At 37.0% G+C, this 144,179-nt stretch overlaps 1 protein-coding gene across 4 annotated transcripts in view; it reads left to right on the plus strand.

The window, feature by feature from the left end:
* EPHA3 (EPH receptor A3) overlaps positions 1–46 on the plus strand; it is a 231,882-nt gene extending 231,836 nt beyond the window's left edge. For 2 of the 4 annotated variants that reach the window (XM_039345856.1, XM_039345857.1), the window contains exon 17: positions 1–45. This exon is cut by the window's left edge and continues 3,720 nt beyond it. The gene's annotated coding sequence lies outside the window, so the exon portion shown is untranslated. The other 2 variants (XM_039345858.1, XM_039345855.1) reach the window with 2 other exon arrangements.
* The last annotated feature ends 144,133 nt before the right edge of the window (positions 47–144,179 follow it).

Below are 144,179 nucleotides of genomic sequence, written 5' to 3' on the forward strand. Positions count from 1 at the left end.
TGTTGGTACTTGTTATTTTATCGCATATATTTCTTAAATGCTCACTGTTTAGTTTACATATATGTTTTTCCTTACATATAAACCAAATGGCAATTTTCATTTCTTTCAATAAACTTTCATTCTTCTTAAATGGTCATGTACTATTTCCACTAGTATTAAATATCTTAACATTTCTTCATTCATTTCCCATTTCCAGGAAATTTTCTGCCAAGATATTCAAATGTAACAGTATGTACTTATTATGGTTTTTCATTATTATGTATATCTTTCAAGTGTTCACTTTATATTCTCTGTCAAACCCAACAACATTGATTAATTTCCAATTGTTTGTTCATAGAACCTAACATTTGCGTTATATCATTCATGTTTTTATTCAACACGATGGCATTGTCAGCACCTCACAATAGTATATTTGTTACAAACATTGTGATAACAGAACAAACATATGTTTTTTGGGTTCTTGTCTTATGTGCAATACTGAATTGATATCCAGTGGATACACAGGAGTCTTGCAGAGTTCATGTTTAAACTTACAAATGTTTCCTATAATGTATATTTCATCTTGACCTAAATGAGTAAAAATGCAGAGAAGGAGAGCCATAACTTCCTTTATAATACTTTATTTTATAACAATACAATTCTCCTGTATACCCAAGCAACACTGTGATGATCATGCTGCATTCATTCATGTAACTGAATTGCCAATTGAAGTGAAAGCACAGCACGGTTGTAGAAGTGCATTGCTTTCTCTTTCCTAAAGCATTTATATAGTTTTCAACTTCTGATTAATTGAATTCTATAGTCCCCACTGAGGCCATTAGGAAAATACAACCAAAACAGCAGAGTGAGGTGTGTCTTTCCTTTTAAACGAACCTTTTCCTTTTGTACTAAGTGACAGTTTAGAAATCACTGGTTTGGATTACATAGAAAGGTAAGCTAAAACTTTCCAATTTCTAATGCAAAACTATACTGTGTATAGCATATTGGCACTGATGAATAGAAAATCAGCTCTGGTTAAATTGGTGCCTGAACAGTAAATTAAAAGTATAGAAACTCCCCTTTCCCCTGACAGTGCAAATCACATTCCCCAATTAAACATCAGACAATTATTATGAGAGAAATATTTTTGTTATTTTGTAAATAATCGGAATGACCTTGATTTCAAAACTTCACAGCTCACAGCTGCCAATGCTCTTGCCATTCATCCCTCCTCCCCCCTGGGTCTATTGGCAAGCTAAAAAAAAAATAACTAGAGCTGAAGCAGAATAAAGTTTCTTTGGAGCTTGACAAATAAATTTTCTCTAAAAACTACAATTCCTAAATGGTTAAATTTACTCTTCAACCATGTAGATATATTTATTGTAATATTCTCACTAATGATCAAGCCTTCCTCAGTAGTAAACACAGATTCATAACATTCATTTTCCTTTCGATGCTCACAACAAGATGGAAGATTTATTGTCTATTACCTGCCTTCCTAAAGAATTCTTTAGAATACCAGAATTTGATGAACGTATGTAATTCACTTTATAAAAAATTGTTCAACATAAACAGAATAAAGCACTTAATTCAGATAGAATCTTCACCCTTTATAATGGGCCTACCTACAACCAGAAATGTACAAATCATACCCAGTCTGATTTATTAAACTGGTTCACTTCAAAAAATCACTTCAGTTTGATTCTAATTCATTATTACAGTTCAATAGAGGAAGTAAAATCAAATTGAACTGATTAGGATCAATTCTATCTTCTGATTTGATTTGGAAAAATTGGTTTTCTTGTGCATGTACAATGGAACATTTTAGGACTCAGATCAAATAAATCAAATTGAAAAAATTGCTCTGTTGACTCATTTGACTCAATTCAATATGACAAAGCTTTCCACAGCTTTCCTCCTAAGACTTTTCAGTTAACTTCAGTACAGTTGCTTTATCTGTTACATTCCAAAGCCATTCCCCATTTATTTTTAACCAACTTTATGATATAAACTGTTATAAAATATGAATAATTGTAAGAAAAATAGTCCTTGTGATAATAGGGCAAGAGAAATCAGCACTTGTCAGTTTCTCTGACAATAGATCTGTTTGAATTATTTGCTAGCTCATTGTCAGTTTAAAGATGTCACAGTAAATATATGACTGAGCTATGGTGAGCAGAGATAGCAATATGGGTAATATCAATGCCAGCTCTGGGGGTTTCTTTAATCCAGTGCTCAGACAGCCACAATGCTTCCTTGTCTCTGTTAGAATAGGGTGAACCTGCAAACATTCCCTGTACACTTTTGCCAATCTTTCAAAATCATTAATGGAACATTACCAGTTTCAGCTAGATTCAGTGGGTGGTAATTAGGAAAGATGTAAATATTTTATTATTTTCTTGAGTACAATTTATATAGATGCCCATCTCATAATCAGCTTTCTGATTCATATTCAGGTAGGCATATCTTTTATATGCTGCTTTAAGAGCTCCCTAAAATAATGCATGCAACAAAGGCTATATATATGTAATCCTCAACCAACGACCATAATTGAGCACAAAATTTATGTTGCTAAGTGAGAAGTGTGTTGAGTTTTGCTCCATTTTACGACTTTTCTTGTCACAGTTGTTAAGTGAATCACTGCAGTTGTTAAATTAGTAACACAATAGTTAAAGTGAATCTGGTTTCCTCATTGACTTTGCAAAAAGTGATCTCATGATCCTGGGACACTGCAACCGTCATAATGTGAGTCAGTTGTCAAGTGTCTGAATGAAAATCACATGACCACAGGGATGCTACAATGGTCATAAATGGGAAAAAATGGTCATAATTCACTTTTTTCAGTGGTGTTGTAACTTTGAACGGTCACCATTGTAAGTTGAGGGCTACCTGTACATCCTTTCAAAATGGTCTCTTTAGAACAATTGAGTAGTTGTCAGGTTATGTGGTAAATTGTGATGCTGCCACCAGTAAGGCAAGACACAGCAGGACAAGGATCACAACATGTGGTTTAGGACAACTTCTGCTCAAAGATACCACAAACGATAGTATGATGGTACCACAAATGATTAAATTATCATCTAATAACAACATCTTGTGCAGGAAGCATGCATCACAATAATATCACAATTAATAGTTAAAATGTGTGAAATCCTCTGTTAGATTTTAATTGAGTTCTATCACAACCTGTTACATACGTTTATAAACCAGACCATAGTGGAAATAAAAAAAAAATCTACAGCTTAATTTAACAAAGAATTGTGTTTGCAGTTAGAGCCACAGCATACCATGAGCAATCTAACACTTCTTCTCTCTTGAAAGGTTTATTCTGGTATTTAAAAACAATGTGCCAAGTTATCTGTATGATATTTATTCTTTAAAAAAAATGAAAAGAATTTGCTTTCGAAGAAAGTTGTGCAGCTTGGAGACAGAGTCCCGTGGATGTGCATAATATATATTATTGCCTATATTAATCTGAGGAACCCATACCATCCTCAAGACTCCGCCCCCCCCCAAAAAAAGAATTCTAAGAGTGAAGTAGAATAAAATATAAAATTATTTTTGGCCTATGTGGGAAGACATTGTTCAGGAAATTAGGAGAGGCATTTGAACACAGTATTAAGACTCTCTGCACTGTTTTTCTGATGCTAACAGAAAACTTTCTTTGTATCTTCATATTTTTTCTTCAGCCTGTTGGAAAAATGAATGTAGAAAATATTACAGCAGATTCATACCTTGAATTGCTTTATAGAGGCTTGCTTTATAAAAAAAAAATGGTCCAAAATTTCATCTGTCTTTTCTGAGGTTTGGCTTATTTGACTTCTTTTTCAAACCATCAGCTTCACTAATGATTCAGTGCATACCGAACTCTAATAAAAAAAAATTGAAGACTACATAGTACGTACAACATCAGTTCTGTAACTCTATCCTCCACTCAATATATTATAAAGATTTCCTTTGTTCAGTCATGTCCCACTCAAGGGGGTGATGCCTATTTCTGTTTTCTAGCTGAAGGAGCCAGCATTGTCTGAAGACATTTCTGTGGACATGTGGCCAACATGACTATATGCCGAAGGATGTTATTACCTTCCCACCGAAGTGGTACCTATTTATCTACTCACATTTGCATGCTTTTGAATTGTTAGATAGGCAGGAACTCACTCCATCATGCAAGCTTTCAGCTTTCCCACTCAACATCTTTAACCACTAAGTCATTGTGTCCCATTGTATATGTTATGAAAAATCTGGTAAGTGCTGTAATGTGCACGAAACATTAGAAATAACATGTAAAAATATCTACAACATAGTGTTCATTTACAACTTGCTTACTTTTCTATGTGTTAATGGAAGTTGACTTTCTCTTTAGCTTCTCTGTAAAGCAATCTTACATACAATATATTTATGACTATGTACATGGGAAGAGGTCTCTATCACAGTGGCCAAGAAACCAAGTTCCATCTGAAGCAGCTAAAAAATGAAATAAAATCTTTGGAAGAGGGGAAGGGAAATAGGTGTTTTTCTCCCAATTACTGAAAGTGTAGAAAAATAAAAAAATTATCTGAAAAAACACAGTTAAGCTGTTACAGTTTTGAAACATCTTACACTTTAAAAAAATATTTTATTGATTTTTTTTAACATAAACACCTTAATATTTGGTAAACAGCATGTTGTCTGGGTTTATATTTGCAAAGTAATCACTAATGATCAGTTTCTATATTCCAAAGTCCATATAATAGCTTTGCTTGATTTTCTCTTCTTCCAATAATATTCTCTTTGCCAACCTTGAATTGATATAATTCTTGTTAGTTTGATAGATATTAAATATTAAAAAATTCTAAAATTTCTACACTTCAAATAATAATCACATCAAGATCATGCTTCTTTTCCATCTTATCATCTTGGTTGCCGCGTCATAAATCCTGTTTACAATTCTTATTTAAATTTGTTTTCCCTACAATGTTCAAAACATTCTTACTGGTTAAGATTTTCTCAAGGTTAATTACATTTAAGTATTTAAATCTATTTTCCTTGTACAGGCCATTCCAACACTTTTATATTTCTCATGTCTTAAAAAGTAAAAAAAAAAAAAAAAGGAAAAAAAAGAAGAGAGGAAAAAAAGAGAAAATAATAAGAAAATAATACACTACTTAAAATGCATATCCCTCTTAAGCTAATACACATTTATTTCCAATTTTTTTCTGTTCTTTAACCCATAATTAATATGTTTAATCTTTAGATGTTCCATTTCATAAATCAATTATCTGTTGGAATTTTCTTAAAGTCAATTACATTTAAATATCTAAAACATTTCCTTTATATTGACCATCCCAAACATTTTTATATTTCTCATATCAAAAAACAAAGTAAAAAAAATAAAAAAGAAAGAATACTATATTACTTGGGGGGTTCATCCCTGTTAAACTAAAATCTTTCTATTTCTTCAACATATTCAAATAAGTGTTTAATTTTTAAATATTCTCTCTGATACATCCCATCATCTGTTTCCCCAATTCTCAGTTTAGCCCTCTTCTTTTGCAAACATCTTTCCCAATCAATATATTCCATTAAATCAAAGAGTCTTTCCATAATCCTGCACATGTTGTTGTAGACATATGAGGCTAATCAAGCAACATGTCTTTATAAAAAGATTTTGCCCCTTCATATTAATTGAATATCCTGTATTTTCTTTCTCTCTCAGTTTCTATCATCATCCCTTGTCTCCCCATTTCTCATGGTACTCCTGACAGCTCTGCAATCCATTTTGTCAAATCTTTTTTTTATCCTCAAGATTTATTTTGTGGTTTTAGAGTAAAAATGATCTTTTCCATGTCCAGTGTTTCTTGTAAGTCCTTCTCCACTTGAGTCAAATCATACTTCCTTATATTATTAGGTTCCATCTTTAAATCTCTTTCCTCCAATTTATATTCAGCTATCTGCTTTATCTGCTCCCTCTCCATCTTCTGAGAATTTTTTTGCCATGAAGTCAAATTAATTTCCTCGTGGTTTAAGATTTTTGTTGTTTGAATTAGTTGCAACATCTCATACATCTCCTCCTGGAAAGTATTTGTTTTTTCTTGATACATTCTATCTGCAGATCTCTGATTTTCCATAATAGCCAAAAATCAAGGTTTTCCTTTCTCTGCAAACTGCTTTAGAGTCACAGTTAAGTTAATATTTATAATCCAGAAACGTCAGATTTTTTAAAGTTTATAATTCTCATTTTATATGTAACCCAGAGTATTTTCCTTTTTTGTCACAGCTGTTCTGTTAGAACTTTGAAGGTCATAAGAACAGATTAACTTTCCTCGGGCTTTAGTCTTGTATTAGAGCAACTGTTGTTGTAATTTTCATCCACCATTAGATGAGCACCAGTTTATTTTTTTCCCATTTTCAAAATAAAGAGCTCTCTTCTACTTTCATAGTTTAAAATGAAGATCTAAGATATTTTAAACAAATAACAAACTTATCCAGATTTAGATCTTATATTCATTTCATTTCAGTATATTTATCCCCCATAAAATGTTTAATTTGTCACTTCTGTCAGCAGAAGGGTGAAGCAAAGTTTCCCCTCCTCACTTTCAGCAGGTTTTTTTTTCCTTACTGGGTTTTTTTTCCATGAAATTAATTAATATGTAGAGTAGGGAAAATCTATGTTCTTACCCAGATCCAAGTAGGTTGTTTACAATCAGCTTAAAATAGTGCTTTTGTGCTTCGATTGCTTGTAGCTTGGGCTAGGCTCTGAAATTAGACTAGCCTTTCTCCTATTGGTTTCTGGAAGGCTTCAATCTTCAACCACCATCTCTCTGCAGTCTACAGGACTTCCTTCTTTGCCACCTCTTCGGGGCAACTTCTGGTCCATTTAGGGTCCCCTAACAGGCAGAAAATCAGCCATAGGGTGCAAAGCCCTGTGATCCCTCTGCTTCTGCTCTACTGTGCAAAACCGGAAGCCTCATATCTTACACTTTTTTGTGCTACCTGTACATCTGAAAGATTTTGGTATTACTTTGTATGGTCAATGAAGCACTGAAATGTTTCTTTTAAAAAGAACTTGCCACTTTAAAGCAAAAAGAGCATTTATATCCACTTCTGAATAAAAATACTAGCAGTCGCAGAGGATGCATCAGAAATTTCATGTATGCATGGAAAAGAATGGCTGGGGATATTTGGATGGGGACCAAATATCAGCAGATAGTTAAAGGGTTAATCAATGTATTCTTGCTTGCTTAACATAGTCACCAGAAATCATGGCTGTACTGCTAATCTTACCCCAAGGATTTCAGCTGAGAAAATGTAACTGAAATAAGAGCAGTATATCATATGCTTTTGCTCAGAACAAAATGGGTTTGGGAAGCAAAACAATTATGTAAAGTGTCTCCAAGATTTAAATTAAGGACAGTTATTAAACTAGTATCCATAATGTATAACCCAGGAATATATTTGTGAAAATATTCCCAGTGCAATGAGAAATAGTATGGTATAGTAATTAGAGTTCTGCTCTAAAGTAGGGAAAATAAATGTTCAAATGCTCATATAGCCATGAAGTTCATTGGATATTTTACAGTGTGGGCTATGTTACTGAAATACATAAAATAAAATGTAGGACCTCTGTACTATGGATTACTTTGACCTTGTGGATAAAAATAGAAAAAAAATAATGATATTATTATTTGTGATCGATCATGAGGTTATTGCTAATAAATTATATGCTATGTTACTATTTCTTGTTTGTAGCACTTCTGCCATTATCCATTTACAGATTTTTCAGCTTCCCAGTCAATATATTTACATAAAATTAAGTAATACTAAAATGAATCTTATTTATCACAGTAATAGCCAAAATTGTGCAAACCTTTAGGGAAAAGTGTATTTTTGAGGTTTGATGGCTAATAACACCATATCATTTGTGTTCCTTCATGTGATTGTAGCCAATGAGCACGAGTGTTTAGAGAGCCAATCAGGTGTCATCTTGTTTTGGCAATGAGCCAATCAGATCACAGTAGTATTCAGTTATTGATGTCATGTATTGAAGCTGAGAGGAAGAAATTTGTCAGTGTGTTATATGATCGCTATCAAGTTGGTTGGGTTTTTTGTGTTCTTTCATTTAGTGAGCTTGTAAAACATAATAAAATTTAAGTAATGGTGCAAAGAGTTGATTGGTTGCCTAGAATGTAAAATAGTATTATTAAGTGAACAAGACTACAATTATAAAGAAATTAGAAGAAAAATCGGTGGAAACTTAACCAAAGATGGCATTTCTATTGTACACTTTTCCCAAATGGTTTCCACAATTTTGGCCACTACTGTATGTTCAGTAGAAAAATATGTCAAGTACATAAAATATAAGAAAAATGGAGAATACTTATTTTTGGTTTTTCTCATATATATTCATTCTGATATTTTTTTTATTGTAAGAAAATTTAATTTGAAATTATTATGAAGGAAAAATGAATGCTAAAGATTAGCTGTAGTCTAGAATTCGAAACTTTTTGAGTGAACTTGCTTCTGGCATGCAGATTATCTGAAGTTTTCTGACCTAGGAAAAGAAGTTGATGTAAACAGAGAAAATGTAGGTTAAGTTACCATTGAAACCATAATAAAACTTTAAAAAAAGGTAATCAGCTTATAAGGATTAGTCTGCAATCACAACATTATTACCATTCAGATGAACACAAATGCAATATAATTCATTATTCTATTGGAGTCATTGTCATAAATAAGCTGGACCCTTTATAGAGTCAGCACAGTGAAGAATAATGACCTTGTTGGAAAACACTGACATTAATCTTGAAATATACATTTTGATTACATTGAAAATATAGAAAATTCAGGCAAGCATCAGTTAGGATTGGCCTCTATCATCAAATAATTGCAGACAACTCATGGGGCATATGCCCAAGAATGGGACTGAATGGCAGGCATTTCAATGCATAGATAGGGATGATCTGGGGATCTCAAAGCCACAGTGGGAATATCTTCTTTGATGCTGTAAAAGACACTTTCTATTGCCAACAATTGAGTTAGATCAATGATAGGATTCAAATATGTGAACAACCAGTTCTCTGTGTGGATACTGCTTCCTGAAGTCCTTTCTGGGCCTGGGCAACAAAAAATTAGCTACCGGTTCTGCCGAAGTGGTGCGAACCTGCTGAATCCCACCACTGAGTCAGATTCATCTACTGTATTAGTGACATCATTTCTATTGGTGGAATTGGCGTGAGATAGGAGACTTTGCCTCAGATAACAGTTCCCTGGCTTGTCTCTTCCATGCCTATACATTCTGGCTTAAAACAAAGTTACACATACTACACAATGTCATGGGAATTAAGGTTTGCATATTTGGAAGGCTTACAGGTAGGAAAATCATGCATAAATGATTACCATAAGACATATAGCTAAGAATCAGATTTGCTACTTCGGTTTTTCTTTCTCTGCAGTCACATAACTTTTACTTATTTTCCTTGATTGAAATGCATTTTCTCCAATCAGCTCATTTTTAGACTCCAGTTATCTTTCTTCTTTTTGTTTATATGTACATATCCTTTCTGCTTCAGTACATCTTTTCCTTTCTTTCCCCATAGCTAGTGCCACTGATCATAGTCCATATTTTTTTTTTTTAGTACCAGGCTTTTCTCATTGACTTCCCACATTTCCACCACCATTTTTCCTAAGCATAAGAACTAAGAACTGAAGATGTGTGGAATCCCATATTCTAGTCAGAAGCAAATGTGTGCTTTTGATTCTTGTTTGTCTTCCCTGAATGAACAAAATTAACCATCTGAAGGCTTCTGGTCTAGCATGACCTTGTCCTTGTGCTTTCAGTTGTGGAGTGTTATCCTGGTAATTTGTTTGTTTTTAACCTTCAAACATCTACAGATTTGAAGCAGGAAACAAGTAGTCTGAAATAGATAAGAGCATGAGCCACTCTGTCATCATTACCAGAACCTGACAGAAGAAGAAGAATTGATTAGGTAGAACTCAACAAATCCTGTTTTCCATGTGAGAGTTTTGTAACAAGTGGACTGACATTTTGAAAAGTCTGGCCATTGTCTATATTATTTTATATATATTTGATCCTCAAATTTGTTAAAGATAAAGCGGATAATAAGATAATAATCTTATTATGTCTGCACACATTTTTGTTGCTGTTATCTTTTAGACTATACATGTGAAAGTTCAGTTATAACAGGTTTACGTGTTTGTCAGACCCAGCGTGATACTTACCTTCCAAAGTCCAGAATGTTCCAGTTAACCCTGTGTTCCAGCCGAGTCCGGTAGCTTCGTGAGCTACATCGCCAACAGCGGTGGCCGAACGGGTCACATGAACATCCTATGTTGCCAGCACATAACCAGACGGAGGCTACATAGAAATGGAATATGGAGAAGCCGACTGCTGTTAAAACTGTTATGGCTTATGTTGCTGGAACCGTGACTCTGTGAATGATGGGAACTGGGACGCTGGGTCTGACAACACTTGGATACCGGGAGGGAGTATTATAGGAAGAGGTTGAGTGGGACATTAGGGATGAGAATGGCGTGAACGGAACGCATGGACTCAATGCAAGGTTTGAACATAAGTACTAGCCGGATTGGGGCGTCGACTCAATGCAAGGTTTGAACATAAGTACTAGCTGGATCGGGGCGTCGACTCAATGTAAGGTTTGAACATAAGTACTAGCTGGATCGGGGCATAGGTAGGGTGGAGGACTATCACAAGGCAGGTATGGGGAGGGGGACAGGTGGATTCCAGATGACCAATTAACCGTCAATTGGGGTGTGTACTCTGGGTGTGGTGGAGGAATGTATTTAGGGCAATGAATGGAGCTTCGTTCCAGTGCTAACTTAGTTTCAACATAGTGAATAAAGCTTGTTGAATACTGCAACGTTCCTGTTTCCTGGCTTTTGCAAAGCGCGGTTAGGACGTTCTGTTAGTAAGTTAGCACTTAGCATGCAGCTTATTAACGAAGTTTTGCACGAACATCTGTACTGGGGTGTGCTGGTATATCTGGACGATATACTCATCTATTCCCAAACATTGGAGGAGCATGTGAAGTTGGTGCGCACTGTGCTGAAAAAATTGTTAGATGCCCGGCTATATTGTAAGCTATCAAAGTGCGAATTTCACAAGGAGCGCATTGAATACCTAGGATTCCGAGTTTCAGCAGCCGGTATAGAGATGGATCCCAGTAAAGTACGAACTGTATTAGAGTGGCAAACCCCAAAGACCCGCCGTCAATTACAACGGTTCTTGGGGTTTGCTAATTTCTATCGGCAATTTATTCCCTCTTTTGCTGATGTGGCACTCCCATTGACCCAGCTATTGCGTACCAAGCATATTGCAGGGAAACCCCGCCCGGGACAATCCTTGAACTGGACTGTTGCTTGTCAAAGAGCATTCGAGTCCTTAAAGACATTATTCGCTCAAGAACCTGTATTAGTACATCCTGATCCGGGGTGGCCATTTGTTGTACAGGCCGATGCGAGCAATATGGCAGTCGGAGCAGTATTATTGCAGCGTAATGACCAAGGTATTCTACAACCTTGCGCTTATACTTCCAAGAAGTTCACTGATACAGAAAGACGCTGGGCAGTATGGGAAAAGGAAGCATTTGCCGTGAAATGGGCCCTGTCCACGTGGCGCCACCTGTTGGAGGGCGCACAGCATCCCTTTGAAGTGTGGACAGACCACAAGAATTTAACGGTCCTCCAGACACCGAGGAGATTAGCTCCCAAACATGTTCGTTGGGCGCAATATTTCCAACGATTTAGGTTTCATTTTAAAGTTGTTCCAGGAGGAAAGAATTTCTTAGCGGACGCACTCTCACGTCTGCCACAATACGACCTCAAAAAGGAAGAGGTGATCCAAGCTATCATGCCTTCTGGCAGTGTTGAAGTCATACGAGCAGATGCCTGCGAACAAACGACAGCATTCGAGGATGAAGTAAAGTCTGCTTTGTTAAATGACTCTTGGTCACTAGCTAATCCTGGATTGTTGACCTACCGAGATGGTTTAGCCTGGCACGGTGATAGACTATACATTCCACAGTGGTTACGGGACCGAGTGTACCACCGGTGCCATGATTCCAAATTAGCAGGCCATTTTGGGTTTTTGAAAACATTACATTTGGCGAGACGGCAGTTCTGGTGGCCGAGTTTGCGGAAGGACATTGAAAGCTATGTGAAAGGGTGTCATATTTGTGCACAGGCGAAGGTAATTCCTAAAAAACCAATGGGATTACTCCAGTCAGTGTCTAATCCAACTCGGCCATGGCAGGACATTGGGATGGACTTTATAGTAGATTTACCAAATGTAAAAGGATATACAGTTATATGGATGGTGGTCACTTTATTTTCAAAGCAGGCCCATTTCATACCGTGTAAGGGACTACCATCGGCGAGGAAATTGGCTAAAATGTTCGTACACCAAGTGTTCTGACTGCATGGGGCACCTCGCCGGATTATTTCGGACCGAGGTGTCCAATTTACAGCTCATTTTTGGCGGCAATTTCTGAGGTTTATTGGTACCACACAAGGGCTGAGTTCTGCATATCACCCTTGTACTAATGGGACGGCGGAGCGGGCCAATGCAGCTATAGAGAGATATCTCCGATGTTACGTGTCTTACCAACAGTCCAATTGGGTAGATTTGGTACCGTTTGCGGAGATTGCGTATAACAATGCGGTACATAAAAGTACTGGCCTAACCCCATTCCAAGTGGTATATGGACATGATATTACTCCACTACCGGAAAGTAGAAACCGGGAAACCCAGGTTGGTCAACCAGATGAGTGGTTGTCGCGAGTAGGTAAGGTTTGGAGTACAGTACGACACGCTCTGCAGCGGGCAGCTCAGACATCAAAGTATCAGCAGATAAAGGTCGCAGAATGCCATTTCAATTTCGGGTAGGCGACCTGGTATATTTGTCAACCAAGTATATTAAGTTGCAGGTGCCATGCAGAAAATTAGCACCAAAATACATCGGACCATTTCATATACTCCAGATCCTCAATCCTGTGACGTGAAGCTCCACTTACCGAAACTACTTGGTAAGATACACCCGGTTTTTCATGTAAGTTTGTTGAAACCCATGGGAGGACCGTCCCATGAGACACCCCCAGGACCTGTTACGCCAGGACAATATGAAATACAGGACATAATTGATTCGCGAGTAAGGGGGGGTAGACTCTATTATCTGATATTGTGGAAGGGATACCCTCTGTCCGAAGCCTCTTGGGTAGAAAAACACGATATATCTGCCCCTGATCTAATCCGCCGGTATCACAGAGCACTACCACACAAACCAGGGGGTGACTAGAAAGGTTATTGTATGTGAACATTGGCATGATTAATCAATTTCCCATTTCTCACCTTCAGGGGGCCCTGTGGCGAGGGGGGCCGAATGTCAGACCCAGCGTGATACTTACCTTCCAAAGTCCAGAATGTTCCAGTTAACCCTGTGTTCCAGCCGAGTCCGGTAGCTTCGTGAGCTACATCGCCAACAGCGGCGGCCGAACGGGTCACATGAACATCCTATGTTGCCAGCACATAACCGGACGGAGGCTACATAGAAATGGAATATGGAGAAGCCGACTGCTGTTAAAACTGTTATGGCTTATGTTGCTGGAACCGTGACACTGTGAATGATGGGAACTGGGACGCTGGGTCTGACAACACTTGGATACCGGGAGGGAGTATTATAGGAAGAGGTTGAGTGGGACATTAGGGATGAGAATGGCATGAACGGAACACATGGACTCAATGCAAGGTTTGAACATAAGTACTAGCTGGATCGGGGCGTGGACTCAATGTGAGGTTTGAACATAAGTACTAGCTGGATGGGGCGTAGGTAGGGTGGAGGACTATCACAAGGCAGATATGGGGAGGGGGACAGGTGGATTCCAGATGACCAATTAACCGTCAATTGGGGTGTGTACTCTGGGTGTGGTGGAGGAATGTATTTAGGGCAATGAATGGAGCTTCGTTCCAGTGCTAACTTAGTTTCAACATAGTGAATAAAGCTTGTTGAATACTGCAACGTTCCTGTTTCCTGGCTTTTGCAAAGCGCGGTTAGGACGTTCTGTTAATGTTCTTCTGGGAGTGGTGAGACACTGCATATTAATGATACATCAGTTATTGCTGATTTAGTGTGGCATGAAACCCCTATCAGAATAGAGATTATTTTACTTTCTTGTCAGTAGGATCTATGCATTAACAGTGCATACTAATTATGCCTGGAAGCCTGGAAATGGAACCATCATTCTGTATTGCAGAGAAAGGGGGGATATATTGTCATGTACCTAGGGTACAATAGTACTTCACTGCATTGCAATTGACAAATGTTTCTATTTTCACTGTTTTCAAAAGGATTAGGTCCTTTCTATTTGTCATTAATATTATCATACATACATAATCATTACATTTACCTTTCATAGCTTTCTCTTGAGATTAATCAATTTTATTTTTACTATAAAGTTGAAAGGTGGAGCATAGTGGAATATCTTTCAACTTCTTGCAAAGAAATTTTTTTAGATGAATCTTCTCTATTACACTGGAGATATTAGGGGACTGAGAAGGAAACTTTTTGAATGTAAAGTATATCCAGTTTTTCTGATCATTAGCCATCCAAGGATAAAATTTGGATGTCAGATTCACATACATGCTTGAAACATTGTTAACCTAGATGAGTGTCTAAGAAAGGGCCATGCAGTTGTCACCATGTTATTTCTTCACAACTTCTGAACCCATGCAATACCATTGCTTACTAGATCCTTCCAAAATGACTATCTTTTTGGTAACAAGAACTGATGACCCTGTGTTTTCTAATGCTTATTCTGATGAAGGAATTATTTGCATAATTTATTTAGTACTGTGTTACATAAAGATCCTCAAACTTGGATATTCCAGGGCTAGTGAATCTGAAAATCTGGAGAAATAATAAATATAAAATAAAAGAGGTTTTATCTTGTTCTAGGTTGCATTAGCAAACCATTAACAATAAAACTTATTGTGTTGGGTTCCTTTGCAGCAAATTCATTTCTACAGTGCTTCTTGCTATGAGTTATAATATTTCATCTTTTCTGCTTCAACACAGCATCATTGTCTGAGTTCTTCATAGACATATCCATAAATTGAGAAACATCATGAGGAAGAGAGTGATGTGTGATTGGCTCTTGGTGGTAATAAATTCCTCTTTGAGGAAAGGGCTTATAAGGAGGCCATGATTTGCCCATTCCTCAAAAGACCATCACTAGATCCATTACTGTTGGATTCAACAACAACAACAACAACAACAATAGTAGTCCTGGGTAAGGACTCAATAGGTAGACAAAATGCCAAATAATAATAATAATAATAATAATAATAATAATAATAATAATAATAACAAAGTTGGAAGGGACCTTGGAGGTCATCAAGTCCAACCCACTGCTCAGGCAGGTAACCCTATACCATTTCAGACAAATGGCTGTCCTGTTTCTTCTTAAAAACTTCCAGTGTTGGAGCATTCACTGCTTCTGGAGGCAGGTTGCTCCACTGGCTAATTGTTCTAACTGTCAGGAAGTTTCTCCTTAGTTCTAGGTTGCTTCTCTCTTTGGTTAGTTTCCATCCATGGCTTCTTGTCCTGCCTTCAGGTGCTTTGGAAAATAGCTTGACTCCCTCTTCTTTGTGGCAGCCCCTGAGATATTGGAACACTGCTATCATGCTGCTATTTAACCTTCCTTTGGGGGGGTGCAGAAGGTGATGTGGGACAATTCTAGATGACTTTGAAAGAAGTGTATTTGGACCACTTTCACTGGAATATGAATCCAGAGAATGGAACTGAAACAGCATCAATCATGATTATAGTTGACCAGAAGGAATAGTATGAGGGTAGTGCATCTGACCTTGTTCTTCTTGACCATTCTGAATAGCTTTCAATACCATTGATTATAGTATCCTTCTGGACTGATGTCAGGGGTTTAGTAGCACTATGTTGTGCTTGTTCTTTTTCTTTCTCCAATGTTAGTTCCAGTTGGTGTTGATAGAAAGAGAGAGACCAGCCTTCAGCCCTTGTTTTGCATGGACCCAAAGGGCTCAGTACACTCTTCTTTCCTTTGTAACATCTATGTAAAGCTGCTATATAGCTTCCAGTTGATACATCATCAGTATATTGATGATGCCCAGCTTTTTATCTCCACTCTAAATATTCTGAGTGATATTGTGGAGATCCTGCTTTGTGATTTGGAGCAAAGACTGAGCAAAGATAACTTCTGAGCAAAGGGAAATAGAACTGAAGATGTTCAAATAGACTTAGCAAAGATAATTTCTGTATACTCAGAAGGAGGGTGGTATAATCAAGGAAGAGAAAAGCCATTTTTAAAAAAGATTATCCACATGATCCAGAACTGCAAGACAAAAGAAATAAAGACAAAAGTGTAACAGAAACAAAGATGGAGAAAAGATTCATAAAAATGATGACAGCCAGCAAAATGAATCAATCACATGCAGACAGGAAGATCTGGAAATGATCCAGGAGTAGTGCAAAGAGCACATGCAGACAAAATTCATTTGTTTGCCCTCAGCCATATCCCTGCATAAACAATGGCTGTTAGCTGTTGACTGAAATACTGAGTCTGTGAATAATGTGGTTGTTAGTATCACTTCTGTTTTCCTACATAGACCTTTAAGGATCTACAATGGGAAAAAGCTAATCTCTCAAATTATTTAATTGTGTGTGGCATGTTGAGGATATGAGCTACATGCTGTTGGACGTTAGCTGTGATGAAAGGCAATGTTGTATTTTGTAACTTAGCTTATAGAGAGCAGGGCAGCTCTTTACTCAATACACAGTGGAAAAGGACATGAATTACTGAACAGGAGTAAAAAGTTAAACTTTGCAAAATGATATGTATAGATAAAATGTAGATATTGTCACTATAAATAAAATTCCACAGACATCGAGCCAATATATAGTCTAACCAATGTACAAAAAAATGAAACATTCAAGTAATTTCTTTCCTACTCCACATTTATCCTCAAATGTTTCTCTTCAATTAATTTATTGTGAATTACAACTATCTGACATTGATCCAAACCAATGTTGATTTTGCAATTAATTTTTGCCATGCATGTTTATATTTCTTAGTTAATGAAACCCAAACTCTAAACAACAGAATACTATATGAAGATTAATGTCTGGGCTTCTAAGAAGAAACACATAGGGAGGACTTCAGATCTTCTTCATGTAACAGTACTTGAAAATATGAATGAGAAAATGCTGCTAATGTCACACATTATCCTGATTCCACAATTTCAGTGGAATCAACTGCCTGCTTTGAACTATTTTTGGATTTGAAGTTTTAGTTATTTAACAAGAAAAATGCTTATCGCTACAACTAAAGATTGCTCTAACCCAGTGGTTCTCAACCTATGGGTCGCGACCCCATTTGGGGTCGATCGACCATTTTTCGGGGGTCGCCAAAGGCGGCAATCCGCCATTTTCTCCCCTCCGGGGGTGGCGCCGTGCATGCGCGCTGTGCATGGGGGCGGCGGTGCGCCTCCGGGGGCGGAGCTGCGCATGCGCACCGTGCATGGGGGCGGCAGCGTGCCTCCGGGGCGGTGCCGCGCATGCGCATCACGCATGGGGCGGTGCCACGCATGCGCATCACGCATGGGCAGTGCCACGCATGCGCATCGCACGTGGGGCAGTGCCGCGCATGCACGTCACACATGGGGGATTCCGCGCATGCGCATCATGCATGGGGGGTGCCACGCATGCGCATCACGCATGGGGGCCCCGCCTCTATGCGCGCCGCACCGCGCATGCTCATAACGTTTGTGTGACAGGGGTCGCCGTCACACAAACGTTGAGAACTGCTGCTCTAACCCATTTTGTTTCCCATAAGATGATGAAAAAGAAGCAGCTCTAGGCAAATGGCTTGAAGATATGATGAAAAAAATTACAGAGATATTAAAAGGCTGATACATTTAATAATTTAAAATTATTATGGTTGATCACACAGTCAGATGTTTATACTTGATTTAGCATTTTTATTCATCTATCAAATCTTCCCCAAGGACCTGGGTTAAGCAGATGTTGTTAATTGATGGGATTAAAACTATTGTTTCAATTAAAGCTACCTTTTTCAATTGACTGATAGTGACTTTGTCAAAGCTGATGGTGCTCAAATAGTGCTCCAGATGTTTTGGGATTGCACCCAAGGCATCTCTTACTATTGGTACTAACTTTGCTTTGTTAAATCTAGGGTGTAATGTGGCAAGTTTATTCTAAAGTTTCAAAGCACTTTAGTTTCTTCATTTTCTATTACTTTATCTATTTTGTGGTGCCTCAGTTCTTGCTTGCAGGAAAATGGTATTCCTGAAGACATTCAAATGCATCACTGTTGCTACTTTGTCATACTGTTGTTCGTAGTCATCTCTGTGATCTTCTTGCAGCAGCCAGCTAGGTAGTCCACTGTTTCATGCAGCTAATCTTCACTTGGTGCTGACTAATTCTTGATCTACCTAGCCTGTTTATCTACTATTTTCCTTGTTATTATAAGTTCTTTCATTTTAGCTTTATAAAAAAATTCTTACCTACCTCCTTTATCCAAGCTGCATTCTTATTTTATTTCTTTAGCTTGAGTTGCACTCACAACTACACTGTTTTTTCTTTATCAGTGTCAACTGGTTCATTGTAATCTTTCCATTGATGGATTGGTAGAAACATTTCTGATTCATTTGAAACTGAAGATTGTGTCTATAATGTGCAATTTGAGCTTTGTACTTGCTTGTCTTCTTGGCTACAGCTATTATTTGTTGCTTTATTATTTCTGGTGTTTCTATGATCTTTCTGTAGATGATATTTTCTGATTTTGGGACTTCATCATTTTTAGCTTCTTTTCTTTAATCAGTTCTAGCTTACCGTACTTTCTTTGGAACCTATTTTCCAACTTTGAATTTCCATTTTGGTGTTGTCATGTTTGGCATTTTTTCTTGCTTGTTGATTTTCCATCCAAGTTATTCAGTTATAACTCCAACCATACTGTACATTAGTTGGTTTGTTTCTTGCAGTGAGCTCATGCTTATATTAGATATTACAATATTGGCATCTGTTAATATTTAAGTTAGCAATTTCTTTGGAACAAACTTCAATTCGGCCAACCTTATTCTGTTGTTTTTGTGCTGTTTTAGATGCTTATTTATTCTTTGTTTCAGCTCTTGGTTTTTTTTCTTCTTGGAGGGCTTTGTTCTGTCTGAGGAGAGAGAAGGTAGAGAAGATGTTATCTAGTTTGGGAGTAACATTCCCCCTGGTTTGCCTTTTCAGTCTGAACTACTTCTCGCAAAGCTTCAATTTGCCTTAGGTGGATCTTTGTAGTTGTTTAATTCCAATTCTTTATTTCATAGTATAAATGAGTGTTGATCTGCTTGCCTCTATTCTGTTATTTCTGATTCTGGGTGGTATGCTTTCCAGAATTGATGCATTCTTTTTAAATATCTTCTTCCCATGGGACTTTATTTGTAATTGTAGATCAGTTCTATTTTTTAAAGTGATCAGTGCTCTGGTTTGGGGCACATTTGCTGTCATTTTGTTAATGGCTGCCTTCAGGGAGCTTAACCCCTTTCTAATACCTTGTGGTGGAAAAGGCTTGAAAATATATTTTTTTCTAAAAATTTCCAAGGGTAATTATTCCTCCTTTTTCTTTTTTTCTTTCTAGCCAGGCTTAATGGCATGCAGTTGCTGCTGCAGCTGCATCTCACACACAACACACAAGCCTCTTTAAAAAAGAAACTTCTGACTGAATACAACATGCTTTTCACTCAAAGGTACAATAAAGAGAATAAAAAGAGAAAAGTAAGACATAACATTCCTTCAGAAACTTGCTTTTTCAAAGAATAAATCTTGAATCAATATACAACCTAGAATGAAACTGAAAAAGCAGGCTTTCCAGAACAATTTAAAACCATGGCCACCATGTATGTAATCTCTTTTAATGTTGGTGATCATTGTTAAGTTGACCATTTTTTCTGTAGCATCACATTGTGATTCTATGATAAAAGCGTCTCTGCCATTCTGTGATGAAATACACAATTCACTAAGTATTTTCTAAAAAAACAAATTTTGATTTTGTTACTAGAAAGACCAATGCAATAATTTTAGTGACTTACAAGTGGCTAATCTAATATTTTACAAGTTTCTCTGCTGATATAGTTCCATAGATGGTTAAAAGAAAGAGACTGATTACAATCACACCAGCATTCCCCAATCTTTCTGGGTTGGCAGTCTGGCACAAGGGGGGGGGGGGGAAGAGGGGATGTCTTTGTGTGAGGGATAGGTGCACCCTCACACACAGCTTCATTTGTGTGGGAGGCAGGTGAGTGCACCAGCTGCTGGCGTTAGTAGGGCTGCAAGTACCAATGCATGTTGCTGGCGCATGTGGACCTGCACATGCATACGTGCTCACCTGCCACTTGTGTGGCCTGGTTCTAAATTGGCCGCAGCCTGGTAGTGGGCCACAGCGCAGGGGTTTGGGACCCCTGAATGAAACAATACTTATTGCCTTCATTTGGAATGGTTTTCACTGACAATTTCACATCATGTCAGTCATTTAGATTCACAAAACTACATCTGTTATATCCATTTCAACAGGATAGAATTTTGCCAACTTTCCAAAATAAGAAAAGCTGGCAGTATATCCATAGCTGAATTAGCTTTATAACTAATGTTCTTTTTAAAGAACTGCCAAGTCTAAAATCAGAAAATATTGAGCATACTTTAAGATTAGGCAAAGCATTATGCCTGAACTGGTACATATGCCAGACTCTGACTCTGAAATTATAATGGCTTCATTTTGAAGCTAAGTCACCTTTTGCTTATTGCAGTTGACAAAGAAGCAGAGACATTTTCATAAGTGTTCATTACGGTAGCTATACACACACACTGTTTTTCATGGAATGCTCTTGTCTAAGTATTACTAGATCAAAGATGTTTATCTACTGAATCATGCAGAACACTATCTTGCTTATTCTTTATGGCAACAGGTAAAAAAAAATAATGAACACTTCCTTTCTCTATGTTAGTCTGCTGGGTATTGAAAAGGAAACTGTTTAAATATGGTCCCATTGTATTGGGAATGAGTATGTGGTATTATTAACTATTTTTTCAACCCTAAATTGATTTTTATAAACTTTGCTTATTGGTATAAATGTCAACTGTGGTTGAGCATATTAGAAAAAGGATCAAATCTGTTTCTATAAAGTAGAACAGTTTTGTTGTTTTTTAAGGGAAAAGGTGGTAAAATTCAGGGAATAAAAATTGAATTTTTTTCTTGTAAATGAATAAATCTTAAGGATTAACAGAAAATATTGTCTCATTATTTGCTCCAATCACTCTGAATATTCACTGGAATCAAATGCCGTCATAATCTTTCATTTCTTTCTCTCTCTTCTTTTTTTTCAAAAAGTTTTTATTTTGTTTTTCTGGAAAGACAGTAGCTTAAATTGCTGAAAAGGGTAATGTGATAAATAACTTCACTGCTATTGAAAAAATTACTGAGTTTTGGCATCATGTTTATGATGAACAGGAATATTATAGATAGAAATGATTTTCCTTTCCATTGCGCTATGATTGAACTTACCACTGAAGTTGGGAATCTTTCAGTGTTGATTGAACCTCAATGTAAAATAAAAATACTAAATTCTCACCAGTTATATATTTTCTGTCTTTTTTAAACATACTTAGTGATCAGCAAGGTCCCACTTGTTTTGACCATTTTGGTCAAGAATGATCACTTTACATCAACTCAGGTGTATATCAGGTGTTAATAATACAGAATCAGTCTCTCTCTCTCTCTCTCTCTCTCTCTCTCTCTCTCTCTCTCTCTCTCTCTCCCTCCCTCCCTCCCTCTCTATCTATCTATCTATCTATCTATCTATCTATCTATCTATCTATCTATCTATCTATCTATCTATCTCTATCTCTATCTCTATCTCTATCTCTCTCCCCGAAAGGTTGCCAAGTGGCATATTTTTCTTGCCTTTCCTGGAGGGGATTTTCCTACTGAACTGCAGTTCATTTCCATCATAACTTTTCTCGGTAGAAAGCCAAAAGGGGATTTAAGTACATGGGTGGAAAGTCAGATGTGCCTGTAATTAGAAGCATAGGACCACCCAGCAAGTTTTGGGCAAATCTGGAAATTGGAACTCTTTTTATAAGTAAATTCAACTTAAGTCTGAGGTTTAAGTTGATTGCCCATGAAGCCAAAATAACAGGCCATGTCTTATAGTGAGTAAGAGTAGCAAAAATAAGGAATATATAATTCCATATTTGTTCTTTTTGCAGATAAGTTGAATAGCATGAATTCTGTAAGAGTCACATAAAATAAGATTTTCAATATGTACAGTCTTGTCCATTATAATTTGTACACTCTTAAAGATGGGAGGAAACTTCTGAGAGCTTGCACATCAACTGTAATACCTTGGCACTGTTCACAGACATACAAATATTCTTGCACAGAAAACAAGTGCAGTGGCCGTAGCCAAACTAACCCAGAAGTATTTCTTTCATCCAGAGGTCCTTTCATTCTGTCTTCTATCATCCTGCTAATAAGGAAGAATTTTACCACAATTTAATGTTGATGTCATTGGTAATCATAGGAGGTTTATTTATGAGGAATTTCAAAATTGCTTGATAGGTCTCATCATGTACTGAAGTAGAATAAAGTAAAATGCAGTAAAGCATATGTGAAGGACAGGCAATCCACAGTTTTAATCTACTCTTTGGAGTAAATCTCATAGAATTCTCAAGGATTTTAGAATAAACATATATGAAACCAGACTGTAAATTATTTCATTTTATAAGTGCTGAGTGGAATAATTTTTCAAACTATTTTTAAAAAACTTGCCAGAATACAGAATTTTTAGAGAATTGGGAAAATATCGGAAATATAGAATGACAGAGGTTTTGCTTCCTAAGGGGCTGTTGCATACCATTAAAACAAGAGAAATAAGCTGCTTACCAAAAATAAGGCTGAATCTTTTCGACAACTGCAGATGTTTGCCAGATGAAAGTTGCTAAGTGAAACCATCAGCTCTTCATCTTCTTGTCAGATAGCAAGTTAATTTTCACAGCTAACCAGTGGAGCATGTTACTTGTTTTTTACAAGATAGTCCATTATAATGAATTGGATATATCTCACATTGACAGAAACAGAAGTTTCTATTTAATAACATATGTAAGGTTTTTGTCTATTTACAAAACCGAGTGGGTGGGTTCATCACCACATCAGGCTTTCTCTTAAATGTAATTCCTGTTTACAGATTGGAGAGGCAGGGAGGAAAAGAGAGAGAGACTTGATAGCTTATAGTCATGAAGCTTAACCGTTAAAAAACAAACCCATTTTGGAATAGTTTTGTATCTGTAACTTATTTTTTTTAATATTCTGTTAGAAATCTCTCTGTCTTGTTCTTGATTATCAACAAAATTTAGAATATTCTTTGCTGGTCTCTTTGGCATCATTTTGAATATCAAGCCCTTGGGAGCTGCCTAATGCTTTTCAATTTTATTCCGGGGGTGGGGGGGAGGATTTTAGTTAGCTTCAGACAGAAATGATTAAATAGACAAATGGAAAAAGTCATTAGGAGTTAACTTTAGGCAATCTTGTCATCTATTGGCATGACCTGGCAGATTCTGAGTATTAATTATTATACATTATACATTTTGGCAAAAATGGAAATTCCTTCATTGCCTAACTTGATATGGGTGGTTAAACAATTTGGTAAATGTTCAGATTATGCAATACAGTGGGAAAAAAATCAAATTTATTTTGGGGGATTTGATAAATTGTTGAATATATAAGATTACATTTTGTAATCTGTACATATGAATATATTAATATTTCCATTTATATTTTTATATGTAATATTTATATTACATTGCATTACATTACATTGTTATATTTAGCAAAAGATTATTTAAAATGGTCTGTACTTAATGATGTGTTGCAGCTGGCTCACACTGGTTTGCAAGAATCAACTGTTACATTTCTCTGGAACTTGTAATTCAACTGACAGTTTACAAATGAGAAGAGCCTGGATGCCTAGCATGTCAATCAACTGGCTAGCAATATGGCACAGCAGTAGAAATGGAATAGACAGAACAGTTCTTAAACTTTTATCAACTCACCACTGACTATAGATTTTCTTCTTTGGTGATGTAAGAAACTTGAGAGTATGTCAATGTTTATGTCCAATTATTTCTGTTTGGAATAACATTGAAATGACATAAATAGATTTATAGGTATTTTTATATAAAGGTTATTTTGATCATTTTTGAGGAACCTTGATTATATAATCATTCTAAGTTTTTTATTTTTTATTTTTTGTGTGTGTGTGTGGTAAATTGTCTCTGAATTTTCTTTCAAATGGGAACAAAATATTATTTTGTTTATACCTTGCTTACTAATAACTACAAATTAATGTGATTAAAATCATTTCAATTAGTAATCTGTGGTATACATCAAGACTCTCACTATATCTTTCTCTTAAAAAAATACTCTTTCTACTGTTTCACCATGTTAGATTTATGCAGAATATTTTCCTAATCTTGTGATGATTATATAGCAGATAATACATGACCTCCCAATTAAATATAATTTTACTACATTTTTTTCCTTTAATAAATGTCATATTACATAACAACAACAACAGTAATAGTAATAGAAATAAAGTTGGAAGAGACCTTGGAGGTCATCAAGTCCAATCCCCTGCTCAGGCAGGAAACCCTACACCATTTCTGACAAATGGCTGTCCACTTTCTTCATAAAAACTTCCAGTGTTGAAGCATTCACCGCTTCTGGAGGCAGGTTGTTCCACTGGTTAATTGTTCTAACTGTCAGGAAGTTTCTCCTTAGTTCTAGGTTGCTTCTCTCTTTGCTTAGTTTCCATCCACTGCTTCTTGTCTTGCCTTCAGGTGCTTTGGAGAATAGCTTGACTCCCTCTTCCTTGTGGCAGCCCCTGAGATATCAAGTCACCTCTCGTCCTTCTCTTCATTAAACTAGACATACCCAATTCCAGCAACTGTTCCTTATATGTTTTATCCTCCAGTCCCCTAATCATCTTTGTTGCTCTTCTCTGTACTCTTTCTAGAGTCTCAACATCTTTTTTACATCATGGTGATCAAAACTGGATGCAGTATTCCAAATGTGACCTTACCAAGGCATTGTAAAGTGGTATTAACACTTTGTGTGATCTTAATTCTATCTTCTGTTAATGCAGCCTAGCACTGTGTTGGCTTTTTTGGCAGCTGCAGCACACTGCTGGCTCATATTTAAGTGATTGTCCACTAGGACTCTGAGATCCCTCTTATAGTTACTACTATTGAACAAAGTACACATGATAGAACATAATCAATCAATCAATCTAACACTAATGATGTTACCAAGTTACGCTAATGAAATGTCTGCAAGAAAACAAGCAAGCTCAGAGAGCACCAAGGACCCCTCATTTCAACCCTGAGCTATAAATATTTCCCATTGATAATCAACTAATCAGCACAAAATTTTTCACAAGCTAGGAGTGGTTTCCAAATTCATTTCATATTTATTTATTTATTTATTTATTTATTGGATTTATAATGACATCCACCTAAAACAACTCTGGATGGCTCGTGCAGTAAAACAATAAACAAAAATCCTTCATTATATCCTTGTGATGCCCCATAGCAATGTCCATGGCCTCCCTTCCATATTATGTACTTACATAATCTTATCCCAGCATGTCACTAAAAAATCAGGTCTTAATGGCTTTCTGAAAGCCTAGAAGATGGAAGTTTGTCAAATTGCTAGGGAGAGTTCTACAAGGTGGAGGCCACCATGGTAAAGGCATGCTTCCAAGAACCCACTAGATGTCAACATTTCAGGGAAGGGATCTGGAGTGTGCCCATCATATTTGATCTAGTGGGAATTGGAAGATATTCCTAGTGAGAGGAAGTCCCACAAATAACCAGGTACTATGCCATGTAGGGTTTTAAAAATAATAACCAGCATCTTGAATTGTACCTGCAAGAAATTTGGGAGCAAATTGCTCATGCAATAAAAATGTAACACAGGTCATTCAATACTGTGTACATTGTGGCATTCTGGATCATTTGTAACTGTTGGGTAGTCTTCAAAGGCAGGCCCATATAAAGCACATGAAGTAATCCACTCTGCAATTGACTAAGGCATGAGGACACAATTAGCAGACAAGATGGATCTCCTTGTTACAGTTGCTCCTTGTTCTGTCTCAGGTTGTACACACATACATACAGATGGGTCTATGACAATTTGCCACAGCCAATTAACATGGCCAACTCACCATGGCCAACATGCAACAGTCAACTCAATGCAGGACAACTTGCCACAGCTAACTTGCCAAGACTCATTACAGGAAAAAGAGTTACACTAACTTCAAAGTAATGGTGGAATAGAATCATTAAAGAAAGAATGCAAAAGGAAGAACAGAATGAAATGTGAATGACAAAAAATAAACTATTTTTTTATTCATTTTAAGTAATTAAATTGAATTATTAAATTGTCCCACTGCAAGTTGTCCTGCGATAAGTTGGCCATTGCAAGTTCTCCCGCAGTGAGTTGTCCATGGTGAGTTGGCTGTGGTGAGTTGTCCATGGCAAGTTGGCTGCGGCAAGTTGTCCCATTCTGCATGCAGACAGAATTTCCAAAGAATTGAGTTATTTACTAAAGCTAAGCAGATAACAGTAGATAGGACCTTTTGTTTTTTTTTTTTTTTTTTTTTTTTTTTTATTAAAAGTTTTATAAATTTTACAAAAAAGAAAAAAGAATACAAAACAAGAGACAACATATACAAAAAAATAAAACTAAACAATACATATATATAAAAAAAAAACCCCCACCCCTCCCAAAACCCCCCCCTCCCTTCCCCCCCCCCTGAGCTTCCCAGAGCAGAATATAGGCTTAAGAAGTAAAAATAAAAATTAAATTAAGAACTTTATATTTATATATATAAAAAGATTATCTATAATATATATAAAAATAAAACTTATGAAAAAACTATATAATATTTTTGTATACCCAATCTAAATTGTATAAATTTTATCCATTTATCCCAAACAGCAAGAAACTTCTCTTGCGTTTGTTGCTTTAAGAAAGCCGAAATCTTTGCCATTTCCGCCAGATAAGCTACTTTAAGAAACCATTCCTGCAATGTAGGCAAAGATTCCTTCTTCCAATATTGTCCTACTAACAGCCTAGCGGCTGTAATCAAATTTAACATCAAAACAACCTCCTTTGTATCACAATCTGTAACAATACCTAACAAAAATAATTGCGGAGTAAATTTTACCCTCCTTCTAAAAATTCTCTGGATATTCCACCATATTTTGATCCAAAATGCTTTTATCTCTCTGCATGACCACCAAATATGATAATAGGAAGCCTCCTTATAACCACATCTCCAACATTTGGGTTGCACGTCAGGGTACATATAAGACATTTTTTGTGGATCAAGGTGCCATCTATAAAACATTTTATAAAAATTCTCCCTTAAGTTCTGTGCTTGTGTAAATTTGACATTTCTCACCCAAATATTTTCCCAGGTGTCCAATGAGACTGGCTCACCAAAATTCTGCGCCCATCTTATCATACAATCTTTAATTAGTTCCGTTTCTGAATCCAATTCAACTAAAACCGCATAAATTCTCTTAATGTGGGTTTGTCTTGAATCCTTCACTTGCTTGATAAGATTTTCATCTTCTCTAAGAAAACCCACCTTACAATCCATCTTCCATCTGTCTAATAATTGCCTATATTGGAACCAAGAATAAATAAAGTTTTCTTGCGCTAACTCTTCCCGTGATTTTAATTGCCAGTTTTGTCCATCCCATTTAAGTAACTGTCTGTAAGACACCATATCCATTTTAACCCCTCTTTTTATTGCTTCTATCGCATGCCAAGGTATAGCCCATAATGGTACTTTGAAATCACTTTTATAATATTTTCTCCAAATCCTAAGTAAAGAAATTCTTAAGATATGAGATTTAAAAGCCCAATCCATTTTTTTATTGAATATTAAATAGGCATGCCACCCATAAAGTAAATCCCATCCCTCTAGATAAAGTATCTCAGAATTTGTCAAATTTACCCAATCACTGATTAGTGTTAAAACCACCGCATCATAATATAATTTCAAATTTGGTACCTTAAGTCCACCCCTCTCACGGAAGTCTTGCATAATTTTAAACTTAACCCTTGGCTTTTTCCCTGCCCAGATAAATTTATTAAGACCCTTCTGCCACTCATTTAAATTAATCTCATTTTTCAAAATTGGTAACATTTGAAACAGAAAAAGAAACTTGGGTAAAATATTCATTTTTATCACTGCAATTCTTCCCATGAGGGATAATTGCAACTTTTCCCAGTTCTTCAAGTCCTTCTGTACCCTGACCCACAACCTTTCATAATTATTTTTAAATAATTTTACATTAGAAACAGACAACATCACCCCCAAATATTTTACCTTATTAACAATCTCAAAACCCGTCAGGTTAGTCAAAATCTGCTTCTCCTGACTAGACATATTTTTAGGTAAAATTTTGGTCTTATTTACATTAATCTTAAAACCCGAGACCAAGCCATAATGATGAATCAACTGTAATAAGTTTACTACAGAATAATCAGGTTGCGACAAAGTAACAACCAAGTCATCCGCAAAAGCTCTTAACTTATATTCTTTTTTATTAACATATATTCCTTTAATTTCCTGAGACTCTCGAATTTTGATCAATAATATTTCCAATGTTAAAACAAACAACAATGGCGATAAAGGACACCCCTGTCTAGTACCTTTCTCTATTGTGAAAACCTCCGAAAGACCTCCATTAACAATAAGTTGTGCTGTTTGTTTTTGATATATTACCTTAAGGGCTTGTAATATATTTTCACCAAAATTCATTTCTTCCATTACTCTTAGCATAAAATGCCAATTCAATTGGTCAAATGCTTTTTCAGCATCTAAAAATATGAGCCCTGCAGGAACTTGGTTGTTCTTATCTAAGTATTCTAATAGATTAATAATTTGTCTAACATTGTTTTTCATATACCTTCCTGTTATAAACCCTGATTGATCTTTATGCACAAGATGATGCACCACCCTCATAAGCCTATTTACCAAAATTTTTACAAATATCTTATAATCCACGTTTAAAAGAGATATAGGCCTATAATTTTTTGGTAAAGTAAGATCTTGATCCTCCTTTGGAATCAATGATATAAAGGCACTACGCCATGAAGGAGGAATCTCTAAACCCTGTAAGATACCATTAAAAAGATCATTTAATGGTTGGATCATCTCCTCCATTAAAGCTTTATAATAAACAGCTGTTAACCCATCCGTACCCGGTGCTTTCCCTAATTTCAATTGTTGAATTGCTGAGGCAATTTCCTCCTTAGTAATTAAGCCATTAATTTCATATTTCTGATCCTCAGTCAGTTTAGGAAAACTTGCCTCAGCTAAATATTTATTTATATCTAACAATTGTACATTAGTAGATTTATATAAGTTTTGATAATAATCCAAAAAAGATTTTTTAATTAATTCCTTCTGAGAAACTAGTTTACCCTTGTAATTTATTTTCTCTATTATTCTCTGTCTCTGTTTCTTTCTTAATTGATAAGCCAACCATCTCCCCGGCTTATTAGCATTACAAAATGTATTTTGTTTCATAAATAATAAGTTGGTTGCAGCTTGATCTGCTATCAACATATTAAATTGTGACCTTAATAACTTTACAGATTCTTTAGTACTTTCATCAGAAGGATTTAGAATCAAAGCCCTTTCTTTTAGTTTAATTTCATCTTCAAGTTCTCTACGTTTCTGAATCTGATTTCGCTTATAAAAATTATTCATTTTTATCAAAACACCGCGCATAAATGCTTTACCTGCATCCCATACCATTGACATTGAAGTCCCCTTGTACATATTCAAAGCAAAATAGTCCTTTAAACACTCCTTTAATTTTTGAACATTCTTCTCTTGTCTAAACAAATTTTCATTAACTCTCCAGGATCTTCTTTCCTCTTTCTCTTGAATCAGCTCCATCCAAACTGGACTATGATCCGTCAGTGATCTAGGAAAAATCTTAACATTCTTTACTTTATTATACAAGTCCGTGGTAATCAAGAAAAAGTCAATTCTTGAAAAAGATTGGTGTCTATCAGAAAAAAAAGTAAAGTCTCTCTCCTCTTGGTTACGTTCCCGCCAATAATCCCTTAATTCCCAGTCTTCTTTCATATCAAAAAAGGCTTTAGGTAGCCTTGCTTGTTTAAGAAAAGGAGAGGAACCTTTCTTGTCCTTTTGTATATCTAAGACACCATTCCAATCACCCATTAATACCACTGATCTATAATCAAGCAATGTTATTTTTTGATGTAACTGCTTATAAAATTGTTCCTGTTGTTGATTTGGAGCGTAAAGTCCAACTATAAGTATTTTCTTACCATAAATACCAAGTTCAATCATCACATATCTCCCCTGGGGATCTGATTCTACCAGACAAGCTGGTAGGTTTTGTTTAACATATATAACAACTCCCCCTTTCTTCCCAGGAGCAGAAGATATAAAATGAGATCCCAAACGAGCATTAACTAAATATTTCTGATCTTTAAGTAAAATATGAGTTTCCTGTAAGCAAATAACATCATTAGTATGTTGCTTCAAATAATAAAAGATTTTTTTGCGTTTCTGAGGAGAATTCAATCCATTAACATTCCAGGTCAAAAACTTTGCCATCTCCCTTGGCACGCAGCCTGGAGAAGACACCATCAAACTCTGAAAGAGCTGCGTGTGTTGCATAACTCTTGGGTCTTGCTCCTCCCACCGGCGGTGATGCACTTCCAGGAGAACTCTCTTTAGGCTCTTTTTTACGTTGCTCCTTCTCTTTACGCTTATAGGCTGCACGGGTCATCCTCTGCTCTTTAACCTCCGTCTGGCGTTGCTTTACAGCTTCTATCATCCCAGCGGAAACCAAATCTAATGCCTCAGATTGCTGGTCAACTTCCTTGCCACTCAGAGATTTCCGACCAGATGAGGTTGAGCCTGCACCCAGGACCGAAGTATAAAAATCTCTAGCTTTGTCAACTGTGTTCAATCTGTAGCGTGTCCCAGCATGGCTCAAAACAATACCCATCGGAATTTCCCATCTAAATGGCATCGATCTAGCTTTAAGCTCATTGGTTAAAAAAGCAAAGTCTTTCCTGCTTCTTAAAATTTTGGATGGGATTTCCTTTAGAATGATGACATCTTGGGCAGCAATCTGAAATCTTTTATTGTAAAAAGCTTGTATAATCTCATTCCGCAGGGACTTCTTTGTAAAATAAATCACCACATCTCTAGGCAAGTTCTTCTGCTTAGCAATCCAGGAGTTGAGCCTATAAATTTTTTCCACTTCTCTCTGTAATTCTCCTTTATCCATATCCAAGGCCAGCGCCAGATCAGTAAGAACCACCTCCACGAGATCTTGATTCACATCTTCCTTGAGGCCTCTGATCCTCAGGGCATACTCCATTTGTCTGTACTGAAACATCAAAATATCTTCTTGTGAGGAGTCCACCTTCCTTTCCACATCTTGAATTTTGTCATCCAAAGAGTCAACTTTGTCTTCCACTTCCTCAAGCCTTGCATCGAGCTTAACCACCACAGTAGCCAAACCTGAAACAGCTGCCAGTATATCTTGTCGTAATTCATTATTGTTTTCTTGCAATTTAGTCTTTATCCCCGTTATCTCTTCTTTGAGATCAGATTTAATTTCTGATTTAATCTGTGAGACAAATTGATTCATTTCCTCTCTCATTTGAACTACAATCTCTCCCATTATGCCTCTAACCTCTTGTGCTGAAAGTCCAGATAGAGGAGGGGAGGGTGGTGGCTGAGCCGGTGGTACATGTTTAGATTGTTGTTGTAGCTGTGCAGTGGAAGTTATAGGAGAAGAAATAACCTTGGGTATTGAGGAAGGCTGCTGCCTCTTTGAAGCCATTTTAAAAAGCACAATTGTCACTTCCCTTTCCCCTCCAGCCAGGAAGGGAGGAGGGAAAAAAAAGAAAAAAATTTTTAAAAAGAGAGAAACTATAGTCCTTGAAAGTCCAGAGTAAATCCAAAGAATAAAAAATAAAAGAGCAAACAATTCAAAAGAAAAAATTCTAAGCCAAAAGCAAAAGTAAAAGCAAAAACCAGTCCTTAAAAAGGGAAAGTAAAACAAAAGAGAAAGGAAAAAAAAACTCCGACACTTTCAAAGCGCCATCTTAAATCCTTTCACTAATATAACAAAAAAAGGAGGAATAATAGTAGAAATCAAAAAATAAAAAAATAAACACCTAAATTATAACAAAAAATCCTTTAAACTGCTCCGTCCGTTTAAAAATTACTCACCAGAATGCTATAAACACGGAGATAGAAGCGGCGGTTTCTTTTGCTTCCTAGGAAGCAAAAACAGCTGGGAGGCGGAGATCAGCAGGAGCTCCGAGGGAACACTCCTTTCACCCCCTCTAGAAACAAATCCAGAGGGGGTTCAGGGGTTCTACCTCTATCCCTGCACTCTCTGTCCCTTCCCTTTGCCCGGGAAGGGATTTTCGAGCCGCGGGCCAGCTGATGCACGCTGCGCTCCGCGGCTCTGACACTTCCCCAGCTGGACGGCTAAAAGCTAGCCGCCATCGCCGTCGCCTCACACCGGAAGCTTAGGACCTTTTGTTTAAGATCTGTGCAAAAAGTACACTGCCTGAACCAGTTCACTTGAAGGTCAAGAAGTAATAGACTGGTCCAAATTCATTCCAGGAGTCAAAGAGTTAGGTAGTCAGCTGAACCAATAGTCAAGGAATCAAGAGCAAGGAAACTTAATATCAATACTCGTGATCTGGGATTATGATTGGTTGATTCCAGCAAAGGCTGAAAGCAAAGCCTTACCTAAATCTGTCTACAGGTAGCTGGCTACAATTACTCAGGCCCCTTTGCGAACAAGGAACCCCACTGAATGGCACTGTTCTGCTACATGTACTGAGACATGGGGGCTTGGGGGTTATGCATCATCATCTAACTATCTCAATTGATCAGGCAATGCCTGTGACTGATCATCCTCCACAGATGAATCATGGCTTGGTTTTATTACATCAGTGTCTTATATAAGAAAATTCTTCTAGTTCATAAAACAAAAGCATTAGGACTCAAGGTTTGTTTTATTCACAGCAGGAAACTTTTATTCTTCAAGGCAAAATAAACACTGATTTATATACAGAACTTTCTGAGATTCTGTCTATTCTAGTCAGGCTGGGGAAAACAATAATATGTCATATTTCTCCTGAGTACCTGCTGACAATATTTCATGTTGGTTGGTGGTGACAGGAAAAATTAGAAACCTAAACTGAAAATGAGTCATTAGCATGAGTTTTTCTAGGATACAACAAAAGTAGCAGCATAGATAGAGTGGTCTTGCCAAAGAGCCTGAAGCAAAGGTGTGTGATAATTGTAACATTTCATTTGCATGAGGAATCTTGAAGGATGGAGAACATCAATGGCATTTGCTCCCAACAAATTACATAGCTGACATGGCAATGTCACTTTTCATCAATGATGGTCTCATGTAAGCTGGTATTTAGCAATTAAGAAGTAGAAATGGCACCTCAGAGAGTTACCTTTCAGAGAATAATTGCCAAAGGTGTCAACAAGCACTGGGAAAAGAGAGATGTTTATTATAGATATGAATCAAGCTTATAAATAATTCAATAGTTACTTAGGATAATCATCCATATCTCCTACACACTAATCTTCCTATCTCTTATCTCCTGTTTTCTTAAATCTTTGCCCTAATTCTTTCCATTCAGGAAAGTTGAGCTAATAATGTATTAGTTGACTGCAGAGTAGACAAAACATGAATATTTTCTTCATTAATGAGACTCATGAATTGTTGGACTGTAGTTATTGTTTTTTGCTATTATTTATGTCCTGAGTTATCCCATAATTAGTTTTGAAAATCAAGAACATTACAAATTGGTAGACCATGTAACTTCACTTTGCAGGTGGCCTCAACAATGTCTTGTGCATGAAGTTAAAAAACAGTGTCTATACTACACTTTTAATAAAACTGTACTATTATCAACATTCTCCTGCCCACCTAGCAGTTTGTAACCATGCAAATGTGACTAGATACATAGGTACCATTTTGGTGGGAAGATAACAATGCTCCTTGATGTCATACTGGCCACATGACCATGGAAATGACTCTGGACAGTGTTGGCTCAGTGGTCTTGAAATGGAGATGAACATGGCCAGCTATAGTTGGCAAAGTCTAGCAGAGTAAAATCCGCAGGGACTCCTTTACCTTTACTTTTTCCTATCAGCATTAACAAAAGACAGTGTTTTTTTTAATCAGGTAACAGCAAATAATTTCATAAAACTCCTGATTGCCCAGAGAACCTCCAAGAATCTCTGTTAGTCTAACAGTACTATGTTATATAAATATTCAAAAATCACAAACAGATGCACCAAGGAATAAACATGTTATTAGGATTCAGGCCCTGTAGCAGTGAGGGGGAAATGATTTGTGTCATGATACTATCACAAGGAAAGTATATATGTGACATTCATGTAATGATGTACACAACATCAATATTGTATCATTATGGCTTATTGTGGACTACTATTGCCACAATTATCAACCACTATGCCACTATCTTCAGTTCAGTGCAACATCATACTTTATTTTAACCATTTTAACATTCTGAAAACTTAACATATAAAATTAAATGACAATTTTCTTCCTCCAACAAGAGAGATTTGGAATTATCTACCTCATTCTCAGGATGTTTCATAAATTATTTTGAATTTCTCTTGGTGGCATTTTTGATGTTGCTATTGCCAATACTGTTGTTTCTCTTACATATCTTTCCATCTTCTGGCTTAGTTTTAAAATATTCAATAGTTCCCACATGTTGTCTTCCTTTGAGATTTCATTGAAAAATGAAAAGTGAGGGTTGTTTCATTAATCATTGTTCAGTAAAGAAAAGGATATTCACACCACCCCTTCATCATCATGTAACAGAATTACAAAATTGCTACACTACCTAAGATATTTTCACTAAATTCATTAATGGGGAAGGATTAATAAATTATTACTGTTATTTTTGCTGCTGCAATACAATATGAAAAGGTGATATGCTATAATAAATGAAATATTCAATTTTCATTTTCAAGAAGATGGAAAGTAGAATTGTTACTGCTACTATTGTTAAACATGATTTAATAGCTCAAAGCAGTAAATTGTCCAGAATCCTCAAGTCAGTTTTGGTGTATAATTTCCATAAAAAATATTAGAGTAAGTTTAATAGCTGCATATATTACTTGCAACGAATGAGGCTTAGTTCTGAATAGAGAAGTATGGAACCGATGATAATAGGGGGCATGATAATAGAACTCCCCCCCAAAATACTTCCCATTCACTTTGCCAAATGTCAAATTTGCTACAACAAACAGCATAAGATGCGTCAACATTCCTGCATTCATTATCAACCATATTCAAACCATATGACTGTCTCTCCCATGTATAAACTTGCACCTTAACTATTCAGGTGCTACTATGCCTGAATAATAAGTGCAGAAATCCTGATTTCCAAACATTTCACTTTTGAAAGATACCAGAAGTACATATATAAGTGCCCTCCCTGTCGACTATTTTTCCTGTGATTAATGGGTTAGCATTTGCTTTAATCTCTTGCCATGTGTGGCAAAAAAGACAAATAATGTTTATGTTAGATTGTCCCCCCCCCACCCCCATGATTCCCAAACAACTGCTTTTATGCACCATAGGCAGCTTGTTTGAATCGTGCTTAATTACAGCATTGGACATCTGCTTTCAATCTCCAAGTCAGCAAACAAGGTCCTTCTTGTCCTGGTGCTTGCACAGTTGTCCCCTTTGTTTATTTATGGTTTGGTTTTTCAAATTACATGTAAACATGCACAGAGACAACAATGTTGTAATGTTTGAAGTCTGCCATACTGTAGTTAGCAGATACAGAGAAATGCTTGTGGATCTTATTAATGTGGACATTCAGATTTGCCAGTAGAGACTTGTGGTCATAACCTAACCAGACAAACCCCCCACTGTTAGTGAAAATTAATCTTATTTATTATATCTGTAATTGCTTCACCTTTTCCTAGGGGATTGATCTACCATTTGCTCCCATCTGTATTAATCATTTCTGGCTAATGAGTTCAAGCTTCAGCTGCTCTGTCAGCTGACTAAATTAAGATTCTTTTCAAATAGGTTTGGCTCTGTTCATTGTGAGCCTCAACAGCAAGTTTCCTTTAAACGTATAAATAGTTTCAATAAAATATCTTTTAGATTAAATATATGATTATTAAAGTGTAAAAATACAGCTCTGACTTGTATTACAATGCATGGGAAATCATGACTGGGATATTTACATGCACAAATGAACATTACACAAGCTTTGGGATGTGTGGCTGGCATATTTTTCATTAAGTGAGCTGTAATCAAGCTCCAAGATGAATTGGAGAACATATTGAAGAGGTGTCTCTCTCTACATTGGGACAGGATTTCCAAATAGATATTTTCAAACTGTGTGATTTGGTAATTCCCTAAATCTTTCTATTAGGACTGAGCCAGAAGCATCAGTAGAATTCTCCACTCCCCATATTAATCCTCCCTGATTCAACCCTCTCAGTGGTAAAAGAATTTAGGCTTCAGTCTCTACTACATCTTCCAGCCTACGCTGCCACAATTATGGGCAGGTAGCAGAAAAAAAAGAGAATCTTCGTATCAAAGTTAGATCTGTGTTTCTGAAATTTGTCGACTAAGATGTGAGGACTTCAACTCCCACAATTCCCTAACCAGTGTGCTGAAGTTTATATATATTAAAGTTGCCAAGTTTTAAAAAAAAACTTTGAGTTAGTGATTTCTGAGCTAAATTTGGATCCAGAACCTTTTTTTCTATTTCTTTCTTTCTTTTAAATACCTCAAAGATGACTCAAAATATTCAACATAGCCTTATTTGGTCAATTTTGTATTATGTAAACTTAATCAATACTGGTGATAGACTAAATGGACAATAGATTAAAGAATTATAATATATCACTGTGAGGAAGCCATAAAAATTATAATTTGGTAGCAATTTTTGAAATTGTCTTGGAGGCAAAAAAATTTTAGGGTACATGGTTGTAATTATTAAAGATTAGAAGCAATAAGTATTAATTTGGAATAGGATTAACATCACCAAAATTATGAGCCATCCTTAACTTTTCTTTCATTGTTTTCCACTTTTGGCCTCTAATTTAACCTTTGTCAATAACACTTAAGCAAATATTAATTTAAAGTTTGGCTTCAGTGTTAATGACAAACTAACTACAGGTGATTTATTATCAAAATAATTTAGAGTGCTATCCATATGTTGTGGATTAAAGGACTACACAACTGGCTGTGTTATATAGATATTGTAACTCAGAACATTAGTGGTGAGTTCCACTAATAATGGCATCTTTATCACATAATGTTAATAAAGATTCTCCAGTCCTCTGGGTAGAGTTGTCTGGGAGCTGAGTCATGGCAACTGCACTTCTTTTTCTTTTCTTTTTTTGATTTGAAGCATTTCTCTGCTTATTGAAATAATTCTTTCAGTACCACATAATGTTCATTAACTATGTCAGACATGTCAAACTCGCAATGTCACATGACGTCGTGCAACGTATCAGAGCTTTTTCTCCATTGCCGGCAACGGGGTGGGCGCGGCTTCTGGATGACACATCCGGCCCATGGGATGGCAGTTTGACACCCCTGAACTATGTAGTGTTATGTGCTATCTTTCCCTCAGCAAATTTCCAATTGTTTCTCTTTTCAGAGAACTTCAGAAAACTAAAGCTTCCATCACCTGAGCTAATACAAAGTAACTATATGATATTGGGACCAAAGTTAAAGTTAATCAATCAATCTGTAGTTGTTTAGGAACAACAACACATCATCATTACCACAAAATATAAGAAAATGCTTTTAATTCATATTTTCACTGTACTTTAAAAAAAAGTGCATGACCATACATTTCAAGCCATAATATAAAAATACAAAGCCACCAAAACCCCTTTAATACATTCCTATGTTTATTTATTGACAAATAGATGGAATTATTTTTAAGTATGCAGTAATGGATTTTGTCTGTTCTCTAATATCTCAGCTATATAAATTTGTTAGATAAATAAAATTTAGAAATATGGAATACATTTATTTTTCTCTTGCAGAATCCAAACTCTATAAGAAATTTAGTGTTAAAGTTACTATTGTTCTTTAACTGTATCCTGTGGTGAATAGGTAGTCTATTAAGGAAGCCACAGAACAGTAGGTAATCTTTTATGTTACATTTTTTCAATGTATATACCATATGTGCTAAACATCACACTGCATGTTGTACATTAGATCACCTACAGTTTTAGACCCCTGCTGTAACAAGTCACTACCAGGTGAAATAAGGGCATTTTGGTTGTATAATTAAGATATATTTATTTGTATAGACTATATTTGGTTAAGCTGGAATCTTAAAGCCATTTTATGTTTCTTAATGAACACCATTTTCAACTTTTACATCTTCCAGGTCATCTATCCCTTTAGAAAATAAAAGCAAATCTGGTTTTTTTATGTAGTTGCCATGGATGCAGTTCAATTAGGCTGCAATATCTTGCAAGACATTTTCATAAATTTGCTTCACTTGGACTGCAAGCATAATTGTGGTCTCATTAACTATAAACACATTCCTTCCCACATATTCATTTATAGATCCACAGTGCCGAAAAGACTCAGACCAGTAATTCAAAAGAGTAAAATATCACTTAGGGAAATGTTTTTTAGAATAAGTGTTGAAGAAATACAATGGTCTTTCTTTTTTTCAATCCATTACGACACCAAGCATAGACTCCCAATACCCTCTTTTATCGACCAGCATGTATCCATTAATCACAAAAGTTGATGGATTTGGAATATAGGTCTTTCATAAAGAATTTGCAAGATTTCCTGCATAATTCTCTACCCAACCATTAGCTGCAGACAATTCTACCAAATTTTATGATATTTCTGTGAGTATACGAAGCAGCAAAATATGTGTGCAAGATCAGGTTTGATTTTTCAGAAAGAATTAAGTTAATTTGTTTAAGAATTGTTCTTTAAAATAATATAGAATGGTCAGAAGTAGATATGCTAATTCATGCATACAATATGTACAATATTCTCTAGAGTATGGACTTTATGCTGTTTCTACTCAATATACTGTAGAATGTCCCTTGATATATGAATTTATTGTACCAAACCACACTTTATTCCTAGGAAGTTGTCCTCCCTGTGAATTTTGATTGCAATGCTGGAATTGCTAAATATTTGAGTGTGTGGAGTTGTTGTTGGTTTTTTAGTTCCATTCAGCTCAATACATAGAGATTCCATATTGCAATCTATAAACATGGTTGACACTGTTTAAAAAAACATGTGATTTCAAAACTACAATAGTATGGCATTGCAGATTTCAATATGCATACAATTTACATAAAGGGAAAATTATATTTTAATGTCCAGTCAACTTTCTTCTCCATTCATCCGAACGTATAGAATAGGATGCTAACAATAACTTTTCACTTTGTCCATATAGAGTGTGGGGGTGGGAATGTTCGCAACTCTACAAACTGTCATAGAATGTGATGCTGACAATTATGATTTATTCATTTGCTATTGGCCTGCTAGAGGAAACACAGATTAGCCCATTCCTGCTGTCTTCAGCATTCCATTCTTGGCAGGGATTAAGATGATTGACCATTCAATTTCAGAATGCTTTAGAGAAATTGAAGGATGGAAAGGCTGTCATGTGAAAATTCCCAGAGAAAGACAGATTGGAAAAAATCAGAGATTAGAAAATTAAGAATTGAAGAAAGTATTATGAGTTTGGCCAGGCATGGGCAGATGCATTCCTGAAAGTATGCAAAAATTATGAACCCTTGGACAAAATTAATAGATCTTGAGAAGAAACCAAAACCCTGAAAATATCTATAGGTTGTCCTTGACTTACAACCACAATTTCCATTGTAGGCCATTGGAGTCATAAATTAAATTGTACCCAATTTTATAACAATTTTTATGGCAAACATTAAAGAAATCATATGGGCATTAGGCAAACCCAGATTCCTTGTGGGTGGTTTTTTTTTTGCCATATTTTTGCTGGAAATTTGCAAAAGAAATGTACAAATTGTGATTACATGACTGTAGGATGCTGCAACTGGTTGTAAATGCAAGATAGTATCCAACCACCCAAGTGATAACATGACAGAAGGTAGAATGATATATGTAATTGTGAGTACAAGTAGTAAATAATTTTTTTCTAAGGCTATCGTAACTTTGACTGTTGTTTGTCATAAGTCATAAGTTAAGAGATACCTGTATAATAAATCCCCAGCACAAGGAAGACATGCAAATTTGTGAAGTATTTCATTTTTTATTTTTTTTAAAGCAGTTCAAATAAGCTACACTGTTCTCTTAGCTTTCCAGCTTTCAGTTATACATTTAAACTAAACTAATTTCTTTAACTCTGCCCAACACCCGCTAATATTATGTAGATTCCTTGTATTAAACACATATGCATTTTATATTCTAGCTAACTAAAAAGGTTTTCAAGGTAGGACAAAGATTGGTCTTTTGATTTGGAATGTTATGGTTTTGTTAGCTTTTGTTTTGGCTAAGTTATTTATATTTATCTTGTCTATTATGATTGGAGAATAATATATACTACAACATCAGTTGGATTTGAATGAAAATTCCCCTCTCAAAAATCTCAATTTTGACAACTAGCAGAAATAAAAACGAAACACAAAAAAGTGTTTGGCAGTGAAATTCAAAGTGATAGATTCTGAACAAATTTTTCATTTAAGTCAGAACTTAATTAGTTTAATAGCTAAGGTTTTTTTTTAACCATAAGAGAAGCTCAGCAGTGGAATCAATTATCCAGGAAATTAGGATATCCTTCACTGGATGTATTCAGACTTGAATTTGGATTCTTATCCAAGTGAGGGAACATGCCAATATTTTGATTCCATGAATTATGTATAATTGATATAATTATATTCAGCCATATATATAATATGTTTCCTCTCTTGTCTCATTTAAATTTTAAAATTCAAAAACTTAAAATTACATGTTGGTAAAATTTTTAAAGATCTCTGGACATGACTCACCCTGAACGGTACATATAGTCCTGTAGTTTTAGGTTGTGTGCATCCAATTTACAATACTGATCTGAATATCATACTGATCTGAGTGTCATACTGAAAACAAAATGTCTTCTTTAAAGCTTGTAGGTCAATATTCTGGTGCTTATATTTTCTCCTGCCAATACTATTTTTGACAGTGGCTTTAGATGCTACAATGTTTAAAATTTAAATTTAAAAAATGGTAATTAAAACATCTCCAAAAGGTTACTTGATTGCTAAATCTTTCAGATCTTTTATTGGCGGGGGCGACATGAAATCTCACATAAGAACCTGCATGATTAACTTGGGTTCCCAGATAAAATCTAATCTGACCTTGTTTAAACTCTATAGTATGATTTTATAAATTCAAACACCTAGTATAGTTAAATATTTTCATAGATAGTATGCACTTACTGTGCTTTAAAGTCCATATTTGGAATGAAAGGATGGAACTGCATTACTGATTACAATAATTGGGATTACTCCAACATAATTTGAGCCAGTTTTCCAAGATGTAAGAAAATCAAATGGGGACTAAAAAAAAAAAATATTCATGACTGAATGATTTCTTTCAATGTGTACATTTGGAATTGACTGTGAAATGTATGTAGACATATTGTAAACTGTAGTTAATCTCATTTTGAAAACTCATTGATCAAAGGTGCTCTGACAGGAGTTGATTAAGAACCATGTAAGTGCGCTAAAGACATTTCCTTCTGGTTAACAATTCTGATTCCTGGAGGTTCCTGGAGTGAATTTTCCTGTAGGTACTGAAGCTAGTCTCCTGGCTCCATGTGAAGGGATCAGGTTTCTATGGCAGAGCTTCCTGTTGTTGAAGGCTACCATTCATTCACAGCTTGTAAATCAATGGATGAAGAAACAAGTGTGATAGCAGAGTGTTTGTGGGCAAATTCCCTCCTGAAATGTTCTCCCAAGGTACACATTCAAGGGTTATTTAAAAAAAAGGCTAAAGTTTTATAACTAACATGTGTATGTGTGTGTGTGTTCATGTGTTCATGTGTGTGTTTGTGTGTGTGTGTGTGCGCGCGCATGCGTGCATTGATACAGCAACATATTTTTCATCATTTCTTAATAAGTTTGCTATTAGGTTTTATTTGATGGCTTGTCCCAAATACTTCAGGCTTATATGACTTAAGGATTTAAATTGTAAAGCAATAAGATGGGTGGAGAAAATAACAAGATTAGATCCAGCTAATACAGTATTTTGGAGTAAATCAGTGCATATGGAATGTATGTATGTAAAATCTGGGGGCTGTCAGGAGCTTTCACTGTTATATGTAACTTCATGTTTTCAGAGAATGCATATAACAAATTCAGCCTGAGTCTATTTTATCTGGCCTAGGAAAAAGAAAAGGCACTGATTACAAATAATGAAAGTTATCTCCAAACAGCATTTGTTGAAAAGATAAACATACTGTTTTGTCTTTAGCTGTGAATTTGATATTCTAGTATTTTTGGTAAATGTTCAGTTTAGATTGATATATTAAAAACTGGTAAGCTATAAAATCATGTTCCATTTGATCTTTTAGAATGTGTTAAGGGAAATTCTGAAAATTATTGATGTAATTTCATTTGCACCATTTAAGTTTTAGTTGTCCAGCTATGTTAACACTTACAATTCTCATTTTAAACCTGTTAATATTATGCTATACAAGCACTTTCACAAATCAGTAGTACAACTGCAGTATGTACAGATATTTCTTTATTATACTATAGGCACATTGGTCTTTATGGAAAGAGCATACATGTGATGGGTTGCTCTTGGAGATAAGTAGACATTTTTGAAAGGAAAGTCTTTAGATCAAGGATGCTCAAACTGTTTATTGATTTCCAAGGGGTCATGAGCAACTGGAGGCTGGACACACTTTTTTAAAAAAAGACATCTAAGTGTACACAGGCACAATGGGCTTTTAAAAGCTTGTTCCAGATTTTGCTGACTGCTTTGCCTTCACAAGATATTGCTCACATCCCTAAGCAAGTACACATTTTAACTATGCTTACATTGTTTGTGTAATAGAAGGAAGGAAATCTTTTTGCCCACCCTAACCACAATTAAATCATTATATTTTTTCAATTGTTGAGGTTGCACAATTTATGTTATCATTTTAGAGACCTTTGTGATGCAAAATTTGAAAAGTCTTGCCTTAGGTGTAAATGGTGACCCTATCTACCATTAAGTTAGAATATGTAAGTATTTCATATTGCATAATGAATAATTGCATAAAGCATAATGAAGCCAAGCATCAACATCAAGCTTTTGTAACCATTATGCTACTTTATATAAAATTAGTAATATGTTCTATAGGTCTACTGGTCCGTGTTACTTTTCTGGCTTTTATACCTTCACCACTTTTCTACTGATTTTCTACCAGTTTTTATACTTTTACCTGTTTTCTGCATTAGTAGTAGGTAATTGAATGCTTTGAGAAATGTGTCCTTTTTTAGTGATTCCCAGACTGAGGTTACAGTAAAGACTGCAATTTTGTCAGTTTACTCTTGGCATCATAAGCATTATCAAATGGGGGTCAAGTATGTAATTACATTCTTATTCTTAGACTTTGCACTCACAAAATATGCGCCAGCTAAGAAACTGCTGTTCTAGTATATTGGTGGCTATATTGTTTGGTCTAATAGAAAAGGAAGTGGAGGAAAAAGAAGGAGGACTATTTTGAAGAAAGACACAGAATCCTCAAGACATAAATGAGCAAGCATTGCACATCTGGGTTGTGCAGCAGCTTTTCAAAGGCTGTTGGTATTCAGTCCGCAACCCATTCAAGTTGAATAAATCTTAAGTTGGATCTACATCAATGTACTTGATTGGTTATTTATGGTTATAGTTAACATACATTTAAAGTTTACTCTGTTGTCAACCAAATCTATTCAAAGCTATCCTCAAAACTGTTTTCAAATTATTTTTATGGAGACCTAAGAAAAATGAATAAAAGGATTTCTTGCCAGCTGTCCTCTTTATATGCCAGCTGGACTGAATTTGGGCTTATTGAGATCTAAATCAGGCATGATTGTACCTATGTATGTATATACAGATGCCATTTTTTTTGTTTATGTATTCATTGTGTGTGACATTTCCTCTGCATAAAAATATAAAGTGGTTAGTTAGATAAATGGTAGAGAAAGAGTGAATTATGTGTAGAAATACCAATATGAATGATGTATAGATAATAATGAAAAGATTATTATTTTTCTGCCACTTGATATCCATCACAAATGGAGTAAAAGTATGTTATTTGCATCATTTACGTATTACTAATTTTGCCCCTGAGCTCGGAGAGATGATCTCTTGAGAGATTTCACCTTCCATGCCAAGATTGCATGATCCCAAATTTGTATATGCCATGATGACTGTGGACTTCTTTCAATTTCAGGTGGTGCATATACAGAGTAGGTTTGCTGTGTGACCAATACCAGTGATATAAAAGTGAAGAATTTTTCTGTACCTGCATTAGACAACCTACAGCAGCGAAGAATTAGATGCTTTCTAAACATTCTTTCTCACATCATCTGTTGGCAATATTGTTAAAGTCCTGGTCAATTTATGGAATAGAGATGCCTTGATGGTTGTCACTGTCATTTTTGAATGCTCTCTTTCCTCTTGCCCAGTTCAGTTGGCACCTTTGTTCATTAGGGAGGTTGGTGCAATGAAACAGATAGAGAGCTGGTGTACAAATGGAGAAATTATTGTGACAAATTGGAACTTGGAATAGCGCCTCTTTCCAACTGAAATTCAGTTCTGTGACAATGGATGATGTAAAAATAGACTTACATGTCTGTCTCCATTGTGCCTGCACAGGGCAGGATGGCAAAGCGTTCCCACATTGTTCAAGATCTTGAGAAAGGAACACAGGAAAGTTGAAATTCATGATTTTCAGAGAAAGTTAACTGGATACTCCTTGATTTAAATTCCAGTATTGGGACAGGTCATAGGAAAGTACATTTGGCAACTGATTACAAGGATAATGTAGATTCTTTTTAACTTGTAGTTCTCTGGGTTGTAGAAAGGATGTTCAGAGATATAAGATCTTATTTACTTGCCTTTGGCCTTCCTAGCTAATTAAATTAGTGAAGTTCCATTTGAACTCATAGTTAAAGGAAGTGATCAGTGGCTCCCTGAGTATGCATGTGTCCCTGCAGTATTAATGGAGGCAGTTATACAAGCTTTATTGAAAAAGTATGGAATATTTTTTTTTATTATAAACCACTTTTAGACATTCCTTTTATTGCTAAAGAAAAGGCTAGAATAAATAACTAAGGTGAAGCTTCTTCTGAATGTAATTGCAAACCCTCAGAAAACAAAACGTCCATCATTTGGAAATATTGTTTTATACACAACTGTGACTGGATTTGCAGGCGGTATTATGCTTGCAAATTAGATCTAGTGTGCAATGATTTTTTTTCCCCTGAGCTTTTAATCATGCTTTGATTACAATTCTTTTGTGTTTATGTGTAAATAAATTTACTGTCATAAATTACAACACTGTAGCACAACATAACATAAAATGAATTAAAGCTAAAATGAAATAAAAATAATAAAAAGAGTATTGGATGCAAACAGGTTAAAACAAAAAAAGACATAACTATGACTACAAATTTAAATATTTATTTCTAAGTTTAAATGGCAAAAAGTGAATGTAGTACCTGACAATTAACAGAAGGAAACCCATCTGCAAGATGATAATACAACTGTTTAAGGTCCAAGCCTTTGAATTTGTCTATCTTCAATAATTTTGCCCTGAACTCATAAAAATGAGGTACTGGAGACATAGCAAATAATATCCTCCACTTGGCCATTACCACAAGGGCAAAGACATTGCTTACAATGCTTCCATGGTCTGAAAGTGAAGGGGCATTTAAATCCTTTCTCAAATGAGATACTGTTAATATCAACCAGAAGCAATAGAGGCTTCCATCATGCTTCTATGTTTTTCAAAAAGATAAAACCAGATGAAAATATCTGTGACTGAACTGAAGTAGCATCTCGACTTGTATCCCTGATTCTAATATTTGCTTTGTTTCTCACAAATTACATTTTCCCAAAGAGTATAGGAAATATAGTTATAGGTTCAGTAACAAAAGTTTTGTTCATTGGTTCCCCATTGTGTACTAGTAGTGCTTGATTTAACTAGTGACCCTTCAAAGTAACAACAGCACTAAAACAACCTGACTCTTGACTAGTCTTCATATTGTGACTATCACAAGTTCCCATTGGTTACATGATTAAAATTTGGCATGCATTTATGTTAGTTGCAGCATCCCGCGGTGATGTCATCATAATGTTTTACCTTCCTAGCAATTTTTGACAAGCAAAGTCACCTAACAACCAGATTCACTTAACAACTGTATTAACCTTGGCAAAAAAAGTGGCAGTAAAACAGGAGGGACTCACTTAAGAACTGCCTTGCTTAGCCTCATAAATTATTTTTCCAAGTGTGGTTATAGACTACTATATTGGAAAAGCAAAGATTGAGAAGGGATAGTTGAAGGCTTTCTGTTTCTTATAGTATCCCATCAGTGCAAGATGTATTGTAATGATGATGGAAGGTAATCCTGTCACCATGCTTAGCTCCGCTCTGTCTTGGGGAGTCTCAAATCTTCTTTATAAATTTGTTTTGGACTAATTCTAGCTGGCAATAAACTTCTCATATCACTAGATCCCAGTCCATATAGCATCTGAGCTATTACCTCACCTTAGAATTTATAATGCAGGGTAACCAACTGTCCTCTTTGAGTATAGAAACATTTCAGAATAGTAGTTGCTAAAACAATGGCTAATTTTTTTTCTTTATTAAATACATATGCCATCAACTCCCTGCAAATCTCAGTGGTTACAAAACATTAAAGCATTAAAACAATCAAAAATAATAAAAACAGGCAGAAATGCAAACAAACCAATAGAGGCTTCCATCATGCTTGCCAATGGAAAATGTTTTTTCTTACATGAGGCCTATGAAAGGGGTTGCCTAGGTGTTAAAAAAATGGCAGAAGCTTATATCATCAGCATATTGATAATACTAAACCACAGTCCTTGCATAACTGCTCTCCATAATATCATACAGCTCCCATGTTTTACTGTGCTGGTTGGTTTTCAGGCCAGAACCACCATCACATAAAGCCCTAATTCTAAGCTTACTAAGCCATTTCAACAATACTCTATATCAGTGTGTTAAGAGCTGTATGTTAAGCTTATGTAATTCAATACAGCAACTTTCCTTAAGTCTCTTTCCAGATAAAGATCACTGTTAGAACAACCATTGGCTATTTCTGTATAAAACTCAAACCTGAAGCCAAAATGAAGTGGAACAAGAGGTTCAATTTGCACAAGTGTGCTTGTACCTAGATATCCAATAACTGTTACTTATCCTTCCCAAGAAAGGAATATTTACAACTGGGTGGTAGTTGTCTAAAATATCAGGAACCAGGTAGAGGCTCTTCAAAAGAGGCAGTGGGAAGCCATATAAATAGGCATTGATCAATGCCATGTAAATGCCCAGTGATGAAAAAATGTGGGAATTATAACCCAACTACATCTGGAGAGTCATATATTGTCTGACCTTCATAAGAGAAAAGTATGGACATAATAGCACTACAGTATGTCATATGATTCACATCATTGGTTTCTGAAAAAAGCTACATTAAATATGTCCTAAGAAGTGAAACAAGTGTGTATTTTCTATGATTTTTATGTTTGAATATGCTAAGTAGGTCAATAGACATATTCAAAAGCAAACAGTGTGATTTCACAATTTATTTGTGGGCTGCCTGAAGGAAAGATTTTGCTTAACAGTAGATAACTGCTGACAACAAAACTCATTAAAGCACACTCCTGGCATTGCAATGCTACTGACAGATCTTAAAGACCTGTGCTGATATAAATGTAAGCTGAAAATTACTTATATCTGTAATCTGCCTGACTTCCTTTATCCTGAAGTGCCTAATATATGTTTATGGCATTGCTTTCTTCAGTAGATTAATTAGTTTGGAGGAATACTGCTTCTTAAATTGTGCCTCTTGCAAAGGAAAAGCTCCCTATTCCATTAAAAAGCAATTTCCTATTCTTTTTTAAAAAGTAAGACATGTAAACTACTAAAAGTGTAATATCTCTATATTATGTACATAGTAATATATGGGCTTGGATGCTTTTGTTTCTGTATGCACACGAGTGTTTGTATTATTATTTTTTTAAGTTTTGTATTTGTGTATTCAGCTGGCACTGGTTGTTTTATATTTAAGAAAAGCTTATCGAAAGAATACCCTCAAATGTTTTTCAGGTCCATTCTCAAGCACATCTCACCTATAAAAGTATTTTAAAAGACAAAAAGAAACCAAAGGAGATCTGGCACCTAGCATTCACCCTCAGGGAGCCATAATGTGCATAATATGTAGTTTCTGACATAATCACATAAAGAAAATTTTCTATGATCTTATATGTACCAGTGCTTCTGACACATCCTCACTAGGGAGGAAATGGTCTTTGGTGGATGAGGCAGTAGCTTCTGGCCAATCATTTAGCTTGGTGATGGAAGACATTTCTTTCACCTTGTTCCACTTGGGAAATGTACCTAAAATTGGAAGAAAACTACCATCATTAATCATATCTTTTTTGCATGTTGTCAGGAGATTTAGTCTTTGCCACAAGATGTAGAGAAGTGTCCAAATAATTGTGTGATACAATCTAATGGAGTGCAGATGCCTCTGTAAATAATATAAATGTCTTGTAAATTGAAGAGGGTTTTTTTTAAATTAATTTGAAACCTATAAAATAAACACAAGAATTAAGAATAGCAATCAGAGAAAGCAACTCTTTTCTTTCATATCAAAAACTGGGTAACATTTCACACATTTAATTACATTGATTTATTAGACCTTATAAATGTTGAATGCTGGCTTCTAGGCCAGCACCTTAACCATTACACTAAACTGGCCTCAAATTTTGCTTAAATGTTATTGATTTGAGATTCTAACAAATTCAATCTCAAATCAATAACATTTAAGCAAAATTTGAGGCCAGTTTAATGTAATGGTTAAGGTTAATTGTTAATCTTCTCTTATTCTGGTACAGTGTTTAGTGTATAAACTTGGTTAATCATTATATGAATGGGTTATATAATTGATATAATTGAAATATGATGATATTATCCAATCATTAATTGCATTACAGCCTTGTAGTGATCTTTCTATATCCTGAGAACTGTTCCTTCTCTTTTTTATATACTTAGAAGTAAACAGTATGATGTCTAATTCAAATTCATCTCAATTTATTGAGGCCTAAGATAATAATGTGTAGTCAATTCACTATAGTGATCATCTACCACCAATATCTTCCTACATTGCTGCTGTCTGATAAAATTGCCTGTTTGCTTGATATGGGAAGATGGTATGACCATCATGCCTTCAGTGATCCTGCAGGGATTATATAATCTTAGAATATATTTCCAGCCTTTTTAGCAATTCTTACTTGGTACAAACTGGCCCAGCAAAATGTGAGGGAGACTTCAATTAATAGTGGTGCCACCAAATAATTGGATATAAAATTTGAAGAAATGTGCAGCTAATATTAGCTAAGGGAGAGTAATTGTCTTTGTAGAGTTTATATTCCCCAGAATATCAGGAAAGCATCAGGTCAAATATATTTATAGTTTATGTTTCTTCACTATACTTAGATAGAAGCTAATAGCATCTTATTTGATGTTCTCAATTTTTTAGCTGATTTTACCATTCCACTTTAGTTCAGAAATAGAAAAGTGTTTGCTCCAAATCAGTTTCTCATGCTGAGAAGTTTCTCTCTTTAAACAGCCATGCATATTTAAAATCTCATCCTCCTTGGATTACTTGGAAAATTAACTTGTCTGGCTGATATCATTTGCTTATGGCACTACATCGGCTGCAGCTGTCCTCAAAAGTCCAGCTAAAGCCCAACAGGATATTTTGATATTTATTGAAAGAAATATTTTTTCTATGGTCAAGCCTCACTTTTTAGGTATATAATAGTAACACATTAATCCAGTGACCAACTATATTAATCCTTATAATAAGAGGAGGCCATTCTGTTATATTTTGAAGAGATTAATTTAAAATATCGTTCATTAATGATAGCTTACTGTAGTTTACTGTAGTCTATTGATTATGTTCCATTAAGTTCTTTTTGACTCTAGCAACTATATTGATAGATTTTCTCCATGCTGAATTATCCCTAACCTGTTCTTTTAAGTCTTCCAAAGGCATATTTATCATCCATGCAACTGAGTCTCTCCACCTTACTTCTGGTCATCCACATCTTTTCTTTGCCAGCATTAGAGCCTTTTATAAATGGCTAGGTCTTCACATAATATGAAATAGGATAATATGAGTCTGTTCATCTGTGCATTTAGTGAGAACTCTGAGTTGATTTGTTTCATATCTACCCATTATTATTATTATTTTTACTGCTCCAAGTACTCTCAGGACTCTTGACACCTTCCAACGTTGGAAAAAACTCCTACTATTTTGCTTCTTTAATGTTCAACTTTTGCTTCCATAGACTGTGACAGAGAATTCCATTATTGTACAGTTCTGGTCTTTGTAGGTATAGATATATCATGGCATTTGAATACCTTTTCCAAGATTTTCATCGTATTCTAACAAATGCTAGTCTGCACTGTATTTCTTGACTGCTTGTTCCTTTACTGTTGGTAGAACATAGATATAATAAGAGTTGGAAAGGATCTCAGATGTCTTCTAAACCAACCCCTTGCTTGAGCAGGAGACCCTACTGTATACCATTTCAGACAAATGATTGTAAAGTCTCTTTTTGAAAGCCTCCAGTAATGGAGCACTTACAATTTCTGAAGGCAAGCTATTCCATTAGTTGATTGCTCTCACTGTTAGGAAATTTCTCCTTAGTTCTAGGTTGCTTCTCTCCTTGGTTAGTTTCCAACCATTGTTCTTTTCTTGCCTTTTGGAGCTTTAGAAAATAATTTGACCCCCTTATCTTTGTAGGAGACTCTGAAATATTGGAACAGTGCTATCAAGTTATCCCAGTCCTTCTTTTCATTAGACTAAACAATACCCAATTCCCAATACCTAACCAACCAATGGTGGTTGATCCTAAAAGAAAGAAGCTAGCTACCACTTCTGTACCTTTATTTTCCATTCTAAATGAATAGTTTATTCATAAAAATTATAATAGTGTATACATGAAGTAAATATGTAGAAAAATTCTGTGAAAATTGTGAAAAATACTTTATTTTTTATTATGCTACTATTTTTTTTTCTTTTTGGGCTAGACTGTCTTAACCATTACCTATTCTCACATTGGAATGTAAAAAACAATATTCCAAGGTTGAGGTCCAATTTCACTACTCTGAACAATTTATTCCCTTCAGTATTAGGCTGAAGGAAAAAAAAACATGTATGTAATTGTAATTGCATATTTAATGTACTATTTTTTGCAACATTTAAGAGTTTTATTTGTCAATATTATATGCACACATAGAGACAAGCACATATACTAACATACATATAGCCATGTACAATCCCCAAACAATAAATATGTGTGAAAGGTAGCTGGTGTTTAGCCATTCTTTAATTATTTTATTCTTTAATTCTTATCTAGTCAATTTCTTTTAGGAATGGTTGAATGTGTGCATTTCCTCATTTTATCAAGTTTATTCTATAATATTTTTGCATTAATCTGCCAATATTTGGAGAAACCAGGCTAGGAAATATGTTTGTATTTTCATTTACTTTAAATGTTCACATTTGCACTTTTGCAATTTTCCAAACATACATTTTTTTGCAGTTAGGTTTATTCAGTACTAGGCATTTAGTGCTATAACATATACATATCTAAGCTTATTTTTAGCTAACATATGCATTTTTAACACACAGTGCTTTGTTTTGGGAAGAGGATGCAAGCTGTTTGAATGGATACCATACAAATAACTGATACAGATCACATAAAATCTGGGACAGTGCAAACTAAGTTGATTCAATGCATTTTTTTCTCCTAATGGTTTTTGGGTTGGGGTTTTTTTTCTTTCTTTCTGGTTAAAGCAATAAAAATTTCTAAATACAAAGAAAATCCAGTTCATAATCCAGTACTTATTCTTCAGGAACATTAAGAGATCACATTGGCATCTCGGGGGAGGAAAGCACACCCTATCACAGGGAGTATCAAAATGCCACTTAATGACTTTGGATTATTCTAATAATAAAACCACAGGAATAAATCATATCATCTTGAAAACCAATGGCACATTAAGAAAATATTTCCCTAATGTATTAAAAAGAAAAGCAGCTCAAAACAGGATTTACAGTATATTACTTCTTCTGTCCTTAAACTGCACATTTCCACCCTATTGCAAAAAAGGAGATTTAAAACTTGAGACAATTAAAAATTGCTTCCCAATATACAGTGTACTGAGATAGATCTGATTTTTTTTTCCCCAGAAAGTGTCATTATTGGCTATGCCTGTTCATCAGTTTTGAGCATATTTTGAACAATGTAATTTTATTATCTTCTCCAGGAAGATATGAACAATTGCCTTGAATTCAGTCTCAGTAATATATTAATTTATTTGAGGATGACTTCTAAAGCCATAATAAAAAATATGATCAAACATGTTATTAACAACAAATATTAATACCAACCACCAATTTATACATTCTAGAAATGGCTGTTTTACCTTTCTTTACCCGTTGCAAATTTAGTGAAAATATTTTCTACAATCCCTGATATATATACTTGTTCATAAACCAGAATATACTTTTTAATTCCTGGCAATATTAGGGGGCAAATTATGTTTAGCATCCTGTAAATACTTCTTTCTTGTGAGACAAGTTAAGAATCAATGATAATATTGGTTTGACTTACATATCCTAATGAAGAGACTGAAGTAAGACTACATTAACTTATTTCTAGATTTCACTTAAGTAAAGAAATTTCTACAGTTTTGTATGTTTCGTTCACCAAAGTTCACCAGCTTATTTCTTTAAGAGATGTCTTTGTTCTGCCTCAGCATTCCCTTTGTAGATTGCTAGTGTACTGCTTTTATTTATTTATTTATTTATTTATGAGACTTATATACCGCTTTAAGTGCAAGCACTCTCTAAGCGGTGTACACCAGTAAGCAATGTATATATATTTTACATTGCCCCCAACAATCTGGGTCCTCATTTTACCTACCTCGGAAGAATGGAAGGCTGAGTCAACCTTGAGCCGGTGAGATTTGAACCGCTGACCTGCTGAACACAGTCAGCTAAAGTGGCCTGCAGTACTGCACTCTAACTGCTGCACCACCTCGGCTCTTAAAAGTGGCTAATCCAGCACTAATACTGAAGGAATTCATACATTCAACATTTCCATGTAAAATACATATCATTCAATACCCATCTTGGAGTAATTGTGATATAGAGACAGGATGAAGATATAAATTGTAGATTGGGGTGAATTTGAATTTTCCCCCTCATCCAGCTATACAGGAAACTAGCGATATGATTCTTTCTTTTTTTTAAATGTTGGATAAAAGGTTGTTCAGGATAGCTCATTATTTGAAGATGAAAATAATAGAGAATGATGTCAATTCTTGAGAAACTACTGTGGGATATTAAAACTGATGCCATCTTGCTTTTAGAAAAGAAAATTAAATCAGCAAAGCTAAAGGCTACATGGTCCAGATTTCAGAGATATGGGAGAAAGAATCTGTTCAGACAGAAATGTTGCTTTTGAATGTTTTTGCTGTTAACCCAAACATTTTATAGATATAAAAATTCAGAGTACTAGAGAGTATAGAGGGTTTTTTTTGGGGGGGGGAGGTCAATCAATCAATTCCAGCTTCTCGCAAAAAAAAATCTTGCAAAGGTGGAATTGATTGATTGACCTTTTTTCTCCCTCCCCCAAAAAACTGTCTGTATACGGTAATGATGAATCGCAAAGGAGAATGAGCATGGGGCTGGGAGTCAGGTAAGGAAAGAAAGGCAATTTCTGACGGGAGCAAGGATTTCTTTCCTTACCTGCCCCAATTGTTCTGAGGCCGCTTTCCACTGCTCTTGCCAATGGCCCGACCACCCACTTCAGCACTCTCTTTCCCTGGGCCTCCAGCTCTCGATCTACTCTTTGGTCGGCCTGCCAGCCCCCATCTCAGTACCCTGCCCGCCTCTGCCCAGCATGACCATCCTATGGCTGCAGGTGCTGGCCTTGCATGGGAAGGGCCCATGCCCCACCCTCCTGCCACCATGCAGGGTAACATTGCTGTGCCTGCCCCTGTCCAGATGCCCTTGCCTTCCCCAAGTGGTTTTTTACTAAGCTGCATTTCAGCTGCATTCCATTTCTCCATTCGCTTCTCAGCCTTCGCCGCGTGTTTGTGGGCAAAAAAAAAAAGTTCAATCAGACTTTTTAACTTTTTGAGATCTCATGAGAAGTTAGAAAGTTTGATTTAACTTTTTTTTTGTACCACAAACACGCAGCGAAGGCTGAGAAGTGAATGGAGAAATGGAATGCAGCTAAAAGGCAGGTTATTAAAAAAAATGCTTGGGGGAGGTGAGGGCATCTGGGCAGGGACAGGCGCGGCAACCTTATCCTGCATGGTTTCAGTAGATGTCTGGCAGTGGGAGGGAAGCAACTGGTCTACCACCACTCTCTCACCGCTGCGTTGCTTCTTCACCTCATGCACAGGCCCCACCCCACCCCCATGCACTCACAGCCTACTGGTACTGGTAGCGGCAAAAAGTAAGCCCTCCCTGAAAGTAAAACACTATGCTTACTTCAGAGCCCAGGGGAAACATGGTATGTATAAGGAGGATGATAAAAACATAAACAGTTCTTGGGCATAAGTTGAAATCTTGTAATGTAGAAGGGGAAGACAATAACCTAAGGTTGAAAATGTAAGAAAATGTAAGAAACAGGGAAACTCTTTCTCCTGTTACTGAAGTGTGATGCTCTGGAAAACTTAAATGTATTAGAATTGGATACACCTCCCCTTAAATAGATACATTTCTCATGTATTTTACTGTATTTTTTTGTAGTAACTTTTTTCAAATTTGCATTTCTGTAAAATTTGAGCTAAAAATTGCACTAAAATATAGAAAACTATATCATCCAAAAATTAAAATAATAAAATAATGTATTAAACATTCTGCAGATCTATTTATTAGTCTGGCCTGTGCAAATTACATTGATTTAATATTAAAGCAGACAGAGCTTTCTTTTTATATTGTTTCTTGTGTAACTATGAAGTTACAAAACATATGAAGATGTAGCTTTCATAGACAGAAGCATACAGAGCTTTATAATGTTTCTCTGTAAAATATACTTTAGCCATTGTTAGAGGTGATATGAAAATATAGGTTATTTTTTGCACTATATGATATGCAGAGAAAGTTGTTGCTTCAGCAGCAAGGAAGACCATCGCTAAAGTTTTCAAAGATACATCACAAAATTAAGAAAATTGCTTAAAAGTCACACACACACATGCACACACATATAGTATACTGTATATAATGTATATATAGAGAGAAGCAGGAAGGGAATGTATTCCATATTGTATTCCTCAGAAGTACCAATAAAGGAGAATATTTGTAGCTCAGGGCTGAAATGAGGAGTCCTTGGTGCTCTCTCAGTTTGGTTGTTTTCTTGCAGACGTTTCATTATCCAAACTAGGTAACATCATGAGTGCCAGGGCATCTCAGAAGGACTGTAGAATTTTTTTTTTAAAAAAATATCTAAAATATATGCAGATGCCACATAATGGCAAAAGTGCTGATATCCTTTAGTATGAATTTTTCAAAAATTAAACTTAGTTTCATTCAGTTACGTACATATTTAGAAAATTAGTCTTCTTAATTCATTTCTTTAAAATCTAAAATTGTTATCTGAAGACAATTTATCATTCCCTCAGTAATCATTGTAACATATATTGCTATTAAAGGATTGTTGTCACTTTTTCTGAAATACTTCTATAGAGCTTAAATTAATTCACTAGCATCTTTTATTTAAGTGGTTTATTGCCCCGAGCCAAGATAATAAGATAATTTTGTTAGTGGATACTTTTTTATAACTCATTCTGTGATCTGACTTCTCTTTCTGTATCTAGCTTTGCAGGAGTTCCCCCATAATTCCATGTCAGTGCAAATCTGTGTAACCAGTTGATTGATTCAAATTTATTATCTGGATACACTGGATATCACCTGGACATTTCAGATCAATGTCAGCCAAGTCTTATGATGAAATATTATTCAGGTTATTCAGCTATATAATTTTCTTATAAACTTCTCTAGTAAGATGCTTTTCCTCCCCCAACTTCCCTTGACTTCTTTTTTAAAGTCTTGCTCTTCACTGCAAGCCATATGGGCTCCTTCGCCTATGGAGATTAAATCTGAATCTTTAGGGACACGTTCATCATTGTTCACAGGAGTCAAAATTGTCACTGCTTTATATCATATTTGAAATGCCTCTGTGATATAAATATCAGACATTCTGCACCTGAAAGTTTCCAGATTAAGTTCACCCAAGTTAATCCTTCAATGAAAGCTGACCCATTCCAAGGTAATGACAACCACATGTTCATCATGTAATTAAAAATGGGCTGCCCTGGAGCTAAAATCACAAAATACATGAGTTAAATGCTGATGAGTTTCCAAATCCTGGCAATACATTGCAAACTTTCACAATTAACATAGTGTGAGATAGTTTAAGTTACAGTGTTAACTATCATTAAGGCATATGCAGGGCTTATTTTCAAGCTTCTCACATTAACCATGAAGTCTTTTTAACAAGGAACTTTTTAAAAATATAAAAGCCGAGATTCTTGCATAAATGTATGATAATATGCTCTGGCTTTGAACAGGCCATGCATGGCATAGATTAACCATTAAATTAAATACAATACTGATCAGCCGGGCATTAGACAAATTAGGTTTGTGCAATGGATAATCATCCTTGTGTTTACTATGAAAGCAGTAGAAGTTCTCCCAGAATTAAAGAGCAAAAAAAAAAAAAAAAAAGCTTTGTAAAGTATTGATTAGGTTGAGTAAGTGGAAGTTGAAAAACAGCACTGATTCCTCTCCATCAATACCCCCTATTAAAAAAAACCCAAAATGTACAGTAAATCTCTGAGTTAAACCAGCTCCTGGTGAAGTAATACTTACTCTATATCAGGGGTCTTCAAACTCGGCCCTTTTATGACTCATGGACTTCAAGTCCCAGAAGTCCTCAGTTTTCTTGGGAACAATATGGCAACAGTTAGCCACTGCCTTTATCAGGAATGTTTTGTCAGTGTTTCCATTCTTGATTACAGTTCTGGGATTGCCTAATACCAAGTACTAACCAGGTCTGAGACTGATCTAGTTATAAATTGAATAACACTCATAGCTATTTTGATATGTCCTTTTCCTCCATTTATTGTGCACTTATTATAGAGAGTTAACAAATTCTAATGTGTCTCACTTTATATGGACACTCTATACTGAGCTCTACTTTTTTCATACAAGACTGTTGAAAAATTACCTGAATTGTACAGTGGAAATCTTTCTTCTTTATAAAAAAGCAAACAATCATCTTTCCAGTCCTAGGACCTTTGAGTTTTATTGGCTATGTATAAATAGAATATTTAGGGCAAAATCCAATCAGACTAATAATATTTAAATCCTGCAGATTTCAATTACAGAGATTTAAATTCATGATTAACATTATGATGGCCAGTCACAAGTTGCAGCGTACACAATTGATAAATCCCTAACAAAACAGGATGAGAGGGATAGAAAGATAAAACACTATACTGAGTTGTATTTCTTACTGGATTTAAAGGAATTATTTGTGTAAGGCAGGGCATACCATATTGTTTCTTTACTTCCTGTGGCATACAACTTACTGTTTCCAGTGTTTCCCAAATTTCAGGAGTAATTTTTCAATGCATCCACTGGGTAAGTGACCAGGCTTTACATATACTAGTGACCAGTGCAAGTAATGAAGTCTCTCTCTCTCTCTCTCTCTCTCTCTCTCTCTCTCTCTCTCTCTCTCTCTCTCTCTCTCTCTGTGTGTGTGTGTGTGTGTGTGTGTGTGTGTGTGTGCGTGTGCATAATTTCAGTAGGTTTTAGATCATGGATGGGCAAGCCAAGGTCCACAATCGGCAAGCAGCCTCCAGGATCTCTGGTTCTGGTCCATAGACTGAAAGGCATCTATTCTCCTAACCCAAGAGATCAATTATCAGTGCTGTTTGTCTGCTATCCTTAAATCAGGAGAATCTAACTTCAAGAGAATCATAATCAGAAAGGCATAAACTTTCCTCTCATTCCCTGTGTTGCTATTGAAAATCACTAGGAAAATGAAATAATAGCCCATATGTCTGCTTTCATGTCTGTCTGTGCAAACGCAACTCAAGTGCCAAATATGAGTCAAAAGTGTTTGTGTGTACTGTATTTTATAGAAATATCTACATCTACAATTTAATATCCAACTACTTTCCTTTTCAAAACTGTTGTCAACAAATATGTGGTGCAATCTAGGCATGTACTGTACATGCTTCAATGAAAACTTTGAATATTTAAAGTTAGTATTACTTCAGCTCTATATTTTGTTACATGTTTTTTTATAATTATAATTCAGATAAAGTGGAAGCCAGTGTCTATGAAATTACTAATATCTTCAGGCACATAATGAAAAGATGTTTAATACAGTCAATTCTTATTTAAGCATAGTGAAAATTGGCAAGGATTCTTTGGGAAAATAGATTATTACAGTATTTCTTCCAAGAATAACTGCCTGTTGTTATCTGTGTAACTGTTCATTGAGATATAATGTTCAATGTTGTCTGTTTTACACACAGTTTGTTGGACAAACTATAAAAATGAAATCAGTCTTCCTAACAAGAAAAGTATTGCACTAGTAGAGCAATGGGATTACATACAACACTTGGAATACCTATTTTCCTTCTTTTCAAAGTAGCTATTGTTTTCTGACATTGCTGTGCTTTTTTAGTAAACAACTAATCTGATGAAAGCATGGCAAAAAGATTCCCAATGAAATTTGCGCAGTGAGAGGAAATAGGGCCCATTTGATTTTTAGCTTAATTGTATGTGTATTGATTAGGGAAAATAACCTGCAAAATATCAGAGATGTATCACAATGCAATACCTTGGTAAAACAACTTTTAAAATCAACTTGGAATATGAGTTTCTCTACTACTAATGCATACTGTAGCCACTATATATCATACTGTAGACCAGATAGGCTGCCATTAAATCTAATAAATAAGTAAATAAAAGTAAAAATACTACCTCGCCTCACAAATTTGTCTCAAAAACAAAGAATTTGCAAAAGTATTTATGGAAAAAAAAATCCAATGAAGTCAAAGAGAAAAATGATAGTTTGGTAAATGTTAGCATTTTCTCAGTATGTCTAGATTAAATTCTTCAAGCAACATTATGAAAAGGAAGACAGTTCCTGAACTAGTATAGCTCTAGAACAGGGGTCCCCAACCCCCAGTCCATGGACCAGTACCGGGCTGTGGCATGCCAGCAACTGGGCCACACAAACAAGCAAAGCCCCATGTACAAGATGCAGGCAAAACACAAAATCATGCATTCTCCAGTCCACAGAAAAAACTCTGTCCATGGAATCAGTCCCTGGGGCCCAGAAGGTTGGGGACCTGTGCTCTAGAATATTAATAAGAATTAATGCAGACTATTTAGCTTTCACGTGGCTTTGTATGACAGATAGTTAAGAGTAGGCCTGCCTAAAATAGACCTTATGGGCAAACCTGATGCCTTCATGATGATGTTATCCTATTGCAGTTGGTTACGTAATTTCATATAAAATTGCGCAGCCATACAACCATTCATCTCCTTGCATCCCTGAATCATCTTCCTAAAATTGCACAAAGTTTGTTTGAAATATTTGAACCTGCTTTCAAGCATCCTTGAATTTGCAAAATATTTCTGAGGAAGAAAAAAAGGAAATTGATGTACAAACCCCAGCTTTCACATTATTATTAGTTTTAAAGTAGAATGTAATAAAATACCTAATTGTGAAATAAGCTTGAATATTTCCCCCCCCTTTCCTTGATCAAATTTCCCTGATATCTGCATTTACTTGAAAATATTTTCAGAATTGGCATTGATGGTACCAACTTCCTAAGTCTGACAGAATCTGACTGGCCTAAAGTTACTGAGCTGGCTTCCATGCCTAAAGCAGAATTACCATTTCTGATCTTCCAACTTCTAATCTGATTCTTTAACTGCTAGGCAAAACTGACTATCGATTTAACACTGTCTCTTTCATATAAAATGAGCCAGTGGAGGACAAATATATTTTCTCCTGTAAATATTTAGGTGCTCTATATTATAATGTTCAAAACTACTAAGCAGTCAAAAGTAGAATGGAGACATTATCAGAAATAATGAAGTAGACAATTAGGGAAGAAACTGGCTTCACTTTGTTGCATAATAATGATAACTTGCTGGCATTTCCCCAGCCATTAGTAATTATCTAGAAAGACCATTTGCACTTCAGAGCATTAATATTCATTAGGTGTAATACTGTATGTTACACTACAGGATTCACTGCCAGAGATTGTTTGTCATCAAGCCAGATTTAATAAAGTATTATTAAACTAACATTACAATGAAAAATAGAAAATGACGGATAATTAAGGGAATCCTAATTGCCACTTTGCTATAATAAAATTTATTTGGGATGAATCTCTCTTGTGATAATACTTTACTTAACTTTATTTTCTCCCTGTGTCTTTGTGAATACACCCAGAAAGTAAAAAAATTTGAACCCAGAAAGATCCATTTTAAATATGATTGTAGTTAATGAATTGCTTGTTTAGACACAGCCATTAATCACTGATATTAATCAGTAGCCTGAAAAGAAATCCACTGCATTTCATGTATAAGAAGAGGAGAGATGTTAATTAGATGGGTCTGGTTTCAGTACTTTTGAACTGATGTTTAACCTGACACATATGGAAGCAAAATCTCTTGTTAAAATGCATTCCTCATATACAATTTCTGTTTGAAGAAACTAATACAGCTCAGGATGAATATCTATATCTATATCTATCTACACATATTCATTCATCCTATCAGTGAAATGATTTTCATATATATATGTGTGTGTGTGTGTGTGTAAAACACATGAGTACACTGATAAAAAAAGTCTCAGCAGTTGCACACTTTTTATTAAAGAATCATACCAACAATTTAACATAAAAATTATCTAACACAGAAAATGGCATGCATATTTTATGCGGCACTATCTAGTTTCACCCTTATATTGTTCTGTAACTGTTTATCGGGAAAATAGACTACAATACTCTGAGATAAACAAATAATAATAATGTAATGCTAATTTTACAGACAAGTTTTAAAATTGAAATAAATTTTAAAAAAAACAACCTGTAGAAGTAGTTATGGAAGTAATCCTTTTAGGTGAAATGGTTGGGACAATAAGTGGAACAAGTTTCCCAGGCTCAAATTATGAGAGATGCCATCCGGAGTATGACTCGGCTAAATTGATTCTTTTCAGTGGAAACAGTGAAATATAATTCCAAGATTTCTATTTTTTCTCATACAGATAACTAAGTGGGTCTTCAATAGACAAAAGATTAAAAAAAATACCTTGAAATTGAGTGTAATAGGAAAGTGGGAGTGAGGAGCTTAAATGAATATTTTGTTCCTAGGCCTCTCAAGGTCTTAACAAGATATAAGCAGAATATGTCAAGAATAATAATTGTTGCAAAAGGAAAGTCTCCTATCAGTATAATTTAAAGGAAAAGGTGAAATCGGCTGACTGAGACAGTAGTATCTTATACCTTTAAAAGTGAACTGTCTAGCATAGCAAATACAATATGGGTTGGAAAAAAAGAAATAGGCATCAATTAGTTCAGTTCCTTTTGTCTACTACGGCTTCTTTTTGTCACCTTTGTCCTTTTCCAGTTGGGGATTTTTTCCCTCTATCTGGAAGATTAAAAGGAGCATTGAGCAGAAGAAGATAATGTTGTAGCATTTTGAAAAAAAAAAGAACAAAGATCCCAGTGTTTCCTTTGGCCCACAACTAGCATACAATTTACTGTTGTATCTGACAGCTCAATTAACAATGGACTGATGGCAGGAAATGTGCAGTATGACCCATTTGTGTAGGATATATGTATTCAGTCTAAGGGTACAATAATTTTATGTGTGGTGCAGAAATATGCCTTTTGAGAATCATTTTTGCTTTTAGCCATATTACTGATTTGAATATATACTGAGTGGTCAAGTAATCTCAATGGAACGGAATAAAAGCAGTCTTTTTTGGTGTTCCTTATGAAAAACAGACTGGCAAATCCGAACGGGGAATCAGCATTTAAAATATACTGTGATGTGAACAAGAATACTGTGAAACATATCGATGACAAGAATGATTGTCCATCTCTTGCCTAAAAATAAATAACCACAAAGTTATTGTAGCTTCCTCTCTGATACAAATCATAGTGATACATATCTGACTCTTTCTGTAGTCTGTCTTATGTTTCACAGCACACTCTCTCTCTTTCACGGTCTTTAATCATAAACTACATTTCTAATATTTTATTATTCTCTTTGCATTTTATTTCACATTTGTGGCACTTTCACTTTTGTAGTGAAGTCCCTTTTTATGTTCATGTGGAGTATGATCAAGAGTATGCCCAGTTGTATAATTAACTGAATCAGATACTGTATATGGTTGCCACTAAAAAAATCACAAAAGAAAGAAAATCCTGCAAGTCATGTCTTTCTCTAGATCATAAAAAAAAATTCACTGCATTTAATAGTACACTAGTATGTCATCTGTACTGTACTAGAGATCCTTAAAAATATTTGAAACAAATTGAAGTCAAATTTGTTTTCTACAGAAATATATTTAGCTTTTATTTATTTGTTTGTTTGTTTGTTTGTTTGTTTAAGAATCCTGGTGGCTCAGTGTTAAAGTGCAGTATTGCAGGCAAACTGTTCCCATAGCATGGAATTTAACCCTGTTGGGCTCAAGGTTGACTCAGCCTTCCATCCTTCTGAGATTGAAAAAATGAGGACCCAGATTATTGGGGGCAATATAAAAAATTCTGACATTGTAAATTGCCCAGAAAATGCTACTAAAGCACTATGGGGTAATATATAAGCTTAAAATGCTTTTGGTATTGCTATTTACTATACCAGAAAACGACTTTGGTTTAGCAGTAAAGGTCCAGACTAGAAAACCTGAAGACTATGAGTTCTAGATCCATCTTAGACATGAAAGCTGTCTGGATGACTTTGGGTAAGTTATGTCTCTCAACCCATGTAAATAAGTTCTGGCAATAAGCCCTGTATATAAGCCCTGTATATATATTATCATTGTCTGTAGGTCTTTGGTTGTTCGGGTTTTCTCCCGCGTAAAATTGAAAGTGTCTTGGCGACATTTCGACGAAGTTCCATTCGTCATCTTCAGGCTGGTGTTTTCAGCTTCGTGCTTCGAGGAGCACGAAGCTGAAAACACCAGCCTGAAGATGACAAATGGGATTTCGTCGAAACGTTGCCAAGACACTTCCAATTTTGCGCAGGAGAAAACCCGAACAACCAAAGACCTACATACAAACACCCGCAAAAACCTCAGAAAACATTATCATTGTCTTCCATATTTTTATTATTATTAGTCATTGTGAGCATTTACATTCATGAAAGACAGTACATTCATTTACAGATTATATATATATATATATGATTATACAGATTATATATATATATATATATATAATACAAATAAAATACGAACACCAGGAGAGTATAAATATAAAAATATACTTTACTAAAAGCTGCCAAACTTTCGTTTGGAAACTCCAAACATCATCAGGGCTAAGGAGCCAGTAAACAATGATGACTTAAATGGGTTTTGCCGGCATCTGCAGCCGGCTCATGGACCGCGTCACCGGTCCCGGCCGGTTAATTAGTGTCCATATGTTTCTTTGTTACTCTCCTTATGCTTCCTTCTATGGTTCTTCCAGATTGTTCCTTCCACTATCTCATTACTGGCATTCATCTCCCCCACCACCCCTTTATCCTTATTTCCTTCCATACTACTGACCCTCCTCCCCTTTTTATTTTCATTTTCCATCCTGGGGGCATCTGTTTCTCCTCTATCAGTGTTACAAGCTTCTCCAGCATGATTGGATGGAGAACCCACGGATGGGTTGTCTTAATCTATCTGCTCCAATTAGACTAAGTCTGAAATTTAGTACCGCCCCCTCTGTGCAACTGCACCCCAGTTTTAGACTTAGTCTCTTTGCTCTAAGACGCGTTTTTTCTTCGCTCCTGGAGCAGAAGACTGTGTATTCCTATTTTATTTCATCCCAACCTGTAGCCTAGCAGGCTGACAGGCTGACAAAACCTCCCTTTGGGGGGGGGAACTTTCCCTTTCTGCCTTTGAGAGCTTTTCAGCTTCACAATCAGCTTGAAAATTGGATTCCCAGAAGGAAGAGAAATCTCCTACCAGGGGCCGTTCCTCTGCATCAGAGGCTCCATTCTTCTAACCAGAGCCGGGAGGCCTTAGAGGCAGGGGTAAGCTTGCCAATTGACTAGGGGGCTCCGCAAGGGACGACGAGGCTCATTAGGCCTGGAGGGAGCCTTTTCTAGGTCCCTCGGCCTCAGCAGACCGCCCCAGCAGCAGGAGAAAGCTTTTGGCACCGATCCAATTTTCAGAGCCTGGAGGCCTTACTAGGCCTCAGCCTGCCTCAGCCTCTCTCAGCTCACCTAATTGTAATCCATTCGCTGCTTTAGGAGCCCAAGCGATTCCTCGGAATGAGGGCTCATCGCAGCTTAGGCCTCAGGCCTCAAGGCCTTCTTCTAACTGCCATTTTTTTGGCGCGAACTCTGCGGCCGCCATTTTGAATTGGCTCACGGCAGCCATTTTGCGTGTGACTGAGGCCCAGACTGCCTGGGGTTTCTCCTGAAGGCAGTGTTCATCACCGGTGACAGAGGCTTCGAGACTACAGCGTTGAACCGGGGAGGGCCTGTTCACTCCCAAGGGACGCGGTGCCCATTAATTCCCCGCCCACCCCCCTCAAGGGCTGAATCATCTCTGCAGGCTCCCTTGGTGAGTTACAGCGCCGAGGGGGGGCGTTTTGCCAAGGTTGAGCCCAGAGCAACTCATCATGGCAGAGAAAATCAGCGAGCCGGCCAAGAGGAAACGCCAAACAGAGGCAAGTGGAAAGAACACCACCAAGCGAGCCCGGCCAAGCAGGGAGCCACAGAGGGAGGAGGAGTCCCAAAGACTGAGAGCGGCCTCCCCAGATCTGACAGGCACGATGGGAAGGTCCATTTTTGAACCCCTTTCCTCACATTGTGCCTCAGCCCCAGGGGCCTGGTCTTCCCCCAGGGGAATTCCCCAATTAGATTTAACCACAAGAGTGGACCCAGGGAGGGGCACAACCAACCAGGACACCCCAGGACCCCAGGCCACGTTCACCCCCACTGCAGCAGGGCTTTGCCCTCCTGAGAACCAGGCCTTGAACCCGGACCTCCTTCAGTCCACGATAGCCCAGGCTGTGGCTCAGTTTATGGCCTCCAACACCCCACAGCCACCCCCCCAGGCCACATATCATCCACAATCTCCAGATTTGATGGAGGATCCCTCATCGGATTTGGAATCTACAGGGGCTGGACAATCTGGCCTGATTTTGTTTGAGGACGAGGGCATCACTCCCTCTGACCCCACCCCTCCTGTCGGTCTCTTTGACCATTCATTCTTTAATTCCCTGCTACTCAGGGCCTGCACTACTGCAAACCTCCCCCAAGAACAGGAGACCCCACCTACAACGTCCAAGGGTCCCCACGCCATATACACCGAGCCCTCAGTCTCGCAGAACAATATTCCCTGCCCTCCCCTTTTTCTGAATATAGTTCAAGAACAATGGGAGAACTTAGGATCCTTCTTAAGCCCCGGTGCAGTAGAGAGAACATTATTCAATGTTGCCCGTTCTCTGGCCTCCCTATTGGAGATTCCTGAGATTGATGAGCCTTGAACTCATTGTTTCCCAATGCTAACATCCCTGGGGACATAAATGAGGCACTTAGGGCGGAGGATAAAAAGATTGACTCCGCATTGCGTAGTTCCCATCTGGCATCAGCCTGGGCAACAAAGGCGGCAACGTCCATGGCCTTCTTCGCCAGGGCTTCAGCCCTTGGGTTACGTGAGCTCCAGGACAGGATCCCTCCGGACCAGCTCAGAGCTCACCAAAATCTGGGTAAGTTAGTGGCTACATCCCAGTACCTAGCCGACGCTTCTCTGCACATGGCTAGATTCACTGCCAGACCATCGCTGCAGACATCTCAGCACGAAGGCTCCTTTGGCCCAGGAATTGGCGAGCAGACACCAAGACCAAGTGGCGTCTGGCCTCTAAACCTTACACAGGTGGACATCTCTTTGGTAAGGCACTAGAACCATACTTAACTGAAGGTAAGGACAAACGTAAAACTCTGGTTAACTCATGTCACAGAGCAGTTACAGGAGGCTGCCTTTCGACCAGCTCCATCCTGGGACTGGGCCCAGGCATCCCTCTATTCCTTTCAGAGACAAGAACGACAGCAGGATCGTTCAGCATGCAGAAGCAGACCACAGATCCAGGCCAAGCGGCCCCTTCAAGGCCGAGGGGCCGTTCCTCTAAACGAGGCAAGTGATCTCACAGTCTCACTTGCCATAGGAAGCCAGCTGGCCCCTTATTCCAGCACTTGGGCAGTCAACCATCACTACAGATGCATGGGTGTTAGACACTGTCACGCAAGGTTTGAGACTAGAATTTTGTTCTCAACCACCTGACAAATTCCGCTCTTGCCCTATCCCAACGAGCAGGTCCAGGGCTGACTTTATGTCAGAGGCCATAGCTCATTTATTACAAATACGAGCAATTGAACCAGTACACAAGACCAAGAAGGACGAAGGTTTTACTCAAACCTCTTCGTCATCCCTAAGACTTGGGGGGCTGGAGGGCAATCTTAGACTTGAAAGATCTAAACCTTACTTGAGGTATAAGAAGTTTAAGATGCAACCACTTCAATCAATCCTGGCCAGCATCAGGCAAGGTGACTTTCTTACCTCAATAGACCTAACTGAGACATGTTTCCTAACCACCGCAAATTCCTCAGATTCAGCTATGCCCACTACCAGTACAGAACCCTACCATTTGGCCTCTCATCGACACCGAGGGTATTTACAAGGTACTGGCAGTGCTCGCAGCCCACCTTAGACAAATTCCAATCAGAATTCAATGCTATTTAGATGATATACTAATTCAGTCATCATCATTCTGAAACGCTCAGTCAGACCTCGCCCTAGCCATCAAGGTCTTTCAGGAGCACGGGTTTTCTGTTAATTTCCAGAAAAGTCATACAACAACCCGGCTCCTCCATTTGGGCGCTGTTATAGACATGGACAATTGTACGGTCTACCTATTTCAGGACCGAAGAAACTCTATTCAGACTCTTGTACGTTGGATCCAAAGGGCCAGAGTAGTCACATTGGCCTCCCTATCACAGCTACTGGGGAAGACGGTGTCCTGCGTGCAAATTGTGCCATGGGCACGCCTCCACGCCAGAGAATTACATGGCTTCTCCTTCCATTTCAGAGACTTGAACTCCCTTCAATGGTGGGACTCCCCGGCGCTGTCACGGGGAGCAGTATTAGAACCAGACAGGATTACCATTACCACAGATGCAAGCCTGTTTGAGTGGGGGGCACACCTCCATACGCACTGGGCTCAAGGTCGGTGGTCCAAACAGGACCTAAAGAACAATATAAACTGGCTGGAACTCAGAGCCATACATATGGCCCTAAAGGGATTCACCGATATAGTACAGGGGCAACATGTCCTGATTTTAACCGACAACATTACAGCCAAGGCACACGTCAACAGACAAGGGGGGACAAGGTCCAGGCCTCTCATGCAGGAGGCCAAATTGCTGGGGTCCTGGGCGGAACTGAATCTTGCCTCCATCAGGGCGGAGCACATATCCGGAGTGACCAACCAGCAGGCGGACTCACTGAGCTGAGCAACCATGGACCATTCCGAATGGCAGCTGGATCTGAAGGTGTTCAGAGAGATCGTGGACAGGTTTGGTTCCCCAACCTTAGACCTTTTGCCTCCCCCACCAACTCACAACTTCCCAGATTCCTTTCCGGGTTACCACCTCCATCAGCGGAGGGAACAGATGCCTCCGCAGTCCCTGGCCCAGGGAACTGCTCTATGCCTTCCCTCCTCTGCCGTTTCTTCCTGCCACGATCAGGAAGATCCTTCGCGAACGAGCAGAGGTCTTCCTCGTTGCGCCGCATTGGCTGAGACGCTCTTGGTCGCCGACCTGATGGAGCTCTCCGCATCATCTCCATGGAGGATCCCAGGAAATCGCATCTCCCACATTCAGGGGGAACTACGCCATCCAGACCCTCAATGACTCCAGTTAACCGTCTGGCACTTGAGAGGCAGGCCTTAGGCTGAGACTCATATTCGTCAAGGGTCATAGCTATGATTCAGCAATCCAGGCGACCCTCGACGAATAGAATATACGATGCCACATGGAGAGACTCCTGTAATTGGTGTTCAGTTCGAAAAATTGACCTTTTGGCGGTTTCAATGCCAGTTATCTTGGAGTTCCTGAGGGATGGTCTAGACAAAGGGCTTTCCACAAGCACCATCCGCAGGCAGGTAGCAGCACTTGCCACAGTTATTTCCTGTGGCAATGAATCCTTAACACATTACCCTATGATACGCTCCTTCCTAAAAGGAGCTAACAACGTCAGACCATCAACTGTACATAGATACCCCTCGTGGGATCTTCATCAGGTTTATAGGCTCTTGTTTCGCACCCTTTGAACTATTGACACTGGATTGTTTAAACAGTTATCGATGAAGATGGAATTTATTGTTGCTGTAACTTCAGCGAGAAGGATATCTGAACTGGCTACTCTTCAGTGAGGAAGGACCCGTGTACGTTCCATAAGGACAGGGTAACCCTTAGGCTAGGCCCCTCCTTCATGCCTAAGGTCAAGTCCTTGTATCCTAGATCTCAGGAAATAGTTTTGCCGGACTTCTGTCCTAACCCATCTAATGACATAGAGGTTCAGTGGAACGAATTGGATGTGCGCAGGGCTTATATTGTTATATACAGAGAACCTCATCTTTCCACAGAACAGAGGCTCTGTTTGTGTCCTATCACCCTTCATCACTAGGTCAGAAGGTTTTTTCAACCACAATACGCAGGTGGATTAGAGTTTGTATTTCTCTGGCATACCAGTCTCAGTCACTGCGAGATCCCAGGCATATCACGGCCCATTCAACCGGGGCGCAGCTACTACAGCTGCCTGGTCTACTCAGGCCTCCGTAGAGGGAATTTGTAGAGCAGCAACATGGGCATCGCTCTCTTCCTTTGTCTGTCACTACAAGAGGGATATATATGCATCTTCTACGGCTTCATTTGGCCGCAAGGGTCTAGAACACGCATTAATGTTGGATGGGACCCAGGCCCAATCTAATTCCCCACCCTAGGGACACAGGGCTTTGGTATATCCCATCCATGGGTTCTCCATCCAATCATGCTGGAGAAAGGGGCGTTGTCTTACCTGAACGCCTTTTCTCAGCATGATGATGGAGAATCAACTCCCTCCCATTAGGTCAGTTGGCCTGGTTCCCATATTGTTCAGATGCATCGGACTAAAGTCTGAGTATCGCCTTAGCCTAAAACTGGGGTGGAGTTGGCACAGAGGGGGCGGTACTAAATTTCAGACTTAGTCTAATTGGAGCAGATAGATTAAGACAACCCATCCGTGGATTCTCCATCATCATGCTAAGAAAAGGCGTTCAGCCCTTTCCCTGGGCTCACAGACGCTCCCCCACACACACGCTTTTCTCAATCCCTGCTCCACACCCTTTCTTCTCACTCCTCCACTGTCATGAGTAACTTTCATACGAGTGTTGCATATTTATGCCCTCCTCCTCTGTCCTGGCAATCTTTGTGTCGACAGTTCTCCACCGTTACATTTGTTTGCTGCATGATCGGGTGCTAACTCCGTCTCTCAATTCATCATTGACAGGACGGAGGAGGAGGGCATAAACCCCCAAATATGCAACACCCGTATGAAAGTTACTCATGACAGTGGAGGAGTGAGAAGAAAGGGTGTGGAGCAGGGATTGAGAAAAGCATGTGTGTGGGGGAGTGTCTGTGAGCCCAGGGAAGCTTGTAACACTGATAGAGGAGAAACAGATGCCCCCAGGGTGGAAAATGAAAACAAAAAGGGGAGGAGGGTCAGTATTATGGAAGGAAATAAGGATAAAAGGGTGGTGGAGGAGATGAATGCCAGTAATGAGATAGTGGAAGGAACGATCCGGAAGAACCATAGAAGGAAGCGTAAGGAGAGTAATAAAGAAACATCTGGAACACTAATTAACCGGCCGGGACTGGTGACGCGGTCCATGAGCCGGCTGCAGATGCCGGCAAAACCCATTTAAGTCATCATTGTTTACTGGCTCCTTAGCCCTGATGATGTTTGGAGTTTCCAAACGAAACCTTGGCAGCTTTTAGTAAAGTATATTTTTATATTTATACTCTCCTGGTGTTCGTATTTTATTTGTATCATAGACATGCCCAGGAGTCGTATTTTTATGCAAATTTTCCAGCATATATATATATATATATATATATATATATATATATAGAGAGAGAGAGAGAGAGAGAGAGAGAGAGAGAGAGTGCTGTATGCTACACCCCGTTGCCCAATATGGGAGAGAGAGCCTGTGGCCTAGAGATTAACACAGCTACCCAACATGCAGACAGCCGAGGTTCGAATCTCAGAAGGGTATGTCTGGTTGAAAAGAACTAAAAAGTTCGAAATAGCTATCCCAGTTCTCCTTTAATTCTTTGCTAGCAATCCAAATTTTATATTGTTGTTGTTAATTGCGAAGTCGTGTCCGACCCATCGCGACCCCATGGACAACGTTCCTCCAGGTCTTCCTGTCCTCTACCATCTTCTGGAGTCCATTTAAGTTCACACCTATTGCTTCAGTGACTCCATCCAGCCATCTCATTCTCTGATTTTTTTTTATATATATATATATATAAATATAACAGTATCTGACTCTTTAGATAGGACTCTAAACACTATATGAATATACTGTCTTTCATGAAAGTAAATGCTCACAATGATTAATAATAATAAAAATATAGAAGACAATGATAATTAACCTGTTAAAAGCACCCATTGTTCAGAAAGTCTTCTTGCAGGCAAAAACACAGTGGCTCTTGTTAACTGTTGTCTGGTTAAATATAATAAACCTATTTTTCAAAATCGATCCATCTTGCCAAGAAAGTCCAGTCCATCATTCATTAATTTCATCATCATCAGTTTATATCCCTTTCATCTTTTCCTATCAAGATTGCCATACTCAAGACAGGTGCTTTTTTCTTTACATCTGGCATCATTGAACAACATTCTAGACCATTAGACTGCAAATTAATCTAACTATTATTCTCTGCCTCTGAGTGCCATCGTGAGATTGATTCAAAATTGGTACTGGCCCATCAAGTTTTTTATTAAAGTTTTTGAATAAAACTTGTAAGTTAAAGAGCATTTTTTCCCACAAGCTTCCTGTTGAGCTTTATCTCTTTTTGTTTCCCAAAAGCATTGGAATATATCTGATGTCATATTCTCCAGTTTTGGAGAGGACAAGGTTGGGAAAAAAATGTCTGAGAGAAAGAGAGAGAGAGAGAGAGAGAGAGAGAGATTTTCTGTTTGATAAAGTTACCACCGGAAGCTAAATTCAAATGCAAATATAATGGTATTTGGAGGTTAATTTCATCTGGAAAAGTTTCTTCTTGTACAACATTCTAGGAAGCCTGCCTTTGGTATAAGATTTCCTCATTACAGAATCATTTAAATTAAAATAAACAAATCTACCATCAATAATTGCCTTAAAACTGCACAATTGTATTCTTTTTTTCCTCTTTTTTTGCAGGGATGAGGCTAAGTAATCTTTGTCTTTCTGTAGAGCTTTCAGAAATGTAATGTAGCCAAACACAATGACAAGGCTGCTTGCTTGTCATTGTGTTTGGCTATATTACATTTCTGAAAGATAGCAAAACTGAAAGCTGAGAAACAAAGAGAAATACCTGTTTCAAGATTGGGGCCTTTTGTATCTGAAATAGCACACTTTGTACTTCTGGCCTACTGTAGAGATTATTATTTCAAATACTTTCAAGTACTTTGTTTGAATCCTTTAAGTTAGGTCCGCACAGTTATAATATTCCTTTCCTAGACAGTTCTGTCTGGAATCTTCTGTTATCCTCTGTGTACTATTGATTCATTTGATCCATTTAATTTGTATGTACTTCTGCTGCTGCAATGTATTAATGCATATTTAGGTAGTATCTGTGAATGTATAGTCCTTATTTATACTTTAGCTACTATAGCTATTTTAATTGATTATTATTCTATTCTGCTTGTTTTTTTTTCTGTATTGTTAGTTACAGCAGGTGGCACCATCTAGCTGATGTTAGCTAATTAAAAAAAAAAAACGTTAAGCATGACTGAACTTGGGACTTGGATGAAAGTCTACCAAGACTGTGAAGTATAGTAGGAAGTTTAAAAAAAATGTATTCCAATTGATGGTAATGAAAAAACACTTTGATATTTTTGCCAAGCAAACTATGTGAAGTTGAATTCAACTCAAAGGCATCCTTACTTTTTTTATTCTGCCAGAATCTGAGAGCTCATAATTAGTAACACATACATTTCCTGACTAAGTGTTTAGAATCTTTTGCACTACTCCTGAAAATATTATTTATCTCCAAAATTTACCCAACTATTTTTAAACAAAACATTTATTAGAAAAATACAAAAGCTGTCTAAAAATAACAAAATAAAACCAAATATTTCATAATCAAACCACAAAAGTAAAACATTCCAAAGCTAAAGTCTTAAAATCAAAAGGCTAAAGTTCTCAACTTATATTCTTATATTTAGAATTATTATAAGCTTTTATTATAAGAGTACACTATCACAGATACAATTAATTTCACATCCTTCTGGAAATAATTCTGCAGCAAAAAGGCTGCTACAGAAAAGAGAGTGTTACAAATTCCCACCAACTGAGATTTTTCTGGTGATGGATTGCAGAGCAGGGCTTGCAAAATTGAGATAATCCACTGTGAAAGATCCTTCGAGAGGAAGCAGTCCTTTAGATATTCTTGCCCTCTGTTGTCTTGGGATTTATAGGTAAGCAGCAATTTGAAATATAAAGCTAGGTAAAAAAACTGATATACTAGGGTATAATACAAGAGAGTAGTGGAATGCTTTGATTGTCTTCAATGTAAGGAAGACAGCTCCTTATGAAATATCATCAATTTTATTAGAAAATAGCATATTTCTGTTGAGTCCTTCGCTAAAGGCAAGACACGAGAAGCAGTTGTAGTTCTCAAGTTTTCTTTTATTCTGTGTTCAGCTTACAGATGAAGGCTTCAGCAATGCCCAAAAGCTCCCAGCCTCTTATATAGGCATTTCCCGGGTCAATGTGTTACTTTTCTCGCGCCAGCACCCGCGCATGCACACAGGCGCTGGAGACAGCCTGTCTGGTCCCGGGCAGCTTGCACCTGCCCGGGACTGCCTGCAAATGCCCCGAGCCCATTTGCAAGACTCGGGACATAACACCCCTTTCCCCCGGGCTAAAACTACTACCAACATATAATCATTTCTTAATGCAATGTTCTACTCCCCAGTGCTCCTACTGTTTACTGGCTTTTGTTTAGCCAGCACTGTTATGTAATCCTCTAAGTACTTAGGCGATTTCCTTGCTCTCTGTGACCTTCTCAGCTCTGGGTTTCTGACAGGTGTTCCCCGACTGAGGGGTGACGTGAGCCTGTTCTCCTTATCATGCCTTGGTGCCTTCCAAGGACTGTGCCCCAATGCCTGGCCTGCTCGCTCGCCCACCGGGCTCGTCAGGCCAGGGCTTCTGTCACTTTGTGACCTGGTTGACCTGCCTAGCTGTAGGCCCTCGGGCCCCTTGAAGTGATAGCCACTGCTGGGCGTCTCTGTAGAACCTCCTAGGTCCGTCCAAGACCTGTCCCCTAAACCCCGTTCTGTGTCCGGGCTTGTGTGGGTTTCTGTACCTTCCCAAAACTCAGTTACTCCCTGATTTGGGCTAGAGGTATTGTGGTCGGGATTTGGTTCCTCGACCACCTCCCTGTATGTTTGACCCCCTGTAGGACTTGGGGTAAGTTCAGGCCAACTCTGGGGATTATGTGCCTGCTCTCTTGCGGGATATGATTTATTGGGACACTCCCGGGTATCCTCCCTGACAGGAGTACTGTGTGGTATAGATGGATAGTGATTGTGCCCCCGGGGTGACTCCCTGGCTGGAGTAGGCGTGAATGCCTGATGATTGGGTAAGCTCCATGAATTCCTGTTTGGAGCACTCACGGAATCTTGGAATGGGCCGTTTGTGGCTCCATCATTGGAGGTGGGCAGCAACTCGTGCCCTTCCCTTTGCTCCGAAGGGTGCCCCTCCCCCCCTGGAAAAGACCCAGGAGTCTCAGCTGGAAGATCCCGCCTAGGGCGGAGTTGGTCGATGTGCCTGCTCAGGACATGATCGTTGTCCAGGGCAACCTCGTAGGATAGAGGACCTGTGACCCTGGAAATAGAAGCGGGGACCCATGTATGACCAGGCCCGTAATTGCGAGTCCAGACCGGGGCACCCACAAGTAGTTGTCTAGGTGCCCTAGAATGTGAGGTAGATGAAGGCAGTCTGTCCGGATGCAACCGGTCAAGCTTAGTAGTAAGTTTGCGCCCCCAGCGAAGTTCAGCTGGGCTTCTCCCTGTAGAAGTGGACGGTGTGGTGCGGTAAGAAAGGAGAAAGTCAGCCAACCTGTGATGCCAGTCCCCATAGGTGAGTCTTTTCAAGGCGTCCTTTGTGATGCGAACCATGCGTTCAGCCATACCGTTGGTGGACGGTGGAAGGGTGCAGACGTGGCATGACGAATCATGTTAGCCTGTAAGAAAGCTTGGAATTCGGAGGAAGTAAATTGAGGGCCGTTGTCAGACACAATGATATCTGGGAGCCCGTGTGCAGCAAAAATCCCCCTCAGTACCTGAATAGTCTTTGCAGTGGTGGTGGATGAGACAGGTACAACCTCAAGCCATTTTGAATGACTGTCAACGAGGACCAAGAAGAACTGGCCCTGAAAGGGCCCAGTGTAGTCAATGTGCACCCTAGACCATGGGGACTGTGTATCCTCCCATCTATGCACAGGAGCTTGGGGCATCTCTGGGCGAGAGCGCTGGCACAGGTGGCATGCATGCACCTTAGCCTCAATGTCCTTATCTAAACCAGGCCACCACAAGTGGCTGCGCGCAAGGGCCTTCATGCGAACAATGCCAGGATGACCCTCGTGGAGGGACTCTAAGATCCTAGTCCTCATTGAGGTGGGAATGACAACTCTGTTTCCCCAAAGCAGACAACCCTGAGAAGTGGACAACTCGTTCCTTTTGGACCAGAAACTCTGAAACTCAGGACTAGGGCAGTGCTCAGGCCATCCAGACAAAACCCAAGAAAGGACACGTGAAAGTGTGTGATCTGTGCCTGTTTCAGCAGCAACATCCCTGGCATTCAGAGGGGACTCGGGCAAGGCTTGGATGGATAGAATGTTGACAGCTGGCGCAGGGTCAGCTTCTACTACTGGCAGGGGCAATCTACTGAGGCCATCAGCATGGCCCATTTCTTTCCCAGGCTTGTGGAGTAAGGAAAAATCATATGCAGACAGAAAAATAGACCACCTAAGCATTCTAGGGGAAATGATTTGGGGAGTTTGCTTACGTGTGGTAAACAGTCCCAGCAGAGGCTTATGGTCAGTGAAGACCGTGAAATGCCTGCCATACAAAAAATCATGGAATTTTTTAATTCCAGCAACAACAGCCAGAGCCTCCCTGTCTATCTGAGCGTAGTTGCGCTCAGCAGAAGACAGTGTTCTGGAGTAAGATGCAACAGGAACCTGAGTTCCATCAGACCTGAGGTGGCTCAGGACAGCTCCTACCCCGTAAGGGGAAGCATCACAAGCGATGCACACAGGAAGGGACTCATTGAAGTGTGCAAGTACACTGTTAGAAGTGAGCAAGGCCTTGACCTCATTGAAACTAGCCTCATGTGTTTGTGACCACTGCCACACTGCTTGTTTATCTAATAACCTGTGAAGAGGCTCAGCTACACTAGCTTTATGTGGAAGAAAGGAATTGTAGAAATTCAGGAGGCCCAGAAAGGCCTGAAGTTCGGCCTTAGACTTTGGCCTAGGTGCTTCTAAAATGGCAGTTAGTTTGGATTCAGCAGGGTGAATCCCAGCAGCATCAATTTTGAATCCCAGAAATTCAGTAGAAGGCACCCCAATTTTGCATTTGTCTTTTTTGAGCTTGAGGCCTGTTTTCCTGAATCTTAACAGAACAGCCCTTAGCCTTTCAGCTAGAATGTGTGTGGAGTCTCCTGCAATTAAGACATCATCAAAGTAGGGGCAAACCCCCGGTATACCCCATAGTGTGTTTTCCATTACGCTTTGGAAAATCCCAGGAGCGACATTCACTCCGAACTGTAGCCTTTTTACCTTAAAGGCCCCTCGGTGGGTCACAATAGTCTGAGCTATAGCAGCAGCATCATCAACAGGCAGCTGTTGATACGCTTGAGCTAGGTCAAGCTTTGCAAAAACGCGCCCCCCCTTGAGGGAGGCCAGAATATGACTGACCACAGGAACAGGATAGGCATGTTGCTGCAATGCCTTATTAAGAGTGCATTTGTAATCAGCACAAATGCGAATGTCCCCATTTGCCTTTAGAGGCGTGACAATGGGGGTCTCCCAAGGACTGGAATCAACAGGTTCTAGAATTCCCTGTTGGATCAGTTTGTCCAACTCAGTGTCAATTTTACTCTTTAAAGCAAAAGGGACCCTTCTTGCTTTAATTCTAATGGGAGTGACAGTGGGGTCTAGTTTTAAGGACACAGGGGGTCCCTTGAATGTGCCCAGCTGGGGGCTGAAGACATCTGCAAATTCTTTGCAGACTTCCTGTAGGTCGAGTGTTTGTAAGCTGTTGAGCCCCGTGACGTGTATCCCCAAGGCTTCAAACCAATCGAGTCCTATGAGACTCGTTCGTTCACCCCCTACTACTAATAGGTCTAGTGGACCTTCAAAATTCTTATAATGTACGTTAAGGGTGGCCTCCCCCTTAACACACACTCTCGAATTTTGAAAGTCTGTTAACACAATGTCAGAAGGCCTTAACTTGGCCTGAGTTCCACTGCCGGAACAAATCTTCCTAAATGTATGCAAGGATATGATTGAACGGGCAGACCCCGTGTCTAGTTCCATAGTTAATGGAACCCCTTGTAGCTTCACCTTGAGTGACAGCTTTTTCTTGATGGACTTGTGTGTGCCTGTCCTGAAGATGCTCCTTCGCGAAGCGCAAAAACCTACCCTATTCTGGCTGGGGACCCTGGTACCTTTCAGGCACAGTTCTTCCTGAGGTTGTACCTTTCGTCGGCCCAGACACACAGCTGCAATATGTCCTTGTTTCCCGCACGCCCGGCAGATAGCGGAGCGGAACTTGCAGTCGGTTCTCCTCTGGCGACCTCCACAGCCGATGCACTTGAGGGGAGCTGAAGAGCTTCCTTTCTTATTCCCTTCCTTCGTGGGGTGGAGACGGTCGACTTCCTCGTCCGGATCCTCCTCGGAGTTCCCTTGGACGTCCTCTTGGTGAACGGATGCAACATCTGGACTGTTCCTGACTGGCCGCATGTTCTTGACGGCGCCGCCTGCTGCTTCTTCTGCGGTGACCTCTCTTAAGGCATCTTGGCAGGACAAGTCTTCTTTGGCGAAAAGCCTCTGTTGTAGATCTCGATGCCTTAACCCGCACACGAATCGGTCCCTCAGTCGGTCTTTGAGGTCCTTGAACTCGCAGTGCTTGGCGGCCTTCCTCAATGCGGAAATGTATTCTTTGGCCGACTCTCCGGATCGTTGATCCCTCTGCTCGAAGGTGTGGCACCATGCGATGATGGACATCTTGGGCTGGAAGTGCTCCTTCAGTAGCTTCTTTAGATCTGCGTAGCTGACAGACTCTAATGGAACAGGTGCTGCAAGGTTCTCTGCAATTTCGAAGGCGTCTTGACTGCAGACACAAAGCAGGGTGGCAGCCTTCAAGCTATCTTCCCTCACTTGGTTCACCTTGAGGTAGTTTTCCACCCTGGCTACGTAGGACTCCCACCGCTCTGGATGTGAGAAGTCGAACTCCGAAAGCCTTCCAACCTTTGCCATCTTCAGGAGACGGGTCTATCAGCCAGCCTACCCCCGAATGCGCACTGGATTGGCGGGTAGCTGCCGAGTCAACGCTGTTCCGCCGCTCAGGACTCACTTGGGTAAGCTTACACCTCTTCCTTTTCAGTCGATGTAAGGCATCCCATCCTCGTCGCCAGTGTTGAGTCCTTCGCGAAAGGCAAGACACGAGAAGCAGTTGTAGTTCTCAAGTTTTCTTTTATTCTGTGTTCAGCTTACAGATGAAGGCTTCAGCAACGCTCAAAAGCTCCCAGCCTCTTATATAGGCATTTTCCGGGTCAAAGTGTTACCTTTCCCGCGCCAGCACCTGCGCATGCGCACAGGCGCTGGCGACAGCCTGTCTGGTCCTGGGCAGCTTGCACCTGCCCGGGACTGCCTGCAAACGCCCCGAGCCCGTTTGCAAGGCTCGAGACATAACACCTTCTATAATATATTTTAACATATTTAAAATATTCTATATTTCCTACCCTTTGTGAAGCACCACTTAAATCTTAAACATATTCCTCAGCAAAGCAACTTTTCAAAGAAACAAGTGCAAGGAATACAAGAGAATGAACATAAACAGAAAATGAAATAGGGTATAAAAATGATAAAATGTCTTTTGTCAATTTTTTGTCACTGAACCATGTATATTTATAAAAAAAAATTGTTTATTTATTGATAAACTAGATATTATGTGACAAGGTATGTCTTAGTGGTGACAGACTAAAGCACTGCCAGGATTTTCACACTGTCAGTGCAAGAAGTGACAAGCAAGCTGCAGGAATAGGCTGAGAGGAAAGAAAAGAAGTTAACTTAGTTCCTGGAAACCTTTTATAAAAATCTAACTGGTATTAAATGCGACAATATTACACTGAAGACACATATATTCTAAAAGAATGCTACTTTTACTTAATTGATATAATAAGAACTGTATTAGTTCAAATATGAGACAGTAGATATTAAGGGAAAAAGAGAAGAAATATTTGATGTGGTAGCTTGAGATTTGTACTAAAGATTTTTGTATGTTATTGAATTATCAATTAACCCAGCCACCACATTGCTTTTTAAATACTTAAATGTAAAATTAGAAAATTAATAAAATATTACAAAAAAAAAGAAAAAAAAAATGCAGGTGCTGCTGTGCCCACTTCACCAGTGTCTCATTGATGAGCGACCAAGCCAGCCTACTCGTTGACTGCTCACTCATGAATTTGATTTGGAAACCATCTCCACAGGTGAATCATTAATGCACAGAGTAGTGTGCCTGCTTTTTCTGAAATGATGTCTTTGGTTTTTCAAGTGTTTAAAACCAGGGCTTTTTTTCTCATAGAATGCCCAGAACGGAGTTCCAGCACCTTTTTTGGATGGAACCTTGTAGGGTAGGCAAGGCAAGCTTACTGATTCATAGATAAAGATCTCTTTCTATCTCTTTTCATAGGATTTAGTTACTGGTCCTCTAATTGTGACAATTTCTGAATCTGTTCCAATTTGTCTACATCTTTTTTTAAAATATGCAGTAAAATGATTATTCTATGATTTGTAAACTATATTTATATTACTCTAAGATAAAACTGCATTAGCTTCTCCCTTCTCTTTTTGCAGCTAATCCACACTGCTTATTCCTATTTGCTTAGATTAGTTTGTGTTAAGTATTTTCTTCTGTATATAAAACTTGCTAATTGTAAGTGTTAAGATGTAGTAGTAGCAGTCAGCTCAAATCTTGATTACAGTTGTAAACCTGTATAAAACACACAGAATAAATATAGTCAATAAAAGAAGCACAGGAATATAAAAAGTATAAAAAGGTGTTGTGGGACATAAAAGACATATAAAATAAGTTAAGAGACTGTTAAATTCTAGGCTATAAAATACTCTATGGTGGCAGATAAGGGGCATGATGAGACTAAGCTACATGGTTAGGTGCTGTGTATGAGCCAGAAGTCATTCTCTAGTAATATTGAGTGTTGCTGCACAGAACCTGACAAAACTGTATATTGTGACAGGGAGGAAGAAGTAGCAGCAGGGAAATATAATATTGCCTTGAGCATCCTGGATACTTGTATAGCAATGGTAGCATGAGGTTGGTGTGAATTTCTATACAGTTTAAACACTGAACAAAGGCATGTTTTGTTGTTATTAAATGTGCAGACTTACAAAGGGTTACATTTAGCTCTTATTCTAATCATAATGTATTTTGTTTTTTTTTAACACCCATCCATCTCCCTAAACACATTCTTAATATGTGTTGGCTTCTTCCATGCTAGTGACCTCATTTCACCAACCATACCCATGCAAGACAGGAAGATATATTATGGCCTTGAGCTATAAAAAAAGAGTTGACTCTTCAAATTATTTTGCCTTTTTTAAAAGAAAGAAAGAAAGAAAGAAAGTCTCCTTTGAGATTAGCTCATTTGTTAATGACTTTATACAAATGTTCTTTAATTTTCATGGCAATAGTATGGTGCCTTGTTGGAGTTTTCCTTTTTTGCTTTCCAATCTGATCTATAATGTATATGTTTTGTCTTCCATCTAAGTACTAACCAGGTTTGACCCTGCTTAGCTTTTGGGAATCATCCAGGATATTGAATACTTAGAGCCTCTATTGATTTTCAATGTTGCTACGTGATTTAAATACCATGGCCAATTAGTCATTTAAAATTTTGTTTAATTTTTGAAATATCCCAAACAGGTTGGTGAAAATTAAGAGTTATTTCAGGAAATAAAAGTTGATTTGTTGCATATTAAATATTTTAGGTAAAGTATCACCAATGTAAAAACTAGCACCATGCTGACTTTTCACTAGCGTTTTATTCAACTAAAATCTTATATTCATGTAACAAATATAAAAGGACAGTGAAGTTATATACGCAACTGTATACCAAATTTGTTGTTCCCTCCATTATTACACTAAAAGCATTTCCTTACGATTGTCAATTATAAGGAATATAACTGATGAGGAATATGTATCAAGGCATTCTAATTTTAGAACATAGAATTTTAAGTTAAATTAAAAATATTAAATGTGTTTTGGTTAAACAGCAAAATTTTAGAGGTTGATAGATTTTCACAAAAATACTTACAATATAATTTTAAGGAAAAAATCAAACTTAACCCCAAGTTCTTCCCTCCACCATGCATATCCACATAACTTATTGAAATAGTAAACTTTGGTTGTATATCTTCAATATAAGAGTATGACTGCAGTGATTACAGATAGTTTTCTAGCAACCATTTAAAGTCAGCATAGTATTCTTGCTTTTGTCAGTAGATTTTTTTTAATCATCGTCTCCTGTCAGCCTGCTACAGATGGACACCTTGCTGGAATCACATTTCTTAAAAATTCACAGAGGAAAACAGACAATGTTTTATAGCAGATCTATCCTTGTTCTGAGGATTAGTCAGTTGTTGCCCATGGAAAGTTTTTTTTCCATCTGCTATATTTTGTGTTCATTAACTCTGCCACAGTCTATTTGACTCTGAAGCAGGATATGATCATAAGCTGGCTATACTGATTTTCTTAGAAAAGGGAAACATGTTTAGTCTCATATTTGAAATGTTACTACTCAAATTAATTTAAAACATTTCCATCTGGAGCGACTGGAAGAATAGGAAAAGAAACAATATAGTGTATTGTGAATATATATATGACCTGAAATCTACATAGTTCCTCCCACCAGTGAAAGATCAAATATATCCTAGACATTTAGTATACGTGGAAGAATGAGTTAAATAAAATATCATAATTGGGAGTGGGAGACTAAAAATTGTGTCATATCCTAGCACTAATTGTGACTGACCTTAATTTCTTCAGAAATGGTCACTGTTATTTTTTCTTTTCTGAAATCTCAGTCTAGTTAAAATTAACAGAACTTGAAATATATGAGAGATGATACTGTCTTGACGGATGATGATCTCAAAATTCTTAGGAAATTTAGATGGAGGTTGCTTATGGCTCAATCCTTCAAATAAGAAGAAATTGAAAACTGTAACTTCTAGCCTTCCCTGCTCCACTGTGTAATTCTAGGCAGATTTCCAAGACATCATTGCATTTGGAAAGCTTAGGAAATAGAATAAATAGGTGGTGTTATCACCCTTTTCCACTGACAGCTTCCTCTATTTTTCATATAATAAGTACGGCAACAAAGTGGAAAATGATGATGGTGTAAAGCTGGTGAAATTGGCAAGTTTCCCTTGTGTGTAGAGTCTATATACCATTTATGCTAAAGAACTCTGGAACTTAGAAAAATAGCCTAGCAGTTGAACAAGCCAAATATGAAATCTATTGGAGAACACATATGTGCTAATATAATAATAATAATAATAATAATAATAATAATAATAATAATAACAATAATAATAATAACCCCCAGTGAGGCACTACCTTGACGTGGTTGTGGGGCTTGTGTACTCTGAGGAAGATGAGAGCTATGCCAGAGGTTCAACCATACTGGACAGGTCTCATCAGAGGAGTCAGACAAAGAGTGTCTCTCCCATAAAAAATATGGTGAGACGTAAATTGCAGAATGCCATACCGGCTCGGACGTCGCCCGGGTTAACAAGGTCCGCGCTAGATATTGGAGTTCCTGGATATCTGGTGAAAAATGGGTTACAGGACTCAGGACTGTTGGCTGAGCAACCAGGGCCAGCAGCTGCAGAACTACTGGAAGAAAAGGTGTTTACCCGTCGCAGATACACAGTGATGGAAAACAAAGAAATAATGATCTGTTACTACAGATCAAGTCCAACAAGAAGAGGATATCTAAAACGAATGCACCAGTTCTGGAAAGAACAACATCCAGAATCAGAAATAACAGAACAGAGACTAGCAGATCAACGCAGATTTATAACACGAAATAAAATATTCACAGAAACAGAATTGGACGAACTGCAAAGGTTTACCCAGGGCAAAGAAATCAAAGCCTTACCAGAAGTAATTCAGAATGTAGAGGCAAACTAGGGGGAGTTGGCAGTGAAGGAATCCAGCAGAGATATACAACTGTTCTCATTTGGAAACCAGGCAACTCTTCCTCAGGAAGAACAAAACCCTCTAACTAAAGAAATAAAAGAATTGAAACAAAGAATAATTGAGCATCTAGAACAGCACAAAAACAACAGAATAAGGCTGCCTGCATTGAAGCTTGTTCCAAAGAAACAGCTAGCACAAGCATTAAAAGATGCAAATACTGCAATAGCAAGTATAAGCACCAATTCACTGCAAGAAACAAACCAACTAATGTACAGCACAGCTGCAGTTATAACAGAATACCTGGGATGTAAAATCAACAAAAAAGAAAAACAAACAAACAGTGCACCACAAAAATGGAAGGTTAGACTAGAAAATAAGATCAGCAAGTTAAGATCACATGCAAGCAAGCTAGAACAGATGAAAGAAAAGAAGCTGAAGAACAAGAAGACCAAAGAATACCTAATCAAGAAATACCACTTAGAAACAAGGAAGATCAAGGAAGCACTGGAAATAATAAAGCAACAAATAACAGCTATAGCCAGGAAAATCAGTAGATATGAAGCTCGAATTGCAAACTATAGGCAGAACCTCCAATTTCAATCCAATCAGAAACGTTTCTACCAATCCATCAATGGAGAAACTGCAAGGAATCAGTCAGTACCTGACAAGGAAGAAACAGTGCAGTTCTGGAAGCAGATATGGGATAACCCAAAGAAATACAACAAGGATGCGGCTTGGTTAAAAGAGGTGGATGCAAATAAAACAGAAGTTGAAATGAAAGAACTAGTAATAACAACAAAAATGGTAGAAAAAAGAGCAAAGAAAATCAAAAATTGGTCAGCACCAGGTGAAGATGAACTGCATGGGTTTTGGTTGAAACATCTAACTGTTATACACCCACTCATTGCCAAGCAATTCAACAATATATTACAAGGAGGAGAAATTGAAAAGTGGCTAACAACTGGGAAAACCTACCTAATAATGAAAAATCCAGCAAAAGGGGCAACACCAGGTAACTACAGGCCAATTACCTGCTTACCAACAACATTCAAATTACTAACTGGTGTGGTAGCTGATGCAGTACAACAGCATCTAGTTGAAAACAATCTCTTTCCACCTGAGCAGAAAGGAAACCGCCCCAATAGCAGAGGAACAAAAGATCAACTCCTAATAGACAAAATGATCTTGGAAAACTGCAAGAGAAGGAAGACCAACCTGAATGTGGCATGGATTGACTACAAAAAGGCATTTGACTCTCTGCCACATGATTGGATAATCAAGTGCCTAGAAATAACAGGAGTCAGTAGAAACATCAGAAAATTTGTGCAAAGATCGATGGCACAATGGAAGACACAGTTGCAGATCAATGGTGAGAGCTGGGAGAGGTTAATATCAAGAGAGGAATATTTCAAGGAGATTCATTATCACCATTACTATTTGTTATTGCACTGTTTCCTCTGTCAACAATACTGAATAACTCAGGACATGGCTATCAAACATCAAAAACATCTGCCAGACTATCCCACCTCCTTTACATGGATGATCTGAAGCTGTATGGAAAAACATCATCTGAAATAGAATCGCTGCTCAACACTGTCCGTATATATAGCCAAGATATTGTAATGGAGTTTGGCTTGGACAAATGTGCCACACTTACTATCAAACAAGGAAAAATAGTGAAAACTGAAGGAATCAAGATGCCCCACGAAAATAACATTAAGAGTCTGGATGAGGAAGATACTACAAATACTTGGGTATCCTTCAAGCTGACAACATCAAGCACACTGAAGTCAAGAAAAAGATTAGAGGTGAATACATCAAGAGAGTGAAGAAGATCTTAAAATCCAAACTCAATGGAGGAAATACCATAAAGGCAATCAACACCTGGGCAATCCCAGTCATTAGGTACACAGCTGGAATAGTGGACTGGACTCAAGCAGAACTAAAAGCAATGGATAGGCAGACCAGAAAAATAATGACAATGAATCATGCCCTTCATCCACGCAGTGACATTGATAGACTTTATCTACCAAGGCAAATAGGTGGGCGTGGAATGCTACAAGTACATCAGATGGTTGAAGAAGAAAAAATGGCTTTGGAAGAATATCTGAAGAACAATGATGAAGATGCACTGAAATTAGTATATCAGGAAGGCTTACTAACTACTGGAGAGAACAAACTGGCCTACAAGAAAGACCAAATGAAGAACAGAATAGAGGCATGGGAAGACAAAGCACTACATGGCCAATACATGAAAAAAATAGCTGGGAAAGCAGATAATAATAAAACCTGGCAATGGCTAAGAGCAGGAAAATTGAAGAAAGAGACCGAGGGACTAATTCTGGCTGCACAAGACCAAGCCTTAAGGACAAATGCATACAAAGTCAAAATTGAGAAGACAGCAACAGACAGTAAGTGCCGCCTATGCAAAGAAGCTGAAGAAACAGTGGACCACTTGGTAAGCTGTTGCAAGAAGATTGCACAGACTGATTACAAGCAGCGGCATGACAAAGTAGCAACAATGGTGCATTGGAAGATCTGCAAAAAATATCATTTGCCTGTAAGCAAAAACTGGTGGGATCATAAAATAGAGAAAGTCATAGAAAATGATAAAATTAAACTGCTCTGGGACTTCAGAATTCAAACAGACAAGCACCTGCAACATAACACCCCAGACTTAACAATTGTCGATAAGAAAGACAAAAAAGTCTGGATAGTGGACGTGGCAGTGCCTGGAGATAGCAGAATAGAAGAGAAAGAACTGGAGAAGATAACAAAATACAAAGACCTACAAATAGAAATAGAAAGACTGTGGCAAAAGCAAGCAAGGGTAGTACCAATAGTCATAGGCTCCTTGGGCGCAATCCCAAAACAACTGGAGCACCGCTTGAACACCATAGGCATTGACAAATTTGCTATTAGTCAATTGCAAAAGGCGGCCTTATTAGGAACTGCTTCCATCCTGCGACGATATCTGTAATACCATCAAACATCTACATCTGCCTATCCCAGGTCCTGGGTAAGGACTCGATAGGTAGACAAAATGCCAAATCCAGTCTGAACATCTGGCTAACTGTGCGATGATTGATAATAATAATATATTGAATCAGATAATCTACTTCAATACTGGAGTTGCAGACATCTTTCTGAATCTAAGTTGCAGATGGAATGGAAATAAATTTGAAATGTTCTGCGTGCTAAGCTGAAGCTTTATTACTGTGCTACACCCTCATCAAAATAGAAACAATGGCATGCCACAGATAGGTATAAGGAAACAAAGGATGATTTTGTATATTTTATTTGTTCTGTTTATTGTCACTGTACCAATGCAAGGCTTGTTCAGTAGTAGCCTTCTACAGGTAGTCCTTCACTGATAACCACTCATTTAATGATCATTCAAAGTTGCAAGAGTGCTGAAATAAGTGATTTACAACAATCCTTACACTTATAATCATGGCAGCATCCCCATGGTAATGAGATCAAATGTGCTGGCAACTGGCATGTATTTATTATGGTTGCAGCATTCCTGGGTCATGTAATCATTATTTACAATCTTTCATGGGGCTTCCAACAAGCAAAGTCAATAAAGGAAGTGAATTTGTTTAACAACAAGACTCACTTGACAATCCTGATGGTTCACTCAATGACCACAACAAAAAGGTTGTTAAATTGGGCAAACATCACTTAACATCACAAAATTTAGCGACAGAAGTTCCAATCCCAATCATATTGAAAATTGAGGATTACCAGTAATTGTGTGCAGTCCTGACATTTTCTTGTAGTCTGCTATCTAAACCAGTGGTCTCTAACCCCCAGTCAGTGGACCGGTATTGGGCCGCGGCATGCCAGCAACCGGTCCGCACAAACAAACAAAGCCCCATCTGCAGGATGCAGGCAGCACACAAAACCACGCCCCCTCTGGTCTACAGAAAAACCTCTCTCCATGTAACCGGTCCCTGATGCCCAAAAGGTTGGGGACCTCTGATCTAAACATTAACTATCTCTGACATTGCTTAGTTTCTAACATTATAAACTTGGGTTATATTTGCATTTTCTACACATTTGCATAAGTTTAATTTATTTAATTATATAACTATCTGTTTATTAAAACTTTAATAAAACATGATGTTCAGTGTAACTACCAACACTGGAGAACTTTGACTACTGAGTAATCAATAATATCTAGAGCCGTTTCAAAGTAACTCCCTTGAGCTGCTTTATAAAGTAATGTACCTTCCTTTCCTTCCTTCTAAAAGCAAAGTGAAAGTTCCTTCAACTTGTTTTACTTTGAAAACCTTCTTAGTCTACTATAATGGAGCTGGTATTATGGGAAAAAACTGAAAGAAACTTTTTCATATTGCTGACCTCCTGTTTTGGTGGACAGCATGTTCCTCTAAGCTGCTCATCAATTCCTTCACATGCATACAAATTAAAATATGCTAGGTAATATTTAAATCATATAAGCATTTTTTAAAAAATCAAAAGATATTCATAGATTTGAATTTAAAAATTGGAAGAAAATTATTTACCCAATGGCTACTTTATATAATATTCTTTGTGAAAGAAACATGTGATTTCTTACTCTATTTTTCTCTAAAGAACAGGGATAGAATCATCTGGTTATGCAGTCATTTCCTGTGAAATTCTCCATGTGCATCAACACCATATCTTATTTTTCAAGGGATTAAAAAAAAAAATAAGAACCAATGCCACCCAAATTCTTTGCATATGTATCATTTGTTTAAAATTAAGAAGGAAAAAAAAACATTTTCAACACTCACCTCTAAGCTTTATTTCTCCCATCTATATTACCTAAATCTCAAGTCCTAGGTATTTCTGTCATATTAAAACAGCAGCAGCAACTACAAATCTTTCAGCTGCGTATTAATTTAGTCTCTTATTCTTTTCCTCTTGTTTTTCTTCCTTTCACATTTGTATTTTTCTCTTGGCATCACCAATACAAATAATTTTAAGGGAATGGATTGTTGCCATTTTAGACATCTAAATAGCATGTATTGTTTAAAATAACTTATGGCCTCCCTTAATTCGTCCCCCATTCAGGAAAAATTTGTCTTCAAGCAAATTACTTTCTAGTGTTGTATATTGTTGGATCATGGTTTTTAATTTTTTTATTGATTTTGAACCTCAGCAGATCCGACAGATGTTTTAAAACAAATAAACCATGCACAGTGGTTGTCAGACATTACTCACAGGCTAATCTCTTTATCCAAATGTAAAAGCTAAACACTTGTAATCATATGCTCAAATAAATGGAGAAGTTCAGCATACACTCAAAAATGCCAGCACCAATTCCTTTCACTTCAGCTATTTGCCATTGGCTTTGCATTTTTTTATTATTGGTTATATATTCTATGTCCAGATAAATTATAATAACTAAAGAAAACATGCATTTATGAGCTAGTTTTATAGACATTATTGCTAAATATACAGATCTCACTCTATCAATCCATACATTAAAATTGGAATGGTGTAGAGAGGTTTCTTAGGTGTAGGTTTTTCTGTATTTTCTGTCTAGTTTTTATTACACTATATTATTCTGTTACATGTTGTGAGCCACCAGGTATCTATTTAGGAATGCAGCAAGCAATAGATTAGTTCTGATCAGGAGAGAGAAAGGGAGGGAGGGAGGGAGGGAAGGAGAGAGGGAGGGAGGGAGGGAGAGAGAGAGAGAGAGAGAGAGAGAGAGAGAGAGAGAGAGAGAGAGAGAGAGAGAGAGAGGGAGAGATGTGTTTGTGTGAGAGAGAGATGGAGAGAGAAAGGTAATAATTCCATTGCTAGCATTCAAAAAGCCTTAGATTCATCGCAAAATTGCACACTGAAATTGATTCTTCAAGAAAACAATTATACTATAGGTCACCTGGAGAATAAGCAATAACCTACAATAAATGAACTGGTTTCTGGCTTTCTTTGATTAGCTGATAAACCAAGATGATCTCTCCCAAAAATTTCATTGTGAGCTAATTAACACAGAAGACATTATGGAATCCTTGAAGAATATCTCAGGTAGAAGACAGATCATTTTTCAGGTCAGGAATTATCCCCAATTCAAAATCATGCCTTTCCTGAAATGGGCAGAAAAATGTGTGGGGCCAAATTACAACAAATAATATTTACCATTGCAAGCGATATAGTTGCTACTACTTTTATCAATATATATTGTGTTTATAGTAATGGTACTATCGGCAACTTCTAAACATATTTGTCAAAAGATCAAGGTAACTGCATGATCAAAGCTCCATTCCTTTTTTATATGTATTTATTCCTGACAGCAACTAGCCCCTCAACCTCAATGTCCAAGAGACCACCAGGGAAAACTCCAGGTTTCCTGTAAAGCTAAAACAAGTCTCTATCTGTTATCTGGCATGGGCTAATTTTACTTGTCTTGTCTCCCTGTAAAATGGATTGGCATCTGCAAACTGAAAATCAATCAGAAAATGCTCCAACAATGGCAATAGCAAATAGCTAAGTCCTTCAAAACCAAATCAGAACTGTGCACTGAGACAAAAAAAAACAACAATTCTAATGTGCAACCCCTGATATGTATCGGGTCTGTAATGACCTGGACAGGCCTCATGGTTGCCATGGTGAAATCCTGAGCTGCCCTGGGTTCAATATTGAAAACCCCAAGGACCATAATATTCAAGATCTCAATTACTAATCTAGCAATGCAATCTGACAGATAGGGGAGATGTGAAGCATAAAGAACAGTACAACAACCACAATCCCACCAGTTCCCAAGAGTCCAACTTCAACCAGTGAATGTCACACACAGTTATCTACATTGAAGAACCTCTGTAAACAGATAATTTGTGGATGATTACTGACATCCCATTTCCTCTCCCCTGGAGTCATGGCTGGGAGGCTCACAATCCAGGTAGGCTTGTCTCCAAGAGAAAAACTCCCCCCTCTAAGTCTAGGTTGCATGGTTATTTTATGGTTATTAATGAATTGTTTTATTGTCATTGTTTTATTTAGTGTAGTAAATAAAGTTGCTGAGGCTCTTGAAGTGGTTATAAATTTACTGCCAGATAAATAAGTCAAGATTATTGATATTTTTCTTATTATTATTCTTATGGGTGGAATGTATCTTTAACATATTATGAAGAAAACAATGGTGTCAGAAAAAAAATTCCAAAGGTGATAAAAGCATATGACTTAGTTACAATTTGTACATGAAAAAATATTTAGAAAAGCAGAGACATTCAGGAACAGAGTGGAGTTAATTACTTTTCTGGAAGGGACTGTGGCTCTTGTTGAAGAAGATACCGGTATGTTATTTTCTTATTCATCTAGTGCAAAATATTTATGTGGGAAACTGATTTTTATACTAAAAGTGAATTATGGCATGCAAACATGAGCTGAGGTGTAAGCTAGAAATTTGATGCAATTGTCTCATTGACTGACTCTGCATGGAGCTCTCATTTTCAATATAAATGAATACTTTGTTATGGTCACTGACAAGTACAACTTAATATGCCAGTATTTCTTTTTCATGCATGCTGGTTCTTCAATTATGTCACACAATAATTTCTTATAACTGAAAATAGCTAAAAAGAAATACTCTACTTGATTTCTGTTTCCAGACCAATATCATTTTTATGAAGTTCTAAAAGATTTCAACCATAGTTTGATGATTAAGTCTGTGCCCATCAATTGAATAGCCAGCTTGCAATAGAAAGACAAAATAAATATATGTGTACAATCACACCTGCTCTCTAGAGAGTGTGAAATCTTTTTGATCCAGAGTCTAATAACTTTTAGGTTACATGAAACAACCTATAGAATGTCTTCCTGGCAATTTCCCAAACCAATGGAAGAGATCCCATTTGTTTTCACTGAAAATCACTTGCTTAACCTAAGCCAAATAAAAATGGTGAAAAAAACCTGAGCCAGATGGTAAAAACTATCCAGATGTTTCAAATATACTAATAAAGTCCCTAGATAGTAATACTCTGTCCTGTCGTTAAACTTTTTCTAAAAAAAAGCCTAGAATATTCTATTATTGTGTTATTAAACTATATAAGTTTTTAACCTTGTACTTCATTCAATTTTCCTTTATTTCACCTTTTTTTCTGTACTGCAGGTGCAGATGAGATGGAAGGGGAGGCTACCTTGGCTGAGAAAAAGATCTGTTTTCCTGAATATGTCCACAGAGAGCAATAACAGCATTCTTAGGAGCCACCACTTGTCTTCCAAGGATCTTACTGTGTCTGTTGCATTCACCCTATAAGTGGAAATGAAAATCTTAATTAACTTCTGAATGTTTTTTGATGAATGGTCTTAGGTCTGCTCAAAGACATCCAGAAGGACTTCATCCTCATTGAAACTTAAATTAAATGGAATATCCATAAGTCATTTTTAATTACAAGCACATGAACAATCTCTTGATTTGTAACCCCCTTCCTTCAAAGTCAATCTCTTAAAATACTCAGGTACCCATAACCTTCACGAAAAAGCCTTTTTGCCTTCCTGGAAAACCTTCCTTATGTTTTTTTTTGTGTGTGTGTGTACATTTACATATAATACTATGTATTGTTTTGAAAAAAGACACGAGAGTGATATGTTACAGAGGTAAGCAAACGTACAGCTACTTCCTCAGAGGAGAAAGAATAAGTTCATATTGCAATACAAATTTGACTAAAATCTATAAAACCAAGCTACAAAACTAAGCCACAAATAGAACAAAAATCATATTATCCTAAAAACTAACAGAACCTGTGTTAAAACTAAACTATGATACTAAACCTATATAAATCTATAACCAAAAAGGGCAACTGTTTTAAAGGTATTGAAACTTACATTTATATTATACCACAATAAAATATGGTATGTAACTTGTAAAGTCTATTCCAAATACAATTAAAAACCATAAAATTTATTCTCTTGTAGTTGGTCAAGTGGTTATCATCTTTTGAAATCACCAGCCAGTATAATGGTATTTAGCAATTATTCAAAGTAACTATCATTTCTACAAGATACCAGAAATAAAATTAATCTGGATAGTGTTACATAATATGTATGAATCCTGATAGAAGATGGAACACAAAAAGATAAATGAAGAGCCATTTCAACCTGATCACCTGAATACATGGTAAGTTGAACTGGAATCCAAATATCAAGTCAAGCAACTATTTAGTACCTCATAGCATGCTGTGGCACAGCCTTCCCCAAGCTTCAATTTTCAGATACATTTGAACTGCAGATTCCAGAATTCTCAGCCAATGCAAGGCTACTAAATTAATACACACTCTATTTTGTAAGACAATTAAATTTATACTTGGATCAAATATTTATGTAACCTTCCGGTAGATATACTAGGAAGAATATGCAAGGATCCCCTAGAAAAAAACAAAAGATCTTTGAGTGAATAATTTTATTCAATTTATGATTCAATCCACAGGCAATTTACATCATGCATGTTGAAACAAGCGATTTCCTCAATCATATATTCTGCTTTCCATATCTACTAGAATTGAAATAATCTTTCTTATTATTTATCCTTATTTTGTGATAATGGGCTTCTTTTGATTTCAATAATAACTAAAATGTAAAACTATATAAGGGTTTTGTGTACACTGTGTTCTATTGTGTTTCATCTCTACTTTTTGATATATAAAAACCTGTTTGATCCCAGTTCCATTGAGCTGAAGCGACCACAATTTTAACTTGAAAAGAATCAAAGAAATAGACATTGAAAAGACTGAAATTTACAATAATATAGCTGTGCTGTCATAAGGATACTCCTCAAAGTAAATGAAAAATTCCTAAGTTAAAGATAAAAGCTAAACTGTCACCAAAACTCATATGGTAACTGTTGGGGGGGGGGGGAAACAGCTTACAGTTGCCTCCCTGTTGAAGCTATACATATAAAATCACGCGTATAGATGATGAATAGAATTAATCTGCCTTGTTTGAGAATGGACATGCCACAATGACTGCAAGTGAGAACAATGATGCAGAAAACCATAATTCAAATATTTATGTTTAAAATACATTTAATCTGCCTTTCAGGTTATACAGCAATTTTCTAAACAATACATTTTACATTTGTGAATTCCTCTGACTTAAAGCAAACTACTCTCTCTCGTCCATGGTCTCCCTTGTTTCTCTCTACAGTTCTGCAAAACAAAAGAAAAGCAATTGAAGTCCCTTCCCAGCTGTAGTATGTGTTACTGAGTGGTGTATGAAATATTTCAAGAATTTTAAAGTGTTGTGAAAATACTTAATTGAAATAATTATCACAGGAAGTAAAAGTTAAGAACATAAGTCCTGTTCAATTGGATCCCTGGCCCATAAAATCCAGCAGTCTGTTTTCACAGTTGCCAACCAGGTACCCAACAAATTTAAATGCTATTGGAGAAAGTTGTGATCCTCCTGTCTATGTTTGTAAGTTTCTTTAATGTGCCAGTTTAAAAACTGTATGTCAAATAACCTTAAACCACATGGACATTGGTCCTGATTCTGTTAATTTTCTTAAGTGAGAAAGAAAATACATTTTATTTGTTTCTGTGAATATCTGAGTAGTCTTTTAGGGGGATCAAATAGTAGAATATATATTTGTTAGTCATTCAATTATTTTATTGGACTGTTTATATATATATCTCTGGAGTACTTCAAGATGCTTACTTTCTTCATCTGGACAAACTGAGTATAGAATGGAAAACAACAGTTGTTACCAGAGAGAACCCTAAGCATGCCAATGAAGGGTTGGGCATGTTAAAGCAGTTTGATGCAAACAAGCTCACAGCACTGGACAAAACATGTCAAATGCCTTCATGAAGCAAAGACACTGCTTAGCTTATACATGATGGCTGAATGTAAAATGTTCAGAAAGTTTTATGTTTTCCTCATGTACAAGTTTCACTGAACATTGCATTTTGTTTTTGTCTTCAAGCATTATATTCTTCTTTTTTGTAAAATGTAGGGATTAGAAAACATATTTCAAAAAATTTGTTATTTTTTCCAACCCCATGAAATGTTGTAAAGAAATTATCTAAATTTGCTCAGAACTCTGTCTTTCTAGCTCTCCAAAGTCAAAACAGAATAGGAGCAAATTGCTATGGTGAAAGATGCTCCTGAGAGAAATACCCGGTAGGATGATCGATGCCACAAGATCAAGTTCAAATTAAAAAAGATTAAAAAAAAAGGGGGGGGGGAGAAAAACCAATGACTATCTAAGAAAGCAATAGTATGACATTGCAGGTTGGCAAATACCATGTTCTAAACCCCCATTCTTCCTTCCTTCTGTCACATGATCTGGATCAGAACAAATGTAGCTCATCCCATGCTTCCCAGTGCACAGATATATGTAAACATAAGTACTGTAGAGTATAAATATATAAGATAACAGAAGCGTATATACTGATACATATTATTTCATTATACAGAAGAAATACAGATCCATGCTCTGATCACTACTGATAAAAAGCTTGAAAAGGCATGATGTGTATGCTTTCTTTATCTTGTTTTTAATTCCATATCCTCTCCATTATAGAAGATAAAATATTCAGTGCTGCTGGGAAAAAGAAGAAATGCATTCTATGCCAGATGCAACTTCTTAGTATGAAATGTAATAGTCTGCTTTAATATTTTCCCAGCTTTGTCTATCTGTAATAAAGAAGTAAAATTCCTTCTCCTGGATAGAATGCTTATAAAGTTGTATCAAGCAGAATATTATGTCTAAAGTAGTAGTAATTATATTGTATATATAATTATGCATGTATAATTCTTTAATTATGTTGATCTTTTTCTTTAATACACTTCTAAGCCCCAACAAGTTCATTCCTAGTCAAACTGAACTGACTCACATCTGTAAACCTATAGCAGAATTTGTCCATTTACATTAACACCCACACATACATAAATCAACTTCCTCATTTCTCTTGCATTATGTACACTTGTGTACAAATTATAAACTTCCTATTGCTTGACTGTTCTGGCATCTGTCCCCATAGGGGAGGAAAACCTTTCAAAGTTTCCTTTGGGCCAAGAAGCAGAAACATCTGTTGCAATCATGAGTGGCTTGTTGGCTGGATCAACAAACCAGAACCTGTGTTTAATTAGCTTTGTGCCTTTCTTTACTTTTCGTTGAGTCTCTGAGAAAGTTTTACTGCTATTGAGAAGAAATTTTATTAATAAGAGATGGAAGCAATATGAAAAAAAAGATTGGGTACATTGGGCTAATAAAAACATAATTCATAGTCAGTTATGTAAGTTGAATCAGTATTCTTTTTAGGCTTTTAAAAACCAGAACTAAAATATGTAATGAGAAGTAGAATTCTTGTGTTTTGTTTTGGTTTTAAAAACACAGCTGCTTGGCAAATAAAAGTTAAAAAAAAAGTGACAGCTTAAGTTTTCATGTTTTTTGAAAGAAGGGAACATTCATTATTTTAGGACACCCTGGACAGTAAAATCATTGTTGACCTGTTTTGCCTTGGCTAAATGCCAGGTTCCTGTGGAGCAAAATGGGCAAAAAGATAGCAGGCATCTTTGCTAACAGGTGCAAGTTATCGCTGTTTTATAAAGACTTAACTAAAACTGTTTGCTGGCTCTATAATTTGATGATTCATTCCATTGATTTGTTCCATCCAACAATTGCAAAGATATGCATACCTCTTATTGGCCAAATATGGTTTTGAAATATCCTTTCCTAGTGTTTCACAAACTACATCAGGATAAATATTTTTATCCTTGTCTCTATTTTGGCAAAATAAGGGAAGTTAAAATAAAGAATGTAATAAAGAGAAAATGGAAGACACATTAAAGATAAATTAACATTTTGCGTATTTATTTAAATCCCACTTTTATTATTTTTACAAATAACATATCCATCACTCCCTTCTCTTCCTATAGACACATTCAATCTTGGACATTCACATAATCCAATGCATTTGGATTATGAACTTCCTGTCTGGCCACTCTCAGAGGGTTAGATTAGGCAACTATATCTTTTCGGCCCTTATTCTTAATATGGGCTCCCCACAGGGCTTATGACTGCATCCCCATCCATATAGACTTATGACTGCACCCCCACCCATTCCAGCAATATTATTGTTAAATTTGCAGATGATACAACAATGTTGGGGCTAATCTCCAAGGGGATTGAGTCTGCTTACCTGGATGAGGTGAAGCAGTTGCTCTTGTGGTGCAGAGACAATAATTTGGTTCTCGACACAACTAAGACCAAGGAGCTTATAAATGATTACAGGAGTAATAGTAATAGTAGTAAAGTTGGAAGGTACCTTGGAGGTCATCTAGTCCAACCCCCTGCTCAGGCAGGAAACCCTATACCATTTCGGACAAATGGCTGTCCAGTCTCTTCTTAAAAACTTCCAGTGTTGGAGCATTTACTGCTTCTGGAGGCAAGCTGTTCCACTGATTAATTGTTCTCACTGTCAGGAAGTTTCTCCTTAGTTCTAGGTTGCTTCTCTCCTTGATTAGTTTCCACCGGTTGCTTCTTGTCCTGCCTTCAGGTGCTTTGGAAAATAGCTTAATTCCCTCTTCTTTATGGCAGCCCCTGAGATATTGGAATACTGCTATCATGTCCCCCCTTGTCCTTCTCTTCGTAAAACTAGACATACCCAATTCTCGCAACCGTTCCTTATATGTTTTAGCCTCCAGTCCCCTAATCATCTTTGTTGCTCTTCTCTGTACTCTTTCTAGAGTCTCAACATCTTTTTTACATCACGGTGACCAAAACTGGATGCAGTATTCCAAGTGTGGCCTTACCAAGGCATTGTAAAGTGGTATTAATACTTCACGTGATCTTGATTCTATACCTCTGTTAATGCAGCCTAGCACTGTGTTGGCCTTTTTGGCAGCTGCAGCACACTGCTGGCTCATATTTAGGTGATTGTTTACTAGGACTCCGAGGTCCCTCTCACAGTTACTACTATTGAGCATGGTGCCACCTATGCTGTACTTGGGCATTTGGTTTTTCTTGCCTAAATGTAGAACCTTGCTTTTTTCACCATTGACTTTCATTTTGTTAGTTAGTGCCCAGTGTTCAAGTCTGTCCAGATCCTGCTGTATCTTAAGCCTGTCTTCTGGAGTGTTGGCTATTCCTGCCAGCTTGGTGTCATCTGCAAATTTGATGAGTTCCCCATCTATCCCTTCATCCAAATCGTTGATGAAGATGTTGAAGAGTACTGGGCCCAGAACAGAGCCCTGGGGCACCCCACTACACACTTCCCTCCATATAGATGCAGTTCCATTGAGTACCACTCGCTGAGTACGGCCGGTCAGCCAGCTACGGATCCATCTGGTGGTGGTTCTGTCTACCCCACATTTTTCTATCTTGTCAAGAGTAGGTTGTGATCTACTTTATCAAATGCCTTATTGAAGTCCAAGTAAATTATGTCCACAGCATTCCTCTGATCCACTAATTTTGTCACTTGGTCGAAGAATGCAATAAGATTTGTCTGGCATGATCTATTTTTGACAAACCCATGTTGGCTTTTAGTAATGACTTTGTTTGCCTCTAGGTGTTTGTTGATTCGTTGTTTGATTATCTTTTTCAGGATCTTCCCAGGTATTGAGGTCAGGCTGATAGGTCTGTAATTTCCTGGATCCATTTTTTTTCCTTTTTTGAAGATGGGAACTATATCAGCTCTTTTCCAGTCCTCTGGTAGTTCCCCTGTGTTCCAGGATCTTTGAAAAATATAGTTCAGTGGTTCCGATATCACATCTGCCAGTTCCTTGAGAACTCTGGGGTGTAATCCATCTGGTCCTGGCGATTTGAACTCATCTAGGCTGGACAGGTGCTCACTAACGATTTTCTTGCCTATCTGAACTTGTGTTTCTGTTTTGTTTTTTATGGCACTATTTTTGATAGGTTGGTCTGTTTTTTCCCTTTGTGTAAAGACAGATGCAAAAAATGAGTTAAATAGTTCTGCTTTCTCCCTGTTGCTTGTCACCTTCTTGCCACTTCCACCCACTAATAGACCAATCATTTCCTTCACTTTTTTCTTGTTTTTACATGTTGAAAGAAGCTTTTTTTGTTATTTTTGACTTTGGTCGCAAGCCTTAGTTCATTCTGAGCCTTGGCTTTCTTTACTTCATCTTTGTAGGCTCGGGCTATTTGCTGATATTCTGACTTAGTTATGTTCCCCTCTTTTCACTTTCTATAGATCAGACATTCAGCCCCTGATCATCAGCGGAGACTGTGTGGAGCAGGTGGCAAGGTTTAGGTTTCTGGGTGTTACCATAAAGGAGGATCTGACCTGGAATACTCATGTTGTAGCATTGGTTGTCTTAGGAAAGCTCAAAATATTCTTAAAGACTCATCTCATCTTGGACATTCTTTTTTTTTTAACTATTACCATCTGGAAGATGGTACAAGATAATAAAAACAAAGACAAATAGGCTGAAAAATAGTTCTTATCCCAGAGCTGTAACCATATTAAACCATAGTGCAACACTGAAATGAAATATTAAGGGCAGCTCAATGATGAATAGAATGTGAAGGATGTGTGTATATAATATATGTTCTTATTTGTGGTTTTTACTTGTGTGTAGTATGCACTGTGGACAGCACTTAATTTTGTTGTGAGTTACACAATGACAATAAAGATATTCTATTCTATTCTGTTCTGTTCTGTTCTTCCTATTCTATTAATTTTCCACACAACAATAACCCTCTGAGATGACTTAAATATATTATATTATTGTATATAAATAGTTAAATACAAAAACAGATCTGATATTTGTATACTCAGAATTATCTCGATATAGTTTACTTATTGAAATATTGACCATGTATTTGACTATTTTCAATGTATAATAAATATACAGAACTCAAAGGATCATTTAAATCATATAGTTCCTTCAGAGCAGGAACCCAATTGAAAGCAGTTGTGATGAATATCTATTGCAACTCTGCCTGAAGCATCCAGTGAAGAGGACTCTCCTCCATCTCTAAGTAACTGATTCCATTATGTCACTACATAGTGCTAGGAAAGTATCTCATAAGACCATGGTTTTGTGTCATTCCATCTGAGACAATGGACAACAAAGCATAGCTTTTTCCTGTTTCACACTCTAGTCTACTTCAGATACATAAAGAGTAATATATCATCCTCATTTGGTTGCTATTTTCTGAACCTAGAACTTCCAGTTTTCCCACAGTTTACATGCCAGGTGTAAGTTTATTTTTCCTTGCATCTATTCTAGTTTGTTTCAATCCTTCTAAAATTGTACTTAAGGTCATTCCTGCACAGAATGGAGCTATTACTTTCCTTCACTTGAAGACCAGTGCTATATATATATATATGTTTTCTGAGGTTTTCACGGGTATTTGTATGTAGGTCTTTGGTTGTTCGGGTTTTCTCCCACGTAAAATTGGAAGTGTCTTGGCGACGTTTCGACGAAGTCCCATTCGTCATCTTCAGGCTGGTGCTTTCAGCTTCGTGCCTCGAGCAGCAGTGTGTGGTCTTAGCTGTTTCTTCCTTTTAACTGCCAGTGGGGGTATGAACTGATTGGGTGGGAGCTTGGCTGTGTTCTGATTGGGTGGAGGTGTGTTCTGATTGGTTAGGGGCATGGCTGTGCTCTGATTGGCTGGGGGTTGGCTGTGCTCTGATTGCTGGGGGGTTGGCTGTGCTCTGATTGGCTGGGAGTGTTCTGTTTGGTTGTGCTCAGGTTAGTCTGAGTTGCAGGGGGGTTTAAGATTTTGGGCTGCCTTGCTATTTTTTGGCTTCACGTTCGTGGTCGTGCCTCATCTTCATGGAGGGTGTCAGTTTGCTTCATGTATGGATTGGAGGGGTTTAAGGTGGCTAATGATGCAGCTGCAGATGACAATGAGACTTCGTCGAAACATCGCCAAGACACTTCCAACACCCGCGAAAACCTCAAAAACGAATATATATAATATATATATTATATAATTATAATATATATATATATGTCTTTGGTTGTTCGGGTTTTCTCCCACGTAAAATTGGAAGTGTCTTGGCGACGTTTCGACGAAGTCCCATTCGTCATCTTCAGGCTGGTGTTTTCAGCTTCGTGCCTCGAGCAGTGTGTGGTCTTGGCTGTTTCTTCCTTTTAACTGCCAGTGGGAGGTATGAACTGATTGGGTGGGAGCTTGGCTGTGTTCTGATTGGGTGGAGGTGTGTTCTGATTGGTTAGGGGCTTGGCTGTGCTCTGATTGGCTGGGGGGTTGGCTGTGCTCTGATTGGCTGGGAGAGTGTTCTGTTTGGTTGTGCTCAGGTTAGTCTGAGTTGCAGAGGGATTCAAGATTTTGGGCTGCCCTGCCATTCCTTGGCTTCGCGTTCGTGGTCGTGCTTCCTCTTCATGGAGGGTGTCAGTTTGCTTCATGTATGGATTGGGGGGTTTAAAGTGGCTAATGATGCAGCTGTGGTCTGGCTTCTGGTTTGTGGTCGTGCCTCATAGTCAGTGTGGCTTTTTGGGTTTGTTTTTTGCGTGGATGTTTGGTGGTGACATCCTGTGTGGTTTTTGTGAGTGTGGGTCTGGTATCATTTTTTGTGTTAGGGAGTCGTTTGTCAATAAGGGCGGGTTTCCAAATGGCTGGTAGGCGGGAGGTATCATCTCGCTTGTTCATGCTGTGTGGGCGTTTTTCTATCTCGATGGCTTCTCTGATTATTCTGTTATTAAAATGTTCACTTTTGGCAATGGTTCTGGTATTTTTAAAGTCAATTTCATGTCCTGTAGCTTTAAGGTGTTGGACCAGGGAAGATGTTGGTTCCTCTTTTTGACTGAGTTCTTATGTTCTTCAATGCGTGCACTTATTCTTCTGTTGGTTTGTCCGATGTATGTGGTGGGACAAGTGGTGCATGGGATTTCGTATACTCCTTGATTTTCTAATTCAATTTTATCTTTGGGGTTTCTAAGGATGGTGGATATTTTTCTGTTTGTGCAGAATGCTGTTTTGATGTTGTGTTTATGGAGGATCTTACTGATTCTGTCTGTGGTGCCTTTTATGTATGGGAGGAGGGCTTTGCCGTTTTCTTGTTCTTTGTCTTGGATTTTAGTGGGGGTTTCTTTTTGGATTAGGTTTGTAATCTTATTTCTTTGGAATCCATTGGATGTTAGTACATTGGTGAAGTGTGTAGTTCGGGTTTTAGGTGTTGTTCGTCAGCAGTCAGCTTTGTGTCATGGAGATGAGTGTCTTGGCTACAGAGTTGATCTGTGCTGGGTGGTGGTGTGAGAGAGCGTGCAGATAGCGGTTTGTGTGTGTTTTCTTCTGGTAGATGGTGTGTCCTAGGGAGCCATTGGATTTCTTGTAGACTAAGACATCCAGGAAGGGAAGTACTGTACTTAAGGAAACAATTGAAAATTCATTTAAGATTTTTTTTGAATCAAAATTTCCAAATTTTTAACTTCCTGAATTCTACTTAATAAGTTGTTTTGAGGATTATATTGATTAATTCCTGTTCATCCCCATGGGCTCTTTGAAGGACAATAACATACAAATGTGTGTGTGTATGTATGTATGTATGTATGTATGTGTGTGTGTGTGTGTGTATATTGTTGTTGTTGTTAATTGCGAAGTCGTGTCCGACCCATCGCGACCCCATGGACAACGTTCCACCAGGTCTTCCTGTCCTCTACCATCTTCGGGAGTCCATTTAAGTTCACACCTACTGCTTCAGTGACTCCATCCAGCCATCTCATTCTCTGTCGTCCCATTCTTCTATTGCCCTCAGTCTTTCCCAGCATTAGGTCCTTCTCCAGTGAGTCCTTCCTTCTCATTAGGTGGCCAATGTATTTGAGTTTCACAACTTTACAGATCTGGCCTTCTAAAGAGGCAGTCGGGTTCATCTCTTCTAGGACTGCTCGGTTTGGAACGCCTTTCAGTCCAAGGGACTCGCAGGAAGTCTTCTCCAGCACATAGTTCAAAGGCCTCAATTCCTTTGGCGCTCAGCCCTTTCTTATGGTCCGAACTTTCACAGCCATAGCATTGCAAATGGGAAAACCATGGCCTGGATTATCGCACTTTTTGTTGGCAGGCTGATGTCTCTGCTTTTTTATATGCTGTCTAGATTTGCAATAGCTTGCCTCCTCTCCAGGAGCAAGCATTTTTAATTTCTGGCGTGCATCCCCATCATCTCAAGGTGATTCTTGGAGCCCGAAAAATAAAATCTTCACTATCTCCATTTCTTCCCATCTATTTGCCAGGAATTGAGAGGGCCGGAGGCCATGATTTTGGTTTTCTTAATGTTGAGTTTCAAGCCAACTTTTGCACTCTCCTTCTTCACCCACATCAAGAGGCTCTTTAGTTCCTCTTCACTTTCTGCCATTAGAGTGGTATCATCTGCATATGTTAGGTTGTTGATATTTTTCCCGGCAATCTTAATTCCAACTTTTGATTCATTTAGCCCTACCTTTCTCATGATGTGCTCTGCGTATATGTTAAATAGGCAGGATAACAGTATACAGCCTTGCCGGACTCCTTTTCCAATTTTGAACCAATCAGTGGTTCCGTATCCAGTTTTCACTGTTGCTTCTTGACCCGCATATAGGTTTCTCAAGAGACAAATGCGGTGGTCTGGTACTCCCTTCTCTTTAAGAACTTGCCACAATTTGTTGTGATCCACACAATCAAAAGCTTTTGCATAGTCAATGAAGCAGAAGTAGATGTTTTTCTGGAACTCCCTAGCTTTCTCCATGATCCAGCGTATGTTGGCAATTTGATCTCTAGTTCCTCTGCCTCTTCGAAATCCTGCCTGTACTTCTGGTAGTTCTCGATCCACATACTGCTGGAGTCTAGCTTGTAGGAGTTTAAGCATAACTTTACTAGCATGTGAAATGAGTGCAATGGTGCGATAGTTTGAACATTCTTTGGCATTGCCTTTCTTTGGAATTGGAATGTACACTGACCTTTTCCAATCCTGTGGCCACTGTTGTGTTTTCCAAATTTGCTGGCAGATTGAGTGTAGCACTTTTACTGCATTGTCTTTTAAGATTTTGAATAGCTCAGCTGGAATACTGTCACCTCCACTAGCTTTGTTGTTGCTCAGATTTTCTAAGGCCCATTTCACTTCACATTCTAGGATGTCTGGTTCGAGGTCAGTGACCATCTCATTGTGGTTATCTGGGACGTTAAGCTCATTCTTGTATAGTTCTTCTGTATAGTTTTGCCATCTCTTCTTAATCTCTTCTGCCTTTGTTAGGTCCCTGCAATTTTGGTCCTTTATCATGACCATCTTTGCACGAAACGTTCCCTTCATATCTCCAATTTTCTTGAAGAGATCTCTGGTCCTCCCTATTCTGTTATTTTCTTCTATTTCTTTGCACTGTTCATTTAAGAAGGCATTCTTATCTCTTCTAGCTACTTTCTGAAATTCTGCACTCAGTTGGGTGTATCTTTCTCTTTCTCCTTTGCCTTTCACTTCCCTTCTTTCCTCAGCTATTTGGAAAGCTTCCTCAGACAGCCATTTTGCTTTCTTGCATTTCTTTTTCTTTGGGATGGTTTTAGTTACTAACTCTTGTACAATGTTGCGAACTTCCATCCATAGTTCTTCAGGCACTCTGTCTATCAGATCTAATTCCTTAAATCTATTTGTCACCTCTACTGTATATTCATAGGGATACGATTGTAGTTTCATACCTGAGTGGCCCTAGTGCTTTTCCCTACTTTTTTCAATTTAAGCCTAAATTTTTTGCATAACGAGAAAGCTCATGACTGAGCCACAGTCAGCTCCTGGTCTTGTTTTTACTGACTGTATAGAGTTTTTCCATCTTTGGCTGCAGAGCACATAGTCCATCTGATTTCTATGTTGACCGTCTGGTGATGTCCATGTGTAGAGCCGTCTCTTGGGTTGTTGGAAAAGAGTGTTTGTTATGACCATCGTATTCTCTTGACAAAATTCTATCAGCCTGTGTCCTGCTTCATTTTGTACTCGAAGGCCAAACTTGCCTGTTATTCTGGTTATCTTTTGGCTTCCTACCTTAGCATTCCAATCCCCCATGATGATAAGGACATCATTTTTTGGTGTTAATTCTATAAGGTGCTGTAGGGCTTCATAGAACCGGTCAATTTCATCCTCTTCAGCAACAGTGGTTGGGGCATAGATTTGGACTATTGTGATATTGAATGGTTTGCCTTGGATTCGAATTGAGATCATTCTGTCATTTGGGGGATTGTATCCCATTATTGCTTTTCCTATTCTTTTATTGACTGTGAAGGCTACTCCATTTCTTCTGAGGGATTCTTGCCCACAATAGTATACCTGATGGTCATCTGAGTTAAATTCACCCATTCCTGTCCATTTTAATTCACTGATTCCTAAGATGTCAATGTTCAGTCTTGTCATCTCTTTTTTGACTACGTCTAGCTTGCCTTGATTCATGGATCATTGATTCATTCCAGGTTCCTATGGAGAAAAAAATCTTTACAGCATCGGACTTTCCTTTCACCACCAGATATATCCACAGCTGAGCGTCCTTTCAGCTTTGGCCCAGTCGCTTCATTCTTTCTAGCACTACTAGTACTAGCCCACTGCTCTTCCCCAGTAGCATATTGGACACCTTCTGACCTGAGGGGCTCATCTTCCAGTGTCATATCTTTTTGCCTTTTAGTACTGTCCATGGGGTTTTCATGGCAAAGATACTGGAGTGGTTTGCCATTTCCTTCTCCAGTGGATCACATTTTGTCAGAACTCTCTGCTATGACCTGTCCGTCTTGGGTGGCCCTGCACGGCATAGCTTATAGCTTCATTGAGTTACGCAAGCCCCTTTGCCACGACAAGGCAGTAATCCATAAAGGGGCATGTATATATATATGTGTGTGTGTGTGTGTGTGTGTGTGTGTGTGTGTGTGTGTGTGTGTATATATATATATATATATATATATATATATATATATACACATACATACACACACATACATACATAGAGTGGGGCAAAAAAGTATTTAGTTAGCCATCAATTGTGCAAGTTCTCCCACTTAAAAAGATTAGAGGCCTGTAACTGTCATCATAGTAGACCTCAACTATGAGAGACAAAATGAGAAAACAAATCCAGACAATCACATTGTCTGATTTGGAAAGAATTTATCTGCAAATTATGGTGGAAAATAAGTATTTGGTCAATATCAAATGTTCATCTCAATACTTTGTTATATATCCTTTGTTGGCAATGACAGAGGTCAAACATTTTCTGTAAGTCTTCACAAGGTTGGCACACACTGTTGCTGGTATGTTGGTCCATTCCTCCATGCAGATCTCCTCTAGAGCAGTGATGGTTTGGGGCTGTCGCTGGGCAACACGGACTTTCAACTCCCTCCAAAGGTTTTCTATGGGGTTGAGATCTGGAGACTGGTTAGGCCACTCCAGGATCTTGAAATGCTTCTTACAAAGCCACTTCTTCATTGCCCGGGCAGTGTGTTTGGGATCATTGTCATGCTGAAAGACCGAGCCACGTTTCGTTTTCAATGCCCTTGCTGATGGAAGGAGGTTTGCACTCAAAATCTCATGATACATGGCCCCATTCATTCTTTCCTGTACACGGATCAGTCGTCCTGGTCCCTTTGCAGAGAAACAGCCCCAAAGCATGATGTTGCCACCTCCATGCTTCACAGTAGGTATGGTGTTCTTTGGATGCAACTCAGCATTCTCTCTCCTCCAAACATAACGAGTTGTGTTTCTACCAAAAAGTTCTACTTTGGTTTCATCTGACCATATGATATTCTCCCAATCCTCTTCTGGATCATCAAAATGCTCTCTAGCAAACTCCAGATGGGCCCGGACATGTACTGGCTTAAGCAGGGGGACACGTCTGGCGCTTCAGTTTTCCCTGGCGGTGTAGTGTGTTACTTATGGTTGCCTATGTTACGTTGGTCCTAGCTCTCTGCAGGTCATTCACTAGGTCCCCCCGTGTGGTTCTGGGATTTTTGGTCACTGTTCTTGTGATCATGTTGACCCCATGGGGTGAGATCTTGCGTGGAGCCCCAGATCGAGGGAGATTATCAGTGGCCTTGTATGTCTTCCATTTTCTAATTATTGCTCCCACAGTTGATTTCTTCACACCAAGCTGCTTGCCTATTGCAAATTCAGTCTTCCCAGCCTGGTGCAAGTCTACAATTTCTAAAATTTCCTGATGACCTGTGAAGTACCTTCATTTTGAATACTTGCATTTTGATAAATGGAAATGAAATGCTAGGTAGAAAAATATTAATATAACTATAGAACAAATGAATTACTCAAATACATGATTTGATTTCATAATGAACATTAAACATAGATAAATTATGTCCATCTAGTCTGTCTACTTGAGCCAGTTCTTTGAAGACTTCATTGAACAATCAAGGCAAAGTTTAACCATTCCTGCTCTATGTAAACCTCCAGCTTGGTTCCTCTAAATATTGTGATGTTTTCAATATAGAGACAGGGCAGGGCTCAGTACTCTCTCCACTCCTTTTTAACATCTATATAAAGCTGCTGGGAGAGATTGTTTGCCACCAAACTTTACATCTCCAGTCCTGGCGATTCAAGTCATGCTGATGCCACCCTCTTGTGGTCCTTTAAGACTGTGGGGGCTTAGATGGGGGACAATAGGCTATGGCTGAACCTTGGCAAGATCAAATGGTTTTGGGTGCATGGACCTTCAAGATCCAGCACTTTATCCAACTTAGTTCTGTTGGGGATGTACTGCCTCCATACACATATGGTTTGCAACTTGGGGTTCTCCTGCATTTGAACTGCTGCTTGAAGAGCGGGTGGCAGTTGTGCCTAGGAAAGCCTTTGTACAACTTCAGTTGGTACACTAATTGTGGAGTCTCTGTGCTCAGTCATTCAAGCCCTGATCATCCCATGTCTGGATTACTGCAATGCACTCTACATGGGCCTACATTTGAAGAACATTTGGAAGTTTCAACTAGTGCAGAGTGCAGTAGTGTGGCCAGTTCTCATTCTCCATAGGATGACCCATATTACATTACTGTTCCACGAGCTGAACTAGCTTCTGGTCTGCTTTCAGGTACAATTCAAGATGTTGGTTATTGCCTTCCCTGCATGGCATGGGTCCAGGCTACTTGAGGAACCACTTTACCCCACTGGGACTGGCCCACTCCACCATCAGTGGGCCATGTCAGTCAAGGAAGTCTGGCTGGTGGGTCAAGGAGAAGGATCTTCTCTGACATGGCTTCTGCCCTATGGAATATCTTAACCCGTGAGGTGAGATTTGCTCGCACACTTTTTTCACACCAGCCTGAAAACCTGGCTCTGTCAGATGGCTTGGGGTCTCAGTGGGGGAACATCATTTTGTAGGTGGTTGCTGAATTAAGAGGCAATTTGTCCCTCCCTCCTCCATGCATCCCTCCTTTCCAAATCTTTAACTATATCTTGATTGGGATTTCCATTTTTAATCTTTTAAGATATTTGTTAGATTTCTAATATTGTAATGCTGAAAACTACTTAGAGTTATTTGCTATCAGATGGCCAGCAAATAAATTCAATAAATAAATAAATACGTTTTATGCCATACTCAAAATAAATTCATGAAGGCAAAAGGTGATTACAAAATTAGTTCTGAAGGCCTGGAACTCCATCATCAGAAACATTTGAGACAGTAGAATCTCTCCAAGAATGGCCAAAATCATTCTGAGAGTGCAGCACAAACTTATCCAGGAAGGCAGAAAAAAAATTAGATCAATATCTGGGGATTGTAGGCCTCTCTTACCTTGGCTCAGAAAATGGGCAAAAATGGACTGATTGGGGAAATGGTAAGGTGGGAACTATTGCTGTGTAAGAATATTGAAACTAATCTCAACTTTCCTAGAAAGCTCCTTGATGATTCTCCAGACTTCTGTAGGACAGATTATTTAGATTACATAGGTCAGTGATGTCAAACCTTTTAAAGACCAAGTGCCCAAACTGCAACCCAAAAACCATTTATGCATCGTCAGGTGCCAGGAGGGTGTGGCCATTGGTTGGGTATGGCCCATTGGGTGGGTGTGGCTCATTGGGTGGGTGTGGCCAATTGGGTGGCATGGCTGTGGTGTACTAAAAAGTTAAATCAATCAATTCCAACTTTGCAATATTTATTTATTTATTTATTTATTTATTTATTTATTTATTTATGAGACTTATATACCGCTTTAAGTGCAAGCACTCTCTAAGCGGTGTACACCAGTAAGCAATGTATATATATATATATTTACATTGCCCCCAACAATCTGGGTCCTCATTTTACCTACCTCGGCAGGATGGAAGGCTGAGTCAACCTTGAGCCGGTGAGATTTGAACCGCTGACCTGCTGAACACAGTCAGCTAAAGTGGCCTGCAGTACTGCACTCTAACTTCTGCGCCACCTCTTTTTTTTTCCCCACAAGAAGTTGAAATTGACTGATTGATTGATCCTTTTTTTTTTTTTTTTGCACATGGCAGTGGAGGTCTAAAGCGAAAAGGTTTCATAAAACCCAGCTCAAGGCCTAGGACTGGGGCGACAGCGCATGTGCCCACAGAGAGGGCTCTGAATGCTGCCTCTGGCACCTGTGCCATAGGTGTTTTCCTCACTGATAGAAACCAAGCATTTCATTTTATAACACAAACTTTATGCCAATGGTCAAGCAAGAGAGATACTTACTTTGTAACTATGAAAATCTTGCTTCATTGATTGTGAGCTGCTATAAATTTTGGAAATTATCATTCTCAAACTGACAGATTTATATCACAGAGCCTAAGCCTTATAGAATTGATATAGCAGTGACTGAAATGAGCAGGAAAATCTTCCTGGAAGTTTTCCAGGAAAAGTAATGAATCATGCATCCTATATAGTGCTGTGAGAGGTTGATTACAGGAATCATTTAGTTGCAATTATTGCAGGAATGGGTAATACATCTTACTGAATCTAAGAGTGCAGTTCCTTTTTTATACTGGCATATCATACATTGGATTATTTTATTTATTAAACAAAGAAAACAAACAGCAAAAGTTCATCAATTATTTGTTCATGCAGACTTCCTTTATTTATTAGCAGGACCAACATAAAGTTCTTATTGTATTAAGTGGAAAAACTGCAAAAAAATTCAGAAATCAAAGAGGATCAAATACTTTTGTAGAAAGTATAGTTAGAATCCATCAAACATTGAAATAAACTCTTGAACAGAATAATTAGGCAATGATATAAAGAAAAAAGAAAGGCACACTATAATAGACTTAGGGGAAAAATATATTTGCAATCATTGGCCCTTAAATGTAAGTTATGTCAATTACAGACACAATTAATGAGGTACTGTATGTCTCATCAATATGAAGATTTCTGACAAAAATCCATATACAATTTTCTTGACTAAACACATTTAAATTGTCGAGAGGATCTAAGTGCCTAGAGAGATAGAAGTTGATGACATATAATCTGTCCCATATTCTTTGAATGCACAGTAGTAACAATCTATCATTTAGTACACTGTATTATATGTAAGGATTTATGTGGTGTGGCAGATGCATTAAGAGGCAACCATTATTTGATTCAAGACAGGAATAATACCCAGTCTTCTATAGCTGGTTTTGCATCTTTTTTACCAACATATGCAAGTATTTAGTTTTTTTCCCAAGAAAATAAAATGGGTAGAAAAAACTGTTCCCCACAGGAAAAGGTACTTTAGTTTTCCTTTTCTTTCCCAATTGAAATACAATTCTAGGACTAACACCTCTCATTATTGTAAGATACTGTAAAAATGTTGAATTGTCCCAAGTTCTCACTTATCTTGTGTATCTTTTGATAAAGGTTATGAAAATCATGGACTAAGACAGCATTACAGTACAGACACAGTAGTACAAGAAGGGCTGTCAGAAGCTTTCTGAGGCTGTAAATATTAATCCAATACAAGTTTCATATTCTGATCTGTAGTTTGAAATGTGAATTGGAAAGATTCATTTGTAATGAAGAAGTCTTACTAGAGTTCTCTTCATCTTTTGACATAAAATATTACCAGACATCATGCTAGAAATGGAAAGTAAGGATTAGGGGCAGCAGATAAATTTATCAAGTAATGTTACAATTTGCTAGGTACAGTAACTGTACTGGATGGATAAGCAGATGGATGTTTGGATACTTCATAAAAATGTATATGTTTTATAGGTTTCCTGGCAGAGAATCATTGCCCAATTCTTTTCTGTCCATTTATCTAACCACAAATAATGACAAAGTTAATGCAATCAAACTCAAACTTAATTCACTTATAATTTTGGGAGCTTATAGAGTAGGTTTTTATGGCAATAATAACTGGAAAATTCTGCAGATAAGAAATCAGGAGATACTGCAGACATCCTTTCCCTATCCACCCCTCCCTCCATCACCCTGAAGGATGAAAAATAATTTAAGAGGTTAAAAAAAACCTTTAGCTTCCTTCCATTCATGCAGAAATTCTGATAATTGCTAAAAGATAGATTCTGGAGTGGCAGGTGCACAAATGAAGGCTAATTAGCCTGCATCCTTCTTAGCAAATAATCCAATCTATATTTTGCTTCCAGTAGCTTTATTGCAATGACAAAGTCTGATGTTTTGCCAAGAACAATTCTAATTCTGGGCCCTCCGGGAGTTGGCACCATGTGTCCATTTGGAATTAACATTTATTTCTCATGTGGTGGCAAGTTGAAGTACTCCCCAAAGCAATTTCTGCCATTCTCTTTCTCCTGAAATTGATGGGCTTGTGTCCACTTGTCAGATTCCTTTGTTTTTAAGTAAAGGGGGAAGGTCATGAAAACTGGTGATGAAAGTTAGCCCAGAGAAGAAATATTAAAAAGGGCAGAAAAATATATTTTTCCTCAAAAGGACTTTTTAAAACCAAACCTGGCTCCAAATCTATCTCTCTGCCCCAAGCAAGACTTTAGCCCCATACAAATGCAGATGTAAAACCATCAGAAAGTTGGAGCCAGAGCAATCAAGAAGACAAAAGAGAAGATCTGCATACCCCACCCAAACTCTAGGAGTCAGCCCCATCACCTGGGAAGAAGGATATGATAATAGAATTAAACCACAGATATCAAGGCCTAGACAAACACTCAGAAACAACCTCAAGGTTCATGCCACAGGAAAAGGAAACTATTCCAAACAAGGCTAGAGGGGGTATAAAAGCTTACTGCCCCATGTGCTCACCCCTTCTCTCTCCTCTGCACTTTCCTGAAGAACCATCTTTCTGCAATAAACTGTAACCTTCTTCCCAAAGCAGTTGCCATGTTTGCTTATTTATTCCCGGCTTGGATGAACCAGGATGAAGACTTTACTTCTAACACTGGCAAATAAGAATTTTGCTTCAGTGCATATCTACATATATTGGTTATTTGTTAATCATCCAATCAATACTGTCCTCATAAACATTTATTTATTTACACACACACACACACACACACACACACAAACACATTTTGTCTTGGACATAGATGATTGCTTAATATAAATGACAAGTCATTTGTTAAATGGGATAAGATTATTTGAACCACATTCAAAAATGTTATATCATTCTTAGTGTGATCTTAACTTATTATTTTAAAATAGGAACCAAAATAAATTAGAAGTCTCATATTTTTCATTGAAATGTTTTAATAAATGACTCCTCCTATAGCATTTGCATTCATTCCTGTTAGTTTTGATTTTATACAGGGAAGCCTTCCAACTGGAATACACAAATTGAGTGTGTTCACGCACATATTGAACAACTTGCAGAGCTATGCCATAAGCAAATCACATCAATAGACCTAGGAGGGCTATATAGTGCTCTGGATTCAAAGGGGAAAAGTGATTCACAGCATGCATACCAATAAACAGACAAACCTTCCAAAGCTCATTAATAAGATCAATCAGAAATTCCATGAGAGAAAAAATAATCCATTGGAAGATATTGTTTTTTTTAGTCCCCTCCCCCACCCCAAGAAAAAACCTCTATATCCCACAACAAGTCCTCATCTAATAGTGGCAAACGCGACAAAGAAATAGGCAGATAAATACAAAAAATATTGCCAATAATGTCCTAACAGTGTTCAACCCAAGTGGAAACTGCAAATTGACTATATTAGTCACTAGTGAATGTAGCAAGTATCTGACTGCACACAGCAGTCTGGAAATAAGAAGCAATGGCTGATCTTACAAAATTAGAGACAAACACATTCATATTTTTTTCTTTTCTTGAAAGCATGGATGAAAGCATAGGTTTCTGTCTGCCAAAAAGCAAAAGTGAAAAGAAATAGACACTGCTTATATTACAAAAGCCAAAGCTTACTTTTAAGTATCACATTTAACCAAAATGTCAAATGACGGAAGAAGCAGAAATTGTCTGTGGTTGAAAGGTTGAAATCCTGAAAATGAAGCATGGTTCACTTTGTTTTTCTTCACAGCAACATTAGCTTGTAAAGCTGATTTAATTAAGTTGTAATCTAAAGCTATCAATGCCAAAATTTAATCTCATTTTAAAAAAAGATCAAGGCTGACTAGGGCATATGTACTATGATAAATTATTATCCAGAATTTTTTGTCCAGTTATCTGACCCAGGTATTAGCTGTGTTTTGTAGACTTGGAAAAAAATATCACTTTTGCTTAACAGAATAAATAATTCTTGATGGAATGGGTTCTTAAGTATCCTTTTTTTTTTTTTACAACTGTAGCAACTGTGTTATTTCTGAAAACAGATAAGACTGAGGATTACTAGGATAATTTACAGAAAACAAGTTTTTCCTCCTTGAAATTTAAAAGCATGGATCAGAAACTTAACACAGGACAAAAAAAAAATTCTTACATTGGATTAAAAAACTCTAAGAGTTGTATATCTCCTGCACTGAATGCCCTCTTCTCAGACTGCAAATATGTTGATATTATTGTGATAATTGAGCAGTAAAGATTTCTGATTCTGAATCTCCTAACCTTACCACAGAGAATGAAAAGAAACATGCCAGCAGTTATATCTGCAATTTAAATGAATGTAAATGAATAAGCCATTTTTATTTCAATTTACAAATCAATCCTCTTGGATTATTTAGAAGCTTGTTTGGTAACTCTTATCCTGGAGACAACCAAGTGTATCTGGCTGAAAATGCAGGAAATACAGAGTTTGTTATCCTTTCTTGTCCATATTTATTGTGTAAACATAATGTCATTGCAAGCTGAACAATCTAGCTTTTGTTGACTAGGAGATTTTTTTTTAATTGTTAGAAGGATTTAGGATCCTTTAACTTTAAACTCTCCTACAGTATATATATTCACTACCAAAACCTTGGCACTTTTACTTTTGGCATTGCCTGAGATAGAGATATAGAAAAAAAAAACAAGCACAAAGATAAGTGAGGAAGGATTGGCAACCGTCAATATCTCAAGTTTTATAGAACTGCTAAATCAATCAGTTAAAAACCTAATTGGTTTTCTTAATTTCAGGATTTATAAATGATCATACTAGAAAACATTTAACCTTATAAAATAACATAATGGAATTGTAGTAAACAAAATATACCAAATATAGGTGCTTTGTCCATTTTTTATAAAGCAAGGAAATAATGCAGAAACACCCTGATTTTTTTAAAAAAAATAATACAGTACTACACATCTAAGGTTGATAGTTTTGGCTGCAATAATTTACAATGAAGTGACTTCATTGATACCAAATGATTTAATTAGGTATGGAATTATAGAATTTTCACCTTTATTTTGCTGGGGAATTGACATTTGCTGGAATGTTATTTTGAAGAGGGCTTAAAATCTGACAATTTGACAATACATGTAGCTACCCTACTGCAATAGTGAAAAGTACTGGATTAGAAACCTTGACATCTAAGTTCAAGCCCTGTTTTAGGCATAAGTGTCTTTAGGCCCATTCTTAACTAGAAACTCTAGGAAGAAGGGATTGGCAAGTCACTTCCAAAAATGGTGCCAAGAAAACTGCATAGATTTGAAGTTATCAGAATTCAGAGTTGACTCTGTGGACTATAATAATAACAACAATATGCCACATAACATCCCAGTCTTAAGAATTGTCTATAAAAAATATAAAAAAAAATCTGGATAGTGGTCATAGCAGTATCTGGAGCAAAATAGGAGAAAAAGAACTGGAGAAAATAACAAAATGCAGTAATAACAGTAATAAATGCAGTAATAACAGTAATAACAAGTGGTGTTCCAAAAGATTTGGAACACCACTTGAAAGTCATTGACATTGACAAAACCACATCAGTCAATTGCAAAAGACAGCATTACTTGGAACAGCTTACATCATGCAATGATACCTTTAACACCATTCAAACAACACCTTTAACACCATTCAAACAATACCTTTAACACCATTCAAACAACACCATCTATCTATTATATTTATTTATATTTTATTTACATATAGTAGCTTGGTCAGTGCTGGGGAGAGAGTGCTGTTTTCTCCTTGGTATCCTAGCTTACTATCAGAAGCAAACACCATTCCCTTCTAGCACTGACTATGTTACCTAGTTGGATAATGATATGTCTGCAAGCAAACAACCAAACTCAAAAAACACCAAAGATTCAACAATTCAAATCTGAGCTATGTAAACCCTGTTCAATTGGCACCTTTAATAATTAAACAATAATACCAGCCTAATTCAGTCTAACAGGAGTAGACATATATCTGCCCTAAGGCCTTGGGAAGAAACTCGATAGGTAGATAAAAATGCCAAATTCAGACTAAACATCTGGTTGACCATGCAACCAACCATAATGATGTGATGGCACAAACTGGCATTGATGGTTCCAGTGGCTATCAGAATATTGGGTGTTATATTTGGGCAACATATACTGTATAAAATATGTATGTTGACAAAATTTCCATCTGTCAATTACAAAAGTTTCCACTAATTGAATCCATACATATTACTCTAAAACATTGCAACATCTTAGGTTCTTGAGAAGAACTTCATGCAAATAAAGGCCAACCTGAGCTAAAGAACTGGCAGCTGTGATTTTACACTGTGTATATAAAATGTAGAAGTTCTGCAAAAAAGAAAAAAAAAAGAAAATACAATATATTTTTTTTGCAAGCTTTCGAATCTCTTATTTCAAAGGAGGTTAAAGCCCTCAAGAAAAAATAAAATACAGATATTGGGCCAAAGAAAATGGTCGCAAGACTGATATTAGTCATATTCCATAACAGATTCTTGAAAAGCAAATATTTTTTATTTTACTTTTTTTCCTTGGCATTAAAAGAAGGGAATATTTTCATGAAAAGAAATAATGAAATAACATACAACACCATCCCAAAACATGAGATGCTCAATTAATAGAACTGAATTTATTCTCCCTTGACTAATTTTGGACATTTTAATATGAGATGTGTCATAGTTTAATTAGAAAAAAAAATTCTCCAATTGGAAACATAACATAAGGGCTATGATGGGTTAATGATGGTGTTTTTCCTGTGAATACAAAATTCTCAGAGCAATTAAGTATTTCGTATGGAATCCATATGTTGCTAGAAGGATGCAAAAGAAAGTGGAGCCCCAAAGCAAAGCCACTCTCAGTTGTTGGAACTGTTGGTAATTGATTATTTTTTGAGCGACACTGAGTTAGAAATGTTTTTAACAGAATCAATGATGAGAAGGATTTAACAGGAACTAGTGACGACTGAATGTAACATATCAAATACTCTTTCTGTTTAAGACCCTAGTAGGTAATCAATAATACCAATTATTCAAGTTAATTTGGTATGCAGATATTCCTAATGGGAAAACTGTTTTAAACCAACATTCAGTATTTGATGTAAAGTAACATTTCTCTGAGACTTGCTTGTTGCCCTGCTTTGCCTAAATTTCAACCACAAATAATGTATAGTTGCACCTGTGTAACGGATACAAATTCTCTGGTTAAACAACTGCCAGGAAAGTGACTTGTACTAACTAAATGTGGGTGAAAATTAGCACTGCTCTCCCTATGGAACATCTGTTTTGCAGGATACAACGGCAGCTGTGATGATCTAATAGTAAACTAAGCTTTTAGATTTCAATTGTACAAAATTGTACAAAAGCAGCTTTGAATGGAATGATAAATCTCTTAAATTAATCCACGTTTTAATGCATCTAATTTCAAATTTGCTCATAATGAACAAATTTTCCTGCAACCTCTTTGCAAATGTCTGTGTTGAAAAACATCTGAACTTTGTTTTTTTAGTTATAAAATGTATTTTTACAAATGTATTTTAGTCTAACGTTTATTTAAAGTATGGCATACATCAGAGAAATCTACAAATGCTAGACACAATGCAGTCCTGACAGCCTAAATGGCTAGTTCATGCCTACCCTTGGTGCACCATAGGAGCGAACTAGCTTATACTAGCTGACTAGCAGTGCTTGGATTTTTGGCTGTTCCAGACTTCTCTGCCGGTCTTGCCTTGCCTCACCTTGTGTTGCGTTGCCTTGCATCCAGCCAGGTCCAGTGTTGTCTTCTGCTCTCCACACACATGAACACAGCTGGTTTTCTTTCCCCCACTGAAGTGGTACTCATTTATCTACATGCAATATTCCATGCTTTCAAACTGCTGGGTGGGTAGCAATCGGGGAGCAAGTGGAGCCGGGCTGGAACTGCTGGAGTGCAGATCATTTCTGCCAGGCAGTTCTAGTGGCATTAAGCCACTGTACTACAGCATCCACTGGAATACATAATTTTGGGATTATATAAATAACTGAGATCTAATGTAAACTAAAGAACATAATGTGTTAAATATGCTAAAAGTATTTTGGTAGCAAAGATGTAAATGAATGCACATTAGGTTAAATATAATATACTGCTCTGTGGCAGCTACAGAAGTTGAAAAAAAAATCTAGGTGAAGCTTCTTGCACAGGAGAGAGAGGTTTAAATCCTTTCCTCTCTTTCTCCCAAGGCTGTTATTTCACCTAGTAAGAAAATTGTGCATTTCCGTGTAATTCCTATTCAAAAGATCGAGTTTAATAGCAGTGTTAGGAGAAGGATCGTTGAGAAAATGAAATACAAAGAAAAGTCAAATCTCTTTCATATGCAATAATCCCAGTGTAGACCCAGGCTGTCTGAGGAACAGAGATACTGCCACACATTTCCATCATAATGTCTGGCTGACATAAAGAAGAGATAAGTTGAATGCCTTACATCTATGCAAACATGTACAAGATGCTGCTGCTTGCATTTCCTTATCCTGTAGTGAGCACAGTTCTTTTTTTTATTTCTGAATTAGATTGTCATGAATTTGGAGTATCCTATTATGAAAATAGATATGACATATTGCAGCGGGAGGGAGAGAGGGACATCAGGAGGGCAGAAGGAAGGCAGGTTCACAGGTAGGAAAGAAGGAAGGAAGGAAGGAAGGAAGGAAGGAAGGAAGGAAGGAAGGAAGGAAGGAAGGAAGGAAGGATGGATGGATTATTGTTTTTGCTGGAAGTAGGAAACTGTCTTGGAATTTGTTGGATCAGAGGATGTCTTCTCAGAACTCCCTAGTAGAAGCGTTAACAGCAGGTATTTTTGAAAGGATTTTGAAGAGGAATTAGAAAAGCAGGAACTTTCCCTTTAAACATATTCAGGAATTCAGAATTAGTAACCATGAGTGCTATTTATTTTCAATGCTCCCTATGAGTACAAAAACTTATTTAAAGCTGCATAGCTTTGGCTATGTCCAGAAGTTGGCCAGTCTTCCCTTGTATAGGATAAGGTAGTAATAGCAGATAATGCAAAATATGAGGCATTAAAAAAGAGAGTTTTCACATGATTTTTCTTTATAATTTCTACTCATTTGAATGCATTTTTTAAAGATCCTGCCAGTTTTTCCTTGTCATCTGATATACAATGTACTGCTCCCTGAAACATATGTATGATTGAGTCTTTATCCTTAAAATTGCTTTTGGAAATCCAGCTTAACACAATATCCTTGACACAATAATCTTGTTCCTGTGTCTTTTTATACTTCAGCAAATAACTAAGCCTAAGCTTGCGCAATTGCAGTTCCTCTATTCTTTACCTCATTGAATTGCAATGGAATTGCATTGGAGTTGAATAGCTTCTCCTGTTTGAATGCTCTTGGAATTCCATTAAGGCAAATGGCTGACTTGGATTTATGTGACAATTATTTCATGTTGGAGTTAGGACTGGGTAAAAATATTTATTCCTATTATGGTAAGGGCTATGATTTGTATGTTTTGAGAATGGTAGCTAAATTAAATATTATCAGCATTCATCTGAGATTTAAAAAAATAACTATCTCAGAATAATAATTAAGATTAGGGTTAGGATATATTTTTATGCATAGCAGTGGGGCTGTAATCTTTATTCATACTGAGGTGTTCCTTTTTCTTTTTGTTGCTATTGTCTAGAATTAAATGATAAGATTAGGGATCAGGAAGCTAATCCTAATTTTTAGCTAAAGCCAATATAATTTTAGACCCTATTAGGAATCTAAGAATGAAATGTTAACAGAAGGATAAACCTGTGGCTAGAACTAAGCAAAAAAAAAGAAAGCTAATTTATGTTGGATCTTGAAGAATCTAATTTTTATTACTAACTTATTATAAAACCAGTAAAAGTTTACTTTGACCCCAGTAACCAAATAAACAACCATTTCAGACTACTACAAACATGTAAAAGACATGCCAATGCTGATCTTACCTTTTAAATAAACACCATCTTTAAGGAATCTTAATGCTAACATAACTTCCCCTTGATATCAATTCATTTTCAAATCCAGGCACTAACCCATCTTGATATTTGACTGTAACATAAATATAAGAAAACCACTAAACTCAGAAACACACTCCATTGCTAAGGCAAACACTGATTTTTATGGCATCCTCAGGGAATCAAAGCCCTGACCTAATTTCACCCTTCTGCCAATGAAAATAAAGTCTCTACCCTACCTTCAAATGATTCATCAAATGTAACATAAATGCTGAAATTTTCAACAACCTTGAAAAATCAGCCCAGTACTAATGTTAAAATGTAGTATAACTGAAATTATTACAGAATCAAAACCTATACTTAAACCTATTTGCATTACAACGTAATGCCCTAAATGTAATTCCAAAATAATACAAATAATTTGACTAATAGTTTGACTTTATTAAACATAATTTCAACCTAATGTAGATACAAATTTATTTCCTTATCTTAATCCCAAGAATAAAATATAAATTGCAATGCTAAATGTTATTTTATCACTAATAGAAATCATCTCAGTGCTGATGTCACCATTTAATTTATTTTGAATTTTCAACTATTAAATCATACTTTAGTACTTATTTAAAAAATGAAATAATAATCTTTAATAAAAAATTCAGTCACTTTGCTTCATGTATGGATTGGAGTGGTTTAAAGTGGCTAATGATGCAGCTGTGGTCTGGCTTCTGGTTTGTGGAACCAGAAGCCAGACCACATCATGAAGCAAACTGACACCCATCATGAAGATGAGGCACGACGATGAACGTGAAGCCAAACAACAGCAATGCAGCTCACGATCTCAAAGCCCCCTGCAACTCAGACTAACCTGAGCATAACAAAGCCCCCACCCAAACAGAACACTCCCCCAGCCAATCAGAGCACAGCCAACCCCCCATTCAATCAGAGCATAGCCAAGCTCCTAACCAATCAGAACACACCTCCACCCAATCAGAACACAGCCAAGCTCTCACCCAATCAGTTCATACCCCCACTGGCAGTTAAAAGGAAGAAACAGCTACAATCACACATTGCTCCTAGAAGCACGAAGCCGAAGACACCAGCCTGAAGATGACGAATGAGACTTCATCGAAACATCACCAAGACACTTCCAATTTGATGCGGGAGAAAACCCGAATAACCAAAGACCTACATATATATATGCGCACATACATATTGTATTACATTAATTCATAATCTAATTTAATGAAAGATGTTCACTTTTGGACACTCTGGACATTCTGATTTAGATTTTAGGAAAATAAATTAAAGAAATGAATGAGCTGCTTTAGCTGTTCAAAGATTCAAGGAAATAAAAGTGAGAAATGCTGTTATGTACATCTCAGCATTCATTAAATTTTAAATGACCAGGAGAAAAAAAAATGTCTGTCTTGAGTTACCAACCACACACTTCAGAAAGAACATTGTGGCTTTGTAATCTATGTCTCACTGATTGAGCAGTTGGCTACAACTCCACAACTTTTTGCAGAAAAATAAATGGCCAGAGGGAACATTTTTTTAAAAAAAAAATAACAATGAAACTTTTAAAAGTTTCCATAGAAAATAACAGAAACAGCAATGGGAACTTTAAAATGTCTCTGCTGCTCAATTAAGAAATCTCTTACAGTTTTTTTATATAAAATATTATGATCAAATGACATATTAATAATATAAAATAACTAATTCCTCACTAGCTAGCTTCAGAAACCTCCCTTCCCCATTTCTGAAGTAGGTAAACTGCACTGTCTTTGAAGCTTTTTCGAAGACTGCAGCTTTAACAATGTGTAGCCAACGTTTTGAACTTGGGTCCAAAAGAGGAAACAGCAAAGGCAGCAAGGCACTGAATGCAAAAAGTGAAAAGGTGGAAGAAGGCAGTTTAGGTGAATGTATGCTTGCTGGCACTTGCTGGGGAACAAAGGGATGCTTGATGGCTCGCTTGTTGGCATGGGCTGGAGAGCCAGGTGAGCTGGAGAGGGAAGGCAGCTGGGTTAATAAATGCTTGCTGGTGCCTGCTAAAACTTCCTGGGGCATGATAAGATGTTGCTGAATTGCGCTGTTCTGGAGCTGCTTGCTGCCCCTCAACAAGAGTACAGGGAGGCCAAAAGTGCAGAGATGGGGGGAGGTTTGAGATAGGTAGGTGGAGGGATCGGAAGTACCACTGTGATCATAAGTGCAGGCAGGCTTCCAAGTGCTGAATTTTGATCATGTGACAATGGGAATGCTAAAACAGCTGTGATTTTGGATATATTATTTTTTTCAATACCACTGAAATTTTGAACAGTTGCAGTGAATGAATAACTTGAGGACTACCTGTATTCCTCATCCCAAATGTCAACACACTAGCTCAAACTATCATACAGTCTTTTTCTTTTTAAACATAGTATCAAAGCTCTACCTTGTACTAGTAGTTCACAACTTCAGCAGTGCTAAGATTATATATATATATTAAAAAAAAAACCTCAGGACCAATACCCAGACCTCAAATCACAAGTCTTTTGTTCAGAATGTAAATGCCTCCATATATTGGCATCTCTTTATATCTTAAATTCAAATGTATACTCCTGGGGAGAAAATTGTAACAGTTGCTAGATTTGCTACATTTTGGTACTTTTCGATATATATTCTTTTAAAATTCAGTCTACAAATAGTTTGAAATATATTTTCTAATGTTTTTTAATAGAACATTTTTTTGAATGTTTAAGAAATGTTCAGCTAAACTTCTAAAAGAATTATTTGTGCAGGGGAAGAAATAAATCTGCAAAAGAATAACAACACTGAAAAGTACACACCCACACATCCCAAACACCTTTTACTAAGATGTAAGAAAAACCAAAGAGCTGTGAACTTCAAACCTCCTTTTACAACTCAGTTCACACCTTTATGCCCACACATGATTTGCAGATTTCACTGCAAGTAGCAAAGTAAATATTTCTTTAGCATATCTTAAAAAAGGATATAAGTGTAATACTACATTAGGACTGAAATTAAATCTAATCAAATATTCAACAGAACGCTGCATTTTATTTGAAACATTGCCATTTCTGGAACAAAAATAATCAAAGGATATAAATAAGCTTCATAGGTGCAAAAGTAATGTGGCTGGGAAAAAATGATACATTATCACACCTCTCATTCTAGATGATCTAATGGATACATTTATCAAAACTATCAGTAACTGCTTCTTTGACTCCTTATAACTATATTACCTTCTACAAACCTCTTTTCCATTTGCCTTCGCTTGTTTGAAGCAAAAGGATCATCTCCAAATTTCTCTGAGATGTTTCTAATTATTTAAACTTTAATTTCACCAATAATGGTTCTGGTTTTGTTTGATCTAGTATTAAATAATTTGTTCTTTCTGTCAAAGTTACTTTCAACATTTTTTTGCTCCAGCAACGCAATTTAAATATTTCATTTTTGTTGCCAATGTGATATCTTTACAAATGTATAAATAAAAGCCCCCACCATATAGAAAATAAATGTTCTTTTAAAAAAAATATTTCAGTTGTTTTTGGACTCCTGGTGATTTGTGGATATATTTATGCAGCTTTCTTTGTAATCATGTTAAAGTGGTTTGTCATTGTCATTTTCCAGGATTTTTTTTAATTACCAGTGTAACATACAGCTGTGGTAATACCAGTTTTCTCTCATCTAAATATTTATTTTTCCAGTATGGTACAATGAAGAATTTGCTAAAATATATGTGTGTATGCATGGAAAATTCAACTAATGATCTATATTTCTGAATAAGCATATACTGTATACTGTATCTGGATATCCTTGCGGTCATGTAGAGGTCCTCCAGATGTCTGCAGCTCAGATATCTGGTAGTATAACTATTAGACATATTTCTAACATGCTTAATTATGTTAGAGGCAAATGAGAATGACAAAGAAAGAAATTATAACTGAATAAAAAATAAATGCTATAACTGAGCTAATATTCCTGTCATAACTATCTCAGTATATCCGAGATAATGGGATTTATTAATATAAATTAAACATACCAATGCTAATGTTTTTGTTGAGGATAGGACTGACATAACTGTCCTTTGTACATATACATTCAGGTCTGTTGAATCCCCAAATTTTTGTGTTAGCTATTCTTTTGGCTATTCTTAATAAATCCACATTGTCTTCATTGTCATTCTGTAGATTAGTCAGAATGATGAACAGTCAGGAAAGGTAGCTGGGAAGTGGAAGTGCTCTTCCCTAACTGTAAAGTGTTACAAAGGGTGTTGAGAAGGTTACACAGTGGTACAGTGAATTTCCAAAAGTATTATAGTCTTTAATGGTTTGTAATTGTATTGGTAGTATGCAACATACAGTGCTACTATTATAAGTAATAAAAAGTTAAATTGAATGCAGTTTAATTTCTAAAACTATTCTAATATACATTGTCACAATTAGCAATTTGATCTATAGCTTTTCCTGTAACAGTTATACTGTATCCGTTTAAGTGATAGTACATTGTTAACCCTATAAGCCTGTCATTCAAAAGCTGTTTCATGGTTCAGCTACCAATCACCTTTTCAGCTCTTAAGACTGAAACAAAAAGAAACAACAGCATTACATTTTTCATAACACATTTTTTCAGAATTTTATCCTTGCTTTTCACCTCCCTCTTTTTTTAAGTAACAGTTTTTGTCAGCTTATTGGTGAATTCATTTCCAAGCTTTACGCCAGTATACAAACCTTCTAATATTCATCAATAATTAAGAGAGCCAACTTGATGCAGTAGTTATGGTATTGGGCCAGTCACTTTGTTTCAGCACTAGAAAGGAGACAATTGCAAAACACTTCTGGGGGAAAAAAAATTGCCAAAAAATTGCATGGATTTGTCTAGGCCAGTGGTTCTCAACCTGTGGGTCGGGACCCCATTTGGGGTCGAACAACCATTTCATGGGGGTCGCCAAACAACGCAGTCCGCCATTTTTTCCTCCCTTTTCCTTAGCTGTGCTACTCCCTTTTATTCTATTGGCTTTTGAAAGCCAATAGAATAGACTCTCTGGAATAGAGTCTAATTCTATTTGCTTTCAAAAGCCAATAGGAATTGTCCAGGCTGTCTCTGCCCTGCTGAGCCCGCCAAAAGTCCCATTCTGCAAACGGGGCTGCACCAGATGAGTAGTCCTCGACTTACGACCGGTTGAGTAGTCCTCGACTTACGACCGGTTGGGGGTCGCGGCATTAAAAAGATTGAGAACCACTGGTCTAGGCAATCTCCAAGAATTGGACATGATTGAATGAAAAAAGAAATGTTTCATTAGAATGTAATTTATTCATATTTAGGTCTCAGCTTAATCAAACGATGATAGAAGTTTGTTATTTGTCTTTAGCACTGGTCCACTGTATTTGCTCTTTATACAATATATCATACTACTGAGCCTACAAATCAGAAATAGAAAGAAATAGTGTCAAACTGTCAGATTCTTTATGTAAATGTATTTAAGGAATTGGGCTCTTACAGGGGCTGAATATACCAGTATTAATGCATAAAACAATTATTTTGCAGATGTCTCAGTAAAATTAAAAAAAAAATATTTTTCTCAGGTGCCTAATAAAATAAATTACTTCTCTAGTCTTTTTTCAGGTGTGTTTATTAATAGCAGTAAATGAATTGCTTTTCATGTTAGTTTTCATTTTATACAGCAGAAGTATCATTTAGTGCTATCCCCAGGTTTCTCAACAGCAGATAATAAAAACACATGGAACAAATGTGATATTTATATTTATGATGAGGCCCTTTGTAGCATTCTCGAAGGTGTCTTTAGCTGAAAACCAAGGATTCAGTTTTGCTTAAGTATTATTCAAGAATGGTAAAAAAGTTACTTAAAAATCTAGGAATATCAGTGTTCCTTAACATCATAGCCCTCTTGTAGATATACATGAATATGTTAAAAACCATAACTTACCTTGAACAATTCCATGGTAAAAATGCAATTCTATGGAATGAAAACTAAAAGATTGTCTCTTTAGCTGAGTGCAGGTAATAACAGATCGTCTCCTTTTTTTAGTTTTGGATGTAATAAGGTTTCTAACAACAAAATCATCTAGACTGTAGGCCTTGAGTTTCCATGTTGATCAGGGAAGTATGCTGTTGATTTCTTTCTGACTTTTCTTAGTTACCTTTTCAAGTAAAACAAGAATTTCCTGCTAAATGAAAACATCCATTCTTTTTGTAATACTAGCCTTTAAAACTAAGACAGATCTGTTGATGAGTAATAAGAAGTGCAAACATGCTGACTGAGATATTCTGCGAATTGAAGCCCACACATTTTAAAATAGCCAAGCTTGAGAAACATTGATATATGGGACAGAACTGAAAAGTTTCTCTCATGTTGTTCATGAATAGCAATAGAATTTGGAACAGGTAATAAAAAAGATTTAAATGTGTATGAACCCTTTCTTGAGAACTCATTTAATTATTTAAAACTTTGTAGTAGGATTGTTGGGAGAAAAGCAGCACACTAAATAGACAAACAAACAAACAAACAAACAAACAAATAAATAAATAATAGGAATATGAATGAACTAGATAGAGAAGGTGGCAACTTTAGAAAAAAATTAATAATGTAAAATTCAAACACTGGGAAGTGAACATGCAATTATTTTAAAATTTTTCATTAGGAGAATTATATTTCTAAAAGCTGAAAGTACGAGCTAAACACAATTTTTAAATCAAACACAAGATATCATTTGCTAAACCGCTTACTCTTGAACTCTTTTCACTCCCTTAAACATTACCTTGCCTCCACTCCTCTCCAAAATGTCAGGCAACATTTCTAGTAACTGCAAAGATAAATATTTTATATATCACTGTATATTTAGCAGTTTAATTATTCGGTTATAAAAGGTATCAGCTAGCTTTCCTTAACAGCATTTAACCATCTTAGTTGCTGTCTTTCACTCAAAAGATTTTTTTCTTTAGTAGGAGTAAATGATTGGATGTTATCTCAATCCATGGGATGTTAGTGACTGCTTTAATCATACTTCAAAATGCCAACCCTTTTCTCATTATTTATCAACATCCAGCTTTCTCAGCTATAAATTAATGTTAAAATAACCATTGCTTTAACTATTCTAACATTTGCTCTCATAAAAATATTCTTATCTTTCATGACTTTGTGTCAATGCCTTCCTTCCCAGGCTTAACCTTCTTGTTATTTTTCCAGTACATACTATTTATTCTTGAGTCCAAGAAAACTAAACCATCTGCAATGTTAATTCATTTACTATGAATAATAAGATGTTATTTTCTTAATGTTTAGTATTAAGCAATTCTGAATATTATGTCTGTAACTTGATGGTATCCTTTAATATTAAAATGAAATAAAAAGTGTTATTCATTGACTACATTCAAGCTGTACCATTTATTTATATTCAATTTTATTGAAATATTGTTCTGCTTTCAAACATCCTAGAGTGATTCAATAAATCCATCATTATCACAATGAAAAGACTTCTAGCAGGACTAAACTGTAAAATGTAGGAAGAACATATTACCGTTTTCTTTCATTAAAATTCACTAAGATGATAAGGAGTCTCCAGGATAAATTGTAAAGGAACAGTTAAGGAAACAAGGTATAACAAAGGCCTAAAATAAAAAGAATTAGGGCTGACATGACAGTTGTTTTCCAGTTATAATGGGTTGCCACAGAGAGGAGGGGATTGACTTAATCTTCAAAGTTCCGGAGAGTAGGGCAAAAAAAAAATGTTCTCACTGTCAGGAATTTTCTCCCTAGTTCTAGGCTGAATTCTATTCTGTTCTGTTCTGTTCCATTTCATTCCATCCTGTCCCGTCCCATCCCGTCCCATCCCATCCCATCAAGATATGTAAAATACAAAGCATAACCTGTATCTAAATAATGAATTGGAAGTCTTTCCTTTGGGTTTGTCCATGGCTATTGACACCCTTGACCATGATATATAGCTGAACCAGCTCTGGATCGGGAGTGGGGGACACTGTTTAGTAATGGTTTTCTTCCTTTATCTGTTGCCTGTTGCAGCAGTGTTAATGGGGGAGAAAAGTCCTAGCTCTAGGCCCCTACTATGTGGGATGCCCCAGAGCTCAGGTTTCGCTCCCCTCCTACCATATGAGGCAACGGGAAAGATCACCTGCCATCATGGGGTTTGGTATCATCAGTATGCTACAGACTGCATGATATAGGTTATATAATTGGGTATTGTTGTCAGTATGGAGATGATACCCAATTATGTAACCCTATTTCATGCAAGGCAAGTGATGCTATTCAGATTATGGTTCAGAATCTGGATGCTGTAAGTTCCTGAATGGGGAGAAAGTGGCTGTGTCTCAACCATAGCAAAGTGGTTGTGGGATTTGTCCATCAGGATCAGGGGAATTAACATTTCTGATTCTGGACAGGGTAAAACTTCCCCGTACAGATATGGTGTGCTATTTGGCACTCCTCTCGGGTGTAAGGGTGGGAAGGAATATTTTGCTCCTCCTCATGCTAAACAATTTTCATCCAGTCCTCAAGTTTCCTTTTGATAGGAAAGTAATAGGATTGTAACTACAAAAGGCCCTTGAAGAAATAGATTACTTATGCACAGTTCAGTTGAATTTCAGGCTGGGTTAGTACACTAAGTATAATGGTAGCTCAGACTTAGAAGACAAGGTATCTCCACATAACATCACAGCTCTGTGAACTATACTGTCTCCAAATAGCCTCCTCAATGTAATTTAGGGTGCTAGTTTTTACCTTTAAAGCCCTACTTGGCCCAGGGCTTGGTTAGTTGTGGGATCATCCTTCTTTGGTAATTTTAGCCTCTTAATTCAAATCTGGACATAGATCCTTTCTGTGCATCACTGCTACTTAGAGTAAGATTTAATATATGTGTTTTCTTTGGCATGGAGTATTTGCTATGAAACAGCCTTTCCCTTGAGGCTGCTGACCCCAACCCTGCTGGCTTTTCAAAAGGTCTCGAAGACATGGCTTTCCCTCAGCTGCTGGAGCCAGAATGCTGGTGGACAAACATGTTTGGTTCTCTTGCTGTAACAAAATATGTAAGGAACCTAAATGTTCTTTTTTACATTCTTGAATATTGTGGGATCTACCAATAATGGGACCTACCAAGAGTTACTTGTTAAGATAAGCAGCCTTGTAAATTGCTAAAGTAAACAAACAAACAAAAGATATCACTAGGGAACAATCTATGGTAATTGTTCAGATTCATCATTTCTGAATGTTCAAGCTCTTGGTGCACATTTCTAAATAGCTATGTATTCTCACTTCCTCATGTAAAACTTATATTATTTCATTACATTACATTATTTTCAATTATATTTAGAGATAGTCTATTTAGAGATAGATAGATAGTTTAGAGATAGATAGATTACAAAGAAAAAGCATTTTCCCCTTGTGCTATAAATGTAAAATGTAAAATTGGCCCACTATCATCCAAGCTTTAGCAACCCAATGCCTTCTCAATGTCACGCTGCATAAGGAAGATAAGAATAAGAATAATAAAGTTGGAAGGGACTTTGGAGGTCATCTAGTCCAACCCCCTGTTCAGGCAAGAAACCCTATACCATTTTAGACAAATGGCTGTTCAGTCTCTTCTTAAAAACCTCCAGTGTTGGAGCATTCACCACTTCTGGAGGCAGGCTGTTCCACTGGTTAATTGTTTTAATTGTCAGGAGGTTTCTCCTTAGTTTTAGGTTGCTTTTCTCCTTGATTAGTTTCCATAGATTGTTTCTTGTCCTGCCTTCAGGCACTTTGGAGTATAGCTTGAGTACCTCTTCTTTGTGGCAGCCCTTGAGATATTGGAACACTGCTATCATGTCTCCTCTCATCTTTCCCTTCATTAAACTAGACATACCCAATTCCAACAGCCGTTCTTTATATGTTTTAGCCTCCAGTCTCCTGATCATCTTTGTTGCTCTTCTCTGTACTCTTTCTAGAGTCTCAACATCTTTTTTACATCATGGTGACCAAAACTGGATGCAGTATTCCAGATGTGGCCTTACCAAAGCATTGTAAAGTGGTATTAATACTTCAAGTGATCTTGATTCTATCTCTCTGTTAATGCAGCCTAGCATTGTGTTGCCTTTTTTGGCAGCTGCAGCATACTGCTGGCTCCTATTTAAGTGATTGTCTGAGACCCCTCTCACAGTTACTACTATTGAGCAAGATACCACCTATACCAGGGTGTCAAACTGCTGGCCCGCAGGCTGGACGCGTCATCGGGAAACCCCCATTGCTGGCAATGGCGAAAAAGCTCTGATATGTTGCACATCACATGATGTCACGAGTTTGACATGTCTGACCTATACTATACCTGTACATTTGGTTTTTCTTGCCTAAATGTAGAATATTACTTTTTTCACCATTGAATTTCATTTTGTTAGATAGCGCCCAGTGTTCAAGTCTGTCCAGATCCTCCTGTATCTTAAGTTGTCTTCTGGAGTGTTGGCTATTCCTGCCAGCCTGGTGTTGTCTGCAAATTTGATGAGTTCCCCTTGTATTCCCTCATACAAATCATTGTATCCCCTCATCCAAATCTCTATAGAGAATATAGTTTATATTATCTGGCCATAATGCAGCTACTTATTTTTAAATGATACAATTGCCTTATAAACCACTTATTTCAAGCAAACATGTCATACCAATCATTTATACTTAGATCTATAATAAAATGAGCTTCAGTAATGCTCTACATGCTTAGTCAGCCATCTAGTAATTGATAAATAGATGCTTTCAAAAAGAAAAAAGAGTTACTAAGGTGGATAGGATCAGACCAGCTGGGCCCAACCATACCATGTCAGCAAAGCTATTGACATTTGGTCTTTGACTTCTCTGAAGGTTCTGCTGGTGGTAAAGACCTGGATTTGTTCCCTGACAACTGCTGTTACTTAGAGCAAATTTCTTCACATACAAGCACTATATTTCCCCAAAAGAATGAATGGTTGTATTAATGATGCCTTGTGTGTCATTTAAATAAAAACAGCTGTGCTGACTCCATCTGCTGTCTAAATAAAAAAATATAACTAAAGCTTGTCAAACAACAACAAAAAGAATCAAATAGATGGATAATAAGTAAACTGTAAAAATAGGGAAGGACAAATGTGTGTATCTGTGTATCATATATTACCAGAATGGTTGACCATTTATTCATTTTCACTATGATTTTATTAATATATAGAAAAACCTTTTAATAAATTATATATTAGCAATTTTATTCTTTTTATTTTGTTTCTTAATAAAATCCACTTCTTTTTATTCTATCAAAATGTTAAAATGCTATTAAGGATGAGATCAGCTAGACCTTTTCAGGATAGATATTTCTATGGCTTCATCACTGAAGCAGAAAAGATACTTCTTTATGTAGTCCTAGCAACTGCAATTCAGAAGATAATAGGATAAACAAAAGTTCAACAGCTTCTTGTGAAGATGACAATTATATATTATTAGATACTACTTTATATATTCTTCATATAATATGTATATGTGATGGGTGAGTGGTAGATCTGACAAAGTTATGCTAAAGTTATGCTATGTAATGATCCAACGTTGTAGGCCTCTTATATAAAGGTTGATTGGATCACTGTGTGAAGAATTGCCTACAGAGGTCTCCAAACTACAGGTGTAAAATGAAATGAAATATTGATTGTAGAGTAGAACTATATAGTGCAGTGGTTGCATTGTTGGAGAAAGCATCAGGAGATAAAGTCCAATCTCAAGCCTGATGTTAAGGGGACAAAAATGGAAAAAAAAACCTATGGAGAAAAGGAATTGGGGAAAATAATTACAGGATGACTGGCACATTGAACAAGAATATTGCTTATTTTGATAGCAGTTCAAAGCTAGGCTTCAGCAGAGGTTTTAAGAAGCTGTTCAATGAAATTAATATGACTCTTAAAGTCACACAACTGCTCCATTTTTCTCCAGTTTCCCTGGAAGCCTGAAAGCAGTTGGTATGTTTTAATGAACAGCAAGAAAGTGCTACAATCAAACTCATTTAAATTTTGAAGCATTTCTTCCAAATAACATTTGTTGCTCATTATATATACTCAAGGATGTATGGTTATATGTTACTTTAATCATTCTTTTACCCCTTTTATCTTTTACTTGATATTCTGTTAAAAACATATAGTGACATTAACTGGTATTTTTGATTGGAGGCACAGAAAATAAAATTTATTATGTTAATTAACTAATGATTTGTCCAAGTATTCAAAAGACGGTATGACAGAAATACACATTTTATACTTACATAGTACAGTTATCTATTTTTACTACAGTTTTCTATTAAAGTCAGATTGTATGTTGCCAGTCTGACAGGTAATCACGCTAATATTTTTATTAGAAAATAATTATGTTGAAAAATCAAAAGTAGGCAGTGACAAGGATGCAAGGTGCAACAGCAGAATCAGGGCTGTTGGAATATTCATGAGCAGGAAGAGTCATGTGGTAACTCAGTCAGCCAATGTGAAGAAAGTGCTACTGAGTCTGTGCAAAAAGGTATTGAGTTAGGAGCTGGATTTCCAATCTCAGGTCAGTCACTGTATCTCTCTGTAAGAAGTCTTCAATTGAGCTATGTTGCTGTAAAGAAGAATGTATGGTATTGTAAATATTTTTATATAAATATAAATAAGTTATTTTGAATCAGCTAAATGCAGTCAAATGTGAGAGCTTCTGATTTATTTTGTCACTAATAGAGAAATTAAAATTCTCTAACAAGGGCTATAGGAAGTAGTAGAAAATTGTAAAAATAACATAATCTTGTTTTAGTGACCAGTTAGATAGTTCCAGGAAGCCAAAAGGCAAAACATACAAGCTGCAATCTTTTCCTGTTAACTGTGCAGTACCTTGTATTCAAAGGCAAACTTTTCTTTGATGTGAACATTCACTTTTGTGGTCATAAATCTTTTTAATTAGCAAATATATACTGTTTTAATAAAGCTAAACATAAGATCATATGAATATAAAATGCTGTTTTATACTGAAACAGATCATGGTTTGTTTAGATTCCTTGTCTAAAGTTAGATTCCAAGATTTTAAGAAGTTCTATTTGGAGATGAAACAAGAATCTTCTGCTAATCACTGATACATAGCAATAGCGTTTAGACTTACATACTGTTTCATAATACTTTACAGAATTCCTAAACTTTCTAGTTCGTTTAAGGATTCCCAAATTAATGAGGGAGAGTATCTCTATTAGATATAAAAATGGTTGCAGATTGGTTTGGGTGGCCTTTATCTTATCAAATGTATTTATCAGCTAAGCATGGCATTCATTAATAGTAGGTCATTTTTTTAAAAAATAAATGAAACTGCTACTTTATATTCTTTTCAATATTTTCATATTACATTTTTAATATTCAGTCATGTAGTTTTAAAAGAAAGAATCACTGTGAATGAATGAATCCTGTTTCATTAATATTAATACTTTTCATTTCATTCAAAAGTGATTAATGCACTGACATAAAATAATGCAATGAAATGAGAATGTCATGCCAAAACAGTGTGCAGTGAGCTCAATTCTTAACGGCAATGTTATCTATATTTTAAATTGTTTATCATTTCACTGGCCTTCTTTTGTAGATTAATAAACCTATTATTGTTAATGTTATCATTTTGAAAATTGTGATCTGGAAACTAAATATTCCCGTTCCAATATATTCCCAATGTGTGTGAAATTATTTATGACTGATGGAACTATGTCAACATTATAAATAAGATACTTTTGTATTGCTTTTGAATTAATATTGGGCTAGAAACCAGGTTGCAATTTCCTATTAAAAAAACATAGTTCAGTATAAGTTATACTAGTTTAAATATAATTAATTTTATATAAATATTCTGTATATTAATATTGCTTTGAAAGATTATAGGAGATTAGATAGTACATGAATGTTACCATGGGCCACTTATATTTATGTGAGAGTCAATCTTAGGTTGCATCGACTAATTTGACATTTAGGATTTTTGTAGGAGTTTCTAAGAGTACTCAGAGGACATGTCTAAAAGATTCTTTCCTATGATCAGTGTTAGAGAATTTTAATTTCTCTATTGGTAAAAAAATAAATCAGAAGCTCTCACAGTTGACTGCATTTAGCTGATTCAAAATAACTTCTTTATATTCATATAAAAATATTTACAATACCATACATTCTTCTTTAGAGCAACATAGCTCAATTGAAGACTTCTTACAGAGAGATAAAGAGACAAACCTGAGACTTGAAATCCAGCTCCTAACTCAATACCTTTTGCACAGACTCAGTAGCTCTTTCTTCACATTGGCTGACTCTTCCTGCTCATGAATATTCCAACACTCCTCCCTTCATGACAGGAAGAGACATCAGACCTATTGACTTAACACATTCTCCATAGTGAACACTACCCAATGGTTTAGTCATCATGTCTGCCAAATTATCCTCAGAAGAACAATGATGTAAACTAATCAATTTTCCTTTTACAGCTTCCCTGACATTACAATACTTAATGTCTACATGTTTACTTCTGTTCTTCACCCTGTCACCAGTTGCCATTTTTATACAGGCAGCATTGACTTCAAATACCTTTACAGATTCTTTTACATTAATATTTAAATCTTGCAACAATTGTACATCATTATTTGGCAATACCTTTTTCTTATATACCCACTTACAACCCACAGCTTTAGTTCCCTGTGGCAAAGTCACTGGTTTAAATACTTCATGGTCTCTCATGGATTTCATCTCTTTATCCATGGCCTCCTTCCATCTTTCTTGTTCAGCTTTTGGTAATGCCAACACCTCTTTATAACTTCTTGGCTCATACAACACATTGCAAACCTTTACCTTGCTGGCAGAATACCTGTTAGGTAGAATTCCTTTGTTACATCGCTCTGACCTACGAGATATTAACAGCTCCTGTGTCTCAAGTATTTCTGGCTTCATGTCTTGTTCAGCCTCTCCTCCCTGAACATTGACATCTTCAATAATCAATTTTTTATCATTAGATGCATTATTGTTGTTAAATAGATCACCGTCATTAAGTGAGACATACCCAGAATTTGCATTAATTCTGTCCCAATTTTGTTCTGCAAAATTAGCAGACCTTGAAACTATAATTCTTTTACTTCCATCGCTAAAGTGATATCCTTTTGACCCTGGCTCATAGCCCACAAATCTGAGCTTTCTTGCCTTTTGCTGTCCCTTTCTTCTGATTGCTTTCGGAATATGTACCCATGCAGTACTTCCAAAAATCCTCAAATGTGCCAGTGATGGCTTTCTCCCATATAGAATGGCATATGGAGTATTATTAATGGAGGAACTCCACAGCCTGTTAACTATATAATTGGAAGTCAATATGGCTTCTCCCCAATATGACCTGCTCATACCAGAATCTTCTAATAATGAATCTTTCATTGTTTGGAAACACCATTCCTTCTTTCAGCTAAACCGTTTTTTGCTGCTGTGTACGTCTGTGTCTTATCCCCAACTGCCACAACCATTGTTGGAATTTAGTTGACATAAATTCATATCTCTGTCAGTTTGCAACTGACACACTTGTTATCTGTACCTTCTCTCTACAAAACTTACCCATTTTGTATCTCCTGCCCCTGGGAAAAAAAGGGGTGTGGTTATTTATGTTAAGCAAAGTCTACCAGCTTGTCTGGTAGAATCAGATCCTCAAGGAAGATATGTTATGATTGAACTTGGCTTATATGGTAAGAAAATACTTATAGTGGGATTGTACGCACCAAACCAGCAACAGGAACAATTTTATAGGTTGTTACATCAGAAAATAACTTTGTGGACTATAGGTCTGTGATATTAATGGGAGACTGGAATGGTGTTCTAGATATACAAAAGGACAAAAAAGGTTCTTCTACTTTTTTTAAACAGGCTAAATTACCTAAAGCCTTTTTTGATTTGAAAGAGGACTGGGAATTGAGAGACTATTGGCGTGAACGTAACCAAGATGAAAGAGACTTCACCTTTTTCTCAGATAGACACCAATCTTTTTCAAGGATTGATTTCTTCTTGATTACAACTGATTTATATAACAGGGTGAAGAATGTAAAAATTTTTCCTAGGTCATTGACGGACCACAGTCCAGTCTGGATGGAATTGGTTGCTGAGAAAGAGGAGAGAAGATCTTGGAGGCTGAATGAGAATTTATTTAAACAAGAAAAAAATGTTCAAAAATTAAAGGAATGTTTAAAGGATTATTTTGCTTTAAACATGTATAAGGGAACATCAATGTCAATGGTATGGGATGCAGGTAAAGCCTTTATGCGTGGAATTTTGATAAAAATGAATAATGTTCATAGACAAAAGCAGACTCAGAAACGTAAAGAATTGGAAGATGAGATTAAACTAAAAGAGAAGGTTTTGATTTTAAATCCTTCAGATGAAAAGGTGAAACAGGCTATAAAACTGTTAAAAACACAATTTAATATGTTGATGGCTGATCAAGCTGCAACTAACTTAATGTTTAAAAATTTTAGCTAATAGGTTTATGGGGGTTTTGCAGCAGTTTATACATAAGGATCAATTGGGTTTTATAACTGGAAGGTACATGAAAAATAATGTTAGACAAATTATTAATTTATTAGAATATTTAGATAAGAACAACCAAATTCCTGCAGGGCTGATATTTTTGGATGCTGAAAAAGCCTTTGACCAATTGAATTGGCAGTTTATATCAAAAACAGACTGCTCAACTTATCGTTAATGGGGGTCTGTCAGAGGTCTTTACAATAGAAAAAGGTACAAGACAGGGATGTCCATTATCTCCATTATTGTTTGTTTTAACATTGGAAATTTTGCTGATCAAAATTCGGGAGTCGCAAGAAATAAAAGGAATAGAAGTTAATAAAAAAAGAATATAAGTTAAGAGCTTTTGCAGATGATTTGGTGGTTACTTTGTCTCAACCTACTTACTCTGTAGTAAAGTTATTACAATTGATTCATCAATATGGTTGTGTTTCAGGTTTTAAAATTAATAATAATAAGACTAAAATATTACCTAAAAACATGATTAGTCGTGATAAACAGATCTTGGTTAATTTAACAGATTTTGAAGTTGTTGATAAGGTAAAATATTTGGGGGTTACATTATCTGTTTCTAATGTAAAACTGTATAAGAATAATTATGAAAAGTTGTGGATCAGAGTACAGAAGGATTTGAAGAATTGGGACAAGTTACAGTTATCTCTTATGGGTAGAATTGCAGTTATTAAAATGAATGTCCTACCAAAATTTCTTTTTTTGTTTCAAATGTTACCTATTTTAAAGAATGAGCTTAATTTAAATGAATGGCAGAAAGGCATTAATAAATTTATTTGGGCAGGGAAAAAACCAAAGGTAAAGCTTAAAATTATGCAGGATTTTCGTGAGAGAGGTGGACTCAAGGTACCGAATTTGAAATTATATTATGATGCTGTGACTTTAACATTGATTAGTGATTGGGTAAATTTAACAAATGTAGATATACTCCATCTGGAGGGTTGGGATTTACTTTTTGGAAGGCATGCCTACTTAATTTTTAATAAAAAAGTGGATCGAGTTTTTAAATCACATATTATAAGGATTTCTTTACTTCGGGTTTGGAGGAAGTATTATAAGAGTGATTTTAAAATACCTTTATGGGCTATACCTTGGCATGCGATAGAGGGGATAAGGAGAGGAGTTAAAATGGATAGGGTTTCTTATACACAACTACTTGGGATGGGATGGCCAAAACTGGCAGCTAAAATCTTTGGAAGATTTAGTACATGAAAATATTACCTATTCATGGTTTCAATATAGACAAATAGTGGACAGATGGACGATGGATTGTAATATGGGCTGGCTTAGAGAAGATGAAAATCTTTTTAAACAAGTAAAGGATCAAAGACAAACTCACATCAAGAGGGTTTATGGAGTTTTAGTGGAATTGGATTCAGAATCTGAATTAATTAAAGATTGTATGATTAAATGGGCACAAAATTTTGGTGAACCAATCCCACTGGATACCTGGGAAATTATTTGGGTGAGGAATGTTAAATTTACACAAGCCCAGAACTTAAGGAAGAATTTTTACAAAATGTTTTATAGATGGCACCTTGATCCACAAAAAATGTATTATTATGTACCCTGATCTACAGCCTAAATGTTGGAGATGTGGTTGTTTGGACGCTACCTATTATCATATTTGGTGGTCGTGTAAAAATATAAAAGCTTTTTGGATTAAGATATGGTGGAATATTCAAAGAATTTTTAGAAGGAGGGTAAAATTTACCCCGCAATTATTTTTGTTAGGTATTGTTACTGATTGTGATGCTAAGGAGGTTATATTGATGTTAAATTTGATTACAGCCGCAAGGCTGTTAGTAGGGCAATATTGGAAGAAGGAATCTTTGCCTACTTTGCAAGAGTGGTTTTTAAAAGTTTCTTATTTGGCGGAAATGGCAAAGATTTCGGCTTTTTTAAAGGACCAATCACAAGAGAAATTTTATGTTGTATGGGAAAAATGGATAAATTTTATACAATATAAATTAGATATAAAAAAATATCATTTAGCTTTTTTATAACTTGTATAAAAATATTTTTTTGATATTCTATAGATTGTTTTCTTTCTCTTTTTTCTTTTTTTCTTTTTTTCTTTCTCCTATTCTTTTTTTCTTCTTCTTTCTTTCTTTCTTCTCTTTTTTCTTTCTTTTTAAGTACTTTTTTTAATGCTTATGTCATATATATTTTATTATTAATTATTTTATAAGTTGTTAAAATTTGTTTTGGTTTTTTAAAATTTTAAATAAGCCTATATTCAGTTCTGGGAAGTTCGGGGAGGTGGGAGGGAGGGGTGGGTTTGGGAGGGATAGGGTGAGGGTTGTTTTGTCCTTTTTTTGTTGTTTATTTGTAAAACTTTTAAAAAATTTTCAATAAAAAAAACCTTACCCACTGTTTGAATTGTTGTAGCACCTCTGTCTTTGCTCTAAGCAAGTAGCAAAAACTATACCTGCTATAATCATCAACAATTACCAGTGCATATTTTGCTCCTCCTAAACTGGCTTGCATAGGTCCCACCAGATCTGCATGGACCAGCTCTAGAACTCTTTTTGTTTGTCTTGTGCTACATTTACTAACTGGGAATGCCTTTGACTTCGATGCTTTGCATACTGCACAGTCCAAATATGTTTTGCATTCCTTCAAATTTAGCCCTTCTGCAAAATATTGCATTTGCTGCAAAACTTTAAAGCTTGCATGGCCAAGTCTTCTATGTAGAAGATGAACACGTGAATCATGCTCTGCAACATTCTTAAATATATGGGAACATTGAACCTTTTGCCCCTGCAATACATATAGATTATCTTCCTTTATGCCTTCTGCACAAATATTCCCATTCCTTTTGATGAGACACTTCCCTTTACAAAAATGACCTCAAAACCTTGTTTGTCTAAATTAGACTCACTTAACAAATTATGTTCCATCTCAGGTACACAAAGCACATTGGTAAACTTTGATTCCAAATATGGAATTTTTACATCGCCTTTTCCGATGACTTTTGTTTTCTGCCATTTGCCAAAGCCACAGCTTCTTGTGCTACTGGAACAAACCTGCAAAATAATTCAGAGTCATTAAAAATTGTTTGACTTGCCCCACTATCTATTAGCCACTTGTCTCTGTTGTTGCTATAGCAAACTTTTGCAACACCAAACTGTTCCTTTTGCAAATCAGTCCTTTTTGGTTGCAGAAATGTCCTTTGCTGCAAATTGTTCCTTTGCAAAGTTCCTTTTCAGATGGTTGTTTGCTCCACAAATGTAGCAATTCTTTTCTTGCTTAGCTCCCTGCCTGCAAAATGTTTCTTCTTCGGAGACTTGCAGTCTGGACCCCCTCCTCAGGAATTTCACCTCCTCGTGGCTGCTTCTAAAATGGCGCTTTTTTTTCTTCATTAAGCAAACATGCCTTTAAAGCCTCAAAATTTAAGTCTTGCTCTTCTTTACACTCAAATATGGCAGAAACTGTGTCCCAGGTTTTATCTAAACTGTTCAACACCAATAAAACCTTCTGGGACTCAGGGAATTTACTCCCACATTGTTCTAAGTCCAAAAATAAACTTTGCATTTTATTTAAATGCTGTTCCACAGATTCACCTGGTTGCAAACAGGCCCTGTAAGTTTTCTTGACAATTCCACTATAATACATGCAGAAACATTCACGTGCACAGCTCTCAACTTCAACCAAATCTCATTTGCAGTCTTTAAATTGTTCATCATCTAAATTCAAGATGAGATAAGCCATTGCTTGATCATGACTCTTCTGATCAGCAGCTGCAAATACTTGTGGTAGATTTTCTATAATATACCACAGCTCTTTTGCTTTGAGTAAACATTCCATTTTTGCAGCCCACACAATGTAATTCTTCTGGCCCAAACGAGGCACAGAGCTTTCCTTAAATTCCATTGCAGCCATTCTGCTAATTCTGCCTTGTTCTTATACTTTTTAAACACAGGCAATTTCTTCCAGCTTTAAATTACAATGCAGTCCTTAGTACGCTCTGGGCCCATAACCTGTTAGAGAATTTTAATTTCTCTGTTGGTGAAAAATAAATCAGAAGCTCTCACAGTTGACTGCATCTAGCTGATTCAAAATAACTTCTTTATATTCATATAAAATATTTACAATACCATACATTCTTCTTCACAGCAACATAGCTCAATTGAAGACTTCTTACAGAGAGATACAGAGACAAACCTGAGACTGGAAATCCAGCTCCTAACTCAATACCTTTTGCACAGACTCAGTAGCTCTTTCTTCACATTGGCTGACTGAATTACCACATGACTCTTCCTGCTCATGAATATTCCAACAATCAGCCATTTGCTTTTCCTCTCTTCCTGAGCCTATTCCACATCCAGTAAAAGCACAGTATATAACCTGTCAAACACAGGAAGCTGATAACCTGCTCCCACTTTCCCATTCAGAGGCATACAGCTGACAAATAAAAAACAATGGAAAAGCAGGAACAAGAATCAAGGTTGGTGGTCTAGAATTGTCTGCTGACTTATGCATGAGAACTGTCAAGAATATTGATTCCCCAGGCTGGTTGTGTTTCTTGGGAATATACCTTATTGAATTCAGTGATCTTGCTATAAGTTTGTTTTCAGCTTTAACCATCTGAAATTAATAAAGTACCCTCCTTTTGCATATTATTCATTCTTTATCTTCATATTTGTTATCTGGTTCTTTTGTCGTCTTCTGTCTCTTTAATCCTTATCTCTGTCACACATAAATATGTACAAAACTAAATGGTTTTTATTAAGGCAAAGTTGCACATTGTGACATTATTAAAATGCTATCAACCTACAAATTAGTTACGTTATCCATTCTTTATCTACATAATCCTCATACTCCAGTTATTTTGTTTAGAAATCCAAATTAATTTTATGCAGCCCCAATCTAATTAATTTTGGATTAGCCTTTCAGATGTATGCTGCTTAGATCAGAATAATCTCTACTCTCCCTTTTCTGTTTAGGGTATCCCAGTTCTCTTGTGTATTCCGTTTTTTGCTAAGGATATGCTGGGACATGAATATCAAGAGGACAGTTAATCCTAAAGCTTATTTATAATATCCTGTGGCTTGTTAGCTGTAGTTTAAGCATCTAGGGAACATCAGGAAGGAAAATCAAACTCAATCCATTCCTCACACTAATCAAGATATAACTAGGACCTTAATGAATTCAAATAGAGCATAATGAAAACTAATAATAGAATTATATTTAGAAAGATCTGTATTCCTTTCTAGCATAAATAACTTGTGAACATGATTTTCTCTCTCTCTCTCTCTCTCTCTATATATATATATATATATATATATATATATATATATATATAGTATTAATTTAATATATTTGCATTAATATATATAGAGAGTAGCAATTCATGTAATATGTAGGTTTAAACCAAATCATTGTTTAAGATCCAAAGTGAATATTTGTTTATTGTTACTGATACCTATGCATCACAGTTCTATCTTCTATCTGTATCAACAAAATCAGCTAAAAATCTTGCACCTAAAGCCCAACATATTATAGCAGCAGCATTTGTATGAATGAGCTAGCCTTTAACCTAATTATGCCTATGAAAGAGGCAAGTACCTAAGGATCAAAAGTCTGAAGATTGCACACACAATGTATCTGAATTTGGAATTCCCTTAGGAATATTCTGCACTATATATAAATAATAATAATAATAATAATAATAATAATAATAATAATAATAATAATAATAATAATAATAATAATAATAATAATAGTAAAGTTGGAAGGGACCTTGGAGGTCATCTAGTCCAACCCCCTGCTCGGGCAGGAAACCCTACACCATTTCGGACAAATGGCTGTCCAGTCTCTTCTTAAAAACTTCCAGTGTTGGAGCATTTACTGCTTCTGGAGGCAAGCTGTTCCACTGATTAATTGTTCTCACTGTCAGGAAGTTTCTCCTTAGTTCTAGGTTGCTTCTCTCCTTGATTAGTTTCCACCCGTTGCTTCTTGTCCTGCCTTCAGGTGCTTTGGAAAATAGCTTAATTCCCTCTTCTTTATGGCAGCCCCTGAGTATTGGAATACTGCTATCATGTCCCCCCTTGTCCTTCTCTTCGTTAAACTAGACATACCCAATTCTAGCAACCGTTCCTTATATGTTTTAGCCTCCAGTCCCCTAATCATCTTTGTTGCTCTTCTCTGTACTCTTTCTAGAGTCTCAACATCTTTTTTACATCGTGGTGACCAAAACTGGATGCAGTATTCCAAGTGTGGCCTTACCAAGGCATTAAAGAGTGGTATTAATACTTCACGTGATCTTGATTCTATCCCTCTGTTAATGCAGCCTAGCACTGTGTTGGCCTTTTTGGCAGCTGCAGCACACTGCTGGCTCATATTTAAGTGATTGTCTACTAGGACTCCGAGGTCCCTCTCACAGTTACTACTATTGAGCATGGTGCCACCTATGCTGTACTTGTGCATTTGGTTTTTCTTGCCTAAATGTAGAACCTTGCTTTTTTCACCATTGAATTTCATTTTGTTAGTTAGTGCCCAGTGTTCAAGTCTGTCCAGATCCTTCTGTATCTTAAGCCTGTCTTCTGGAGTGTTGGCTATTCCTGCCAGCTTGGTGTCGTCTGCAAATTTGATGAGTTCCCCATCTATCCCTTCATCCAAGTCATTGATGAAGATGTTGAAGAGTACTGGGCCCAGAACAGAGCCCTGGGGCACCCCACTACACACTTCCCTCCATATAGATGCAGTTCCATTGAGGACCACTCGCTGAGTACGGCCGGTCAGCCAGCTACGGATCCATCTGGTGGTGGTTCTGTCTACCCCACATTTTTCTATCTTGTCAAGTAGTAGGTTGTGATCTACTTTATCAAATGCCTTACTGAAGTCCAAGTAAATTATGTCCACAGCATTCCTCTGATCCACTAATTTTGTCACTTGGTCAAAGAATGCAATAAGATTTGTCTGGCATGATCTATTTTTGACAAACCCATGTTGGCTTTTAGTAATGACTTTGTTTGCCTCTAGGTGTTCGTTGATTCGTTGTTTGATTATCTTTTCCAGGATCTTCCCAGGTATTGAGGTCAGGCTGATAGGTCTGTAATTTCCTGGATCCATTTTTTTTCCTTTTTTGAGGATGGGAATATTCTATAGAATATTACTACACAGTAGATCCTCCATATTTTATTTTATAAAGTTGTCACTGTCAGAAGATCCTTCTAAAATGGATTGTTAATCTACATTAAAATGATATGAATATCCCTCCTTCTTGTCCCTGTCCATATATTTGCTAATTTGTATAGCTATGCAATGCTTTGAATTTGAATACAAAAAGGTGCACCTTCTGCAACTCCTTAAAACTCTTTAATTGGGTTTAAAGAGCACCAGACAATAGTAGGTTCTCACACTGTGTCTTCCAATGTATTTTATTGTCTCAGAATCTGACACACTCCAGAGACCTACCATTTAGAACTCACTGCTATGATTATAGTCAGCAGTGCAAGAGAATAATTTTCCTCTAGTTTAAAGAGTGCCAGTTTTGGCATTTCCAAGACAACCTAACCCAGTTAGAATCCTATCAACAAACTATTCTAGGGTGTACCTGTAATCCTACCTGCTACTATTCCAATTTCTTCCACTTGTGTATTGTCCAGTTTGACTCAAATGTCTATACACCAATGCTCAGAGTATGAGCAATTAACAGGGTGAATTAGAAATTCAAGTAAATAAGGGCAGATATGATATAGTGGTTAAAGGGTCAGACTAGAAATAGCAGACTGTGAATTCTAGTTCTGCCTTAATCATAACACCAGCTCGGTGACCTTAGGCCAGTTACTCACCCCCCTCAAGTAGAGTAAGTAGAAGCCAATAATAAGCCGCTTCTGAAATACCTTGCCAAGAAAACTGCAGGTACTCATCCAGTCAGTCTCTGAGAATTGGATACAACTGAACAGAAGGAGAAGAAGTAATAATTCTACATATATCTGGGGATTGCAGTTACCAGAATTTTTGAAGATAAGCAGAAAAATGGTCACGGAAAAATGCTTAGGAGGAATAATATGGTATACTATTCTCAAAGATATATAGAGAAAAGAGGAAACATAGTGTTTTAAAGTGTTTTATTGGTCATAAGTAAATGATCATATACATTTTAAGTCACTATAGAAAATTCACCCACAATACAGATTATAATATAAAATAGATTGCATAAGAACAAATATGTTCAGTGATGAAATATTTTGCTTTCTTGACAGCAGTATTTATTTAATGATATCGCATTATCAGCCAAGACACTTTTTAACATGAGATTAACAAAAGGAAATCTAATAATATGCTAATTTAATCAACAAGAATTGGCAAATACAAATGAAATGTATTGGCAAAAGCAAAACTTCCTGTAATTTTGAAGTCAGATATAACTTCTCCAAGGATGCAGGATAAAATGAATTGTTTCCTCCACCAACATATTACATATTGTTTTCCTATTAAAATAAAATTGGTTTTATTATCTATATTACTGAATCATATTCCATCAGAGCAAAGAGATCCTTTCCTGAGATTCAAGTGA

The sequence above is a fragment of the Crotalus tigris genome, unplaced genomic scaffold, assembly GCF_016545835.1.
Source record: "Crotalus tigris isolate CLP2741 ecotype Arizona unplaced genomic scaffold, ASM1654583v1 scf7180000017980.1470182205:1502881, whole genome shotgun sequence".
Taxonomy (NCBI): Eukaryota; Metazoa; Chordata; class Lepidosauria; order Squamata; family Viperidae; genus Crotalus; species Crotalus tigris.